This window comes from Eublepharis macularius, chromosome 12 (assembly GCF_028583425.1).
Source record: "Eublepharis macularius isolate TG4126 chromosome 12, MPM_Emac_v1.0, whole genome shotgun sequence".
Taxonomy (NCBI): domain Eukaryota; kingdom Metazoa; phylum Chordata; class Lepidosauria; order Squamata; family Eublepharidae; genus Eublepharis; species Eublepharis macularius.
In genome coordinates this window covers 2,055,849-2,164,368 of record NC_072801.1, presented here as the reverse complement: position 1 = coordinate 2,164,368, position 108,520 = coordinate 2,055,849, and the positions used below count along the sequence as shown (strand labels likewise).

General features: G+C 52.0%; 1 protein-coding gene across 1 annotated transcript; it reads right to left on the bottom strand.

Annotated features, from left to right (window-relative positions):
- Nucleotides 1-22,966: 22,966 nt before the first annotated feature.
- Nucleotides 22,967-106,599, bottom strand: CASKIN1 (CASK interacting protein 1). Its single transcript, XM_054995617.1, has 22 exons — nucleotides 106,478-106,599; nucleotides 51,660-51,711; nucleotides 48,513-48,610; nucleotides 48,234-48,379; nucleotides 47,628-47,723; nucleotides 46,420-46,550; nucleotides 42,067-42,175; nucleotides 40,998-41,106; nucleotides 39,580-39,674; nucleotides 38,538-38,665; nucleotides 38,244-38,258; nucleotides 36,743-36,951; nucleotides 35,043-35,153; nucleotides 34,482-34,600; nucleotides 33,634-33,721; nucleotides 29,430-29,527; nucleotides 28,928-29,038; nucleotides 28,107-28,208; nucleotides 27,759-27,897; nucleotides 25,052-27,184; nucleotides 24,283-24,676; nucleotides 22,967-24,011 (listed from the first exon to the last, which is right to left on the bottom strand). Exons 1-22 carry the CDS (start codon nucleotides 106,569-106,571, stop codon nucleotides 23,915-23,917), a joined length of 4,674 nt encoding a protein of 1,557 aa, XP_054851592.1. The 5' UTR covers nucleotides 106,572-106,599; the 3' UTR covers nucleotides 22,967-23,914.
- Nucleotides 106,600-108,520: the final 1,921 nt, after the last annotated feature.

The following is a 108,520-nucleotide window of genomic DNA, read 5'->3' as shown; positions in this document are numbered from 1 at the left end:
TTGCAATGCCTGCCCCTCGTATTCACCCACATGGGATGTCAGTTCCTGCCAGGTAGATCCCTCAGCCCCTCTCCAGTGAACACACATTGGTTCCAGTAGAAAAGCTTTATTTAGGATTGTACAGTTCAGGTCTGCACTCCATCACAGAGCTTGGTAGACGTGATTAAGGCAAGACAAGCAATCTTATGTTATACTTGATTTTTCCCGTGCTCAAATAACACTTAGGGTTTTGGCGCACAAGTCTACACGGGTCCTGTGAGAACCCTTTTTTAGTTACAGCTAGATATTCAGTGCACAATAATATATTCCCAGCGTCTGGGCAAAGTAGCAAAAGCTGGCATCTGGACGCTCCAAGGTCAGTGCTATCTTAGAGGTGCATATTTCTGTAAGATATCAGGAGAGGCCCAGTCTGGGTCTCAAAAAGTAACACTTTGCAATAAGGAGAGAATACATCAGGTTAGAGTAAAGAGCGTTGTAGTTACAACATACAGACAATCATAGCATGACTGTACATAGACATGACATAGGATTAGGAGCAAGAAAGAGATCAAAGGATCTCCTGTGGCAAAAACTTACAATTCCTGCAAACCATTAAAGTGCACCAATTGAGTATCAAGTCTTCGCATGGTGCACTTTAATGGTTTACACAGGAATTGTAAGTTTTTGCCGCAGGAGATCCTTTGATCTCTCTTCTCTTTAGCGTTTTCCACGGTGTTACCCTCTTTTTCTGTAGGGATTAGGAGCAGAGTAGGTGGCAAGGCCCGCACGCCACCTTCACCTAGCTGGGATCAGGCATGGAGCAGATGGCAAGGCCCGCTCCCCCTTCAACCCGCTGGGATAAGGCACAGAGCAGGCGGTAATGCCCGCCCCTTCACTCTGCTGGGATCAATGCCCGCTTGTAAAAATTATGCCAAGACACATTTCCAAAAATCTCCACAGGATTTGCAATGCTTTATTAAACGAGTCTAGTGTAATAATCTTATGGACATGCTACAATGGTTTTTTCCAGAATAAGACACTACAACCACATAGACACACAAATCCCTCCCAGGCTAGTATTCCTCCCTCCCGCCCTTCTTGCTGGGGACTGTGTGTACAGGGCCTTGAAGCCCCCAAGGCCACAGAGACGCCTTTCCCAGCGCTTGGAACAGTTCAGTGAAAACAGGTCATGAGAATCTCCCATCTCCCCCCTTCCGTCATGGTAACGGCAGATGCTAGCATTCTGACAGCTGCCACCTCCCCACTAGCCAGCGGCGCTGCTCCCCTCCATTTGGGATGGCTCACCTGCTCCTACTCCTGCCCCTAGGCACCAGAGCAGCTTCTCTAGGTGCCTTTCTCCCGCTAGGGCATCCCTCTTCAAAGCGGCCAGATCCACCACATTTTAAACAGCACCCTTGTTCCAGCCTCATCTTCCTCTTGGCTGAACAGAGCAATCCTCTCCCTCTTGGGTTTTAACTCTTTTGGATCTCTGGTGCTCCTTGAGGCGCTGCAGCTTGATGCTGAAGTCAGAGCAGCTTCACCACCTGCTCCTGATTCTAGATCTTGCAAGCCGACTAGATCCACCAAAGCAGGGTTCGTGGATCATCTTGGATCATTGCTTTAGCTACTAAGTCCGAGTTTAGTCCAGTACAAAAGAATTCCACTGTTATGACCTTTACTTTCTTTGAGTAGATATTTCTTTTAATCTTTCCCTTAACACCCTCTGGGTAGTTTGCTGCCACCAGGAATATTATATTCCAATATATTTTATTTAAGTTCTGACCTTTGGTAACGTTCCTAAGCGTCAGGCTCCTTCATGGTTCTATGTGGCCCTGAGGATAGGAATGGGATATAGCAATGACAGCTACTCTGGGATATAGCAAAACAAAATAAACTTTTATTTAGTTAAGAAGCGTATCGGTTACATAAACGTAGTTCTCGGTTCTTAAAGTTACTTCCTATAAACTCATTCATACAGATCTAAGGCTTCACACACAGTTAGCCTCTTTAACTCAGTATTTCACAGAAATGCTTAAACTCAGGCAGCACACAGCTAGCCTCTCTTTCTCTGACTCTCACTCACAGAAATATTAAACCTGCTCAGGCAGCACACAGCTGGCCTCTCTTTCCCTGACTGAGTGCTCAGTTCAGGTTCCACACAGGTTATATTTCTCTCATAAATATTTCAATATACTCAGGCAGCCCACAGCCAGCCTGCTTTCTTCTGACTCAAACTTTGCTCTCTCTGCACAGACAGTCTAAACTGCATTCACTCTGCCCACACACTCTGTCATCAACCAATCACATCACTCACTCTTCCCTCTCTCACGCCCACTCTTCACCTAGTTCAAACCAAGCATTTAAAGACACATGCACCCATTTACTTAAAATCATTACATCCGCTTTCACTGATTCAGACCAATCTGGGACTTTAGCAGCATATGCTCTTAACTCAGCAGCGTACCCGTGCATGGACTGCTTCCCTTGCTGCATGCACTTCAATTTAGTTCTTGCCCTCTCCCCCATAGGGGAGCTTTGTATTGCACTCTCTATGCCCACATAATAGATCTCTCGGGCTTCGGTGGAGTAGAGCATCACATACCACTTTGGAGTAGAGCATCACATACCCCCCCCCAAGCCAGGACCCTGAATAGTTCACCCAGCTTTCTTCATCAGGGAAGGTATCTCCCCACTCTTGTAAGAACTCAGCTGCTTGCACTAAAAAGTATCCTAACTCCTCTGAGTTTCCATCAAAGCGGGCTTCTAACTTCCTCTGGCCCCACCACTGCTGAGGTGGTGGCTGCACTGGTCCCAGGCGAACTGGTTGTGCGGGCAGTCCCACCAGTACTGGCCCTCCTGGCAGCAAAGGGAGTGGTGGCGCCAGGCTGGGAGGAGCAGATTGTGCCAGCAATCCCAACAGCACCTGCCCCCCTTCGCGGCAGTGGTGCTGAGCTGGGAGGAGCAGGTTGTGCAGGCAGTCCCAACGGCCCTGCTGGAGCGGTGGCACTGGACCGGGAGGAGTAGGTTGTGCGGGTAGCCCCACCAGGGCCTGCCCATCTGGCGGTGGCTGTCAATCTGGAAGCATGGGAGCTCCTTGTCATGGGGTGAAGGGAGAAGCAGTAGCTGGTTGGCCAGGTCCCCCAGCTGCCTTGGTGTTACCGCCTCTTGAAGATTCCGTAAAAAGGTGTGCATGTCACAACACATCTCCCCCATCAGGGCCCTGAGCGGCTGCATTTTATCAGTAGCAGTTGCTTTTAATTGGCCCCTCCTCTAGCTCTCCGCCGAGCCCTGAAGGGAACATCTCCCATGGAAGCGAGCTTGGATTATACAGATGACTTCTCCGTACCTCCTGTAGATCCATGTCTGCGGGAGAGTCCCGCAAGTCTGGGATATCGGCTGCTGTTAGCCTTCTTTTAATCACTTCCAGGTCAGCTTACACACACAGTTGGGCTTCCATAATCTGACACACGCCATTCCTTCATATTCCCATTTCAGTCTGAAGCCGTGCTACTCTGTCACTCTCTGGCTCCTCAGCCTCGTTGGAGAACTCCGACGACGCCTCCTCCTCAGAGTCTGTTGGATCAGAACAGCTTTCTCTTGTCAACGAGGTTCCATCCGTCCCTTCCAGTGCATCCACATTGGGCCCATGCTCTTCTGAGGGGTCTTTCACTCCACGCTCGCACTCTGGCAGCCCCCCATTCCTGGTATCCACTCCTCTTCCAGCCATGGCTCAGTAGCAGGATTCAACAGGCACTGGGGTTCAGGTACTACGAGTTTAAGAACATAAACATTTGTGAATCTGGACAAAATGTAAAGTTTATGCCAAGACACGTTTCCAAAAGTCTCCACTTACTGAACGAGCCTAGTATCATAATCTTACGATGGTCATTCTGCAATGGTCTTTGTCCAAAATTAGGCACTACAGCCGCATAGACACACACATCCCTCCCAGGCTAGTATTCCTCCCCCCTTCTTTCTGGGAACTATGTGGCCCCAAGGCCACAGAGACTCCTTTCCCAGCGCTAGGAGCAGTTTAGTGAAAACAGTCAGTTCATGGGAATCTCCATTTCCCCTTCCTTCATGGTTATGGCAGATGCTGGCATTCTGACTCCGCCCGTGCCTTCACCCAGCTGGAATCAGGAATGGAGCACATGGCAATGCCCACCCCCCACCTGGCCAGGATCAGGTGTGGAGCAGGAGGCAATGCCCGCTCCCCCCCTTAACTCAACCAGGATTAGGAGCGGAGCAGCTGGCAATGCCTGCTCCCTTCACCCTGCTGGGATCAGGAGCAGAGCATGTGGCAGTGCCCCCCCCCTGCCAGCACCTGGCCAGAATCAGGCACAGAGGAGGAGGCGTGGTGCAGAGGTAGGCAATGGCAAACCACCTCTGCCAGTCTCTTGCCATGTGGTTAGAAGTGCTGGATGAGCAGCTGGGAGACTCAGGCTTGGAACCCCCTCTGGGGACCAGGGAGGCCTGTCTTACCCTGCAGGGTTGTTTGGAGGTGTGGCGGAACAGGGCCTTTCCTCCCAATGGTAGACCCCGCTCTGCCCACCCCTCCCTTTTCGCCTCTGGCCGGGCACCTGAAGGGGCTGTCTCCCTTCCCTGTCTCTGCTGCCACCACTGTCCCTGTATGGAGTCCTGGTCAGGCGGGACAGCCTCCTAACCCCCCTCCTCTGCTAGTGGGCCCAACTGGTTGGGGGACTATGAGGAACAGAAGAGCTTTCCTCCGTCATCAATTCCAAAACTCATTTATTGAACTGATAACTATACACAGTGAACGGAAGGACTAATAAACCCTAAACAGAAACCCCTACTCTCTCTCCCTCATGCCCTAATTAGATGTTGTGTGGGGCAGGCCGGATCCTTTGATCCCTGGGGTTACACTAGATCTCCCCCTCCCCTCAGAGCCGTCTCTCCCTCCCTCCCCTCTCCAGCCACCAACTGGCCACTTCCGACTCCCCTCCACCAACTGACTCGCTCTCCCTCCAATCACCTTCCACTCCAGAACTGGCCCCTCCCCTCTGCAGCCCATAGAAAGGGAACTCCGCAAACAGAATGACATTTCTCCACAGGCGGATAATATAGCAGAGAGAATGACATGGGGGGGGGGGCAGGCAGCCAATCAGAGAAGACAAATCAATAAAAGATTGCTCAGGGCGGAACCTTTTAGAGCTCCGCCTCCGTTCTCTGTGGGCCTGTGTTGCTTAAAGGAGACAGCCAATCGTTTTCTGTCCTTCGTTCCCTATGCTAGCCAATCATCTCGCACAATCCCTCCCCCCCTCCCCATTTCATTCTCGCCAGTCCCCTTTGATTGGGGGACAGGCGAGGAACGGCTCCCTCTGCATTGGCCAATGCCGACAGGAGAAGCGGGGACTTGAAGCGGGGAAATAGAGGCTGGGGCGGAGGACTACGCTTCCCAGCATTCCCAGTCCCGCGCGGCGCTTCCTAGGCGCGAAGAGGCAGCCTGGCGGCGAGCGGAGCGGGCCTGCGAAGCCGGGGCGGCCGGGCAGAGGCCGCCCGTGTGGCGGAGGCCGCGCAGCTGCGCCGAGGAAGCCTCTCCTGGGCATCGCGTCCCCTCCGCGGCCACGCGGGTTCCCCTGGAGACCGGGCCGGAGAGCCGGCCAAGTAGAGGCGGTCGGGCCCGAGCCCTGCTGGTGGGCGGCGCCTCCCGGCAAGGCCCCTCCGGGCCGCACCACAGGCGGGGACCGGCGGCCTTTCTGCGCCAACAACGCGTGGGGCCGGGGCGGGGCAGGACGGGCCCTTCTGGCGGGTGGCCTTCGAGAAGGGCCGGTTTGGGCCGGGCCTCCCACGGGGAACTCGAGTGGCCCCCGGTGGGTGGGCGAGGCTGCCGGAGCCCCGAGTTGCCGGAACACAGGCGAGCGGAGGAGGGGAGCTCCGGAGGGCGCCTTTGCGGGGCCTCGTTCAGGAACTCCGAGAAGGCCCTCGGCGTAGCGCCGTTGCCCATCTGTGGGGAGGCAAGCCGGCCTCGCCTGCCCCCTCACACGCTAGCAGGCTCGCCTCTCCCCGCCGGGGCCCGGCTTTCCTGTTGCTGCCTGCTTGGGCACTATTGTGTGTTTGAAACACAAGCGGAGAAGGGGCTCTTGGCATCGCCCAATAAACTGAGCAAGACAGTCTGCCATTCTGAATCTCAGCCGCCTCTCAACACTTGAGACGAAAAGCAGATGTAAGGCAAACGCTGCCAGCTGCACCCAAGATGAAAGGAGCCCGCACAGGCTCAACCAACCAACATGGGGCAGTGCTGAATACAGCTCAGCCCTTCCCAACTCTCAATAACCCCGTATGTCACTAACTGGCCAGGAACGATTCCCCAGTATGATCTCACAGGATTGTCTAAAGGATAAAATGGATAAGGGGAGATGGCTGTGAGCCACTGTGGGACCTGCCAGGCTGAAAGGTAGCTATGCAGAACTTAAAACAAGCTCACCTGTACAGGTGCTGCGCTATCACTTTAGCCCTGGCAGACGTGTGCCAGCTGAGCTCCCCCGAACAACGCGAAAGGCAGGGAGAACTGGTGGGCTCCTGCCTAGATTGTGAACAGCCAACAGACGTCAAAGGACCCGTCTGCTTCCATCTTGCACAAAAGGCAGAGCACTCCCAGGCGGAAGCCAGTCCTCTGCAATTTATCCCTCTCTTTTCTCTCAAAGGAGCTGCAGGCAGCAAAGACAGCTCCTCCCTTTCAGTCCCCCCTTTATCCTCCTGACGATGCTGTGAGGCGCATTCAACTGAGAAATGTGACCACCCAAAGGTGTCTGAGGACCTTCACAGATCAGAACCCAGGTCGGGGTCTGGGACTCTGCCCACCCATGCAGGCTCTGGCCAACCACACTCACCTCCTCTAGCGACTGCTGTGTCCAGGGGGAGTTCTCAGACTCCCAGTCCATCTAGTCAGGGTTCAAGGATTCTCCAGGGTTATACTTAAGCTGATCCTGGGACACCAACCGATGAGCATTTTCAAGATTTACAGAGATGCAAAAGAAGCAATGGGTAATAATCACTTTTCTTAGCTCATTTATAATGTCATTTCGTTTGCTGCTAACCAGGCGCACAGCTGTCTCTGATCCCCCTTGGGAAGATTAGCTGGGAGAGAAGAGGCAGCTGCTTTCCCCTTCATTGGAGGACTGGGAGGCAGAAAGAGACCCTTTCCACAGTGCAGAGCTGGGTGCAGTGTGGCTGCTAATGGAGGTCAGCAGGCAAATTGCCCATTCAAACCTGGCCTTTGCCACAGGCTCACTAGGAGCCCCCCCCCCCTGGAATACTAGCTTCCCTTGCAGGGCTGTTGTGTGTGGAATGCTGCCAACACCCAGAGCCCTGGCCACATGGGCCATAATCACCTGCACACCATCACTTTAAAGAGGCAGCCGCCCAAGAGCCAGTTCTGAAGCCACCAAGCCAATCCCGCTGAAGTAAAAACCTGTCCTCATCCTCCACTTGGACAAAATTCCCTTGCTCCTGCAAAAAAAGGCAGGGCAAGAGAACTGGCCCACTTAGGTCAGTCCTGTTCCTGAACAGAAGCTCCATGCAAGCAGAAAAGCAGCAGTGCAGGACAAAGAAACAGACACACAAGACCGCAAGGTTCATCTAGTCCAACCCCCTGCATAGTGCAGGCAATTGCCAGCTCATACACCCCCACTCCCCCAGAGACTGCTGCTCTATACCCAGAGGAAGGCAAAAACCTCCAGGATCCCTGGGCAATCTGGGCTGGAGGAAAATTCCTTCCTGACCCCAGAGTGTCAATCAGCATTACCCTGGGCATGTAAGAAAGTGCCACGAGAACGTAGCACTGGCTCATGCCTTCCGTCTCCTGATTCGTGTGCATTCATATTGAGTCAGAGAATATTCATAGCTGTCAGAAGGCCTTCTAACTGCTTAAATACCTCCAAGAAAGGAGAACAAACCACGTCCTGAGAAAGCCTCTTCCCCTGAGGAACCACTTTGTCTGGGAAGTTCTTCCTTATGTTTAGCCAAAAACTGTCTTGATCTAATTTTAATTTGTTCGTTCTGGTCTGACCCTCTGGGGCAACAGAAAACTATTCTGCTGCATCCTCTATGTGACAGTCCTTCAAAAAGTTGAAGAGGGCTATCATATCACCCCTCACCATCTTCATTGCCCTCCTTTGAACACGTTTCAGCTTGTCAACCTCCTTAAATTGTGGCGCCCCAAACTCCCAACTGATGCAGCCTAAAATCGCACTTGCCTTTTTAGCTACAGCATCACACTGCTGACTCATGTTCAGCGTGTGGTCTACTAAGACCCCTAGATCCTTTTCACATGTACTACTGCCAGACAAGTCTCCCCGATCCTATAAATGTGCCTTTGATGCAGAACTTTATATTTGTTGAATTTCATTATGTTAGTTTTAGTCCAGGTTTCCAGCTTGCCAAGAGCTGGATTATGCCTTGTGCCATGTTTGCTACCCCTCCCAATGTAGTATCACTTTTCAGCCTTTTGGCACTGAGGCTAAACATTCTCTACCAAGTTATCTGTTCTTATCAGTTCAATAGGATGGCATGTCCCCCTTCGGCTGGTGGTCAGGTTGCACATATGATCTTGTTGTATACACTTTCTCACATTTGTGCTGAGAAGAGGCGATGCTAAACATTAGCTACCCAAGTCATCTGCAAATTTAATGAGCATCCCCTGTATTCCTTCAAGTTATTTATAAAGCTGTTGGACAATACAGGACCCAGGACAGATCCTTGAGGCACTCCACTTGTCACTCTTCTCCAAGAGGATGAGGATCCATTAACTAGCACTCTTTGGGTGTGATCTATCAACTAGATACAAATCCACCTGACAATAGTAGGATCCAAACCATTTTTTTACCAGAATGTCATGTGGCACCTTATCAAAAGCTTTACTGAAATCGAGATAAACTACGTCCACAGCATTCCTATGAGCCACCAAAGCAGAAACTCTCAAAAAAAGGAGAGAAGGTTAGTCTGACATGACCTGTTCTTGAGGAACCCACACTGGCTCTTTTCTTAATGCTCAAGGACTGACTGACGGATGATTTGTTCCAAGACCTTTTAAGGTACGGACGTCAAACGGATGGGTCGATAGTTATGTGGCTCCTCCTTTTTTCCCTTCATGAAGATGGGGACAACATTTGCCTGTCTCCGATCATCAGGCACCTCCTCAGCCCTCCAAGAACTCTCCAAGATGATAGAGGCTCTGCAACTCCCTTTAGTACCCCAGGGTGCAATTCATCTGGCCCCGAGGACCGGATTTCATTTAAAGAAGCTAGGTGTTGGCTTACCACCACTTTATCTATCTTAGGCTGCAATTCCCCTCCTCCATCATGCATTCTCTTTGGCAGGTTGAGCACAGTTCCCTTTCTAAGACTGAAGGAAAGTAGGAACTGAGCAGTCCTGCCCTTTCTTAATATCCTGATAAAATCTCACTTCCCTCTCCCCGCAGTGAGCCTACCAGTTGCTTATTCTTTTTCCTGCTCCAGACATAACTGAAGAACCCTTTTTTGCTGTGTTTAGCGTCTCTCGCTAGCCTGGCTCATATTGAGCTTTAGCCTTTCTAACATTCTCTCTGCAAGCGCTGACAATTTGTTTCTATTCATCCTTGGTTATATGGCCCTGCTTCCATTTCTTAAATGTGTATTTTTGAATTTTCAGATCGCTAGAAAACTGTTTACGGAGCCATCTTGGCTTTAGGTTTCTTAGTTTTCCTTCTCATTGGAATCATTTGTAATTGTGCCTTCAATAGCTCGCTTTTAAGGAACTCCCACCCATCTTGAACTCCCTTCTCCTTATTTCTGATCATGCATAACTTTGAGCTTGTTAAAATTAGCTTTTCTAAAATCCAATATATATGTTTGACTATATTCAGCTTTTCCCTTACCTAAAATCGTAAACTCCAAAATCACATGGTCACTACCACCTGCGGTGCCCACTACTTTCACCTCACCAACCAGTTCTTTCCTGTTGGTGAGAATCAAGTCCAAGACAGCAGACCCCCCCCCTTGTTTCCTCCTCCACCTTCTCGAAGACAAAGTTGTCAGCAAGACAAGCCAGGAATTTATTAGACCTTGTGTTTTTGGCAAAATGTTACTTCCAACAGATATTAGGTCAGTTGAAATCTCTCATGACCACTATGCCCTGTATCTTTGAAAGTTTTGTAATCTGGTCTAGCAGTGTATCATCCAAGTTAGGGGTTGGCACTGCACTGAACATTTGTTTCACTTCCAAGGGATTCCAGAATAATTCCATTCCATTACTGTTCTGGCTGGAGAGGTGCTGGCTTGGATCTGATCCATTTGGTTTTTTCTGTTTTCATGAGTTTTGGCCTGTTGTGCGTGCATTTGGCTGCACATGTGCAGACACACACTGTTCTTTTCAGCAGAGTGGGGAAACAAGGCTCTGTTTTTGCATGCATGTGATGTCACCAAGATCACACAGAACACTGTCCTCCCTCTAAACCATCAACCCACTTGAGTTTGAGAGGTTGCAATGGGGACCTTGAGGAATACTTGAGGAAGGCATGTGTCAAGGTGAGTGTTTGGCAGCTGTGCAGTATGCACAGATGCACACATTGTTCTTTTCAGGGGTGGGGTGGGGTAGTTGGGGAAATGAGGTGTTGTTGAAGCTTAACCAAAAACCACATTGTCCAAAAACCCATCAATCCAATGAGTTTCTCCTCAAGCACGTGAAAACTCGCACAATAATGGACTTCAAAGAAGGCGAGTATTGGCGGGCACACAGAATGGCAAAGCCGTGCCAGCACAGCACACCACCACAGTGTGCAAGCAGGAGAGTGCTCCATTGCCAACTGGCACAGCCCAGCAAATTTTTTTTTTAAAAAACCTGCCTTAGTGACAAAGCCAATAAATTATTACTTTTGAATCCTGCCGTTATGCCATGTTTCCCTATGCCTTGTAGTTTCCACAGTGGGGGGGGGGGAATCCAGCTCACCGTAATCTGCCTTTCAACAGCCTGGGACTCCCTGATTAAAGCCATTAACCCAGAGTTGAATTAAAAGGAAGAAGAAACAATGGCAAGAACAGGTCCCTCCCTGTGGGTCAGGGTTTGGGGTCCCTGGTGGACCTAGTTACACATCTTCTGAACTACTCTGACCGTGAAAATGTTTTCCCCAATATCCAGCCGGTACCTTTCTGCATGCAATTTAAGCCCATTGCTTTGAGTCCTGTCCTCTCCTGCCAACTGGAACAGCTCCTTGCGCTCCTCCAAATGAAAGCCTTTCAAATATTTAAAGAGAGCAATCATGTCCCCCCTCAATCTCTGCTTCTCCAAACTAAACATTCCCAAGGCCCTCAGCATTTCGATGCAATGGCCCTTTTGATACAATCCAAGACTGAGTTTGCCTTTTTTGCCACCGCATCACACTGACTGCTCATACTTAGTTTACAGTCCACTCTTACCCCAAGATCTCTCTCGCTTACACTACTACCCAGAAGTGTATCCCCCATCCAGTATTTGTGCTTCACATTTTTGTGGCCCAGATGTAATACTGTGAACTTATATATGTTGAATTGCATCCTGTTCACAACCACCCACTGCAGAACCCCACCATAATATCACTATTATTTTTCTTTTATTTTTACCCAAAGGCTTTCAACTGACCTTTCATTCTCAGATTCATGTATTTCCTCACATCCTTGACATATAATGTTATGCTTCCCCCCTTCCTTACTGGTCTGTTCCTTTTAAACAAGTTGTACCTCTCAATCCTAATATTCTAGTTGTGCATCTCATCCCACCAAGTTTCAGTAATGCCTATTAGGTCATAGTTCCCTTCAGGTTCCTCTCGTTTGTTTCCCATTAAAGATATCAGAATCCGTGGTTTATGTGCTCCGAGTGCTTATTTGTCCTTACCTGAAAATTAATGGGTCCCTGCACATTTGCAGCTCCCTGCTCTACATTAATGCTCTTATCACCACTAGTTTTGCGGGTTTTGTCTTCTTTACTCGCAGGATTTAATTTAAAGCTCTCCTTTATCAGAGTTGCAAGGCTCCTGCCAAACACATTTTCCCTCCCCTCATGAGGTACTAACCATCTCCCAACAGAAGTGCTTCATCCTAAAAGCGTAGTCCATGGGCGAGGGATGGTTTTAGTTGCTCCCTTGGCACAGATGGCTGGCTCTTGAATTGCAAGCAGTCCTTTCCACAGAGGGGAACCAGTCCTCAAGGCCCCTTTTGGCCCCTCCCACAGGGAAAACCCCTCTTCACACGTGGAAGGAGAAGCCCTGGCACCTTTCTGGCCTCCAAACCTCTCCACCTCCCTGAAATCACATCCCACTGCTCCTTCCCCCCACCCCCATCTGCTGTGCCTCCTTGCCCCAAATGCGAAATGAAGGAGGGGAAGCAGATAGACCCTGGGGAGGGGGGAGGAGGAAACCTTGCATCCATTACCCTCCCCCCTTCATGCTGCCAACCACATTTCTTGCTCAGGCAGAAGGAAGGTCATCTGGACACAGCTTGCTTGACCAGGAGTGGCATACCATTCTGCAAAAAAGACCATGTGAAAAATACTGCAAAGCAAATAGAAAAAGTACTGATGTCAGGACCTGGGCAGATAATGCTGGTTTTCTGTTTTGCTCGTTTCATTTTGAAGGAAATAACACTGTGAAAAAAATTCTCTAATGGAAAAGAGTATGATAAATTTCAGTTTGCTAACTTTACTCAGTGTATTGAACACAGTAATAAACCAATTTGACTTTCTTTGGATGGGTCTGTGTAGACCAACTTGATTTAAGAATCCTAAGCATGTTTGCTTTTGAAGCAAGATCTGTGGATTTTAATGATGTGCTCCCTGGCCAAGTATGTTTAAGATCCCATGAACATCCCCTCATCTCCCACAGTCTAGCAATCAGCAGTTTTTACAGTTACTAAGAAATTAAAGATTAATTTTCTGTTTTTAATTAGAGGGGGGCAAGCCTTTTTCTGGAATAAAATTATTACACCTTTAATCACAATTGCTATAATTTGCTTAGAACTTGTTTGATAACATCTATAGAGTGATTACAAACTTAAGGCAATATGCTTTATATGTCTTTTCGCTGAAGTGTTAGCACAAATCTGTCATTTTGCTTAGCCCATAAATCTGTAAAGGGCTAGTTCTCAAAAGGATGGCCATCAGTCTAGCTGAAGAAGGCCAGCAACTTGTCCTGTTCAACATGTCCCACTCTTTTCTTTCCTTCATTCTATGTCACTAGTAAAAAACTACGGCTCACTCACAAATGCAGTGGATACAAAGTGGAGTCTGAAGAAGCTAACGGAGCAAAATCCCTTAATAGTCCCTTGCTAAAGAGCAAGATTTCATCTTAACAGTAATAAGGTGGATACACGTATAGAACGCTGTGTCCGGGGTCAGCAGCCCAGCCCCCGGACTTGCTGACAGGCAGCGGCAGGGGGCAGCCGGGAGACAGCAGTTCAACCGCTCTGTCTGGCAAACAGAGCCAAAACCTGCCTACTCCAGGGGGAAGGGGCGAAAGGCCAAAGCCCCAGAAGGCTGGAGGGAGCAGGGAGAAGCCAGCCAGTCCCACCCCCCAGGGGGAAGAGAGGGGGCTAAGCGGGCTAGAGGAAAAGGGCCAAGGCAGGAGGAATAGGGACACAGCAACAGCCCAAACAGAGCCCTTACCTTCCAATGAGGAGAAGCAGCCACTACAGCCCAGAGCCACACCCTGGCTAGAGGACAGCAGCCTGGCTCAGGAGGTGCTAGGAGCCAAGCCCCTCCAGGTGGAGCTGCCACAGGCATTCTGGGGGAGGAGATGGGTAGCCCCGCCCGGCATCAACGAACAGGCAGCACAGAAGCTGGCCAGGGCAGCTCCTCGTGAGCAAGGCCAGCCAGGCTCAGCAGCACAGAAGCCGGCTGGGGCAGCTCCTCGTGAGCAAGGCCAGGCAGGCTCAGCAGCACAGAAGCTGGCTGGGGCGGCTCCTCGTGAGCAAGGCCAGGCAGGCTCAGCAGCACCAAAGCCGGCTGGGGCAGCTCCTCATGAGCAAGGCCAAGGAGACCTCAGCCGGGGATGGCTCGCATTCAATCCCACCCTGCCAGCAAGGCAAGGAAGCCAAGAAGGGATTAGTGGTAGGAGGGAAACACCTGAGGGAAGGCACAGCTGGGCCAAGTCAGGAGATGGCACAAGCCTAGAAGGAGGGCGGGGCGGGGAAAGGAAGCCCTATATAAGGTGGCTAGGAAGAGCTCTGAGGTGGTGGGTGTGAGTGAGGAGTAATGATGTGGAGTGAGAGCAGTAGGATGCGAGGGTGGAGGCTTGGAGGAGGGTTCTGGGAGGAGGAGATGAAGGAGGATGCAGAGGGTAAGCAGGCCAGGTTGAGCAGGCCAGCGAGTGGACTGAGAGGGAGTCTGGGTGAGGTATACCGCCCCTCCTTCCACAGAGCAGGGTCCTGCAGAATCCCTGGCCCCCCTGTGACGTCAGGAGCAGACCACCCAGTGCCACGCCCAGCGGCAGTCGCGGCAAGCCCTGACAAGTTGGTGGCCCATACGGGGAAGGTCGTTCCAACGCAGGCGCCAGGCGAGGGGATGCACCCCAACGGCACGGCAGAGCTCAGATCATGGCTAGAGGCACACCTGGATGAGATGTGGAGGAAGCTGGAGGCAACCTTCCAAGCAGCTCAGGTGGAGCTAGCGCAGGCAGTGGAGCACCAGATGCAAGCCGGCACCCCCGCAGCTACCCCACCAGTGGTATGCACATTTGCGTGGGAAATTAACCCACCAGCCAGCAAGGCGGTGCAGGGTCTGTGCGCCACCGTGAGAATAGGACGGCAGACCCTACAAGCCCTATTGGACTCAGGGAGCGCAGTATCAGCAATTTGTTCCCAACTCATCCCAGCTGACACCCCAGTGCACCTCTGGGTCCCGGTGACAGACGTGATGGGCCGCACCCAGCCGTACCCTATGGTCTGGATCACAGTGGAATACCTGGGAGCGCTCCGCCGCCTGGAAGTTGCCAAGGTAGCCCACTTACTGCTCCCTATGCTGCTGGGGAGAGATGCCCCGGGGTTCTCCAGGCTACTTAGGGAGGCAGCCGAGGGACTGGCAAACCCACAGGTCGCCCCAGCGCTGCAAGTGGAGGAGGCCCCCGACCCGGACGAGGGTCCCTCTACCAGACCAGGGGCAGGCCCACGGGCCAAGGACCCAGTGGGACCCCCGGCCGACCGTCCCTTCTGCGAGGCCCAAGGGGCAGATGAGTCCTTGCAGCGCGTGCGGGAGACAGCAGCTCGTGAGGAGGACCGAGTGCAGGATGAGCGGAGGTCCCGACGGCTTCCCCGCATTGAGAAGCAAGGAGGGATGTGGGTCCGCCTAGCCCGTGCCCCAAACGGCCAGGGAGAGATCCGCCAGCTACTGGTGCCGGCAGCTTACCGGGCAGAAGTCCTCCGCACGGCCCATGAGCATGCTTGGGCCGGGCATCTGGGGCACCACAAGACCCTGAAGAAGATCCTCGAGTGGTTCTTCTGGCTCTCCGTGAATGCGGACGTGAAGGCCCACTGCCGCTCGTGCCCCACCTGTCAGCGGGTGGCAGCCCGGCGCCCACCAAAGGTCCCCCTCTCCCCACTGCCCGTCATGGAGACGCCCTTCCAACGCATCGCGATGGATTTTATTGGCCCACTGCCACGCACGCCCCGGGGCCACCGCTTTGCCCTGGTGATCGTGGACTATGCTACACGATTCCCTGAGGTCATCCCGCCTAAGACGATGCAGACCCCGGGGATGATACGAGCCCTGTCCAAGCTTTTTGCCATGGTGGGACTGCCTGATGAAATCTTGACAGACCGGGGGGGGGGGCCGTTCCGGGCCAAAGCCATGCGTCAATTCTGCCAGAATTTGGGGATCCGGCAGGTATTCACCTCGGTGTACCACCCTCAGACCGACGGTTTGGCAGAGCGTCTGAACCAGACCGTCAAGGAAGCCTTGAGGAAGATGACGCGGGACAAGCCTCGACAGTGGGACCTATACATCGACCCCCTCATGTTCGCCCTTAGGGAGACCCTGCAGGCGTCCACCGGCTTTAGCCCCTTCGAACTGCTGTACGGGCGCAAGCCGCGGGGGATGCTCTCTCGGCTGGCAGAACGGTGGGGTCCCCGCACCAGCAGCCCTGCTCCCCCCATACCAGAGTACATGAGCCAGCTCCGCGAGCGGGTGCAGCAGTCCCAGGCCGAGGCCAACCGCCAGCTGACCCACGCCCAGACAAAGCAGAAGGCGGCCTACGACCGGGGCGCAAGGATGAGGACCTTCCAAGTCGGAGAGAAGGTCCTGGTTCACCACTCGGTGTTCCCACGGGAGGAGGGGGACCCATGGAGGGGCCCTTACCAAATTCGGAGGGTGCTGGGCCCCACCACCTATGAGCTGCAGTGCGGGCCAGGCCGACGCCGACGCAGAACCCTGCACGTGAACCTGCTCAAGCGGTGGCATGAACGGCCAGAGGACGGGTGCGTCTTGGCTGAAGACCCCTTAGACCTCCCAGACAGCGAGCTGCCATGGACCACTGACGCCCCAGAGTTCGAGGAGCCAAAGGTGCATCCACAGCTCAACCCTGCACAGAAGGCCCAGCTACAGGCCCTGTGGAGGCAAGTGCCCGGGGTCTTTTCAAGGCGCCCTGGGGTCACGAACCTGGTGCACCATGCCATCCCCACCCAGCCGGGGCAATCTGCACGGGCAACCTGGCGACCCATCCCCCGGAAGCAGTGGGAGGCGGTGGATCGGGAGACAGAGGAAATGCTGCGCCTGGGGGTGATTGAACCGTCCCGAAGTGAATGGCGCAGCCCCATTGTGTTGGTGCCAAAGCCAGACGGGTCGACTAGATTCTGGGTCGACTACCGCGAGCTGAACAAGGTGGCCAAGTTCGACGCGTACCCCATGCCCCGGGCGGATGTTCTGGTGGGACAGTTGGGCCCTGCACGGTACCTATCAGCCCTCGACCTAACAAAAGGGTACTGGCAGGTGCCAGTTCGCCCCGAGGACAAGGAAAAGACAGCCTTTGCCACCCCCCGGGGCCTCTTCCAGTTCCGCCGCATGCCCTTTGGCCTCCATGGGGCAGCGGCTACCTTTCAGCGACTGGTGGACCAAGTCCTGGGGGACTGTCGGGACTTCGCAATGGCTTACATTGATGACATTGTCATCTTCAGTCCCGACTGGCCCACCCACCTGCAACATCTGGAGAGAGTCCTCACCGCGCTCCAGAAGGCGGGGCTGAAGGCCAACCCCAAGAAGAGCCACTTGGGGTTCCAAGAACTCAAGTACCTGGGGTTCGTCATAGGGGGTGGGCAGGTCCGCCCTCCCCCTGAGAAGGTGGCCTCCATCGGGGATGTCCCCCAGCCTCAGACCAAGCGTCAGCTCAGGCGGTTCCTGGGGTTCCTCGGCTACTACGGACGCTTCATTCCCCATTTTGCATCCCGCGCAGCCCCCCTGACAGACTGCCTGAGGAAGGGCAGCTCTAGTCGCCTCAGCTGGACACCAGAGCGGACGGCCGCCTTCCAAGACTTACGCACCGCCCTGTCAGACACCACAAAGCTCTGGAGCCCCGACTTTGAGAGGCCCTTCATCCTGGCAACTGACGCGTCGGCCTCGGGCCTCGGGGCGGTCTTGATGCAGGAGCGAGACGGGGAGAGGGTGCTCATCTTGTTCTTAAGCCGCAAGCTCCAGCCAGCGGAGCAGAAGTATGCCACCCTCGAGAGAGAAGCCCTCGCCATCAAGTGGGCCGTGGGGGCTTTGAGATATTATCTGGCCAACAACCCCTTTACGCTGGTGACGGATCATGCACCGCTCCAGTGGATGCACCGCATGAAGGAGCACAACCCCCGCGTCCTGAGGTGGTACCTGTCCCTGCTGCCATACCGATTTGCCATCACCTACCGTCGGGGGGCCAACCACATGGACGCAGACTTCATGTCACGGCTCTTCGAGCCAGACCCCCCCCCCAAGCCGACGTCCAGGCTAAGAGGGGGTGTGTGTCCGGGGTCAGCAGCCCAGCCCCCGGACTTGCTGACAGGCAGCGGCAGGGGGCAGCTGGGAGACAGCAGTTCAACCGCTCTGTCTGGCAAACAGAGCCAAAACCTGCCTACTCCAGGGGGAAGGGGCGAAAGGCCAAAGCCCCAGAAGGCTGGAGGGAGCAGGGAGAAGCCAGCTAGTCCCACCCCCCCAGGGGGAAGAGAGGGGGCTAAGCGTGCTAGAGGAAAAGGGCCAAGGCAGGGGGAATAGGGACACAGCAACAGCCCAAACAGAGCCCTTACCTTCCAATGAGGAGAAGCAGCCACTACAGCCCAGAGCCACACCATGGCTAGAGGACAGCAGCCTGGCTCAGGAGGTGCTAGGAGCCAAGCCCCTCCAGGTGGAGCTGCCACAGGCATTCTGGGGGAGGAGATGGGTAGCCCCGCCCGGCATCAACGAACAGGCAGCACAGAAGCTGGCCAGGGCAGCTCCTCGTGAGCAAGGCCAGCCAGGCTCAGCAGCACAGAAGCCGGCTGGGGCAGCTCCTCGTGAGCAAGGCCAAGGAGACCTCAGCTGGGGATGGCTCGCATTCAATCCCACCCTGCCAGCAAGGCAAGGAAGCCAAGAAGGGATTAGTGGTAGGAGGGAAACACCTGAGGGAAGGCACAGCTGGGCCAAGTCAGGAGATGGCACAAGCCTAGAAGGAGGGTGGGGCGGGGAAAGGAAGCCCTATATAAGGTGGCTAAGAAGAGCTCTGAGGTGGTGGGTGTGAGTGAGGAGTAATGATGTGGAGTGAGAGCAGTAGGATGCGAGGGTGGAGGCTTGGAGGAGGGTTCTGGAAGGAGGAGATGAAGGAGGATGCAGAGGGTAAGCAGGCCAGGTTGAGCAGGCCAGCGAGTGGACTGAGAGGGAGTCTGGGTGAGGTATACCGCCCCTCCTTCCACAGAGCAGGGTCCTGCAGAATCCCTGGCCCCCCTGTGACGTCAGGAGCAGACCGCCCAGTGCCACGCCCAGCGGCAGTCGCGGCAAGCCCTGACACGCTGCACAATAACAACAAGAAAAGACATTCCCTGCCCACAAATTTAGAACTTGAAGTGAAGGAGGCACATTAAGGATGAAAGGGGAGCAAAAGAGAATGCTTGGGAAAAGCTCGGCAAAGGTGAGGAGGTGAGGGAATGTCAAGCAGAAAAAGAGGCAGGGAGCTGCAAGGGGAAGTGACAGGTGCGGGGTGCAGGCGGGGCAAGCTTCAGGTTGATCTGCGTGTGCTTCTCCAGTCCAAGGAGTGGAGGGGGGCTCCAGCTCCAAACCTCCAAGATCCACATGAAGGCAGCCAGTCACAGGCCCTGCCTTCCCAATGGGCCCCCTGCCTTTCCTGAAGGGCATGTCAGGCATCCGAGGAAGGGTCCTGCTGGCCCCCTCCCCAGACATCACATTTCCTTTCAATAATGGAGGCCACACAATGCTCTTCTTTTAAATAGAAGCAAAGTTCTTTACAGCACCACGAAAAGCCATCAAATATCTTTTTCATAACAACAATACAGGTGGGATGTAGAGGCAAGAAAAAGAGGTTGGCATCAAGATGCATAGCTTTGACTGAATGGACATACAATACAGGTTCCATAACTTAATAAAAATATATGTTTCATATATATATTACACATATATATCCAGCATTAGAATCTTGGAATACTTTTAAGATACAGCTTTCTCTCTTTACAACAGATATATTCATGTGGTCATTTCGTTTTGTTCTTTTTAAGTATTTTTAATAAAGACGTTTTTAGTTGTGCCAGACACATTTTGGAGATCAGCAAAGACAGACCTATCTATACTTGGAGAAAAGAGGGGTGAACACAACACACCCTCACCACACCCAGGGCCACCCAGTTCTCACAAAAAAAATCACAGAGCAAAAGAACCAACCAGAATTGCATCCCCAACTTAAACACCATTTGTAGCCCAGACGGATATAGTATATAGTTGCACATGTGTCAAACCACATCCATACACACTCCCAAATATTTTTTAAAAAAGCAAAACACAGGAGATGAGATTGTACCAAATAATTGATAAAAGAAGGCACATCCTTTGCTTTTTGCTAAAATGATGTAAAGAAACAAAGCCCATGTAACAGAAACATATTTTTGCACACCCTGAAAACAAAAGTAATTGTACCTTTGAAATATTGTGCTACTTTTTAAGATGATCTCGCCACAAGTCAGAGTTTAGAACAAGTCTAATGGTCAAGCTACACTTCAGTTCTTTCAATTCATTCTCTTAAAACTGTTTAATATACAATTGATAATATTAACTCTATTTAAATATATATTAAAGTCATTTCCTTTTTTGCTAATTATCTTAGGGGAGGGATCAGTCAGATAATCTTTCTTCTCAAATAATTTAATACTTTATAGCTTATTCATCAACCCTTTATACTTTCCAAATGAAAAACGTGGATTTTGCTTTCCACATTTGCAGGGCTACAGTAAGAGGAGATACCTTTGCCCACTTGGTATGATTAAGAACTGTCACCTGGGTGGGTGTAACTGAGGCCCCCCAGAGCCCAGTGATAGAGGGGAGGGGTCCGGGTGGTCCCAAACTATTGATCTTCAGCTGGTACTTTCAAATACAAACAGGTTGCTTCCCAGACTAAGGCAGGATCTGTGATCTACACCTCTAACTTTCTGCTTCTAGTTTTTTTCTTTCCTTGTAGAAGATGGATTGAAAAAGGAAGATGGGAAAAGACCCCAGAGGTTTAACAAGGCCCCTAGTTGCAGGTGTGTGTGAGTGTGTGTGTCAGTGAGTGAAAGCAGGTCTCACATCTGAAAAGTAAGACGACAAGAGCTCTAAAAGGGAAACATGCTGTTGGAAGCTCAGGATCAAATCAGGTCACTTGGTCTAAAAGCAGCAGTCCGTCCTGGATCATGAAGGCCACCTGTAACCTTTAAGTGTAAAAGATACTCACACAAGTGGAAGTTTGAGGCATATAAGGTCTTAATTCTAGAAGGGAATGAAAGCCATCCCATCCTGGAATCTGGGTCCTTCTCATTCCATTATGTTGTACCATTTGGTCTAGAGGAAGACGGAACAGGAAGGAGAGAACAGAGAATGCTGAGAGACAGCTTCCGTATTACTGAACTCCCTGAAGGGGCAAAGCAGCGAGGGGCCCAAAGCTCAATATAGCCATTGGGAAAGCAATGTTGTGGGGGAAACGCCGCACCAAGGCAGTCTGAATTCCTCTGTTCAGCACTGGAGCTGCCACTCTGGGCTCCACTTGTCCCTTCGCGTGGCAAAGAATTATCAAGAAAACTGGAAGAGGATCCGGAAAACATCTAAGCGATAGCGATGAAGGACCTGTTAGGACACAACTATGTGACATGACCTCTGTGCTCATAGAGGTCGAAAGCCACCATGACAAGGTCTGTCAGAGGAAGGACAACAAGGCCTAAGCTGTCTCAGGAAATGAATCCTAACTGTGAAAATGCTCCTTCTGCAAACCTGTGAAATCTTTGATGAAGGATTTTAAGGGCTGCTGGCCCACAAAATGGACACCTCAAGAGATCGGCCAGAGATCTATTGATTTCCACCACCCAGACAGCTTCAAGGCTGAGGGGGAAGAATAGAAACAATCTCAAAAATTCAGAAGGTACCAGGATGAGATCCTCATTGATTGAGGCATAACAAACCAAGTTCAGTGCTGTGAATGTCACTCTCATCCAAATGGTGCTTCTAGGAAGGTCATCAGCTTTCTTGTGGCAAAAGGATACCATATCTCACCAAGATGGGAGTAATTTTGTTTAATGTTGATATGGAAAAGGAGGGGCCTCTCATTGCCAAGAAATGGCACAAGGAAGACAGTGGCCAATCAGTTCTTTAAGGAGTTGCCATATCGCTGTAGGGATGGTTAACCTGTTATTGGAATTCCCAGCTTGTGCTTGTCTAAGATAGGATGCGTTTATTGAGAAGTGGCCATGGGGCCCTTGCATGTCAGACAGAATTCCTGTGGATCCATCCAGAGTGGCTATGGCTTGCATCACCCTTTGGCCATTCAGATGCTCAGCTGTCTAGATCCCAACTGAAACTGGGAGGCAGGGCGAGAGTTGCTGGGTCCTAGAGCATAACACTGGACCACCACGACGTGGTCAGAACTGCACAGCTGCTGTTTCCTGGAGCAGCTTCCGTGTCCCTGGAGCCCAAAACTTTCCTTAGCAACTCTTCTCCTTCAGCTCCATAGCGAAAGAGAATTTCAACATTACCAGCATCACCTTGCCAAGAATACATCCGGCACTCACCAGCCGGATTTGCCCCACTTCCATTTCCCCTTTCCAGCAGTCGATATTTACTTGAGGATACTGCAGGTAACCTTCAAGATATTGTGCTATACACAATGGCACACATCCAGAAACCATCTTTCCTTGGCCATACACCATGCAGCACTGCAGGTCTTAGCAAGGTTCATCTTCCCACCCTGTGTCTTTCCTACCTCACACCACCCAACATTGATGTAGCAAACCAAGTACCTGCGATCAACATGGGCAAGGATACCAGCCACGGAGTCTGAATTAGCTCACAGCTGAAGATGTTTCAGGGCACTTGTCCTGGCAGAACACTCTTAAGATAGCTGACTGCATTGAAAGTTGAGGGGTGGGGGGAAGAGGCCTCCAGTCACCAGACCCTTAGAGGGAGGGCCTTCGCTGCCAAACACATCTGGCCCCTCCTCAGCAGTGCTGCTCTGCAACCAAATCACGATGGGGAAAATTGTCCACACCTACCCACTGTCTTCTTAGCTCTCCTCCCTGCACAAGGGAGGCTTAATTGTCCAATCAGGTGACAAGCTCTTTGGAAACAAAGAGAAAGTGCAAAGTCCCTCACGCTCAGACCCACAGCTGCTGTTTGCCCAGAGATGCATTTTAAACTCTTACGCCCCCGCCCCCCAAACCCCAGGAATAAATATTATTTTGTGGCAGCTGCGACAACTAACAGGGAGTATTTACAGGGGGATTTCAACCAGTATGTCTCCCCCCCCCCCCGCTTTTTCCTTTTCAAGTTTCAACACTGCATCAATCATGCAAACATACCAAAGCTTTTGCACAGCACCCACCAGGGATGGGGCAAACCAATGAAAAGGGAGCTTCTTTGTGAAATGGGATTCATTAACAGAACAAAACTTCCCACAGTTACAAGCGTCATTGTCACCAGGAGAAGACGAACACCTTCCGGACAAAGAAACGAAGCATGCAGCCCACCGAAAGCCCCACCCCTCGCCCTGGGCTGACGACTTCCCTTGGGCATCTCCCCCCACCTCTTCCAGCACTCCCCCCCCCACTCCAACAATGGCAGACAGGCACAGGAACTGAGGCAGCAGGGGCAGGCGAGAAGGGCAGAGCCCAGTCAAGGGACGATACTGACACAAAAGGCAAGAGGGCCACCAGGAAAAAACACCAACCCAGCACGAAACCAGAAGAGCCAGCAGCAAAGACTGGAGACTCCTTATTTGTGCCACATTCTGGCCACTTGTTGGAACTGTCATGGGGGGGGGGGTCAATTTGGGAGAGAGGAAAACGACGCCTTCCCAATTAAACAAGGAGATGCTCAGCAGGCCAAACGGAGATCACTCAGCTGCAGCCTGGCCTGAAGGAAGTCTTCATGGTGACATTCAGCCCACAGAAAGAGAAGCGCCCGGCCTTCTGCTTCCTTTGGAGGAGAATTCCAGCTGTCCCTTATTCCGCAAGGTCAGTGGGTGGTTAGGTAGAAAAACAAGGACACCGACAGGAGAGATTTCCCTTTTGTTTCTTTTTTTGCTTCGGCAAAACTGGTCCCAAGGAAAGCCTCTCCCAAGCATCTCAGTTAGCTTTAGCACAATTCTGAGGTAATCTTATCTTCTTTGTGCAAACCTCAAAAGACAGCAGGGAGGGGGAAGAGGGAAGGGACAATGCTCAGGGAGAGGATTGTGCCCTTGGTGCCCTCGGCAGATCCTGAGGTCGGCTGGGCTCTTCTCCGGCCCTCACTCCAACATGGCGTCCAGCTGGTCGGCAAGGTCATCAAACATGCTGCCAATGTCGTCCAGAATGCTGACTGTGCTCTTGGATTCTGCGGTGGAACTGAGGGGGACAGAGGCCGAGGGGATTCGTTAGAAGGAGACCAGCTGTGCCCCCACCCCCAGGCAGGTGCTTCCACTGTGATCACTATTCATTTCCCCCCAGGCCTCTGAGATCAAGTTTGCATCCCTACCAACCCTGTCAAGCACGGGAGAATGAAGCTCCCACCCTACAGCCCCCCTCTCCCCTCACACACAGAGCTGGCTCACTGGATCTGAGTTCTGGCCCTCCCCTGCCCACCTCAGCCCCCCTCCCCCCTCCATGGAGTCCTTACTCTGATGCCTGCCCATCCTCTTGCTTGATCTTCTCCTCCACAGCTTGCAGGGCAGCAGCAAGGGAGGCGCTTGTCTCCTCCAGTTTCTGATGCGCACTCTCCATGCCAATGCTCTCTGCTGAGGGCCCCGCAATGGAAGAGCGTGGTGGCTTGACCGGCACCGTTTGAGGGTGAGCCCCGCTGGGTGAGAGGGGCTTAGCTGGGCTCGAGCAGAGTGAGGGGGGTGTGCTTGATGGCTTGATGGCAGGCACCAGCTGCTTGGCAGGGGACGGTGCAGGCGTGGAGCTGGCACTTGCTGACTGGAGGGCAGCATGGACCTTCGGCTTAGGGGCAGTTGGGGGAGGTGTAGGCTTGGGGGAGACTGGAGGTGGGGTGCCATGGACTCGCTTCACTTCTGCAATGGAGAACAGAGCATCACCGCTTGGCCATTTTAGGGGATGCTGCTGGTGTGTAGGCACCCAGTATACACACCAGGCCCTCCCCTCACTCCATGCCCACCCATCACCCCTGATATTCTGGAATGCTCATGGGAGCACCTTGTACGGTTGGAGATGTGGTTACAGTGACAGACCCCATTTAGTATAAAGACCCAGGACAGCTGAGACTGGCTGTGCTCACGGCCACTGCAAGAAGCCAGGAATGCACAGGGGTAACTGGGGTGACAGGAACAAGTGGCCAAGCAAAGGACTGTCCTGGGAGGCTCCGTGGCTTTGGCCTACCCATGGGCCACCTGCCAAGAAGAGAGCTTTCTCCAGAAATGGGCACGTACCTGGACTGCCAGGACCAGGAATTGGGGCCTTTTTAGAGGTGGGTGTGGGAGGCCCAGAGACTTTCTGGGGTAGGACTGGCTTGGGAGATACAGGTGGCTTGACAGTCTTCTTGGGTTCACCTTCCCCAGGGAGCTGAGTTAAAGCACGGTCCGATCTTTCCTGCTGGTCCACAGAGCGTGAGGCATCCGCACTGCTTGTGTCAGAGGCCGGTCGGCGTTTGACAGTGGCGGTGCCATTCTGATACACTGACAACGGTGCTGGTTCCTGCTCCTTGTCCTTTGACTTTGGCCGCCTCTTGACCGTGTCGGACTCTGTGAGAAGGAACTTGATGCCGTCCTGTTGACTTTGCTTTGCCCGAACCCTCCTCTTCAGGGTGGCACTGGCCTCCACCTTGGTAAGGTCACCGTGTCGGTGGGAAAGTGACGAGGCCTCCCCACCGTCGGACTTAGCCACCCCCATCTGCCGAGGGCGCTGCTTGATGGTCAGATTGCCTTCTTCAGCAAAGGGGATGTTCTCATGAGAACTGTTCTCTGGGAAGGCTCCACTGTGCTCCGCCCGCAGCCGCTCCGTCGGGCCACCATCCTTGCCTGTGTCAGACTTGATGCTATCTGAGCGCTCCCGACGGGCAGCCGCAACTAGTCCAGTGACAGGGCCGCTGATGGTGCGTCGACGGTTCACCACTTCCCCATCTAACCCAATGGCATCCTTGTGCTTTACAGTGGCCAGCATGGTAGTGACACGAGAGTGTTCCGGACTAGCTGGGAGCACGGCAACCCCAGGTTGTAAGTAGTACCCATCGGGACTCTTGCCAAGGCCAGGTGGTTTTTGCATGGAGAGTCCTCGGGCCCCACCTCCGATGGAGGACATTTCCAACATTGCAGCAATGCTCTTGACGCTTCCGGCACTGCCCGTATCAACAGTCCCACCAAAATCACTGGCACGTCTCTGCTGCTGTTCTGGGGACAGCTCTGATCCCTCTTCCCCTTCTTTGGTGAAGTCGTCCGTCATGTTGGTGCTGGAGATAGCTGAGCTAGAGCGCTTGGGTGGCGGAGGTGGGGGACCCTTCTTCTTCGGCCGCACAGCAAAGGATTGGCTGCGGTTGACATTCTTGTCATTGCCAGATTGTGACCGTACAGAGTGGCTTCGCCCAACTCGCCTCTGTACTGTGGCGTAGGGACCGACGTCTGGCAGCAGCAACTCGTCTCGCTCCTGCTCGCTATCGGACATGGCGTAACGGTTCAGGCTGTGAGCCCTCTTCTTAGGCCGCCCTCCCTCCTCCTCGCCCTCTCCAGCTTGAGGTGGCAGGCACAGCACAGGGACCGAGACAGGCAACACGGGCACGGCTTGTGCTAAGGGTCCTCCTGAATGAGTGTCGCCCTCCACAGGCTGTGGCAGAACATAGGCAAAGCCTCGGTGCGTAGGAGACTGAGGCAGCGAACGAGGAGACATGGGCCGATCTGACTGTGGCAACAGCTGCGGTGTAGGTTTTACCTTAGCTGTGGTGTGTGACATGCCAAGTGCTTGTGGCGAGGATGGGCGGGGCTTGGTGGGCGTTGGTGGGGGAGTGTAGTGTCCTCCGGCTGGGGGAAAAGACTGCCGTGGCTTGCCAGGCACTGGTGGCACACTCGCTCGCTTGATGCTGTGGCCGTGTCGGAGACTCCGCACTTCCTTGGGGAGCGTGGCTGGTCCCTCTTTCCCGTCCTCCACCAGGTACTCCTGGCTCCTGGACATGGCAGCCCCCGATGCTTTGGGCCCATCCCCCAGCAGCTCTTGTGAGCTGCTCATGTGTTTGGCTCGCCCACTCAGGCTGTTCTCCTGGACCAGACGAGTGGAATGCCGGTAGGCAGCCCCTTCGCGGAACTGCCCCACGTGGTTGTCGTGCTTTTCTGTGCCTTCCTCACTGGTGCCCGTCATGGCCACCTGCAGTTCGTTGCTGAGCTCGCTGTCTTGGAAAGTGGTCATCTTGGGGGACTGGCACTCGGCTGTCTCCTGCTGGGGGGACTCAATGGCCACCATGTCCAGAGACTGCGGTGCCCCCTTCTTCTTCAGAGTCCCAGATTCGTACTTTACGTATTCGGCCTTCTGGAGCTCAGCCAACTTCTTCACTGCTAACATCAGCTTTTTCTGGTGGCCTAAAAGAACCCCGGAAGAGAATGGCTTGAGTCCGTTTGCACAGAAACACAGCGGCTGTTTAAAATCTTGGGTTAAGAAGCACCCACTTTTTTTTACTGGATTATAAACTTTTTCTGATTAAACTGTACAGCTTCCTTGCTAGGATTTGGGGAGCTCTTTGTTCACAGGAACAGACCTGACTGTCCAGCTTAGAACCACCAGCCATCAAGTGGCCCAGACCAGAGTCCCCCTTCAGCCTCTAGGCCCTAGGCTCATCCAGGTAATGAATGGCCAGTTCGTTCATGCCTTCCACTGCAACACCTCTGCAGACCCCCCTCCCTTGGAAGGGCACATTGGGGGTGGGGGGTGGGGGGTGAGCTCCTTTTCCAGTTCCACCCTATCCAGGTCAGGAGGCCCTTTCTCACCATCCCCACCACACACTGACACAACAACCTCAGCCCCATTCATACAGCAAGGGTAGGTGGGAGGAGGGAGTGCTTTGTTAATGCAAGAAGGGCCAAGCCTTTTCAAACTATGCTCCTCCAGACATCTCCACTGGACTCCCCCCCAGGCTGGGCCAGTTTGGTGCCTCACCCAGTTTGGTGATGCCAATTTCTTGCAAGTCTTCCCACGTGATGTCGGTGATGAAGTCGATGTTCTCATAGCCATTCTCCACCAACACCTTGTAGTACTGGGCCAGGCCAATCATGGAGAGCCACAGAGCCAAGTTTGCCTGGGGGGGGGCGGGGTGGAAGGGTCACAATCAGTGTCCCAAAGAGCCACAGCGATCAGAGAGGCCACTGCTGAGAGAGGGTTTTCTTTTCCTCTCTGGACACTCTGGGTGTTTATTTCAATGCAGGCCCAGAGGTTGCCATCTCAGGGTCGAGAGAAGCACCTCTGACCCTCAAAGAGCCCAAAATGGGGGAAGGAGGGAAGTCTTACTGGCTTGTATTCTGGCAACCACTCAGGGATGCTGAGACTGTTGATCTCTGAGGCAATCTTCTTCCTGTGTCCAGGTTTGGTGACCCCAATGGCTGTCAGATCCTATAGCAAACATACAAGCAACTGTATTTCATTTTATTTAAAATATTTGTAAGCCTGCCTTTATCTTAATGACCTGGGATGCAAGGCAGGTCGTCCGCTACAGGCCGCAAGAGCAGCCAGCTAATGTTGAGATGCAAACAGACAATCCTTACCTCACTCTGCCCCTTATGGACAGCCTTGAACATGCCCAGGCTGCCCCTAGCCCAACTTGGGATACTTGACTCACACCAGTCAGACTCGATGAGGGTCTAGATTAATTTGTACAGGGAAATTTCACCACAAGTAAAGAAATCTCCTTAATTCCACTATGGTTAGCTGTTCTTAGAGCGGCATCCCAAGTACTGAAACTGAGGCATTGCCACCAAAAAACAACAGTTTTTCAACACACCACATTTCATTCTTTCGCCACTTGCAGGAGCTTTGAAAAAAAAACAGCAGGAAGAGCCACGGGGTAGTCTCGCCTTCTAGTGTGTGTGTGAAAAGTTGGCATTTAAAATTCATCCTGGAGTGAGAATCAGGGACAAAGGGGTGCACGTGAAGAGAATGAGCAGAAAGAATGCATTGGAAGGGTTTACAGCTGTCAAAAACTAATTTTTTTAAAAATGAGATCTTTGATCCGCTTTCCCCACGCGGATTCAGAAGAAGGGAAGCAATTTCTATATGAAGCAAGCTGTATAGGCGGTTGTGCTCCCCACCCCCATACAATCTATTTTCCTCACCTCTGGTGTCATTCGGCTGATGGTGGGGATGTCATACCCAGCATTGATGAAGTTTGAGGCATACAGCTGCAGTTGGAACTTGCACAGCCACTGGTACACAGCCTCTGAGCTCTGGGAGAAGGAGGAAAGGGGAACCATGCTGTCTTTCTAAAAGAGATCACGACTGGCTTTGAACGCCAGCAATAAGGAGGGCCAAGCGCTGGCAGGAACGGACCCATCACGTGCCACTATCGCTGGACATTATGATGGTGTGGTCTCCCTGCTAACACTGCACAGTGTATGCATTTCTTTGTAATCTCTGTGGTATCAAGTTCCTGACCATGCAAGGACTGCACAGCCTGAAGACCCAGTAAGAGATGGGAGAGGAAGGCGGGGGCTTGGCTACCTTCTTCCCCAGCTTATGCAGAATGGCAGGCTGGCGTCTGCAAAATGCAGAAACAGGAACGGGGCGGGAGCGGCCAATGTATTTTGCACACCCCCGGACAGGGCTGCTTAAACTTACCTTCCCCTCCGACAAAGGCTCCACCCTCTTCACTGGCTGCTCCCCATAGGGCTGGCTGGGGTATGAGGAGCCACTCAGACTTGGCGTCCGAGAAGAACCTAGCAAAGGGAGGAATGAAGATCCATCAGTGCGACAAAAGTCCACCGGGGCTCAGAATTGCTTTAGTTCCCAGCCCTGGGCTGACGGCCAGCTGGTGTCCACCTTCCCCACGCTTGGAAATGTCGTTCCACACGAGATGTCCCCAAGTCTAGGAAGAGAAATCTACCTGCCTCAGGTAGCTTGTTTTTCGCATTGTTTCCTAATCCTCATCCTACTGCATCATTTATTGCAGTCTGCTTGCACAGTTTTTATTCTGTAATTCGCCTGGAGTCTCAGTGAGAAAGGCAGGCCGTAAATAAGATAGTAGACGTGCCCTGACCAGGAGAGCCCAGGGAAGCCCAATCTTGCCAGATCTCGGAAGCTAAGCAGGGTCAGCCTTGGTTAGTAACTGGATGGTGGACTGTTGCGCCAATATAGATAAAAGCACATGACAATAATCAATACTGAGCAATACTAGGCCAAGCTCTTGTATTCTCTAGATGAACTTTCAGACTTTGCATGAACCGTCTGTTTTTTTTTTAATGTGTTAGGTAATTCTAACAGGTGTGCTTTAATCTTTTGACAGTTAATTAAAATAGTGGACTCTATTGAGATTAATGTTCCTCTATCAGAGATTCAACCAATAGTGATCTCTCAACTTAACTTTTTCTGACACTTCTCAGAGATTTATAGTTTTGTTTTGCAAGTTTGAGTATAACGTAATTTTTTTACTAATTGGAAGGTTGTACAATAGAAACTATGAATATTCAATGAAGCATCAGACCAATTATCATTTGTTTGTGCTATCATGTGAATAGACCTTAGATATTTGCATATGATGACTTACAAATTGCAAACCCAGATAGAATGGTAGGGCTCTGATGGAAGAAATCTCTTGAGAGAATTTAGGTGAGAACTTATTTTTACCTATGCATTTCATAGAAACTTTGATTATGTTAAACTTGGAATTTATTAAGAAATGTTAGCAAACTTATTCCTTATTGCCTTTCTGTGTTCTGTTTTTACAGGATTTATATTAATAACCATTTACATTTTGATTACTTGCTTCATTAAAAAACTAGGGTGTATTTTCAATAAAGTGAAATAAACTCCAGACAGGTGTCCGTGTGTTTGATAAGGAGTTGCAAAGCAATATTGAACCCTATATAAATAAATGTACTGATAAACAGGTGGTTCAAAGAACTTATCTGTTTGACAGGTCTGAGATACATCTTTCTTTTGGCTAGTAGAAGCTTAGTTTCAGACACGGGCAAAAGCTCGTTACAGGACCGCCAACAAAGATCAGAGTTGCAGAGGCAGGCAATGGTAAACCACCTCTGTTGAGTCTCTTGCCTTGAAAAACCCAGGAGTCACCATAAGTCAGCTATGATTTGATGGCAATCTCCACCACCACCAACAGTAGTAGTAGTACTAAAAAATTGTAGACTGGACACAAACTGAACTGGATGCACTAGATTGCAAAACAAGGAAAATCACAATAGCCTGCATCCTCAAAGCGACAAAAATTGACTCTATTTGCTATGAAGTAATGATGGCTGAGGATTGTTGCAAGTAGAACAAACAGCAGCAGAAGAAAAAGGGCTGCTGAATGATTACATCAAGAGCAAGAAAGAGAAGACGTCGGCTGATGTCTATAGAGAAGGAATAATGAAAGATACGGGTACAAAAGACGAATATAGAAAAGAAACGTTGAAAAACTGCTTGGGGGTATAGCAAAGTAAACCACTGTATGGCCAATATATGAAGACTACTAAGTGTAAAGTCGACAAGAGTAACAAATGGAAATGGCTAACCCAAGGGATATTGGAAAAAGAGAGAAGGACTTATATTAGCCACAGGCATTAAGAATGAACTGAATGAAAATGAAATTTGAAGGGATCACAAATGTCAGCAAGTGTAGATTATGTAATGAAGCAGATGAAATAGTTGGCTATCTCACCAGTGGGTGCAGTAAGATCACACAAACCAACTATAAAAACCACCATAATAAAATAGCTGCATTGGAATTGATGCAAAAGATACAAGCTACCATCTGCAAAATACGGGTGGGAACATAAGCCCAAGAAAGGTGCTGAAAATGAGGACGTTAAGATCTTGTGGGTTTTCAAAACCCAAACAGATAAGAAGTTAGAATGTAATACACCAGATATTATTGTGATTGAAAGTAAGAAGGTCAAACTGATTGATGTGGCAATCCCAGATGCCAGTCGGATTGAAGGAAAAAGTTTGAAAGGAAAACAAAACATCAGGATCTAAGATTTGAAGTTCAGCGTCTCTAGGAGAAACATAGAATCGTTACTCCAGCGCTAGGAGCAATTCCAAAAGGGCTCACTAAACATCTCGGCGATATTTGGCATAGACAGGATAACAACTGGCCAGTTGCAACTGCCACACTAGTTGGAGCATACCACAGAGTTGGCAAGGTTCCTAGGTCTGGTAAGGGACCAAAAAATTCCTGCCAAAGTATCTGGTGGACCGTAACAACAACAACAACAACAACTGCTGCTGCTGCTGCTATGAGGAGGACTAAGGCTAGGAGGCTTGTCTGCACTCTGAGTGAAGAGTTAAAGGATTCCTGTTCCAAGAGTGGAGCCACCCGGGGGTTGGCTTAGGCAGTTCCCGTTTCTGACAGGGGCACTGTCTGTTCAGGAGAAAATGCAGTTTTCCAGACACACTTGTGAAAATTGGCACTCTTCCAATTGTCACCATTCCTTATGTTTCTGACATAAAACCCCAAACTAATCCAAAATATCAGACACATAATTGGGTAAAACGACTGAAGATGGGAATACAGAAAAGCAAATGGAAACAAAGAAGGGGCCTCTTCATACAGGGTGCGTGTGAGAGACAGTGAGCAAGAGCAATTAGAGCATTGGACTCGCACTGGGGGGAGCTGGGTTCAAGTCCGCACTTAGCCTAACCCACTTTGCAGGATTCTTGTGGGGACAAGACAGAAGGAGATAACTTCAGGAGCTCCTTGGAGGAAGGACAGGATGAAGATCTGATCACAAAATGTGATGACTGGATAGAGACAGGCCCTCTACTCAGAAGCAGAGGCCAGATTTGAACCAGGGGCCCCTGGATGATACGCTCTGACTTGGGGAGGAGATGCCCCTCAGATGCTCAGCCTCCTCAGATGGGGAAGAGGAGGGATAGGCTTGAGGGGACGCTGCAGCTAAGCGGCAGTGCTTGGCCACAGCTGGGCACAGGTGGAACCAGGCCAAAATGGCAGCCAAGGTGACCTTGAAGGCATCCCCCCAACCCCACCCCGCATCCAGCTAGGGACTGTCAGAGCCAGCCAGCCAGTCCACACACGGAGACAGCCATTTCCAAGGGGCGCCCCTCTCTGGAGAACCAGCCGCAGGGAGCAGCGTTCCAGCCATCCTGCTTGGGGAGAAAGGGACGGGCTGTTTTCTGGGGTGAGAGCAGAGAGGAGGCTCCTTCCATTCCAAAAATGCAGTGAGTGATCCTCTCCCCCCCCCCCCCGCCCACAACATGGAGGAAGCCCGAAGACGGCAAAACATACCCGTTGCATACCTTTGTGAAAAGCCTTTTGGATAAACAACACATGCACAGCATTGCCCTTCTGAAGCAGGGCCTGCAAAGATCACCATCTGCCACTATACCCCACCCCAGGGGCATCTCTCAAGGAGAAGGCCCTGCATTTGGCTTGAAAGGCGTCTGCTTGCTCCCTGGGTAACGGGAGGGACAATTCCAGAGCCTGAGGGGGGGGGCTGAAACCTCCAGGCAGCAAACCCCAAACATCGCCTTCCAGAACAGCATGATGCCGATGATGGGGACGGGGGTGGGGGGAGGAAGACCAGCCAAATAAACAGCTCTGTGCCTGCCAGAAGCCAGATTGCTCCCTCGAGAGTATCTGGAGGGCAGCCAGGTAGCCAGATTGGGGGCCCTCTCCCTGGGACACAGGCGCCCTCTCCACCCCAATTCTCCCCACTAACCGAAGCAAGCGAAGGCCTGGCAGCAGCCGAGAGAGAGGCTCATGTCTAGCCTGACGGATTCTTCAAGCAAGAGGAGCAGCTTGTCAGGGCAATAAGGAAAGCTCCGGCGAGTGCAGAGGACCAGCCCCGCCAGAGCATCCACGCACCTGCGGGTGTCTCCAGTGCCTTGGCAGGCCCGTCGCCCACAGCAGATTCTTGCACAGACGCCTTCTGGGAAAGGACGGTTGCCAGCAGCTGAGAAAAAGGAGGGGGAGGGGGAGGGCGAGAGGAAACGGAGCCCGTTTAGAAAAGGGCTGGGATGGGCACAGGGGATGTAACAGGGCAAGAGGGACTGACCAGGAACGGACAGATGTCTGGCACAGCCCTGGATCTTTTGGCAAAGTGGCACACTGTGATACTGGCAGGGTGCCACGACTCACTCTGTTTGGCATCCGTGGCTGCTGCCAAGCCAGCATAAAAAAGTTATGAGGCTGCTGGTACACAAGCCAGCAATCAGCGAGAAAAGGAGAGGGGCCTCTCCCCCCACCTCCTGCCCCACTTTTCCAGGAGCAGAATAAGAGTCTGGTGACTTGCCATTGCCAAATAGCTGGCACAAACAGAGCAAAGCCAGTGCAGACTGCAGGCACAAGGGGGCAGCACAGAAATATCTGTTTTCTGCCAGGATCAATTCCCCCCCCCCCCTCTCTCTCATTCCGCTTATTAGTTTTAAGCAGACTACTAAAATATAAAAAGCTAGGCCACATTTAACTGGCTGAGAAAATCAATCACAAGTGCATAAAATTTTGCAACGGAAAGAGTGACAGGTCTACTATTATCTGCTAGTAAAAGAGGTAATGTCTCCATATGATCTATTCTTTGGAGCAAAGGAAGAATGAAAAGATTCCTGTCTCACAAAAATGACTGCATTCAGCAGCAGGGCTGAGATTCCAGCCTGCCTGGGGATGCCAAAGGGTGCGGGGGGGGGGGGGTCTTGCAGCAGGGAGCTCCTGCTCACCTTGACGCCTTCGGAGCCTGGGTGGAGGGCGTGGCTGCCGCTGCCTGTGCTTTGGCCACTCCCTGAGCTCCGGGCGCTAGCCACGCTCCCCGTGCTTCCGACGCTGCTGCGGTCGCCACCTATTGACAGGGAAGTGAAGGATGAAGTTAGAGGGGAGACAAGGGGGAAGGTCGGCCTGAAGGGTCTCCTGGCATGGGCTCACCACAGACCCCACTGGCAGAAAGCAGAGGATGGAGTTTGTCATCTGGGGAAACTCAAGGCAGAGGCTACGGTGGGCCCCGGGCTGAAGCCCCCAATGGGACCCCCGAGTCCACCTCTTCCCACCTCCTCAGTCCCTCTAATACGGCCTGCCCTGTGAAAAGGCCGCCAGCAGGCAACAAGCTTCTCTGCTCCAACAAGGTGGCAGGAGAGCAGAGGCGCTTACAGCGATGCCCCACAGGGCACAGAGCTGCCCCACAGCTGCCCTTTTGTGGCATGACCAAGCTGGTGCGGGCCAATAGCTTGGGCAGCAGCCCCCCAGGCCCAATCCCAATCTCCTAAGCCTGTGCCTTTGTCCCATACCTGCGTAGGGTTTCCGAAGCACCCAAATCTCTTCCACAGGGGCTGGCGAGGTGGACGTTCCGCCTGGGGAGGAGGACAGGTGGGACGGGCTGCTTTCAGACCCTCTGGAACCTTTGGGGCCAAAGAGAACCATCATTGGCCCAGGAAAGAGAGAGGGTGGGAGGCAAGCCAGCACGAGCCCACAAGTGCCTCGAAGAGACTTGCCTGCTGCAACTGCCGTGCTTTCCTCCCCGTGGCCTGGGGAGGGCAGGCTTGCCAGAGTCTCTTGCAGCAGGGCCCTGGATGCTGGGCTACCAGTGCCGGGACACAGGCTGCCAAGGAGTTACGCCCCAGCGTCCCCTCAGAGACCGCAAGGGTATCAGGGCGTGCACCACTCCCATGGTACCCCGAAGCCACCCCTTGCTGCTGTTTGGCCATTGGGAGCACACCCTCTGTTTGAGCACAGCAGTTCAAGGCCCACCAAGCTGGCCAAGAGAGGACTGCCAGACACCTCCAGATCAGATATGTGGGTGCGACTCTGCCTCTATCGCTGCCTCTGCACTTGAGCACTACGATTTCAAACAGCACTTAAAGCTGTAGAAACAGTGAATTATTTTCCTACACCAACTGCTCCTTGTTGTATGAAGAAGCAACACTGCCTCCTGTCTGTCCCAAATCCACTGCATTGGGCAGCCCACCCCCCCACAGTTTAAGGACCCTCCCTCCCTTGTATCCCGTCCCACAAACTCTCTGCTGGGCCGTTTGCATCAAACACCAGTGAGGCCAAGCCAGGGTGTTGTGCCCTCTTCTGAAAAGTGCACACAAGCATACTTTCACACCAAGCAAGGCTAAACTGTGGGAGGCGAATGCCCTGGTTTTGCACCCTCCTCTGGCCACAGGGACAGCCAGGAGTTCTGCAGAGCGCCTAGGCCCTGAGCCTCCGGCTGGCGGAATTGCTCCCCGCACTGGGCTTCTGAAGGGCTGCAAACGGCAATCCCCACCCTCAGGGCTTCCAGCTTAGCCCACTGCCACACAAGACACCCGCCTGCTTTTCATTCATAAGGAATGCAGTGGTAAGAAGTCACCCCACCCCCCGCCCAGCACATCCTTGGTGAGGTTAGAGGAGCACAGAACAGACACCGCCTGCCTCCGTGGCCTGATGGGAAGGGGCACTCTGGCCCTGAGGGCAGCACTAACACTCGGGGAAGGGGGCTGAAAGGGAAGACTCAGAGGTCAGCGGGGGTGGGGGGGAGATCAGGCAGGGAAGGTGAAATGCAGTTGGTCCAAAATGGACCGAGGATGGATGGGCAGTGGAATGACCCAAATTCACCCGCCCTCACATTCATTCTGCCCCCCTCGCTCTGCTCGCTCTGCAGCCCTCCCCCTCCCTGCAGAAACTCACCTTCAAAGCAATCCATTGACCCTCCCAGGTGTGTGTGTGTGGGGGGGGTCTCCTCTTATTTCCAGTTCCCCTCCCCCATCCCAGCCACCTTGAGCTCTTCTGCGCTCCTTCTGGGTCTGGAGCTGCTTCCTGGGGCATGTGCTAGGAGCCCCACCGACCACTTCTAGCTTAGCCTCCCTCCTGGCCGCCAGAAGGATCCCCATGCCTCCATGTCCCCATCCCAGATGCTCTGGCTCACAGCCCAACACGCACCGAAAGCAAAATGGGGACATACACACACGAGCAAAGTAACCAATGAATGAAGCCATGGATGGACTACCTGGGGTGCTGCCAGGCCCCTCCACAGCACCATGGGGCAACCGGCGGTAGCCAAAGGAACTGAAAAGAGGCTGATGGGGGTGTGGCGGTGATGGAGGCAGGACATGGATCTGATGGGGGGAGGAGGAGGGGGAGGGGGAGGAGGAGGAGCAGGGGAGGCCATTGGGTGGGGAGGACCCACACGCCAGGAGCAGGATGGTCTGGAATTGCCTGAGGCTGGCGTTCCACGGACCTGGGGGAGAAACACAACAACCAAGGTGAAAGGGGCCCCCCAGGCCAGGAAGGGAAGGGCTGCTTCAAACCAGGTGGCAAAGGTGGGACTTCAGTGGAAGGTAGATGGTGGCGGCACAAGGGCTGAGAGACCGAGCCACAACATCTCAACCGCCAGGATCTCCCTGGATGGTCTCCAAGAATGCTCCCCCTCCCTCTCTCTGCCCCCTCCCTCTCCAATAGGGGGCTACAGGTGCAGAAACATTGTCGGGGCTGGAAAGAACCCTCCAAATGCCGAGTGGTTCTGGCTGGGTGCCCTTTCCCCGCAACGAACAGGAGGCTTGACCGACAAATGCAGACACCCTCCCTCCCTCGATGTCCTCCTGAGTAGGAATCAGCAGGTTGGGATGTGTGACCCGAAGCAGGAGAGCCCCACAACCCCTCCCCCTCCCCACACTCCAAGGGGCCGCTGTCTGCCCAGGACACAGTCCACACAATACCTTGATTAGGACTGGCCAAATGACACAAACGCAAAGCAGACCGGGCCTGGCGCTGCAACAATGCCAGTCACAAAGTTCTCAGTACAAGATTTTCTTCTGCCCCTTGAAATGTGATTTGCTATCAAAGCAGATCGAATGTTTCACTATCAGTCTGCTTTTCCAACAATTTAATTGGGCTTTAGGGTAATTCAGAGGGATAAATGATGTGTGCTCCCCTCCAACACGCACCTGAACCAAACAGTCAGGCCGGCCGTAACGCAGGATGTAATTTTAAACTAAATCAATACAAAGGAAGAAAACAGAAATGAGGTAAGAGCCAAAGCTTTTACCAGCAAGAGTCCAGCCTCAAGGGAGGGCCGAGGCTATGAATAGCCATCCATCCCCTTTCCTTGGAAGGTGCGGCTCCTCCGCCTCCTCTAGTGGGCCTAACTCACACAGGTGCTAACCTTGCCAAGACTCACAGAGAGACTAATGAGGCTGGGTTCCCCCCACTTCACTGTCTAAAATAAAAACTTTCACAATTGCCCTGACACTTCAAGGACCTGTTTTGGATAATCTAATAGCTAACCATCCTATGCAGAAACGCTCCCGGCACAAGTGGCAGGTTTGGCCTACAGGGCTGTGAAGGGCCAGCAGGGCTGGGCTCTGGGGGGCGATGCCAGAGCTACCAATAGCCCTACCTGGGGGGAGCGGGGGCGTCCTCCTAAGACCATGAAGGCCGGAGTTGAACACCCTTCAACTTGTGCCTGAAAGGGTGCAAGAATCGGGCAGCAACTGGGAGAGGCTTTGGGCCCTGGCCCTGCACCTCTGGCCCCCCACACCCTGCTAGCCTTTGGGAGAGCCCCAATCAAATGACTGCCCCCCTCCCCCCCCATTACTCTCCTCATGACGCCCCTGGGTGTTGGGAAAGGAACTGGCAAGATTTACACAGGCAGCAGAATCTTTTGAGGAAAGGCTTGGGGCTAGGATGGGGGAGCCGAAGGAGCTGCTCCCCAAAACACCACAGGAGAACGGGTGCCCAGCCCAGGCCTCCAAGGCAGAACGTTACAAGATTCCCAGCTTGTCAAGCAAACCCCCTGGGGAGGCATATATTTGCCTGTGCGCTTGCTGATTGCTTCCACCAGGCTGGATGGGAAGTAGCCCACTCGGTCGTTGCCGGTCCGGTTGTCATGGATACACCCTTTCCACCGGCCATCTGCATGTTGCTCCAGGACCTGGAGGGGGGGGGGGAGGTTGTAGAGAGGACACAGGCCACAGTTCGCTGCAGGAAGAGCCCTCTGGAAGCCCTTGCAGACACCCCACGCAATGGCCGAGGAAGGAAAGGCCCCCTCAGGCCCCACCTCCTGCTCTCCAAAGCCTTCCCCCAGACTCTCAGGGGGGCACGTCTGGATTGGTGTCAGTGTTCTGTGCATGCTCAGGAACCCTCTTATTGTTGAATAAGAGTTTACCCAAACACTCTTTCTGCATGGAAAATACTCCTAAGGGATTGTTCATTTCTTTGTCAAACGTTCAGCCCACTTTTTTGACTGCAGCTGACTAGAGTGGGGGGATCTGGGGAAGGCCGCGTGGCATCATCTTTAGACTAAGATGGGAAAGTCTGGGCTCAAATCTTCTCTATGCCATTAAGCTTGCTGGGCCACACACCCTTTCTCAGCCCAGCCTACCTCACAAGGTCATTGTGAGGACAGAATGGAGAAGAGTTCTCGTTACTTCAACCTTCTTGAAAGAAGGCCAGGGTGGAAATGTGACAGGAATCAGTTCTTTTTAAAAAGATTGAAGTTATGCTTCCCTTGCCAATTCCGGTGGCCATTTGGTGCCCGATGACCACGGTGGCTTCTGTTTTCCACACCGGGGGTGGGTGGGGGGTGGGCACTGCCTTTCTTGATGTGAGGACAACATGGGTGAGTGGCACGGCTCCTAGAAATGGCACAAGATTGAGCGGAAGGCACCGGGGGTCTGAAGACACAGCTCTCCGACCAGGGGAGCCCCCTGCGGGGGGCTCCTTGTGGCCAGGAACTGTCGGGAGCCAGGCTTGCAAGCCCTCTTCAGGCGCAGAAGGGCCAACCCCTCCGGCTGGGCTCCTCTGTCAGGGCCGGCCCTGCACGGACGAGGCGAGAGAGGGGCTCACCGTGATGATGTCTCCGGCTTTGACATTGAGGCTGGTCAGGTCGTAGTTGTTGCAGTAATCTTTCACGGCTCTGACTTGCAGGGCGGCTGAAGCATCTAGGCAGAGAGGGAGGGGGTCACTACAAGCAGCCAAGCCCCAGGTGTTGTGGCTGGGGATGTGGAGATCTGCTTAGCAGCTTCTGAACTAGGATACACTCAACCGCAATGACAGGAGATGCCTGCCCCCCCCCCAAACTTAAGATACAAAGAGAGGGGTTCAAAACTGTTTGGAAAGCACCCTTTGGGGCTTGGGAGCCCCCCCCCAAGGGGGAGGCTGGTTGCCATTGCTCTTTAAAGTCTTTAAAGTCACCTTGCTGTGACTTCATTTGTCACAGAGGCCACAAACATTTTGGTGCCTACAGTGCAAGATGTGCTCAGGAAAGGCATCCCTCCCACAATGCAGACATCCAAGTGTGCCCATTAAGACTGGGCATGATCCTGGAAATCTGTCCTGCACAAGTGTCACCGAAGTGAATGGGAGATGCCGAGTGCCCTTTGGCATGCCTCTAGCCCTCACTGCTGCTCTTGGGAAGACAAGCCCAAACGACGACGAAGCCTCTATGCTTCGAGGGTATTCGACAATTAAAAGCAGGCATGTGCCATGCCAAGAGCTCCCAAAAATGCACCCGGGGAGCCAAAAGTTCCTCCCCACCACAGCGTAAACTCAAACACACAACCCAGCAATGGGAATCCAGTTCAAAAACTAAGCATTCCTTCAGACCAGAATCAGCACCGAACTGCTTCAACTCCAGAACTGAGATGCCCCCAGTGCGAATCTCTGCTGTGCTGCAGGCACACCAGGTGGCCTTGGCCAAGCCGCTCTCGACTGTAACACGGGAAGAAGAACAAAGGGCTCTTTTGCATCAGGGGGACAGAGAGGCGGTCCGAGAAGCACCTTCATTGCCGTCTGCATTGCCGTCTGCTCCAGGCCACGAGAGCTTACTCTGGAGCAAAATTTTGTTGTTCTTTAAGGTGCCACAAGACTCTTATTCGGTGTTATTCTTGAAAAGTTCTCTATTAAAAACTATTTACAACGACAGCACGCTATAGCTAGAAAAGCCACTAGAGGGCAACAGAGCGCTCCACTGGCACCTTTCCTTCTCAGCCGATGCTTCTCGTTTCTCTGCTTCTGATCCTCTCCATCTTCTTTAAAACAGCCCTTCACAGCAGACTGGCAAGCAACGTCATCATACTGTAGGCATAGACCTGAGATCCTTGAATGGGGCAACGGGGGGAGGCACCTCCTCCTCTGTGTGAGACTGACTTTGATGGGTGGTCTCTCTGCCAGGCCCCTTCTCCCTCCCCCACCCGACCCACGCAACATGCTCCTTCTGCCCCCTCCTTCTCCCCCACACTTGCAGCTCCTTCTTCCCCCCTCACCTCTTAGCATCTGCTTGATCTCCTTGCTGGCTTGCGTAGCTGTGAACTGGTTGACAATGTCCAGTGCTGTCTGGCTGTAGGTGTTGCGGATGTGGGCATTGATCCCGCTCTGCAAGACAGGAGGAGGGAGGGGGAGGGACTGTTGGAACCACCCCGGGCAGAAAAGAGCTCGAAGATGCTCCCAGGCAGGGCAAAGGCAGCTGACGCTGAAGGGTTCCCCTTGGATGCTTCCGCCACCTGGTTGGCTAGATGGACTACTTGTCTGACTCAGCGGTTCCCAACCTTCTGGATAGGGTGACTCAACTCCAAATTTATTTGGCACAGTCACCTATCCAGAGTTTGCCCAGAGTTTTCTGGTGCCATAGGAGAAGGTGGACCTTGGCATCCCAGTCCATTTTCTACAGTGGCCGCTCACACGTTTCTGAGAAACCAGCAAACATCACATCCCACTATGAACTCCAGACAAGTGGCATTCGGAAGTACACAGCCCTTGTGTACGAGGACTACACTCCATCCTGCGCCCACCCTCTTCTTCCCCATTACTCCCTGTAATCTCCTTTAAGATTCTGAGTCTAGTAACCATTAGGTTTTTACTTGATCCTGTATCAATCAATATGCATATGCAGTGAAGTAAAAAATACCAACTACTGTGTGACATGGAAGACAGATACTGTTTCCAGGGTCAGATCTTAGTTTCTAAAATACAGGCCAAAGCCTTGCCTCAAATTAAGCACCAATGTTAAGCACTCCACACATGATGATTTTCCTACAGGAATAATACTCTGCACAGGAAAACGTGTGCACCTGTGAAGTTACTTGCCGCCAGAGGGCTCCCCTTCCCCATTATTGTTACAAAGGGAGGGACAGGTGAAAATGTGAAAAGTTTGGCAAGGAGGGTGAGAGAGGCAAAGGGCAGGGGCAACCATCAGGCCTGCAACTCCGTTTCAGATACTTTCTGACCCACTTCTGCATCCTGACCCACAGGTTGGGAAACATGGGTGTAAGCTGTGAGGCCTTCCGCACTTCCTGTACCCACGCAAACAGACGGGAGTGGGGTGGGGGCACTTACGTCTAGGAGGAGACGCACAACATCTGTCTTGCCGCACAAGGCCGCTTCGTGCAGGGCTGTACCTGCCTTGGTTTGCCGGTTAATGTCAATGCCAGACTGCAGCAGAAGCCTGGGAGAAGAGCAAGCGAAAAAGTTAGGGCTGCTCCACTGATGGAGGCGGAGCCTTCAATGGTTGCGCTGGGGGGACAAACACAACAGGGACAAGGAGGAGGGCAATTCCTTCCCCATCCCTGGAACAAGAACTGCAAAAGTCACGGCATCCTCTTTCCCAGAAAAGGAACCCCAGAGGATGTGGCATGGCCAAACAAATGGGACTCGCCCAAGCAGGATGCCGAGAAGGCACATTATGCTGGCAACTTGGAATACATTTTCTGGCAGGGGCTGCTGGACCTTTGGCTCCTGTGCACTAGCCATGCTCTCCCACTCTCCCAGAAGTATGATGGCACCCAGGGCTTTTTTTCTGGGGAAAGAGGTGGTGGAACTCAGTGGGTTGCCCTTGGAGAAAATAGTCACATGGCTGGTGGCCCCGCCCCCTGATCTCCAGACAGAGGGGAGTTGAGATTGCCCTCCGCGCCGCTCAGCGGCACGGAGGGCAATCTCAACTCCCCTCTGTCTGGAGATCAGGGGGCGGGGCCACCAGCCATGTGACCATTTTCAAGAGGTTCCGGAACTCCGTTCCACCGCATTCCAGCTGAAAAAAAGCCCTGATGGCACCATATTTATGGCCCCAAGGCAAAGATCCTCTGTATGTGTATGTGCGTGCGTGTGTTCTAATGCCACTGCTATGCCTTGAGCCAGTCCTGGACATGTAGCACCTTCATGCCCAGTCTCTCCTCTGGCCAGCCAGTTTTCAGAGGCCAACCATGCTAAAAGCTGCAAATAGTTTAGAGTCCCAGCAGCACTGTTTTCACCACAAAGAATCTTTTTTTCTCTATCATGCTAATCGAGATTGTAAATACTGTTGCAAATACATTTAAAAGTTGAGGATATTTTAGCTCATCTTGGCTGAAACAGCAGCCAGAGCAGAGAAGAAATACCCAAATGCTGAGTGCTGGTGTGGGATAGTGGTTAGAGTCTTAGATAGGGATCTGAGATATGCAGGCTCAAGTCCCCCTCTAACAATGAAAAAGAAAAGGGGGGGGGAAGCCCCTGCAGACTCAACCCAAAGAAGGCTGGGGAAATACAGGCTCAAGTTACAAACTAAAATAAAAATATTCCAAATAAGTATTTATTATGAGTGTACCCACGGTTGCAGTTAAAGCACGTTAAAAACACAGGGCCTACATTACAGGCTAAAGCATCTGTTAAAAGCAACTAAAACATCCTCCATAGTGGATGCTATAGTCCAGTGACCAACACAAAGACAGACCGGACGGTTTCGGCCCTGAGGCCTTCCTCAGTGGTCAATTGTACAATATTTATGTTGAACAAACAAGCAGTTATAGTGGAGTGATAACTGCAGACGGATGAAACACACCCAGAGACATTGGAAAGTGAAGATCATTGTGTGAGTGCAGCCTACAGCCTGCTAACCATTTGAATTTATATCACACTATACAAGAGACAAGAGCATCAGGAACATGTTTATATTGGTTTCTAAATGTGTGCGTGTGTTTGTGCAAAATAATATTGTACAATTGACCACTGAGGAAGGCCGAAATGTGTCTGGTCTGTCTTTGTGTCAGCCATTGGACTGTAGCATCGTCTGTAGATGAAGGATGTTTAAGCTACTTTTAACAGATGCATGTAACTTGTGCACTCGATCCTTGCTCTTCTTGGTTGTTAAAATCAGGTAAGGACCACATAAGTGAACCACTGAGATCTATTGTAAATCAATCGCTAACTCAGGGCATCTTCCTCTGGCTGCTCAAACAGGCAGTTATCCGTCCACTACTTAAAAAACCATCCCTAGACAAAACTGAGGTGGCCAATTATCGCCCAGTCTCTAATCTTCCCTTTCTGGGCAAAGAGAGCAGTAGCTGACCAACTCCAGATCTTCTTGGATAGCTCTTGTGCTCTGGACCGTTTCCAGTCAGGATTCAGACCAGGGCATGGGACAGAGACAGCTCTAGTAGCATTAGTGGATGATCTCCGTCTCAATATAGACAAAGGCCACGCCTCCTTATTGCTCCTCCTGGATCTGTCGGCAGCCTTTGACACAGTAGACCAGGCCATCCTGTTGAGGCGTCTAGGAACTGAAGCGGGTATCAAAGGATGTGCCCTTGACTGGTTTAAATCATTTCTTACGGAACGGACTCAAAGGGTTGCTGTCAGAGATCAACTATCTCCAGAATGGGAACTATCTTGCGGGGTTCCATAGGGCGCAATCTTATCTCCCATGTTATTCAAGATGACACCCAACTCTTTATCTCACTATCCAGGTCCCCACAGGATGCAGTAGAAATCTTAGACCACTGCCTGACAGCTGTGCTGAAATGGCTGAAAAACAACAAATTGAAATTGAACCCAGACAAGACTGAAATGATGCTTGTTGGGAAGGCAGAGATCTTGAAGGACGTTGTACTCCCCACTTTCAATGGAGTTTGTCTGACCCTTGCAGACTCAGTTAAGAGCCAAGGGGTTATACTGGATCCAGCACTACTACTAGAAAAACAAGTTAAGGCAGCTGCAAAAAACGCTTACTACAATCTCACTCTAGCCTGGAAGCTGGCTTCTTATCTTGACACAGCTGACCTGGCCGCCTGGATCCATGCTATGTTAACATCAAGGCTTGACTACTGTAATGCTCTATACGTTGGTCTCCCATCTAAGTTAACTAGGAGGCTCCAATTGGTGCAAAATGCTGTGGCTCTATTATCAGGAGTAAGCAGGAGCTTGAACATCACTCCCATCCTGCAGTCACTCCATTGGCAACCCATCAGCTACCATGCTCAGTTCAAGGTAATGGTTATTACATACAAAACCCTTCATGGCCTTGGTCCAGCATACCTATGGGACCACCTCTCTCCTTATGTTATTCCACGGCAGCTTTGCTCATCTGAACAGGGTCTCCTACAGGTGCCAGGCTGCACATGGGTGAAATCAACAGCAGCCTGTACGTGGGCTTTCTCTGTGGTGGCCCCTACTCTGTGGAACGGCCTGCCTGAGGAAGTCAGGAGAGGACCCACTCGCCTGGCTTTCTGCAAATGAGGTAAAGCAGAATTATTCAAAAAGGCTTTTTACTCAGATAGGAGGGCTGTATTGTAGGGATGAAGTCTCAGATGCTTCACTAATGAGTGAGGGACCACAGACTTCACCATGTTGCCTTACATACTATCTGCTGCTTTAAATATGTACACCTATGCACTACCATGCTTCATCTTGTCAAATGTTAGTCCTAGAATTGCTTGAGTTCTGTTTCAGCTTCATGTTGTCTATTATCAGTCCTAGAATTCATTCTGTGCTGTTTCAGTATTTCTTCTAATATGTATTGGATCCAGGATAAGGGTATTTCTTTGTAAACTTGTATCTATTCACCCTATGGCATTGTTTATGGAAATGTCCTTGACACTGTATGGAAATGTATTGATACTGATTGTACTAAGCTCATACTGTCTAATCCGCCTCGAGTCTCAGTGAGAAGGGCGGACTTGCAACTCCACCTCGGATGCACTGGGGTGTGTGTGTGTGAGTGCCAATAATCCTCCCCAGGAAGAGAAAGAGCAGGGTCTCCGGCAAAGCAGTACCACGCAAAGTGTGTTCTGTGACCCTGGACAACAGAGTCCAGCTCTAGGGTCTCCTTCCAGAGGTTCACATGCTCAGGGGCTGCCAGAGAAGCAGCAGGGCTTTTGTGGGCTCAGAGTAGGGGGAGCAGTATGCCTCTGCCAGGCCCCTGCAACAGAGATGCCCCCTCCTCAAATGTGGCAGGAATTTTCCTGCTCCGACACTCAAAGCTCTGTTTCAAGAGCTGCAGGGCAGGGCTAATTCTTGGCCCAAGCTGGCACAACCTCTGGGGCCTGTTAGGGAATGCCAGCAGTATCAGGGGAAATGGGTCACGCAGGACTCCCTAAAGACCTTGAAAGCCGTTCCCCTGGGGTTCTCCTGCCCTCTGAGAACAGCAGCAGGCACTGCCACTGACTGGGGGGCATGCCACCTGCTCGCCCACCCCAGCTCTCCTAGCAAGCCCGCTCCTCCTTCCAGGGCTAAACCAATCCCAGTGGTTCACTGCCTGGCGCCTCAAGCACTTGACGCCCAAGACTCGGATTCTGGAACTCCTTCTGGGCTGGGCGCTGATGAGCTCCTGCCAGTCGGCGTCAGGAACCGGAAGTGGTTTTCTAAACGGATTCTCTGAAAAACATCCCAAAAACATTTCTAGCCCCGCCCCCCACCCCAACATGAGGAAGCAGGACGTGCCTGATGACATCGATGTGCCCGTTCTTGGCGGCCAGGTGCAAGGGGCTGGTCCCATTGGGGTCAGTGATGTCCCCCGGCTTGGGCTCCAGTAAGGCGGCACACATGTTGCTACTCAAGAGCAGCTGCACCACCTGAGGAGCCAAAGAAAAGAGAACCACAGAGATGAGCGGAGGCTGGGCAGAGCTCTCCCAAAACAGGGCTCAAGCAGCCCGTCCCCACCCCCAGGACAGGGCTGTGTCCCTCCCAGTGTGCAGGCTTTAATGACTCCCTGAACCTTTTGTTCGAAGGATCTCCTCCTCTTGCTTCATGGCAGCTCAATGCTGCCAGAGAGGGGATTTATTATTCTCAGGGCACTGAATCCTAAATCAGATGCTAAACTTTGTGCTGGATGCAGCGTACAGCAGAATGAAAGTAGGGTCCTGTGGCACGTGAAGGACTGCGCAAGCTTTGTGAGCCAGACCTCACTTCATCAGATGCACTGAAGTACACATCCATTGGGCTGATTTATACATACAAATTGTTTATATACATAGACGGGAAGTAGGAAAATGCCTTTGGGGTGCCAGACCCATTTCTGTCAATCACGTACCTTTGCTACATGAGCACAGGCCCAGTTTGGATTGATACCACAAAGCAGGGGGAGAATGGGCTTGATTCCCCCCAGTGTTGTTTTCCTAAACTGAAACATCCACAGGGGACCATTATTTGCCCCCTTGGCAAACGCCTGCCACGACAGATGCATACGGCCTCCCATGTGGAATTACTTCCTGTTAATCACTGACTGGAATTTTGGGGCTTGTTAGGGTTCTGCAAAGAAGTTGACCACAGAACTCCATCCATTAGGTGTACTCTGTAGAACTGGGGGGAGGGGGAGGCTGCATGCCCTTCTCACTGCACACCACCATATCTCAATCCGTCCCCCGGGAACTGAATTCCAAGTGCAAACCGGGCAGAAAATCCTGGAGGCAGCCACAAAGACTGCCTAATGTGTGCCTCATTCTGTGGAGGCACAGCAAACTACAAGCCCCCCCTCCGCCCCTCCGTGAGCACCAAAGGTTGAAGTTTGCAAGTAGAAAGTTACCCTTTGCGCAAAATGCACAGGTTTAAGGGGAAGAAAACCCACGTACACATTTTGGCGTCCCTTGTGAAAACTTCACCTTTGTTTCCTGCTTCCCACCCAGGAGACACAGAAAAGGAACTCAACTTACCCCCACACGGCCAAACTCACACGCTAAATCAAGAGGGGTCTTGCCAGAGTTGTCCAGGATGCAGGGATTGGACTGGTGCTGGAGGAGCATCTCCGACTGCAAGGTGGAGAGAGAGACAGAGAAGCGCAAAGCCAAACAGTCTCTTGACAGAATCTCTGCCACAACAGTCGTGCACTAAACTCACTGCGAAGAGGCTCCCAGAAAACCTCTGGCCACACTGAGGGATGTCCCCTCTTGGTTCTGTGTATATTCCAAGCCCAAGGCAAACACTTCCAGAGCTACAGCCCACCGCCAAATTATCAGCTGCTGGCTCCCTTAGCCACAAGGAGGCAGGACTGGGCTTTATTTTATTTTAGCCTCATGCCTGGGTAAAGGGAAAGCAGGGGCTAGTCTGAGTGCAGCTGGTGTCATCGTGAGCAGCCCTGCACCTGCACAGCACTGAAGCGGTGCCCCCCCCTCTTCTGACACTCCCCGGTAAGGGTGCTGCCCCCGCTCCTGTTCTGCACTCTGCCGGCTAAGGACCTGCTGTTCTCCCTGCCCTCCAAGACGGGCGCAAAGCTCCTCTAAAGGCAGACAGCCAGACGCACACACATTCCACCCCCTTACCACGTCATAGTGTCCGTGCTGTGCCGCGAGATGCAAGGGGATCTGCCCCTCCTCGGACTGGATGTTCACCGAGGAGCCTGCTTTCAGGACCAGCTTCATCGGCTCCTTCTTCCCCTGCCAGGCAGCGTAATGCAATGGGCGCATCCCTGCCAGAGGAAGACCATTCTCAGCGCCACCACGGACACCCTTCATGCCTGTGGGCCGGGAAGAGACCCATCGTGGGTCACGGGTGCCCCTGCTTCCCCTCCCCCACCCCCACCCCCACCCCTCCTGGCTTGCCTTTGTTGTCCTTTATGTCCACAGCCGCCTGGGCCTCCAGCAGCAGAGAGATGAGTTCTGTGTTGCCATTGAGGGCTGCATGGTGCAAGGCAGAGAACCTGCCAGGGAGAGAGCGCATAGCTGAGGCATCACCACAGCGAGGTCAGGGGAGGCCTCCCTTCCCCTGAACTGACATTTGGATCAGCACAGCCTGAAGCGCAGCCTGGTGCTCAAGTCTGGCCTCTCCGATGAGCTGGTTTCAGTGCCTGCAAGGGGGTTGTTTTATGGGGACGAAGCACTCAAAACCAGGGTGCCCACAGGCGACCTCCCCCTTCCATGTGTGTGTAGAGCAGCACAAAATACACGTATCTCTTCCCCCCCCCACTCCCTCTTTGCCCACTCTGCAAACATTGCCATAAAAGCCCAGAACGAGGCTCTGGAGCGGCAGGTCAGAGCGCTTCTCACTGCTGAGGAATGCCCCAGTGGAGAGCAGAAGCAAGGCGAGCCACGGGATCTGCTCTGTCGACTTGCAAGAAACGCTGACAGCCCGCCAGGGAAAGCGGCCCAGAAGAACTCTGTTCTTGCACTCTGGGGGATTGCTGGAGGAGGGGGAGAGGGGGGAGCAGCACAGATTAAGTGGGAAAACCACCAGAATTATTTCCATTGCGGAAAAAAAACAGGAGGACTTTTTTTTTTCCAAAAAAAGGAAAATGGAATATTACACCCAGAAAAATAAAGAAAGGACCTAAAGTTGCAGCATCTTTTTTTAAAAAAAAGATAATCTGAAACTTGCACCTCACCTTCACCAAGGAGCCTGGCCAAACACTAGGTTCTGCCTCGGAGGTTCTTTCCATTCCTGATAGGACCACCCAGCCCTGGCTTTCTCCTCTCCCCCCCACCCCCTCCTGCAATACGTAAAGCCTTTTGCCCCAGGCCCCCCCTTCTCTTTAGTCTGCCTTAGCAACACTCCTCTGCTTTCCACCCTCACCCCCACCCCCACCCCAGTCCTGCCTTGGCCCCATGTAAAGGTTTCCCCTCAGAATATTCTGTGACATCACAGCAGGGCTGCCTGCCTCCCCCCACCAGCCCTCTCCTTCCTCAGATGGCAGAGAATGAGATGAGGGGCAACGATTCATTTTCACCCCTGCAGGTGACGTGCCAAGTGGCTTGCCTAGGCTAGCTCAAGAGGGGAGCCAGCACCTGCCCAAAGCAGAACACAGCCCTTGTTAGCGGAGGCAAATGACAGAGAAAGCAGCCACAGGGTGCCGAATCCCTGGAGAGGCTTCCTCGCTGCCACTTTGGTGGCATGAACCCCAATCCAGTACTGGGCACTGTGCGAACCAAACAGGAAGGGAGAGAAAGGCCGGCGGCCGGCCTGCCTGCCTGGGTTTTGCAAAGCTGTTTTCCTGTGTGTGTGTGTGTGTCAAATCATTTAAGGGAGCCCACGTCAGCATGTCCCACGGAAAAGCTCTTGGATGGCTGGAAAGGAAGAGAGGGAGCCTCAAGCTGGTTCACTCTCCCTTTAGAAGCGTCCATACGCAGCTCTCTCAAAAGAATGAGCATTCTGTAATCCAAATTCCGTGTCCAGGAAAGATGAATTCTGCAACCAGCTTTAGACAAGTTTGCATTACTGTTCTTAATTTCCACAATGTATTCAGCAACTGAGCATTTAAAAAAAAACTATTTTGTGTAATTTATTCTTGTTTTGTTCACCATGGTGAGGGGCTAACAAGTAGAAATCTTATTCAGCAATCCCTACCATGGCTAAAATTCTCCTGGGTGCTGCCCACACCTTTTCAGGCTTATCCTCATATCCATAAGGATTAGCAACTTACATTGTTTTGCACAAAATGACATTCACTGGAAGGGTGACATTCATTGGAAACTGCATTTGGTGCCCCAGGCTACAGTGCTTTTGCTGTGCTCCTGGGGAACTGCAAGTTACACAGACCTGCTAGTATGCTTCTGCACACACCCATTCAGTTGTATAGTCTAAAAAAATGTAAAGATGAGTGGAAAACTACTTGGGGGCAAATATGAAGCCAGAGCAGCAATCTGCAATCCACTCCAGCTTCTTGTCCTCTCAAGTGCTAGCCTGGGACTGCAGAGGGATTTCTGGTTTAGCTGCAAAGCTCAGCCGGGGCGTGTGTTTGCGTGTGTGCTGTCCCTGTTGCACAAGGATGTTCTGAGGATGAAGGGGCAAAGGGGACAAGGTCATACCCCCCTCAGCTGCAGAGGGGAAGGCTGGGGGTGAGAAAGGGCTGAATCCAGCCCAGCATGGGTGCAGCACCCCTCCCCCCCCAGGAGCCACACGGGGCACTCCAGCACCTGGTTCACCTGTCACTCAACCAATGCCAGTGCATAGGGGCCATGCAGGGGACTGGATGCCCACACTGCAGCCAGGAGCGCCATGCAGTCTTTGCCTTCACCCCCTGCACAGATTGTGCTGCCTAGCACATCTGCCCAGGTGCTCATACAGGGAGAGAATGAGGAAACCACGTCCCTCCATGCGCAGGCACCGTGGCTGCACTTGGCAGCCCTACACAAATATGAAGCAACACGTGAAAAATCTTTTTCACACGCAACAATTTTCAGATAGGAATTCTGTGCAGGTAACAAAAAGCCCTCAATAAAGGAACGCAAACATGAGGCTGGAGGCTCCTGCGAGAGGAGGTGAGATCAGTCCAGCCACATCTTTTGTGGACTTCGGCAGATGAGTCTGATGACAGAAGCGGTAACTGATGAAAGCTTCGTGCTGGAATCAAATCTTGCTCCTCTCAGAGGTGCCACAAGGCTCCTGTTTATTTCTGCTGCAGTGGAAGAACAGGGCGACTCCTCTGGAATGACAAGCTGGGAAAGAGAATTCTAACAGCAAGGTTCTTGGGAGAGCTGCAAACCCGCGGGAGGAAGCACGGGGTGGGGCTCTTCCTCAGCCAAGAGACCTGCAATGAGAGGAAGGAAGCTGCCTTTGCCAGGAGCCATCAGGGGGCTGTGAAGAGCACTGGCTCTCACGAGGCTGAGAGAGAACTTCAGCGGGCGCACAGGAGAGTGAGGGAGTGTGGGGAGGCCCTCAGGAAGACAGAGTGGTTCCCAGAGCACATGCTCCTTGTGGAGTGCAAACCTGATGACCCCTTCACCACTTCTGAAGCACAAACTTTGCCTACTCACCCATCCGTGTCTTGGAAATTAACGTTCACCCTCTTGGTTGATCCCAGGAGCTCTGGAGGGAGAAAGGAGGGAGGGGGGGTTGTTAGAGGAGCAAGGTCTGAAAACCCCCGGCATCTTTCCCAAGCTTTGGGACTCCTCCACAGTGGAGGACAAGGCTAGGAAGAAGAAACAGTACAAATCTAAGAGACCAGCATCCACTGGGGTATTTGGGTGGGAGGCACTAGGAGAGCACCCTTGACCTCTGGGATGAGACCCATCGCCATGTGCCAGAAGGAATCTGTCGTATGCGACAGCAGTTTCTACAACTCACAGAAGTCCCCATTCCAAGCAACTGTATTAAAATATTTGTGGAAAACTCCAGCAGGTAAAGCATTCTAGTCAATGTCTTGAGAGAGAGGGTTGAATTCCGGATTCTAATCCTCAGAGCTCGGATTTGGGCGCTAAGAAGGAACGGCCACCCATGAGGAGTCCACCAGACCAGGAAGGGAAGAGTCAGGCACCTGCTCTAGCGGGACAGAGTCTGGGCTTCCCTTGGTGGTGAATGAAGCTGCTTTCCAGTGACTCAGACCAGAGTCCATCGAGGTCAGTGGTGCCTACTCAGACTGGCAGCAGCGCTTCAGGGTCACAGGCAGGCAGAGAGGTCTTTCTCTTGCCTGATCCCTCTAACGGGATTGAACCTGGGACCTTCACAGAATCCCAGAAGAGCTGGAAGGGGCCACACAGGCCTCCTAGTCCAACCCCCTGCCCAATGCAGGAGGAGCCTAAAGCATCCCTGGCCAAGATTCATCCAGCCTCCTCTTGAAAACTGCCAGTGAAGGGGGGGGGGGGCTTCTGTGTGCCAATTTGAATTTGGACAGAAGGAGAAGTAGGCAAAACTTTGGCGCCGGGTGGTGAGCAGCGCCCTTGGATGAGGCTGAGGGAGTGCCCTTGCTGGCAATGGTGGGGACGATGCGGCTGCTTTCAGGTTGCCCCCCCCTTGGCATTCCTGCTTGCCTCCTACCAGCAGTAGTAACAACAAAACACCCCCGTGGATGCTGGGCACTTGTGCTCCTCAAGCACACCTCGCCCGGAACGCGACCATTGACTTTACTCATCTCAAATGTTTAGGGGCCGCCTCTCCACAGCACACGTCTGCTCGGACGGGCAGCGACTCTCCAAGGTCTCAGATTCTCTCCCACGAGGCCACACTTGCTCCTCAAGAGCCTGAAGCAGTCCAATGCCAGTCCACTTCAATGCCCACTTCAATGCCAGTCCATTCAAAGCCAGCCCAAGCAACAGCTCAGAAAAAACACCCCCCAAATCAGCCAAAGTACAAAAGGATACGAACCGTATTTTAAAACCTGTCAAAAGCAGCTGCAAATAAACGTCAGGCCAATGAAATGATAAAATGACCCAAAGCATTTAATCAAAAGCAATTTCGTGAGAAGCCTACTGGTTTCTTCCAAAAAGGCTGAGCCTAGCTCCCCAGACAAGTCCAAAGACGGCACCAGGCACTCCACAGCCAACACTGGAGAGTCCTTTGCCCGAGAAGGCAGGGGGGGCATGGAGGAGCGACAGGGATTCACGTCTAGCCGGGACTGTCTGTTTCTATTGCACAGTTCACAGGAGTGCAGGGCACAGTTACTTCTAATAAATGCTGGAAATGTAAGAAGCATGAGGGCTCCCTCTATCATATGTGGTGGTCGTGTGAGGTAGCTAGGCAGTACTGGGGGGAAATAATAAGAGAAATGAGTGAAATTTTACAATTTCAAATTAATAAGAACCCAGAACTCCTGCTACTGAACTTGGGAATGGAGGGAATTCCAGCCCAATACAGGACGTTGATATTTTATATGACAGCAGCAGCTAGACTTTTGTATGCGCAAAAATGGAAAGTACAAGAAGTGCCAACTATTGAAGATTGGATTTACAAATTGCTGTATATGGCTGAAATGGATAAGATGACAAGAAAACTGAGAGATCTGGACTCAGGGCAGTTCAACACAGACTGGGAGAAGCTGAAACAACACCTGGAGAAGAAATGGGAGGTGGGAGGAAAACTGTAGCAGTTTGAGAACTACTGAAGCACTGAAGTAGAGGGGGGAGACTTTACCGGGGGGAGAAGAGATAAATGTGAATTAATAAGCAGTCAGATTAATAGATTGATATATATATAGATATATATAGGTTAACAAACAGAACATAGATAGAAAATAATTAACTATAAGGATTAAATATAAGGATTGATTAACTAACAATATTTTTTTCTTTTTGGTAAGTTTTGTACCAAACTGAATGTCTGAAGATATAGATGAGTCAAATTGATTGACTACGTGATGAGAGATATATAGAATTATTACAAAAAGATAGAATGAGTAATATATAGAGAATAAGTCAAATTGTTTGATATAAATGAATGTATGATCTATATGGTTTATGATATATAGAAATATTTGAAACTGAAAAATGGGATAAATTGTTTATCTAAGATGGAAACAAAGACTTACAGTTTGGGCATACAATGTTAAAAATAGTTAAGGATGTACTGCTTAGAATAATGGAGAATATATATTTGTTTTAGATAGAGGAAGCTAATAAAAGTAAGGGAAAGGGGACAAAGGGTTGGAAAGCTGTTGGAAGTCAACAAAAAGGGGGGGGGGGAAAGGGAGGGGGTTAGAGATGAAAAAATTGGGGAAAATTGAATGTAAATGTAAAAATAATGGATTCTAACCCAATAAAAAAAAGGGCGCAGCCATTTGTTCCACAATGATGGTAGGGCTGACTTTCCCAAGCCACGTTCTTCTCAGCTCACATCTGCCGACCTGAGCTGGTGATGGGGAAGTCTGTGCACTTCAGGTCCTGAAGCAGCCGGATGGCAGCAAGCCAAGCAGCAGCTGCCATCCTTGGCACGGGGGGGGGGGGGGCGGGGCACACATCCACTTGCCATGACGGGGGGGGGGGGATAGATGGAGATGGCAGTTGGAGAAGGGCCCCCAACTAGCACCATTCCAAGCAGTGAGGGAAACACAGCGATGGGGGCGGGGGGGGGATGCTGTTGACAAGAGAGCCAAAAACTCTACTACGCACATCTGGGCAGTCACTATGGCAACCCCAGGTTTGCCTTGCAGGGAAAACAGAGGCGATCAGCTCAGATCTGAAGAACACGTTCCCAGGGAAGAGCTTTCCTTCCCCACAGAAACTCGGAGGACGTGACGGGGCCCAGTCACACCCCCTTTCCCCAGCCCCCCCCACTCAGCACAGACAGGAGGTCTCAAGTTGCCCCTGTGGTGTCCTTAATGCCTCCGGTGGCATTTCAGAAGTGTGATACTACACAAAACATCACTAGCGTCTTCCTGCAACAAAGGCAAAATAGGGATGTTTTTCCAGGGACAAGCAGCAGAAATCAGGACTGTGGATAAAGGAGAGTCCTGGGGCAGGCACCACTGCACACGCCACCCCACGGTTCTCGCCAGGCCCGCAGAAATTGCCCCTGCAATCAAATGGCCCATCTGTGGCTTTGCAAAGGCCAAGCAGAGGAATAAAGCCCCACAACAGGGTCAAAAGCGAGGAACAGCCGTCCATCTTCTGGGCAGAGGGAACCAGGCCAGGGTGGCTGGTGAGGAGCTGCGGCAGAAAAGGTGGGATTGGAGGGACTTTTAGAAGAAATTTTTGCTCCCCTAACCCTAATTGCGGTAGAACTCTGCAAATTGCCAACTGGGAGGTGTGAGAAAGCGTGGCTTTAGGACCAAATAAAAGTTTGCCCATGAAGAAGTGATATTCACGAAACGGGAATTGAAAATTGCAAGCAGAAACCCGTAGGCTGTGCGTAAAATGGACATACCAGCTGTTGTGATTACCTATGATGGTCTCCAATCCGTGGCCTGAAAGTATATGGACCATGGCGTTGACATCGCGCCCTAGCTCCCACAAGTTGGAGTTCTAACCATTTGGACTTGATCCTTCATTACTATTGTGTTTATTGTATTTATGATATTTATAGTATTCATTATACTTGTTTAAGCACTTTGCACTAATATAAATTTTGAAAAAAATTACTTAAACATATTGTTTGATGATTGTTCACTGATCACTTGTCGCCCGGTTGTTAGTACTCATGGTTGTAGCCTTTGAGGCTTGGCAGGCTGCTGCAACAAAGCTGTGGAGTAGAGGGAATCAACTTAAACAGAGGTCCTTTGAAAAGAGAGCACCAGAGAGAGGTGAGAGTACTACTACCACGTGTGGAAGACTTAGAATATGTTCAAAATGGGAAAGTCTTCATCCTTCAGCCAAGCGATGGGGGGGGGCAGCTCTACCTCTCCCGTCTTTCACCCTGGGTGATGAACCAGGCGTGGGAAGAGAAGATGGGCCGTGAGAAATGGCGTGCGTCTGCATGTGGCCAAGGAGATTCACCCAAGGATCAAGGACAGGCTCTTGCCAAGGAGTTTTGGGAGACGGGCAGGGGACTGTGAGCTCAGGAGCCTTGGGGGAGGAGCCAGGGGGGTGAGTTCAAAGGGGTGGAAGAGAAGCAAGGACTAAAAGGTATAGAGAGATCGGTGGTTCCAAATCCGTCACTGCCTTAGCCTCTGGTGCTGAAGGAAGCCAGTGCACGAGGTACCCCTTGAATCTGGAGGAACTGAAGGAAAATGAAAGGAAAACCACGCCTGACAAAGCAGGCTCAACCCCCAAGGACACTTCTGCGGCCAGAACTGTGCTAGTCTTTGCAGTGCCGGAGGAATCTCTTGTTCTCCTGAGAAAGGACTAACACAGCGACAACTCCGGAAAGGGTCCTGCCCAAGACCCTGTCACGCAGGACCCTGCAACCGCGGGCCATTCTGTGCTGGCCGTGCCTGGTGTGAAGCTCACCGCTGAAGAGGGCTGCCAGGCCCCACAGAGCCCCTCGTTCCTCCTTAAGACCAGCAGGACGTATTTGGCACAGGAAAGAACTGGGCACGTTCTGCAAGCTGGCGGCACTTCTACGCCTCTTCTCTCAGAAGCCTGAATTTGGGGTGGGGGCTCCTTGAGCACAGACCACCTTTCCTCCCATCCCCGTGAGCCAGGGTCTGACGGGGGGCCGTTTCGCTATCCAGGGCTCCCACAAACTCACCCATGGGAGAATCTCCAGAGCCCGCTGATATGGTGACACATTCCTGCCTCTGGGGGGGGGGCACCTACGGAGTGGCCTCGCTCTGCTTTTCAGCAGCCCAGAAGCCTCATTTGATCTTATCGCTTCGTTTGCAAATGTGATGACAAGAGCAAAGGGAAGGGAGCGGGAGGGAGAGGGGGCTGGGGGGGGGGCTCAGACCTCCTCCCCAGCATCACACCACAGAACAGAATTCCTGTCTCTGAGCACAGTTGAACTGAAATCAAATACAAAACCCGCAACTCGCTGGGGTCTCAGGCAGAGGTACTTCCCCTCACCTGCCCCCTTGATCCTCATGTCCGGGCGGATGTGGGGACTTCCGCCTGCCAAGCAGATGCTCAGCACTGCGCCACGCTCCTCCCACCCCACTCCCCAAAACGGGAGACTGAGATTGGCCTACATTAATGGCTGGCTCTCAGGATGAACAAGATTAAGAGCCTTTCAAGATGACCAGAAAAGAAAAGGATTTGATTCTGAGCAAGGAAGGACCGTTAGCCCTGAGGCACCATGAAAGAACCAGAGATTATGAAGGGAAACTGCCAGTCCCCCCCCCCCGTGCCACCCACCCCCCGTGCCACCCCCTGCGCCATTAAAGGCACCGTGCAGCCCTGGAGAGAAGCCAGGCTCCCATACTGATGGGAATGGCGGGGGGCCGGGTTGTCCCTGGCTGCTTTCCATCCCACTCCCCCAACATGGCCTTGCCCCCCTTTAACGTTGCCGCAAGAGACCCAAAAGGTCGTTCTAGCCCACCGACACTGAGAAGATGGAAGGATGTGCTCTTCCATCAGCCACCCCCTAAAGGGAAGGGGCTTGCAGAATTAACATGGAGTCTGATTGCATTAATTGCTCTTTGGATTAATTAATCCAAACACCCCGGCCTGCTTTATCAGTGACAAATCCAATTAGCGGCTACATCTATATCACCCCCTTTCCCCCTAGGATGAAGTCCGCATCCCTGTGACAGAGGCTAGGCTAAGAGTGCAACAACGGAGTGTAGTAGTCAGAGGGCTGGACTAGAGTCTGGATTCGAATCCCCCCTTTGCCATGGAGGCTTGCTCCGTGACTTTGGACCAGTCATACACACTCTCAGCCTAACCTACTTCGCAGGGTTGTTGTGAAGTTAAAATGGAGAAGAGATAAATGAGGTAATACGCTTTGGATCCCTGCTGGGGTGAAAAGTAGGGTAGATAAACTGCGAGAGAGAAACCTGACAACGGTTATCCATTCAATCACAGAGCCAAGTAGGAATCTGAACACCGTCCTCCCGCAGTGTGGCTTTTGAAAAGCATCAGATACATTTCATGGAGGAAGAGAGGCCCATCAGCAGCTCCTGGCCAGGAGAGCTGGAAGGCGCTCACAGGTGCTGGGAGGCGCTGGGGCCTGCAGCGCCCACTACAGGGCTTCCCACAGGCCTTTGCCGCCTTACCTTTTGAGCTACAGCATTCTGGACTAGCGGGCTCCTCCAGCGGAAATGGGTTGGGGGAATCCGGCCACTCTGAATATGATTCAGGTGGCAAAGCACACAGCAGGGGACTTCTCCAGACCCCAAATGGCCAAAGACATATTCCTTGCATTGTCAGCCCTGGCACCGGAAGTGCCCATCCACCCCCAGCAGAGCGGGCACCAGACCATTTGCTGCCGACAAAAGCAGCTCGGGCAGCCTCAGGGCACAACACAGTTCCTGCGTCAACACTCCCGCACCCCCCCCCCAAACACACACACACACACATTTCACAGGCTGCGCAAGACACAAGCTATAGCAAGACTCTGTGTTCCGAGCCCTCCCAAGCTAGGATAGTGCTTAATTAGAGATTCAAGGTGCCCATTAAATGCTGATTGAATGTTGGATTCTGAACTGGGGAGGAGCGTGCTGTTGGCAGGCAGACAGATCCATGGTGACCCCACTGCATACCAATGGGGAGAGAAAAACCAAACACCGCTTGTGGAGGAGCAGCCCAAGAAGGGAGTGGAGGAGCAGCCCTTTGCCACACTGACTCCCTCCAGAAAAGGGGTTTGGGAGCGTCACCTGCTCCCCGTTTCTCCATCCAGTGGGAAGAACGGGATGCAGCGGGGCTGACCTGGATCAGTTCCCTTCTGAGGAGAGACAGCACAGGCGGCATTTTTGTGGTATCCATTTTTTCCCTTGTACCTTCTTACCCCAGGGTTTTCCTGGGTTGCTTGTACAGCAATGCTGTAAGGCAGGCGAGGTTGAGCGATCTCCAGACAGGGGGGAGTTTAGAGCGTTGACAGAGTTCCCAAAGCATGAATAACTTCTCTCATCCCACATGGGTACCCAGATACCAGGTCAACGACGCGGTGCCCTTCTTCATTGTGCCACTCACCACATTTACAGCAAAGCTCTTGGGCGCCATCTAAGGCATAAACCTCTAAGGCAGAGGGCATAAACCTCTGACTGGACTGCTGCAGCCTCAGGGTATAAAATCCTCTGTCCTGGAAACCCCTCCCCTTAATCCTAGACATTTCCAGGCTGGCTATGCTCATCCAGTGGGAAGGGATATCATTCTACAAGCTCTCCAGGGTGAGATTGTCTTATCTTCATAGCTCTAGGCAGGGCTTTTTTCCTGGGAAAAGAGGTGGTGGAACTCAGTGGGTTGCCCTCGGAGAACATGGTCACATGGCTGGTGGCCCCGTCCCCTGATCTCCAGACAGGGGGGAGTTGAGATTGCCCTCCACGCCAGGGGAGGGCAATCTAAACACCCCTCTGTCTGGAGATCAGGGGGCGGGGCCACCAGCCATGTGACCATTTTCAAGAGGTTCCGGAACTCCGTTCCACTGCGTTCCTGCTGAAAAAAAGCCCTGGCTCTAGGGCAAAATGGAAGTAGATCCACCAAACTGCCAAAGCTACTTCCAAAAATTAGAGTCCTTAGAGCACGGCGAGAAGCAAAGTCAACATCCTGAATGAGTGCCTGGGATGGCAACCCCCTGGCTGCCTCTCGCAATAAGCATCTTGCATGGTGCCTGACGCGTGGCTGTAGAGGTGGGTCCTGGGTCTCAGGTCCCATTTTGCTTCAGTGCTCCTATGAGTAGTGGAGTAATATGACAACTGGCTTACTTTCCTCTTTCTGGACATTGCATGAAATTCTGCTATTTGCGAGAAAGCATCAGCCGATCTCTAGAGATGGGTCCTCTTTGGGAAGGTCTGTTACCACCGCATCTAATAGTAAGCTGGCTGTCACCTACCCAGATGACAACAGTCGCCCAAACTGGGCCTCCCAGAGACAAGGCTGGGTCTCTGCATGTCTGGGGGATATCCCAGGTGTGCAGAAAGACATGACTCTGTACATCAATAAATAAAAAAGGATATTCTCAAAAGACAGCCGGATGAGAACAGAGCATGCTCAAAGAGGCACAAAATGTGGGCAGCACCAAGAGTCAGTTCAGAGGGGGAGGTCTGCTCCTAAGAGAATTTAGAAGAACTTGGACAGGAAGATTTTCGACAGTGGAGAATTCCAAACTTCCCATCATGTGACAATGTGATTTTTCATATGGAGCTCTAGTGACCCCCAAGCTAGAACCCACAGGGCACTCTGATGCCACATCACGCCAAACCCTGCATAACACCACAGAACACGACAACAGGCAAAGCAGGTCTTACGCAGTTGCGGGGTGGGGGGTGGGGGAGTCTTCTTTCCCTCTCTACCCCCTCAGCACTTCATTCTCTTCACACAGGAGCTTCCAGGCAATTAATGGCCAGAACCACAGATAGGATAACCAATCAGACATTACACAAAAACCACAGCTCGCCTCAGGCATGACCAACAAACTTCCTTCAAATTTTGGTTTGTGATTCCGGCATCCCATCAAATCATAGTTAAGTTTCCTTAACCCTGACTTGGTAGAGTGTATATATGGTAAGGCAAAGAAACCATTCTGAGGGCAGGGTGCAGAGAAGGTCTGCAGCCCCTTCATCTCACATTTCGATCTGCAGAAGAGCGGTCTTCTGTTCTAGCTCTACATGCCAAACACACTAGCTCTTTTAGCTTCAAAACAAAGACTAATCTCTGCTGAGAAATTCTGCCGGTTATTAAGAGGTATAAAAAATTTAAATCATAATGTACAGTTATATTATATTACACAAATAAAGTTAAGGTTCTTATAACAATAATTGCTTTTTGCTACTTAATCCTTTACATATTCAAAAGCCAGCCATTGGGGGCATCCTGAATCTCTTCTCTCCCCAAGCCACTGCAAAACCTAAAATCGTGCCCCCGCCAGAAGGGAGGAGAAAGCAGCAGGGCTTTGCAATAGAGCTCAGACATCTGGACAGACAAATTAAATCAAGATATGGCCTGGCCTCAAGACAGACAAAAGAAATGCTTCTTCAGTCAAAGGAGTAATGAACTTGTGGAACTCACTGCCACAGGATGTAAGTTTAGACCAATTCATGGCGGAGAGATCCCTGGACAGCTCTTCTCAACTGGTGCCCCCAGAAACAGGACGCAGCAGATTTGGGTGGAAAGGCAATTCAAATTCATTTGCTACGTTTCTATCTAGCACTTCCTTGAATCCAAGGGTTTTTAATCTTACAACCACCTTGCAAAGTAGGCCAGGCAAGTGAATGGGGGATTTAAACCTAGTTGCCCCACTTTGAAACCTCTTGTGAGTAACAATCACGCACACCAGAGTCGAACCCTCTGAAACTACATGAGATTATTCTTCTGCAGAACACGGGTTATGACATAATTCTGCCATAAACGCTCTTAAAATGCACTGTTTTCTTTTGTAGTTTTAATTCTGGATATATTTCAGAATAGAGCCTTGCTGTGCAAGCCCCCCACCCCCCAGCGGCATCATCTTTGCACGTCCTTACGGAAACATTAACAGTCAAAGATGCTTTATACCAAGTCAGGCTGTGGGACCTCCGTGGCCTCCTCGAGCTGAGGCAAGTGGCTCTAGTGGGGTGCGTGCCACAGCTGGATCCATCCGGCTCAGACCCAGGCTGCAGCAGCAAGGGGGCTGCCAGGTCCGGGCTGGGAAAGTCCAAGAGATGTGGGATGTGGGAGCCTGGGATGGGCAGGCTTTGGTGGGGGGAGAGACCTCAGCGGGACAGAATGTTGCAAACTGCACCCCTTGTTGACATTTTCTCCTGCAGAACTGATCTCTGTTGTCTATGATAAATAAATCGTTATGTAGGCCCCAGAAACCTAATTAAAGGATTCCACGTTTGAGCCGTTAGCAGAGTCTATCATGTGGCATAGGAAGCGTGATTATAGGTGGTTGTGAGCTGGTTCTGCTGGCTGCTGTGTGTGCAGGAGAGAAAATAATAAAAGCATACACTTGGTTTATATTTAGAAAAGAAACAAGAGTTCTTTATTGCAGGAACTCCATACTCTGATAGGAAAGGAGGAGAGATGGATCCTAACTACCTATCTAGTCTAAGGATGGACATGGATGGCAGGGCAAGGCCTGCATCCCTGCTGCCAAGATGGAGGGAGGAGAAGGAGAGGAGTTGCCTGGAACAATGCCAGGAAGGGAAAGGAGAGAGAGGGAGGAAGTCAGGAGGAGGAAATCCTGAGAATAGCAATCTGCATATTAAAGGACAGTCAGAGCATAGTAAACAGTAAACAGGGTGCCCTGACCTCTCCATCTTTCTAACTCTTTGGTTTCCCTCTCTGAAACCTGAAAAGAGGGACAGCGCTGGATCCTCCTCTTCCAACAGTCTAGAGATCAGTTGTCATTCTGAACGGTCTCTAGCCCGTCCCCCCGCCCCGAGTTTGCCAAGCCTAGGCAGCAGCAGCAGAGGGTGCAGACCCACTCTCCAGGCTTGGAGCCAAGCAGGTCCTGCAGCGCTGCCAGGTACTCAAAGGGCCATTTTGCTCAGTTGCTCCTGGCTGCCTGTGACCCTCCAAGGCAACAGACCTTGGGGAATTTTGCCAGTATGTTGAACGGCCAGCCTGGCACTACTGCCAGTCACCCTTTCAGCTTCTTGGGCCACTCCCCCCCCATCTGGAACAGCACCCCTAACTAAGACAATCCACATGGCCTCTCAGTCATCCTGACGACGACGACGACCCTGCAAGGGAGGCCAGAGTTAACAGAGCCCAAGCAAATGTGAGCACATATGGGCCATTTTCACACTGCTTACCGGCCACAGAACATCGAGCCAAGCTCCCGGAACAACAGCGTCTTTCTGGTGCAATTTCACGTGAGAACATTCTCACGCGAAATTGCGCCAGGAAGCCGCTGTCATTCCAGGAGCGTGGTGTGATGTTCCGTGGCCAGTAAGCAGTGTGAAAACAGTGCTGATGCTGGGGGCACTGGCTCTGGCTGCAGCCCCCTCCACCTGTCCCGTGAGCTTCCAGGCCAACCGCCAAACACCCGGTCCACATGGAGGATGCGACTGGCCCAGTTTTGAAAACTTCGGTCTTAGCACCACATGCATCTTCGCCATACCCAACTGGCACAATTCACCTCTGATTAGGCCTAAAAGGAGACACTCCCCCCACCCCCCAAGCAAGCAGAGACTGCTGGCATTATTCATTCTCAGTTGTGGAGATTTGACAAACAGATCTGTAGCCAAGAGGCTGTTCCAGGAGCATCAAAAACCTCCTAGCACCACATCTGTACAAGCCAACGCATCCCGACTGTACACCTTATCTGTTTATAATCCCACATATGGCGATTAAGCATTAATACTTCTTTAGAAGGGGAAACCCACTAACATGTTGTTTTAAAAACACACACACATGCCCACGCACATGCAAGAAGATGAACAAGCAATAGATTATTATGCAGGAAGGTTTAATTCCCTACCAGCAGCCACTAATTACCGCCATTTAAAACCAAAGTGGCTTTTTAAAAACCAAATCAGGGCTGTCAGCTCCCTGGAGAGAGGTCCCTCCACCTTTGTTTCCAGGGCCTTTATTCCAAGCAACACTGGGAGGTAGTGGGTGCTCCCCCAGAGGTTGCACAGCTGGATCTGCATGGCAGGCTGGGTCAGAAGAGCAATGCTGCATCATGTGCAACAGCAGTCCACGAGGCTGCGCATGGCCGAAGGGAAGCAAGAGGGAGCAGCATATCAGACTCTGACCTAGAAGAAACCATGGCCCATTTGAAGCTGGTAGCCTTTAGAAAGACAGGCACATGTTTCTTTAGTTCCTTACTTAGTAAACATTACCATGTTTTTATACTTTTGCGGCCCTGGCACCAACCTGGTGGAACTCTCTGTCTGTAGAGACTTGGACCCAGCCGGATTCACTGTTTTTTGTTCTGCCAGGCATTCGGTGGTTGAGGCGAATGCCCCCCTTCCCCCAATCGGCCTCTCAGCAGGGGGGGAGAGATTATCCCCCCCCCCCCGTCTGCTGAACATCAAGCAGCTTGCCACTCCCCCCCCCCCATGGGTTCTTGTACATAGAGGGATTATGCAATAAGAACGCTGCGATGTTTTTACTGAAGTGTTTTAATTACTATGCTGCCTGTTTTTATATTTCTACTGTGATCTGCTCTGAGTCTGGTTTTCAGGGAAAAGAGAATACAAATGTAATAAAATAAATAAATACCAGCCTTCCTCCAAGGAAGGTGAACATCATTCTCCTCTCCTGTCCTCTACCCCCACAACAACCATGTCAGTGAGGGAAGTTCGGCTGAAATAAAGTGACAGGACTCAGGTCACCCAGCGACCTTTAGTGGAAACTTGAACTTGGGCCATCCCAGTCTCAGTCCAGGACCCTGACCACAACCTTGGATTAATTAAGGTGTCCTACAGGTGATGCATTCAAACTACTGCAATACAAATGGCAGGCTCATGCAGCCTCAATTTTCCCTAGGGCTGGGCAGAGGAAGGTTAACCCTTCAGCCTCCAATGAGACTTGCTCTTCGAAACCAGGCTGTCTTGCTTTATTAGTAGCGTGAATAAGAAGCTGTGTGAATGCAAAGTCTCACGGGCAAACGCTTTTGGCCCACTGGAACCATGTTTAAATCAAGCCTTTGACAAAACCACCAGACCAGCTTGCGATGGGAAGGACTGGCCCAGGAAATCTACTGGGGTCCAAACTGAACCTGGTTGCGGACTTTATTTTCTGCTGTTCTGTGTCCAAAGGAGGCCCTGGAATCCCACCCACTGACCATTAACCAGAGTCCACTCTCTGGAGTCAGGCAAATCTCGTACTGCAGTTTGTGGCTTCCTCCCTGAAATTAAAACTACCATACAAACGCTTAGAGTGAGCTTTGCACCATCACATTACAAGACCAGATCTTTAACTAGAGATCCTGGGGTGGGGGGAAGGGGCACTTGCCAGAAGCCAAAATATGAGCAACAGCTTCCCCCCCCCCCAACACACAAACAATTGTGCCAATACCACCTGGGGAATGGGACCTGGTTCCTGTGGCATCGGACCCCCCCTCTTCTGCCCTTCCAGTAATACAAGGGCTTATTATTCTGCTAATACCCTGGAATAATTGAGCACAAAGGAGGCGGAGAGGTCTCACTGCCAGTTTCGCACCACTGCCAAAAGCATACTGAGTTTTCAAGTGGTTAACAAAACTGTCTATTAACTGGGCTGGCTGCCTTCTTCAAAGTCTTTGGCACCATTGCGTAAGAGCAGGGAGAGGAAGGGAATGCTTCCGGCACGCACACTGTGCCCCCCCCCCCAGTGTATCCTGGCATTGCCCAAGAGAAGAAAGAGATGTGAGGCCCAGATGAAGAAGAAATGAAGAAGATGGGTGGGTGGGTGGGTGGGTGGGTGGGTGGGTGTGTGTGTGTGTGTGTGTGTGTGTGTGTGTGTGTGTGTGTGTGAGAGAGAGAGAGAGAGAGAGAGAGAGAGAGAGAGAGAGAGAGAGAGAGAGAAGGCCTTAGATGCCTGCCCTGGCTGCTGGAACAAGCTCCTGCAGGCGGCCCTCCAAGTGCTGTTGCCCTGATATAGCAGTTGGAGGTGGAACGCGTGTAGAAAAAAGGTCTCCTAGCTGATCGAAGGATAGTTAGGTGGGTGGCCATGTTGGTCTGGAGTAGAACAGCAGGATTTGAGTCCAGTGGCAGCTCAGAGTGGAGCGGAAAGTGCCCTCAAGTCATAGCTGACTTATGGCAACCCCTGGTGGGGGTTTTCATGGCAAGAGCCTAACAGAGGTGCTTTGCCATTGACTGCCTCTGCAGCCCTGGTCTTCCTTGGAGGCCTCCTATCCAATTACTAACCAAGGCTGACCCTGCTTAGCTTCTGAGATCTGACAAGATCAGGTTCACCTGGGCTATCCAGGTCAGGGCGGCAGGGACCAACAAGATTTTCAGGGTGTACGCTTTTGAGAGCCAGAGCTTACACCTGAAAATCTTGTTGGTCTCTAAGGTACTACTGGACTCCAGTCCCACTGTTCTAGCTGAACTGATAGGCCAGAGGTGCGTGCAGAAGGCTGTGGGCTCAGGCCCTACCGTCCCCACTTCAAGTCTCTCAGGCAGCAGATCTTGGGAAGGAAGGACCTTGCTCTGATGTGGGAAAGCTCTGCCCGAGGCTCCCGGCTGGGCCCTGTTGTACAGCAAAAGCAAAAGGCAGCCCGGTTTGCTCCCCCTCTTTACTCTCCCACTCTGTCCTTGTGCCTGTTTGCAATCAGACTGCCTTGGGTAGAAGCATCTTTCACAGGCCCAGACGAGGGAAGCGCAGGAGAAAAACCGCCACTCTGCGCCCGGGCAGCCTCCCTTCCTGCATGCAAGCGTGGGGAGGGAGGAGACTGGCAGCCATCTGCCACCGACAGAGATGGCAAACAAGCAGCCTGCTGTGAGCAAACATTCGCCAGGATCCAAGCCCATGAGCTGCCACGAAGGGACTTCCCTGCCTCACCCACCACTGGTGTGCGGGGAAGTCAAGTGTGGCCGCAGAGGTGAAAGAGCTCTCCCTGGAAGGCAGTGAACCGAGACTCAGAAAAAGAGGGCGATGGAGGGAGGGCAGGGCACTGTCGATCAGCTCTGCCTTTCCCCCACCCTGCCACTCTCAACGGTGCCAAAAATTGCACCAACCAGCTCTTGCTGTCCCACCAAAAGATGCTTCTCTTTCTGGGAACCACGCGCAGGCCGTGGCCTTCCCTGCCTTTCCTGATCACGCACATGCGGCTTCTCTTCTAGAAATAATCTCTGAACTGGACACAATGCCTCCCCCCTTCGTGCTGCCCTCTTGCTTGATGTGCAACCAAATGGACCCACGTCCATTTATCTTCGCTCTGCTGCAGCAGTGGCTTCAAGGCAGCGGTCAACACTCCTTCCCCAAAGCCCTGCAAAGTGGTGTGTGTGTGTGTGTGTGTGTGTGACCCACTTGGCTGCCTCTTAGGGGCCTGTACCAAGCAGACCTTCTTAAGCTCTTCCCAGAATCCACTCTTCTAGGTCAAGCATGCCAATTCCCACCTGTCTGAAAACATGGAAATGGGGGAGATTTTACTTCTTGCTTTTTTGACATAAAGGCTTAAGTCTTTTTTTTATTACAAAAACAAGTGTGTATACATGCGCCAGGAAAGCTCTATGTACACCCAGATCTTGAAGCCATATGCTAACACTCTCCGGGACTTCTTTTCCACTACGGTGCCTCTGAGCACATGCAGAATGCCTCTCATGATGATGGTAATAACAACAATAACTGTGTGCCCCTCTGGACAGATTAGTGGCCCTCTCAGAGCACTAAACAAAGTCAGTGGCCATCCTGAAAAATCAGCAGTGGCTGAACATAGCCTAACTCAAACAGGACACAGTATCCTATTCCAGGACACTAAAATACTTGACAGCACTTCCAACTACTTTGTCAGACTGCACAGGGAAGCCATTGAAATTCATAAGCATAAGCACAATTTCAACAGGAAAGAAGAGACGTTAAGAATGAATAGAGCATGGTTTCCAGTCCTGAAAAACACCAGGCTAACAAAACACTCTATACCCGACAATAGCCCTGCAGAGAAGATTAGCACATCAAGTACCAATCCATATGCAAAAGAACCTCCTCAGGATACAGTGAAGCCTCCCGCCATTAGCATTCCACACCCTGGGAAACTCTTACAGGATGACTCAGCCCAACCCCACCCCTCCTGAGTAGATATAAATGACCTGCCAACATCTTTTCCACACTGTGACACTGAGAGATCTCTGTCGTTTGGCGCTACACCTCTGAAGATGCCAGCCACAGCTGCTGGCGAAACGTCAGGAACTACAATGCCAAGACCACGGCTATACAGCCCGGAAAATCCACAACAACCAAAGTCAGTGTTATTATTATCCCCACAATACAGCTGGGGAGCTGGGCTGAGAGGTGAGGCTCACCCAAGACCACCTGCTGTGCTCACAGCAGTGGTGGGAGTTGAACTAGCAGAGTGCAGATTTGCAACCCAACCACTAAACCACTGTTGCTTTAGCAGCTCTCACTGTTACCCCTTACATAAGTGGGGACTCCAAGAGCACCAGTTTCTAGGCACACAGGTAACCCTGGTGGCAAGTAACGTGACTGAATTTTCTATCTGGACTGGGTCTGGGTAGTACAGGAGGGGCACAGAGCAGCCTTACATAGGTAGGGGGGAGGAAGTGTGGCCAAGAAATGCAGGTTCCAGGAGCCCTTCTAGTTCGACACCGAGCAAAACAGCCTGTGCCTGCCTGCCATTCAAGGCCTTCCCACAACTTTGGCACCACCCTCCATCAGAAGACTGACCCCTCCCCACACACACAAATCCACCCTCTGGCACAAAAGCAGGGCTCTTCCAGCTGCCAGTCATCCCGGCCCTACTCCAGCAGCAGGAGCCACAAGACCGCCCCCCCCCCAAGTACAAATCTCACCTCTTCCAGGAAGTGCCGAGGTGGCCTTCAGCAGGCCACAGAATGCCCAACGCAGCGCCCAGTATGAGAGTCGGCGCTGGGCACTTCGTTCTGGGAGGTCCACCGGCCCACCTCACAAGGCTGTCCGTAGGCCTACTGAGATCTGTTGCGGGGAGTGCTTTCCAAGGGCCAAGGCTTGTTTGTGTTGCTCCTACACTCACGCTGGTAACCTGCTTCTGTTGTGGTGCCAGAAACTCTCTCCGTGTGTGTGGAGATCTTTTTTTTCTCCGCCTTGTTTTCTTAAAGGAGTATTTTCATGAAGGGAATTCAAGGGAAAGGGAGGAGCGGGTTTGTGAGACAGAAAACACTGTGAATTGGCAGGGAAAGTGAGGCGACAGAAATAGCTGCGCTTCCTTCTGTTCTGGCTGCCATGGAACTGGGCTGGGAGCTGCAGGGGCCGTAGCAGCAGCTGGGGAGCGAACAGTGATCATATTTTCCACCTGCAAGTCCCAAAAGAGGACAAAAGCACAGGAAGGAAGGCAGAAGCACAGCTCCCAGGAGCACCAGAAGCCGGCACAAGGGAAATTCTGGGTCAGCTGCTGGTCTAGCAGCTGGGGGGGGGCAGGCAAGATGGCCCTGACCCTGCTTTTCTCGGGAAAGCACCACATCATGCAGAAGAATGGAGAGGACTGCTACTTTGGGAGACAGCGACTAGGGTGTCCCAAAAGGTCTTGAGATGCAATAGAGCCGCCAGGGTAGGCTTGCGAGACTCACGGCTACTGTGGACTGTAAACACAATCTTCAAAGCAAGATTCATAGGATTCCAGGGACAAAGGAGAAAGCTTTTGGTTAAAGGGTTTTTAAAAAATCCACATAGAAATGTGAAAGGCCAGATCCAAACCCTGCACACCCCAGCCCTGCTTGCAGAAGCCCACACAAGTAAGAGAGATGATGTGGCACAGTCTCTCTGTTCAGGATGTGCATATTTTTCTTTAAAACACAGAAGCACCTTTCCCATAGCAATACCAACTGGGTGGTGAAGAGTTAATGCCCCTCTCCCTTCAGTGCATGGCCCCTAAGGCAAATCAAGGCTGCACCAGCCTGCAGTTTGCATTATATGGACCCAATGAGACAAGGGACTCCTTATGAAAGCTACAAAGACAGACTTTGCCTCAGCACTTGCTGGCCTCAGGCAAGCCATGTCCCACCCCACCCCAGACCCTCCATTATAATAATGATATAATTGGAGAAGCTTCCCTAAACAAAGTATCAGAGGAGAACCGGGCTGGACATCCCTTTAGCACATCTAAAGCCTGGACCTTCTGCGGCCATCAACCTGGGCTAAAATGTGCCCCCCCCAATATCTCCACACCTCAGTGCTCAGTTGTGAGACGTGCCTCACCACAGTCAATCTGCTTGTGTCAGAACAGATTTGATGGAGGAGGAAGCGGAGAAGGGGTTGTTATCTGAGCAGGCAAAAAGTCTTCAATGGGTCTTTAGAAAAGAGGAACCAACTGAGTTTCTCTCTCTTTCTCTCTAAGCCTTCACAGAAAGGAAGGGGGAAGAAAGGAAGGGGGAAGCACTTCCGCCTTCAAGGCTGAAGCAAAGACAGAAGGGGGAAGAGAAAGATGCTGTGCTAAAGAACTGCTGGCAAAACGTCTGGAAGGAGGTGCTGCAACGAGAATGGAGCCCTCCTCTGGGGTAACAGCCTCAGGAAGATGCTGCAACTGCCAATCCATATTGCATCTTGGACTCCATATTGCATCCAGGTTGGACTCAGAAAAGAGTCCCCACCCACTGCCTCTAGGCGATCGCCTCCCTTTTCTATCCATGCACCCAATGCTGCATGCTGGGCAGCAGTCTCCTTCAATGCAAGGCACAGCCCCCTCCATTACCAGCTCGAACAAGGTACAGGAAGACCATTTCCCCCCCCTGGCGGATCGCAGCCAGGGAGAACCGCAGGGCGTGGCTTTGTTTAAAGCTAGACTGTATGCTCTTTGGGGCAGACCACAGCAAGATCTGAGGAGAGGATCTTCCTGGTTGTCTTTGACTCAAACTTCCTCCCTCTCCACAACACCAGCTTTTAAAAGTCCCTTCCAAAGTCACATCGGCAACAGACCTCTTGCAGCTGGGAGGCATGAGCCCGTGCTCGCCCCGCCTCGGGAAATGCACCGATGCTCAGCTGCCGAGATGAGTGGCGGCGCTGTCACAAAAGCCCAGATATCAACTGGTACACGAGAGCTGATGGAATCTGTTGGTCTAAGAGGTGGTCAGAAGAGAATAAACCACATCGAAGGGGTGGAAAGGGAGGAGAGGGAGAGAAGGCCATGTTCTAGAAGGTGAAGTAGTTTCTTGGCAAGAGGGCTCTTCTGTTGCCTCTGGGGAACACATCCTAGGCAGGAGACTGGCTGCAGCTTTTGCGGTTGCATCGAAGGTGGCACAGGGGGATGAACCTGCAGGGCCAGTATCGGGCTCAAGCCAGCACAGCCACCCGAACAAGGCTGGCCCTTTCCCAAAAGTGGAGCAGGCAGCCAAATCTGCTTTGGAATCTGCAGAGCACCCCAAAAAGAGCCACACAGGTGGCTTCTCAAGAGGAAGATGGCAGGCAAAGAGCTCTGGAGCGGACAGTTTGCTCAGCTGCAAGGGTGTGGGGGGGGAGTGACAATCATGGAGGGGAAGGCTGGGCTGCTTCAGCGACCTGAGAAGTTAATCAGGGAGGTTCATAGCTACAGAGCAGAGAGCCAGGCTGTCTGCAGGAGAAAATAAAACGTCCCCAAGATATACGGCTGCAGATGTTGCGACTTGGTGCAGCTCCTGCTAGGGCTGGGCATGAAGCCAACCCAAGGCTGAAGCAGCCAGCATGGAAGCTGGGATGTGGCTCTTCCAGGGACCACGACCCACAGGGTATGCAGCAATGGCCCCCCACTCCCCCTTCATCAGAGAAGGCAGGATTCCAGCAGACCACATCAGTGCAGAGGCCACGAGACAGGACAAGACAAAAACGCAGGCCTCAAAGTTAAGCCCAGTTCTGGAAAGGAGTCAGGCGCAGAGTTCAGCCACCCAATCCATCCAGCTTGAGCGTGTTTGCTCTGCTCTGACTGGCAGCCGCTCTCCAGGACCTCCTTACAGGCCAACTCTTCTCATCTGTTCCCAGAGCCCCTCGAACAGGAGATGCCAAGGATGGAGCTGGAGCCGTCTGTCTGCAAAGCCGATGCTCTGCCCCTGAGCCCAGGAAGCAGCTGCAGGTGAAGGACCAGGGAACCGCTCAGGGGGCCAGGAAGGAAAGAATCTGTGGCCCGGGGGGCGGGGGGGGGCTGTTGCTGCCTACATACAGGGGCCAAGCACCTCTAATATCTTTGGGAAATGTAGACTTTTTAAAGAGAGTTTCAGGTGAGTAGCCATGTTGGTCTGTAGGAGAAGAGCAAGATTCAGGTTGTGGGTCCAGGAACACCTTAAAGACCAACTAGATTTCCAGGGTATGCATTTTCAAGAGTCAGAGCTCCCTTTGTCAGATACAAGGAGTAGGAAAAGGGAGGAGTCTTTATAATCCTGGCAGAGGATGGGAGGGGTATTGTAAATTAGAGTGGATTTTTCTCACACTACAGATGGAAATTTCCTGCACTTTGCACCCATGTGCTGTTCAGCTCATTACAACATATAATACAACTAGCTTTGTTTAAGACAGTTTCAGGTGGGTAGCTGCGCTGGGCCATTTTCACACTGCTTACCTTCCCTCACAACAACCCGGAACATTGTGCAAAAAACGTGGAAGATTGCATTTTCACACGTGAGATTTGTGCAACATTGCACAAATCTCACATGAGAAAACGCGATCTTCCGCGTTTTTTGCACAATGTTCCGGGTCGTTGCGAGGGAAGGTAAGCAGTGTGAAAACGGCCCCGGTCTGTGGTAGAAGAGCAAGCCTCAGACCCAGCAGCCCCTTAAAGACCTCCCTTTGTCAAAAGGGAGCTCTGACTTTAGAAAGCACATCCCATGGAAATCCCCTGGAAATCTAGTTGGTCTTTAAGGTGTTACTGGACCCAAGACTTAAAAAAAAAAATCTTGTGTTATTTATTTTAGATATTATTTTATTGCATTGTTTCTTAGAGCCAAGCTACAAGTGATGAATGACACTTGCCTGGCAAGTGAACAGACTCGCGTGTCTTCCTCCCTGTTCACTTGCCGTTCACTTGCTCTCCACTTGATCAAGTGGACCGCAAGTGAATGGCAAGTGAACAGGGAGGAAGACACGTGAGTCTGTTCACTTGCCAGGCAAGTGTCATTCGCCACTTGTAGCTTGGCTCAGTCTCACGTGTATTCCTCCCTGTTCACTTGCGCTCCACTTGAACATGTGAGTCTGTTTGTTTGCCGTTCAAGTGTCATTCATCACTTGTAGCTTGGCTCATAGAGATCAAGTGGAGCGCAAGTGAACAGGGAGGAATACACGTGAGACTGAGCCAAGCTACAAGTGGCGAATGACACTTGCCTGGCAAGTGAACAGACTCACGTGTATTCCTCCCTGTTCACTTGCCATTCACTTGCGGTCCACTTGATCACGTAAGTGAACAGGGAGGAAGACACGTGAGTCTGTTCACTTGCCAGGCAAGTGTCATTTGCCACTTGTAGCTTAGCTCTTTCTTTGCTAATATAATTTTTTGTTGGCATTGCTTTATTCCATTGTTCGTTGTATACACTATACTGTTTCATTGCACTCTCTTCTAATTTTGAAATCTGCCTTGAAACTCAATGAGAAATGAAACTATAAACTAAGTACGGAAAACATGCCCCTTTCTTTTGAACTGGTGCCTTGCCCAAGTAGAAAGGACGAAAGACTGAAATAAGACTCTGGGACTTGCTTGCTTTCTGCGACTCCAAGTGCCCGTGCTGAGTTCCGGAGGTGCAACAGGGGTCCAAGGCAACTTGGGTCACACGTGCTGAAAAGTTTGTCTTAGTCCACCTACCAGGGAAAAGTGTTCTGCACATGCTCAGAGGCATCGTCCTGTTTACAGAGCCCTAGCATGAATAACAGGTCCCTGTTTGCAGTTGGGCAAGTCCAATTTGTCACACAACAGAAGACCCACGATGAATGAAAGCCAGCTTCGCAGAGGGCTTCCCGGGTTGACCCTGAACAGCCCTCCCCAGCCCCAAAGCAGAGCCTGGGCTACAGCAAGAGGCTCCTTCACGCTGGATTATATGAGCCAAAGGCTTCCCCCCAGGCGCTGCGCTCGCGTCCCTTGCAGTTCCAGTGACCTGTGAACAACGCAGGAGGTCCAGCACTCCTTTTTCAGGATGGACATGGCTCACTTTCTCTTCGGTCAACAACGTCGCTGCTAAGAATAAGATGTTGAGAAAGTGGCTGGGGGGGGGGCAAGGGGCCTTTGCTGTTGTGCAAGCCCAGGTAATGGGGGGGCGGGTCTTAACGAGGAAAGCTCTTCTCCAGGTGGAGCCGTAGGCAAGGCTGCATGGGTTGCTGCAAGTGAGGACACCTTGGACAGGCCACTTCTCCACGGGGCCAGGGCTGTATTCGCATGGAAGAGCAGCGCTCAGCAGCCCCGGCCACACCCTTGCAGTAAAGACCCACCAGCTTTGCCAAGCCCGGGCAAGGAGTCGGGGAGCAGAGCTGTATCGCATCCCTAGGAGCGTCCCGCACATCTCAGGTCTGGCTCAGGTCCAGCAGGAGGAACGGACTGAGGGGGATGACGCTTGCGGAGGGCTCCCCTGTGTGAAGAACTCCTTGCAACTGGAAACCTAGCACAGCTGGGCAAAAGAGTGGGGGAATACCCTCTCCCCTTTGCTGCTTGCTGGGAGTATGGATGTGCATGCCTGCCTGTTTGGCTCTCTCAAACTGCTTTGAACAGGCAGCTGATGACAAGAAACAGGCACTCCCTGGTGCAGAGGTTGGAGACTTTCAGGCATTCCAGGTCTGGCACGGAAAAACCAGTCTCGGGGCAAAGCCTGGGATGATTCATGGCTCAAACTTAGCCTGGCCTACAGGTGCGGAGCCTCGTGCTTCGGGCAAGGGGCGAGGCCCGGAGCACAACTGGGCTGGAAGCTGCCATCCGGAGGACGAGCTTTCCAAAAGCAGAAGACACAAATCTCAGGATGCCTCATAACTGGTGGAGCCTGATTGATACTTCTGGCACATCTGGAGACCTGGCAGTCTTCCCACAGCACTGTTCTGGCAGGAGACAGCTGAGCTAGGAGGGTGTGTGCGTGCGTGTGTGCGTGTGTGTGCGCATGCACACGTTGGGGGCTGGGAGAGAACAGGAGGCCGCCGGGTCTGCCAAGGAAAATTACAGGCTCCGCGGCTGACGAGAGGAGCATTTCCAGAGCGGGCTGGACTGTGAGACCAGAGAGGAAAACAGAGCTCTCCTCCCAACAGACAAGCTCCTCTTCTGGCCCGAGAAGGCCCTGTGGGGCAGCACAAGCCCCACGCTGATGGATGGGGAGGAGGCCAGGGCCAGCACGCTCCTCCGCCAGCCCAGCCTGGCCCCTCCAGCAAAAGCCGTTATATAATCCCCCGCAGTTTAGCCCCTTTCCTTGCTGGACTGAGGTGCCCTTTGTTCTGGGACCCTCTAACGTGCCGCCCTCTTGCCTCAGGGAAAGAGGCAGCTTCCCAGAGAGGAATGCATGAGCCAGGGCTGGCCAGAGACACTTTGGTACTGGAGGAGGAAAAAAATGCATCCACAAAGCACCTTTCCCAATCAAGGTCTCTTGCACAAAGGCAGAGAGGCCTTCTTGCCTGCCCAGCCCCTCTGCTCTGCCCCCTTCCCAAGAACGAACCAGGAAAGCACTGCACACACACACCCGTCTCTACAAATCGCACCACAATTCTGTGCCATCCAAGAAGAAACCCCAGCAGACTCACTACTCTTCCTGTTACGCACAAGGAGATTAGAGGAAACCTTCCATGAGGACTAGAAGCTTTAGCTTCTAATGCCACACAAACACCGCAGTGCCATCTTACAAACTATGTAATCCACACTCAGGTATAAATGAAAATTTACCAACTCCGCTTTATCTAATATATAAATTTATCTCTATACATGCAAAGTGCTAAGTACAATAAATATAAATATAATTATTAAATCACAAAAAAATACATTTCTCATAACAATTCAATAATCCATTCTTCCATTTCGAAAAGGAAATGATTATAAGGATCATAAATTTTCAACATTCAAAGTAGACCGTTCCCTGCGAAAAAATCCTTCAATGCCGGAACAGAAGTCTTTTAAATAAATGGTCGTTAATTCATCAATTTCTGAATGGCTGTCCCGGCACGAACTACTCCCACGTAGCTGCAAATTCAATAGGTACCGGGGCCCTAATCATGTAGTTTGAATCCACAATAACCACTTCTTGCTCTGTTTATTCTTTAATAGGTGAAGCCAGACGAGAGCCAGAGGACCTTGGAAAGCAGAGGGCTGAGGAATGGAAAGGGCCCCCTAAGGACCCCCAGCCCAACGAGCAGCCAGCTATGATATCAAGCTTGTTTCATCCAACAGCAACTTCCTCAGGGGCTAATAAATCAACCTGAAATTATGCACGTGAAGATTTAATTGTGAATGCTTTGAAAGTCGATTTTTGTGATTCATTAATTATATTTATATTTATTGCACTTAGCACTTTGCACAAATAGAGATAAATTTACATATCAGATAAAGTAGAGTTGGTACATTTTCATTTATCCCTGAGTGTGGGTTCCATCTAGGATTACATAGTTCTCTTGGGGACGCCTCTTTTTGGTTTGCGCTCCATCTTACAAGCTGTAGCATCGTAGCTACAAATGCTTATGGCCAGAAAAATGTGATGTCGCTACAGTCAGATCAGTTTTAAGACCATTTAAAAATATATATATATGAAAAGCATCAGAGAAAAGAAAAATATGTGCTCAGCAGGGCCACCTGAACTTCCTCTACCTGCCCCTGAAGGAAAGGAAGGTCACAGGGGCTCTTGGAGAGATGGTCCGGGACAGCCGCGGTCCAGGCTCACCGCTTCAAGCTGCAGACTTGCCACTCCCCCAAAGCACAACAGTCTGGACCAAACCACACGCGAGGCTGTGGGTTGGGATCCTGAGAAGGTGCACTCAGCTGCAGGAAGACAGGGATGCTTTTAAAAATAAAAAAAGACTGCTGAACGGAGATGTAGAAGAAGGGCTGAGGAGTGGAGCAGGACTGCTCACCCATGGGTTTGAAGCCTGTCTCTACATCTGCCTTCTGCAGACACGCTGGGCACAGGGGCATCCGGAGAGAAAAGCCGCCTCTCTCTGGAGACACGAGGGTTATTCCTTCCGCAAGCAGCTCAAGAGGGACCCTTCAGCAAGGCAGTCCTGGAACTGGAGGGGGTGGGGGATTGCTCACGGAGGCCTCCTCATTCATCGGGCTACATCCTGCCTGGCAGCAGGGGTGCCCTCAGGACAAGCAATCCAGGGGGGGTGGGAGGGTGGGCTGCAGCTTCGAAGGCTCAATCGATGCCTCCCAGACAGGGCCGCCTGCCCAGGGTGGTGCCTCATCACAGGCCAGGAGAAGTGCCAGGAAGGGGAAAGTGGGAAGAAAACTCAGCTGAGGAAAAGCACCCAGGCACCCAGGCACCTGGCCGGACCCGCAAAGGTGTCTTGCTACTCACCCACCCCCACCAAAAGAGCCACTTTGTGATCAAGGAAAAGGGTAACCCACTGGCTAGCACAGCAGCCTTCTAAGCCAACAAAGGATTGAGGATCCTAAGAAGATTCCCAGGCAGTTGAGAGGATGAAACAGGCCACTCCAAACTGAAGGGAAACAGCCACGCTGTGACAATACGACCCCTCCACTATGGAGAGCTCTTGAGCCTAGGAAAAAACTCCCTTCAGGAGACCCCCCCAGCTCACCTGCAAGAAGCTGTGTGTGTGTGGGGGGGGGGAGATAAACTGTCGTGGTGCGAAGCGCACAAAGTGGATCGCGGGCAAGCAGTGATTTTGAGACACGTTGTTAAAAGCCTCTCCCAAGCCAACGTGGGACCTCCATGGACGCTTCAGGGCACCACAGCCACCGTAGCAGGACTCACTGGTGGCAGGTCAGGAAGAGCTTGCTTTTCATTCCAGGTTTTTAAAGTCAGATGCCTAACAAGAGAGTAACAGCACGGGCGGGCGTCAGGAAGTAAGAAGGAAGCACTCGCCTGCCGTGGAAGAAATTAGGCAAAGGGACAAACAGGAGAGGGGAACGGGTAGGGGCCAGATCCAGCCGGAACACGGCCAGTGCTTAAGGTACCAAACACTGGAGGAGAGAGCTCACACAGAGCCGAATTTCCAGTGTACTCTGGTGATTTTGCCTTCCTTGAAGGCTACGTATTTCTACAAAGGTCGTGCAGAGGAAACCTGGAGATCTGTGGAAGGCGGTCCTGGCTTCTTTGGCCCTCCACTACCAAGACCGAGAGTCCTTGCCCACCGCCACCCTCAGCCTCAGTGCAAGAAAGAAAGATGCCCGATGGGTCAGGGATCGAAATGTCTGGAGGGCCCAGGAGCAAGCACCGCAGAAGCCCCCCGAGTGGAGGCTGGAGGCCTTCTTCCATCCTGAGGGCGGTGAGGAAGGGCGCAAGAGGTTCAAACCTTGTTACTCCCTTCACAGAACTGCAGAGGGGTTTTCAAAGCTTTTGTCTGCAGAGCAGGGGGAGCGAGATCCAGGAGCAACCTGAGCCACAAGACTTTCCCAGCGGATCATCTTAAGAGGTGATCCCAGGAAACCTGGCCTCCCAGATCCACTGGGCAAAGCAGGGGATGCAGGCATTTACAGAACACGCACCGGGGGAGAGAGCGAGAGCGAGAAGCTCTCAAACCACGACCTGTGCGTTTTTCTATGCAAATACTTTTGCACCTGCCCTACCTGCACTGTTTCCTGGGTATAAAGTGTAGATGACTGGGGAAGGCAATGGCAAACCACCCTGTAAAAAGTCTGCCACGAAAACATCTGATGTGACGTCCCCCCATGGATCAGTAATGACTTGGTGCTTGCACTGGGGACTACCTTTACCTTTACCTTTATATACATGTGAATTCCCAAAGATTTTAAAAAACTATAGAAAACCAACACAGAGCTGAAGAAATGCTGAAACAGAGCATAGCCATTCTGACATTAAACAACATAGGAACTATCCTGTAGAATCATACGTATAGCAATAGAAGTGGAGTCTACGGTACATCATTATTTACAGCAACAGCAGTGAAGTTTGTAGTCCCTCCCTATTCCTTGACTGACACATCTCTTTGAGAGCACTTCCTTACCATACGGCCCTCATACCTGAGTAAAATGCCGTCTTTTGCATCATTTAGGAAAGCCAGGAGAGCGGGCGCTTTCCTAACCTCCTCAGGCAGGCCATTCCATATAGTGGGGGCCACCAGTCCCCCAGTGGAGGAGGGGGATCCCCTGCCTCCAGCCTCCACCTCCCACCATCTCTCACCTGGCTGGCAGGGGGGAAAGAGGCGAGGGAACGAGGTGCGGAGGGCAAAGAGCGCTCCTACGTGCTCCAGGGTGCCTCTGCATTGCACCAGGAATGGTGTCTTCCCTGGCGTGACATGGAAGTAATAAGTCGCACCAGGGGCCGACTGAGTAAAAACCAGCCCCCAATTTAGTGTCTGGAGCTGATTTTTACTCCATCGGCCCTTGCGCGACCCATTACTTCTGCATCGTGCCAGGAATGACATCATTGCTGGTGCAACACGGGGTGCTCTTGAGCGCATGTGTACAAAGCACACACACAAGCTAAGTCCCCCCCACATGACTCCTCCCATGCGCCCCCCCCCAGGTTTGGCACCTGGCATCCCTAGGGTCACCAAAGAAAACGTGCATGCACATGTGTTCGGACTCCTAAGGTCCCCCAGGGCGTTGCAGAATCGAGAAGGGTCCCTGAGCCTTAGCGGGCGAACCATGGGGAACACAGGCTGAGGGCCCTTGTCCTGTGGCTGGGGAAGCTCCCGGCCCCAAGCCCAAGGCCTCCCTCAGCAGACAGCGCTGGCTCTACGGAACGTTTTCACACTGAGAACGGAGCACCATCACTTGCCAGCGGGGTCTGCGGAAGAGCGAAGCGACCTCAGGACAGACCCCCAAGGAAGAACCTTCCAAAGAACAGAAAGGTTTACCAACAGGCAAAAAGCTGGGAGGGGCAGCTACCGAATGGTGTCAAACGTTAACTGGGCCCAAATCTGTCTGGGATCCGTCTGAAAGGGGAGGGCGGGAGCCCTTTGCCAGCCGCTCACATCCTCACCTGGAACCCCTCAGGGGCCTCCAGAGCCTACAGGGTGCTGCTCGGTCCAGCGTCTGCCTCCACTCCGCCCCCTTTCGGAGAGCGAGGCAACCGAGCTGCTCTCAAGACCCCCACTTCATGAGGCGTTCAGAATCAGCGCTACTATTATTAGGAGAGGTACACATGAACAAAGGACAGGCAGAGTTTCTGCGGGGGATGGAAGCCTTCATAGAAAGGCGGGCTTTGAGGGGGGGGGCGAAGAGGGGGGACACCATACCGAACACTCACCTGGAGAGACTGGGCAGGGGGGAGACTGTGAATTCAGAGGGTCTTGAGGACAACCCCTCTCTGTGGGGCTAACATGGTGACATATGGGGGGGGGCATGCTGCCTCAGACCAACCTCACAGAGTTGCCGCAAGCAGGGAAGACTGCCAAGCTCTCTGCCGACGGAAGAATTATGACTTGTGGGGAGCCCAGAGGCCCTGCCGAAGCTTTCCACAGGCAGACAAATGACAAAGCCCAGAGAGAGAAGCTGCAAAACGGCATCCAATATTAATGGGGAGGGTTTTTTCATAACGATTGGAAACAGAGGCAGCAGAAGGTGAGGCAGCCATGTGAGAGGCCCCTGATTCAAATCCCATTTCTGATTGCCGCAAACTCACTAGTGGCCTAAGGCAGCCACACACCCCACCCCACCCCTTCTGCAAGACACATGTTTCTGCCTCAAGTTTCAGCCAATGTTTAGCGACCCTGTAGGGTTTTCAAGGCCAGAGACGAACAGAGAAGAGGAGCTGGTTTTATACCCTGCCTTCTCTACCAGGAGGAGTGTTGGAGCAGCTTACAATCACCTTCCCTTCCACTGCCCACAACAAACACCCTGTGAGGTGGGTGGGGCTGAGAGCGCTCTGGAAGAGCTGTGACAGACCCAAGGTCACCCAGCTGGCTTCCAGCGAAGGAGTGGGGAATCAAGCCCAGTTCTCCAGATTAGAGTCCTGCCACACTTGACCACGACACCAAACTGGCTGCAGAAGTGGTCTGCCATTGGCTGTCTCTGTGTAGTGAGCCTGGATTTCCTTGGTGACCTCCCATCCTAGTACTAACTAGAGCCAGCTCTGCTTAGATTCCCAGATCTGATGAGATCGAGTCAGCCTGTGCCATCCCAATCAGAGCAACCACCGTAATACTAGTCTATTTTACAGGGATGCTGTGGAATTGTATGCTGAAAGATAAAGCACTTTGAACACGGGTAGTACTCTATAAAAAGCTATCATCAGCAAATAAGATTACTTCTTGGCAGGCAGCTCGAGCCTAGCAGCAGCAAAGGCTTGCCCCTATCAGTGGGTCATTCATTGCAGACTTTCTGTGCTCCTGGTTAACAATCCCAAGAAAAGAGCATCAAACTCGGCCAAGCTGCAAACCTTTACGTTTCCTGGATCGGAAGCAGGAACAGAAATCTACTTGACCAGCTTACAGCTGCCTCAGTGGCCCTGATTGGGCAGAAAGATGGGATATAAATGTTTTGAATAAATAAATAAAATTAAGGTGCAGGGTGAAGGGCGTTCACGATTTTGAATTAAGTGTGGCATTTAAACAGGGGCGGCAGTTCCTCCATCCGTTCTAGCACTTCCTGTACTAGGAGTATAGGTGCCTCAAGGCTTTCCTAATTATCTCCCCAAGATGTATTTTATAAACACACCAGGAAAGAGAGGCGTTATTTAAAAATTAAACAGAGAGGCCCTGAAGCCCCTGTCTGGGCCACTCACACCACCCTTCCTCCACAACTCCTGAGAGTTCAAAAACAGCCACACATTTCAAGCCAATCTCTGTAGCTGTAAGAATTAGAAATTTACTTCTTAAAAACAAAAAAAAATGACCTTAGTGATTTCACAGGGTGCCAGTCTCTCCACCTTCGTGCTACATGGCATAAGGAGCTGTCCTCCCCCCTTGAGCTCCTCTGCTAAAGCTCCCCTCCCCGTCCCTCTCTGTCATATTTAGAAGTCAATCCCCCTCTTCCCTGAACTGCATAAGCCCCCCCCACACACACACACACACCTCTGAGGATCTTTGACCTGCCGCCTTTTCTCTGTTGCAAATGGGATCCTGTTCTGGCTGCAATATAGATCGGGCCGTTCAGTATCAGCCAATTATCTCCTTAATGCTTTCCAGTGGCTTTTAGGGATGCTCTCACAAAAGGCACCTTCAAAGAATTCCTGGCACAGGAAACCGATTGGGGCTTAACAAGACATCTGCAAATTGGCCGATCATTCAGAGCTTGGACGGCAAAGCGAGGGACAAAAGGAAGAACCCGCAGAGAGCCTGCGAGGCGATCAGATTAGAACACCGACATTCCAGTCCCAGGATACATGCATGTGTGAATGTAGATGGACACACACACACACACACACACACACACACACACACACGTATCAGTTTACCCAAATGCAGATTCTCCACATCCTGGGGCAGAAACCACACCTGCATGAAACCCAGGTCTTGAACCGCTTAGATTTTAACGTTAAGAACCAGCACTTTGGTTCACAAATAAACGGTGAGCCAGTGACGTATTTCCCATACTAGTGAGGGAGGCTCCCAGTAATCTCCACTAGCCAGCAGTCTTGTGGCTGCCTCCTTAGCTGACAATCTCCCAGGGCAGAACCACGTAAAGCACATTGCACGGGATGACAGAATGAATAACCCACCACCAGATGCCTCTTTTCAGGAAAGGCTGCAGCTGGTGCCACTACGGATGATGGGCAAAGGCCACACAAGAGACCTGAGCATCCAGCTGGGGGCATGGAGCTCATAGCCCCTCCCAAACTGTAAACGTTAAGGGAAATGCAATCCTATCTAGAACAAGGTCTTGCACAGAATGGCACTCAGGGAGCAGGACCGGACCTAAAGCTCCATCCACAAAGCCTTGAACATTCAAGCTTGTTCTCTGTCCGGCTTTCAAGTTTTCAGATAAGAAATAAAAACATACTTTTTGGTGGGGGGGAGGAAGCTGGGATTCTTTAGCCCCCACTGAGCCCCCAGCGTTTGTGTGGCACTTTCCCCAGGGACAGAAGTAGCTGAGGCTGTCAGAACAGTTGGCACCGGAGAGGTCTAGTAGGGATGTTCAAGTACCACCTTCTTCATTCCTTTTTAGTTTTGTGCGCTATTATAGTAGCCATTTTTGTTGTGAGTGTCCTCAGTTTGTTTGCTTTACACCATTTATGTGCCACATTTAAAATTGCATGGATATAACAGGAAGAATAATTCAGCGTGAAAAAACAGAAAAACATCTGACAATAAAGGCTGCTGGCTTCGATCCACACCAGGGACGAGCAGAAGCAAAAGAGGGAATTTCGAGGCCAAATGCTGGGGCTGTGAAATGCGGCGGCAACCCTAAAACACACCTAGGCATTGATTGCAATGTTGCCCAGTTACTGCAGGCACCCCCCCCCCTTGGGGGGCCATCCCCTGACGTGTTGCTGTGCCCAAGAAAGGCACTCCTGCCTTGCTCCCCCAACAGTTTTCTCCCGGCTGGCTGCTGCTTTCCAGGATGGAGCTATCAGCTCCACTTGACCTACATTCCTTGTTCCTCGATGGACAGGCTCCTATCTGGCAGCATTCAAACAATGGCTGCTCGCACAAAAGAGGCCCTGTGTTTGGGACCTGGCCTATTATCTGCCTCTCTCCTGGGTGGAGAAGAAAAAGGAGACAACACACACACACACACACACCCAAGGGCCTTGCAGGAATCCACAAACCTGTTCAATGTACTTTTCATTCTGAAAGGGGCAAATGTCTGCTGCACATCCACCATTCTGAACAAGCACAACATCTGGGATCTGGTGCAGACCTCAGGACCCCACGAGTCTCCTTCTCTGTTTCCAGCCCTCATCTTGGTTGCAGAGATGTCTGGAAAGGGAAGTAGGGAACGACCGGCTCGGCAGATCTCCCACTGAGACCGGCGCTCAGCACCTCCTGCTCCACAGGCGCTCGGCCGAGTCCCGCTCTTGCTTCTGAAGGGTCTGCCAGACTTTCCCCCAGAGGCAGCAGAAGGAAATAAGCAAGGCAAGCAGATCCTCAGACTTATTCCGCTTTCGCAGAGCGGGATTTGAATCACAGTTCGGGGCTTGTCCTCAGACCAAGCAACTGCTCCAGGAGGCACAGTGAGGAGGGTGCCATTTTCCACAGGGCCCCCGTTTGCGCCCCCCTCCCCACTAGTAGCACCAGGGGCCGCCTGCGTGTCTCCTGGATACACACTGCTGCCACCAGCCAGGGCCAAGCCAAGGCCCTGCAGGGTTTACCTCATTTATTCTTGACTTCATTTATATACTGCCATTCTCTCCAGTGGGGACCCAAAGCACTGCACCATCAGTCTCTTCTCCATTTTATCCTCAAAACAACCCTGTGAGGTGAGTTAGGCTGAGAGTTGACAACTGGTGCCAGATCACCCAGCCAGCTTTTACGGCGGGGGGCGGGATACGAGCCAGCCTCTCCCAGATCCTAGTCCCGACACTCTTACCACTACACCCTGCTACCCCTGGGGCTGGCAGCGGCATGGGAGAAGGCCACGGGAAGAGTTGGCGTGGGACAACAAAATAGCATGAGCACAGGCTCTGGGCAGCTCCTGCCGTGCTTGTGGAGGATCCAGCATCTTCTTCTGTGCCAGCTCTTCGTTCCTATGGCTCCTCACCCCATCCCTGAACCAAAGCAGAGGCAGAGAAGCCCCATGACAAGCACAGCCATGTAAGGGTGAAACACCTTTAAGGATCTTCTCTGACTTTTTGCACCTTTTAAAACAGTGTCTAGCCCTTTCACTCATGGACTTAAAAAGCTTGGAAGGGACAGGGATTATATGCTACTCTGCTGGGTACTGTCTGCTGATGCAGACATGCACCAACTAGGGAGTTTCCATGATGCTGAATATGTCTTGTTAATTATAGTTACATTTTGTTTCAGAAAGATTTCATCTCTGTGCTTGGCTTTATGCTTGTTTTAAAATTTTCTGCTCCCAGACCCTACTGTAGCTCTTTCACGGAATGTCCTAACTGCTGTTCATTATTGTCCTTTGCTCAGTGAAGTCCTAGCTGTTGATTATACTGTATTCTCTTGCACTGTGTAATCAGCCTTGGATCTCAGTGAGAAACATGGACAGTAAGTAAGTTTCTCTTTCCACAACATACCAGCATGATTGACCAGTACTAGGCACTTAGACCTTTAACTCTGATTTTCTTTGCTGTTTAAAAAAATTAACTCTATTTGGCAACCCATGTCTCTAGTCTTGTGGCTTTCTACTGGGGTCCTGCCTGAGACAATTTGCTATCCAAAATGGAACCACCACAATGTTCCCCGTCCCCAAATACAGAACTGCAATAATCAAAGAGCGGATAGTTTGTTGCGAATGGTGGCCCCCAAGCGCAGCCTGACTTGGTCCACCTCGCTCTGCCGGACTGCACATGGAAACACTGCGCTGGTGAAGCAGAGGAGGCACATGGTGGTGAAAGGCGAGTGACAGAGGGGGCTTGCTCTGGAGACGCACAGCCCAGAAGAGTCCTCCCACTTCCAGCCAGGCTCCAGCTTCTCAGCCACCTAGCTACGCTGTTGACAAGTTTTGCTCACCCAACCCATCCCAGAGTCTCCTTAGAAACAGAAGCTCAAAGGCCTCCTCTGTTGCCTGAGTGGGACGAAGTTGGCAGCATCCTTTTTCAAAACACTGGATCTGACAGATGCCCCAGGTTTGGCGAGCTCCTCATGGCAACAGCGAAGAACTGAGTCACAGCAATGTGCCCTGCTTTTCTAGATGCTGTCCAGTACGGATCCTGCAAGATGGCTGGGATGGAAGCTGACGCACATCCAGCGGACAGAGCCTCAAAAAGCCCAGCCCTCTTTTCGTGATCTTCCGTACAGCCCTTACTTCCTGTACCTTTGTTGTGTTTCTTTCTGCACAAGCTCACGCCAAGCTCTCCGCATTCTCTGCACCACAAAGGCCCCAACTAGAACACAGAGGGGCAGCCTCGGAAATGGGTCTCATGCCAGCCGTTGCAGAGGAGAACTCTACAGCCCCCCTGATGAAAAGTGCCAGGCAAACACATGAAGCTCCTCCTGTCTTTAAAGTCCCTTATCTGTGATATTTTTGGAGACTGACTCACAATTTTCCAAGCAGACAGGGCTAGCAGAAAACTGTGGGAGAGGGAGGGGGCTGCAGGGCAGATCTTTTCACTTCGGACGGCACTCCAGGGAGGGCAGCTATAAGACTGGGGGGGGAGGAACCCACCTTTGCCTCCCTGCTCAGCTGGGCCCCCCTCAGACACAGCAGGGCCTGGCTTCCCTGGGGCTTCTCACAGAACAGCATCCTCAAGGACCACAAAGCCCTGGGCACTGCAGGGGGCCAGCTGGGGCAAAAGCTCAGGAGAGGGGGAAAGAGGCTGCTCACAGCTCAAAGGCAACCTACAGAGCGGAAACTGAAAATCTGGCAGGCCAATTGCAACCATTGCACAAAATTCAACATACAAACACACACATGCACGCACAGCAGTCCTGACTGTCTAGCCCTGAAAACCCAAGCAAGCCACTTCCCACTCAAAGCTTCCTCTCTGCTGATGTACACCAGCTAGAGCTTCCCAACTGCAAGGAAGCAACACCCCCACCCCCCCTTCCGTTGAACTTTCTTCCAAAGTCTGCTCTCTTGGTCTCCAGGAATTAAAAAAAAAAATCTTCTCACAAGCGAACTCACAAGGTGGGCAGCCCATCTGCTCCCAATCCACCCTTCGGGAAGTTGCCCGCTCTTCCACGTGCCCACTTCTGGTAGTGCTGAGGCCCTGGCTGCCACGCCTCCACCTGCACATGACATACCCAGACAGGAAGCAAACATGGCAGCCAGGTCTCAGATGGCACGGCCACTGCGAGCAGGAGCAGCACTCAGGGAAGAACAGAGCGGGGCAGAGAGACCACAGGGCGGAGGCAGCCCCCAGGCTCCAGGCCTCGCCTTACAGCCAGGAACAGACTGGGACATTTCTCAGGCTCCCGTCCTTCCCAGGGATTCCAGGTCCTTCACCACTGACTACCAACATTTGCCCCCAGAGGAGAAACATCAGATGAGAAGAAACCTAACGTCTCCATCCTTGGCAGGACAGCCAGACGCAAGGGGCAGCGGGGCAGCTGTATTTTCACCCACCACACTGGATAAAATGTAGACTGGTACAACTTGTCCAGTAGGGGCAAGGAGTAGGCCAAAATTCCTTCTCCAAATCTGTCAAAAAACAAAGGAGTCCTGCAGTCCCCCATTTCTTTGGATCACCCTTGGAGACCATAAAAGGGCCTTTTGACCACCAGTCAAGAGCCACAAAAATGGCGGAAAGCTCAACTGAATCCAAGCACAACTACCAAACTGCCAGCACTTAAGTCTCTAACAGGTTGCAGAGCAGCTTTAAAACTAACGGGGTGTGTGTGTGTGTGTGTGACAGGATCAGAGGAGCATCTGGCTCAGAAGGACTCGTGTCCCTCAGAGATGATGAAGTAAACGTTCCAGGACACCTGCACCAGAACTGCACAGCAAGCAAAGAAACGCCGATCCTTTTCAGGGACCAAAGCAACGAAGGAGGAAATAGGCAAGCCGAGGAGGACAGCTGGGGAGGAAAAGAAGGTGCAGGTGTTTATATGCAAGTGAGGGCCAGTCTGGAGTAGTGTTTAAGAGCAGTGGGACTCTAACCTGGAGAGCCGGGCTTGTTTCCCCACTCCTCTGCTGGAAACTAGCAGGGTGACTTTGGGTCAGTCACAGCTTCTTGGAGCTCTCTCAGCCCCACCCACCTGACAGGGTGATTGTCGTTAGGGTAATAATAACTCATTTTGTAAACAGCTCTGAGTGGGTGTTAAGTTGTCCTGAAGGGTGGTATGTAAATTGAATGTTGTTGTTGTTACGTGCTAGAAAGCCTCCTGGCCATGATGCAGGCCCTAGGCTAAAACTGAACCAGTGTGGGCATTTCCAAATCCTGGTGGGGCAAAGAAGAGGCTGTGGGGTGTTTATCCCTAGATACAAACACTAGAGAAGGAACACAGAAAGATGTACAGGCGCTTGTGAGTGTGTGCTGTTGTTTTGTATGTCAGCGAGTCAAAGCAGCCGGCAGACTAAGAGGATTAAACTCCCCCTCGGAACTGCTGGGGGAGGAAAGACCAGAGCGAAACCGGACCATGCGATTGTCCACCTGACCCAGATGCTGAAGGTGATCTTGAGACAGAGAAAGATCCAGGAAACAGCTGGAGCAGAAAGGGCTGCAAGCTGAGAAAGGTGGAGAAAAGGGAAAGCAAGCGGATCAGGGCGCTGGAGTTCCTTCCCTGCCCAGAAAGCCCGTGGAGTCTGGGGCTCTTTAGCTGAAAGAAAAGGCAACTGAGGGGGGCAGGGCTGAGGTTTACAAAATTATGCAGGTCACAGAGAAAGCGACAGAATTGTCTCCCCACCCCCACCTTTCCCTTGAAAAGGGGGTCAACCCAAGGGAACGGACGGGCCACAAATTCACAGCAGACACCAGAAAGGCTTCCTTCGCATCACAGGATTAAGTAACATTCCGGCCTTTGCTGATGCCACGAGCCGTGACCGTGGCTAGCTTACAAAGAAGTTCCACAAATGCCCGAAGTCCGCCAGTGGCCCCTGAAAGCTTCCATGTTCAGAGGTAGGACCAGTTGCTGCAGGGAAACCGGGAGGGGGGGACTTTGGCTCCTAGGCCCTCTGAAGGTGTCTGACTGGCCGTTGTGGAGGTGGGATGGGTGAAGTGGCCTCCAGACTGACCCACTTCAGCGCTTATCTTATGTCCTCACAAGCCTCTGCTCAGTTTTTGCCTAGAGGCAGGGGCATCTTTCCTAGGGGGCAGTCCCTGCCGGAAGCCCAAGAGGAGCTTTACTGTCTTGTTCTGCTAAATGCACCAACCAACCCTCAAAGTCCAGGGCCATCCACCTCCACTGCTGCATCCCAGCCCAGCCCTTTTTGCTCCACCCAAGTAAGCAGCGCCCAGACGATCAACGGAGTCACAAGAGACCAGTCAGCCAACCCTCTTTCCTAGCCCACAAGGAGCTTGAACGGCGGCAGGGGGCTCCTGGTTGTCCTGTTTGGAAAGTGACGCCACAGGCAAGCTGAAGTCCCCCAGATGGTATCTGAGGGGGGAGGAGGCAGGAGACCTGGGAGGCTGGCCAGCCTGCAAGACACAACAGGCTCCGGGTTTGCAAGAAGCACCCCGCAGGCCCGTGTGGAGTTGCTGGCTCCTCCCCCAGCTGTGCTTTCATGGGGATAAAGTTCTGAGAGGGGTGAGCAGGGCCAAGCCTTCCGGGCAGTGAACCTCCAAAACCCAAATGGGGAGAGGGAAGATCCATTCTGCGCCCGGCCACGTTCTGTTCAGTATTACTACTTCGTGTTAATCTGGCCACTGCCTTCATAGACCAGTCGGGTGAAAGAAAAGAATGGGCCTGTAGACTGCCAGTTTGCTACCACAGGGCAGAAAGGGGGGGGGGGGGCTTTTCCAGGCTTGTACCAGATTGACCAGTGAAGGCAGCCATATGCCCCTCCCTGCCCCCTGCGGACATGGGCCTGGGCCTCCCTCCAAAGAAGAGACAACAAGCCCCCCCTTCCTCTCTGTGACCAGCCACGTGAAGACACGTCCAGAGCAAGGACAACGGGACCTTCTCCTGAGTTCCATCTGAAATGAAGCCCCCTGCCAGAAGCGGGGCAGGGGAGGTGGCTCACAACTGCAGGCTGCCTTCACTGGCCAACCTGGGAACAGCCAGGCAGCTGGAAAAATGGGGTGGTTGACACAGCACCCGAGGGGGGGGGGGGGGCTCAGGATTCAGCCTCTCCCCAGAATGCCCCAAACTCAAGGGCAGCACCAGCACGAGGCTTGAATCTGCGCCCAGGTTCAGAAGGCAATGGGCTCCTCTGCCTCTGGATCAGCTACAGCTCAGGGCCAGCACAGACCCGCAGCACATGTGGCCAAGCTCCCCAGCAACACAGAATCCCAGAGTCGGAAGGGGCCATACGGACCTTCTAGTCCAACCCCCTGCCCAGTGCAGGAGGAGCCTAAAGCATCCCTGACAAAGATTCCTCCAGCCTCTTCTTGAAAACTGCCAGTGAGGGGGAGCTCACCACCACCTCCCTAGGCAGCTGGTTCCACCTTTGAACTACTCTGACCGTGGAAAAGTTTTTCCTAATATCCAGCCGGTACCTTTCTGCATGTCACTGAAGCCCGTTGCTTCGGGTCCTACCCTCTGCTGCCAACGGGAACAGCTCCCTGCCCTCCTCCAAATGACAGCCTTTCAAATATTTAAAGAGAGCAATCATGTCCCTCCCCTCAATCTCCTCTTCTCCAAACTAAACATTCCCAAGGCCCTCAGCCTTTCCTCATAGGGCTCATTCTCCAGACCTCTGATCATTCTCGTCGCTCTCCTCTGCACCCTCTTGATTTTGTCCACATCCTTTTTGAAGTGAGGCCTCCAGAACTGCACTTGGTCAGGTGTGGCCTGACCAAGGCAGTATAGAGAGGGACTATGACCTCCTGCGATTTCGATGCAATGGCCCTTTTGATACAACCCAAGACTGAGTTTGCCTTTTCTGCCACCGCATCACACTGACTGCTCATATTTAGTTTACAGTCCACTCTTACCCCAAGATCTCTTTTGCATACACTACTATCCGGAAGTGTATCCCCCATCCTGTATTTGTGCTTCACATTTTTGTGGCCCAGATGTAATACTGTGCACTTATCTGTGTTGAATTGCATCCTGTTCACAACCGCCCACTTCTCCAGAGTATTCAGGTCTTGTTGAATTTGAACTCTATCTTCTTGGGTGTTTGCCACTCCTCCCATGGAGCTGCCATCATCACCCCATGAAAGCCATGTCGGGGCTGTTCCTTCAGACTGTAACAGTGTGAGAAACCGGCTGTCGCAGCCGTTCTCCCTCATCTGCTCCCCATCCATTTCTATGGAGGCACCATTGAGATTACTGTTCTGGAAAGGCCCTCAAAGGGAACATTCACAAGTAACGCCACAAACATCTTTTGGCCCTGCATGACTCCCTTGTGAACATATGAACAGAAGAAGCATATTTTAACCTCAGAAAGTTTTACAGATGCAGAAAACACACGCACACCAATTTCCCCCCAGCCCCAACGCAGCAGCCCAAAAGCCCAGCCCAGTGAAAGGCAGGGGAAATGGGTGACTGAGGGTGTGGGCTGGCCAGTAGCCAAATCTTGTCTCAGCCACAAACCACCAGGCACTTCAGGCTAGTCTGCTGTTCTTTCTGGCCAGTTCACAAACCAAGAACCTACTAACCATGTAGACACCCAGCAACAGACCCAGTTGGAGCTACTGCCTCACACTAGGGCATGGCCACAGGAGAGAGATGCCAGACTGGATGTGGCCCACGCTTGCCAAACCCTTGGTGGCTGCTTTCCCGCATGCATCTTTTCACCCATGTCTGCGGGGCTTGTTCAGGCCCATTACAAACCCCCCAATAGCCCCTCCTCCACGCCACTAATTAATGTAGGGCACAATCCACCACGAAGTTAGTTCTCTGTGCCAAACTGAAGGGGAGTGGTGTGGTTCAGTGACACTTCCACTAGAAAGTTTTAGGTGGGTAACCATGTTGGTCTGCAGTAGGAGAGCAAGATTTCCAGGGAGTGACTCTCAAAAGCTCACTCCCTGGAAATCTAGTTGGTCTCTAAAGTGCCACTGGACCCTAATCCTGCTCTTCCGCTAGAAAAAATACGGCCAGTTATCAGGGAACAGGTCTGCCGATTGCTACATGCTGTGACAGCCAAACAGAACCTCCATGTGCAGAGATAGCATCTCTCTAGAGATTATTTGGCAGGAGACGGGCAACTGGCATCCCTTCCATGCTCTGCCTATGCACTTCTGGCTGAAAACAGACCTAGGAGTGCAACATTGATGCCCTCCATTCCCTCAGCCCTCCACCGCAGAAGGAAGCCCCTCTCCAGAGAGCTGGCAAGAAACGCCAGGGAAGCTGCTCCCTTTCTTCTAACTAGGTGAGCCACTCACAGCCCTTTCCAATTACGCCAGTACTCCAGACCCTTGCAAAGCACCCTCATTTTTAAAGGGCAGAGGATAAACAGCCAACAGTTTACGGGGCAACTGCAGAACACAACCAGAAACTTGGTTCCCCATTCCTCGAAGGGGTGCGCCCAGCTAACCTGTGCTGATTAAAAACATTGGCCACATTGGCCTGGTGGCATAAGGCAGCTCACGCGAAGCCCCCCCCTCTACACACACAAGCAGCCCCATTTCCCCATTTTCCTCTTGCCAAAGGAGGCCACCTCTTTCTCCCCCAGGCCATGCTCTCATTCAGTGGAACTCTGGAGAAGATCAAGGAAGCAAATGTCTCCGTTCTCGCCTTCAAGAGGCTGCAGCTTCTGGCCTCTAGCTCGGATGTGAACATTCACAACCACCAAACATTATTTCGAGAGCGCCCTTCCGGCACTGCAACCAGGGCCACCCAGTCCCCTGCCCTGCAGAAGGGGGGCTGCTTCAGGATCGCCACCAGCGCCCCTCTGCCCCCCCCCCTTGCAAGGTGAGCTTCGGCAGAACCATGCCGAAGCTGAGGCTCTTTCCGACTCCGCAGCCTTTTCTGGGTTTCATTAAAAACACCTGCTGGAGGAGGAAATGATTAAAGCCATCAAGTAGAAGCCTGGAGCCTGGAACTGACTGATCGGCAGCTACAAAAGAGGGGGGCACAGAAAGGAACCCGTCAGGACTGGAAAGAGAGGCTCCCCAAGAAGAAAGGCAGGCCTAGATCCACCTTCCTCTGAAGCTGCTCTGCATGTGTCAGACCCCTGCTCCATCTACCTCCCATGGGCAGCAGTTCTCCCCGGTCTTGGACACAGCAAAGCCTTTCCATTCCCTGGAGGCGCCAGGGGCTGCGCCTGGGACCACCTGCCCCAAAACAGGTGCTTTGCCACCAGAGGGCGCCTTCTCCCGGGCCAGACCCTCCTCCAGTCTATCCCGGCATCCTCTCTTCCGACTGGTGGCAGGCAGCACTCCAGGCTGTCCTGGGCCTTGGTAACACAATTGTCAAGCAGCTACCCGCTCTCCAAGGAATTCCTCACAGCTTAAGGGCTGCTTCACATACTCCTGATTTCTCTGCAGGGTGGATAAAAATCAATGATTTAAAAAAAAAATTAAAAAATCAGATTTTTTTTATTTAAATCGGATTTTTTTTATTTAAATCAGATTTTTTTAAATAAAATGCTTTTTGAGGAAAATATATTACCATCCAAAGGTTATTCCATCATGAAATAAAGATTAGTTTTTAATTATGTAGAATAAGGCTGTATATGTTTAATTTTTTTGGTAAATAAATTCCATTAATCCATTCACAATGTCATGCTCTTCCAGAGGTTTTTGTAAGATTATTGGGCAGTTTCTCTGCCTACAAGATATTATCACAGATGCTTGGTTTTGCAGTTCTCAAAACTGAATTTGTGTCAGCTCAGCAGAGATCACATGCCTCTTCTTCACAGCAAAAATGTTATAAACATGAACAGAGTTGAGAAAAAGACCTTAATCCTATTGTTCTACAAACCTATGAAGACAGAATCAACCCCTCCAGTGCTAAGTTTCAAGAAGTTCAGTGAACAGAAACACTATTTTTCTGATTGTTTGGAGTGGAATAGATCTGCACAAGAAGAAACTAAGCGTGAGGAGGGAGGGGCAAGCAGTACAAAATGAAAGTGAAACTTTTTGAGCACAATACTGCACAAGTCTTTGGATCTTTTGCGTGTATGACCCGAGGTTTATCACATTCTTTCCTTGGAGGAAAAAACCTATAATGGCAGCAGGCCGTAAAAGAGACCCAGTTTGGGAATACTTTAATGAAGTTCCTTTACCTATCGGTAAGGCAGGCATCTACTTGCATATTAAAGTTATACCAGCAAGAATTAGTCTTTATGTAGAAAACTATTATTTAAATCAAGCCTTAATGACTAGTGATTTAAATCGTGATTTAAATCAGTTTGATTTAAATCAAATCCACCCTGTTTCCCTGCACCGAACATGGCCCACCTGCGGAACCCACCAACAGACCCCATTAGAAAGCCCTGGGCTTGAGGAGCGCTGCAGGGATCGGCAAGGCCCATTCACACACGCGAGTCAGCACTCGGGGAACAACACGCCCCTGCGAGCCACCCCTCAGCTGCTCTGCCAATAAGAGCGTGAGAAGGGGGGCCAAGGCAGCTCCCAGGAAAAGGGACAGTCAAACGGCTGGTTGTGTGGTCTCTGTGCACCGATGTCACAGGCACAGAACAAGACATATTTAATGCATTTTTTTTCCGTTTTTCCATAGAAGCAAAAGGAATTAAACTTGCACAAACCCTGCAACAAGATAAGCTGGATTCTGTAACCTGCATAAATAATGCTCATTAAGGAGACGGACACAACTCTCTCACTGTGAATAACCTGGACCGAGCCGCCCCGGTACGCCCAGCACCAAGACTGATGCTATGTTAATCCTCCAGTGCCTGTCTGTCAACACTTGGGAGTGGCCCGCTCCCACTCTGAGTGACTGACGGCTTCCTGGATGGGATCTTGCGTGACAAGCACGTCCTCTCCTCCACCCTCCTGCTCTCTGCAGCTTTACCGGATATTTCTAATACACTCATGCTTAATAGATGTTCACACCGTGCACCTGACGAAGTGAGCTTTGACTTGCAAAACCTCAGAAGGGAATACATTTTTCTAATCTTTAAGGCATCACTGAACTTCTGTTTTATTCTCTCTAGTGAGAGCTACTATATTACAGCGGTGAGTGTCAGCCTAGCATCTGGGAGATCCACGTTCAAATCCCCACTCTGTCATGGAAGCTTGCTGGGTGACCCTAGGGCAACTGTACACTCAGCCCAACCTACACCACAGGGTGGTTGTTGTGATGCTCAAATAAAGGAGGGGAGAATGATGTTGTAAGCCACTTTGGGTATCTATGGTGAAAAAAGTGGGATATAAATAATCTAAATAAACAACTACTTTTCCCCTCAAAGGAGGAGCTCTGAACCCAACAAGGAATTGTGTGTGCACTCATTGCCAAGCGGGGGGAATCCCCTGAACTTGGTCAAGGAGGAGCCCAGGGCCTAATCTAAAATGAGCCCCGTGGCACCCCAAACCCCCAGCACTTTACGGTGGTGAAAAGCACTTTGCTTTGATGAACCAAGAGACCTGCTGGTCTCTGCCCTGCCAGGACCCTCCACAGCCTTTGGTGTGCCCACTGCCCGGAAAGGGGCATGGGATTTATAGGGGGGGGGAACCTGTTCCAGCATCCAGCTGGTGTCCTGGTGTCACCACGTGCACTAAAAGCTCTGCACTAGACAGGAACATGCGCCAAGACTGAAGAGGGCAAGAAAACGCAGAGACTGGCCACACGAGGAAGCCTCTCGGTCACATCAACAACTTGAGGATTTTACCGCCACAGGATGCGAAGGCCGTTGCCTCCTCAGAACAGGGCCCTGTTATTCATAAGGCCGACCAGGCTGAAGCCCTGGGGCCCTGCAGGGACTAGGAGCCCATCAATTTGGGGGCGGGGGGGCTGAGGCACTGTTACCTGCGCCTTAGGGCTCCCGTGGTTAAAGGCACTTTACACTCTGTGCCGTAGCAATACGTGTACATATATATTTACCCATAGATATACTCTCATAAGCAGGGCTTTTTTTCTGGGAAAAGAGGTGGTGGAACTCAGTGGGTTGCCCTCAGAGAAAACGGTCACCTGGCTGGTGGCCCCGCCCCCTGATCTCCAGACAGAGGGGAGTTGAGATGGCCCTCGGCGCCACTCAGCACAATCTGAACTCCCCTCTGTCTGGAGATCAGGGGGCGGGGCCACCAGCCAGGTGACCATTTTCAAGAGGTGCCGGAACTCCGTTCCCCTGCGTTCCCCCTGAAAAAAAGCCCTGCTCATAAGTATATATGAATAGGATTCTTCAGGAGAAGACTGGATATAGGGCTATGTACTGCAGTCTAGTACCCGCCGTACCAGGGTCAGGCTGTCAGCTGCAGTGGAGTGAAAGACTGAAGTGCCAGAGGGGGCCTGAAATAGGGGCCTGCCTAGCCATGGGTTAATATGGCCCTGCCTTAGAGGGCACTATAAAAGGGGAAGGGGAAATGGACAAGGCCATTTAGAATAACTCCATTCTCTAGGACAGCCAAGCAGAGCCTCCATATTCAGAGGCAGTATGCTCACAAACCCCAAGTGCTGGGGACCAATAGCAGGGGAACGCCCTCGCTTTCATGCCATCCTGGGAAGCTTGCCAGAAGCCATCTGCCTGGCCTCTGCTGGAAACAGCTGGTGACTAGCTGGTCTGATCCGGTAAGGCTCTTAATCCCGGCCCCGTGAAGGCAGCCCAAGCAGAGGGCAGCCCACAAACTCACGGGGCAGCTTCTTCCTGCTGTGCCACTTGTTTCCTGCCCTCTCTCTGCTCCCCCCTGCAGAAGGGCTATGGCATCAGGGCATCTTTTGAACAGCATTTACGAAGTGCCAGGTCCCAAAGGGTGAGGGAATTGCATGCTTACATTTTTATAAGCGTCTGCATTATTCAGCTTGGCAGATGAGATGCCTTTGAACAGGGAAACACCTGTTCCCATTGAACAGGGAGGGCAGGAATCAAACCAGTAGCTAGATACTCCACGCAACTAAGGCTGATTTGAGTAGCCCAGGAAACCAAGGGATTATGAAGCAGACTGTGCAATGTTCTCAAGCAACACTAGGTAACAGAGGTTGCCCAAGACCTCCAGTCTACGAGAGAAGAGACTTCACAACCTGTGAAACAGCACTCTGACTGGAGAACGGCAGCAAGCCATTCCCACCTTTACTGCAGCGGTAAAGCATTCTGGCCTCACGTCTTACGACCCGTTTCTCTTTGCCTTTTCATCCATGCCGAGAAGCAGCGATCATGTTCCCTTCTATCGAAAAAGGCGTCAAGTTTGAAAAGAACTCTGGACTCAACTACTTCTGTCCAGGTAATTGTCAGACGCAAGCAGTACAACTAGCCTGACAACAGCAATAAAACGGGACTCCGATGGCACCTTACAGGCTGACAACATGTACTCCAGCACAGTCCTAAAGGAGCTCCGGCTCACTTCATCAGATGCATCGTGAACCCACCAGGCTGATGTCTATGCGCAACAGAAGGGGAGGGTGCATTACCAAGAGGCTCGGTGTGAGGCAGTGGTTAAATGGCAGGCTGGGATCTGGGAGCCCCAGGTTTGAATCCCCACTCTGCCACGGAAGCTGGCTGGGCAACCTTGGGCAAGTGACCCTCTGTCTCAGCCTATCATACCTCACAGGGTTGTTGTAAGAATAAAACAAAGAAGAAGATAATGATGTAAGCCGCTTTGGGTCCCCATCTGGGAGAAAGGTGAGGCATAAATAAAGTAAATAAAACAAAGAGAGGTGTGGTTCAAAACAAGATCCATTCCAAAGAGTAATAATCAGTTCACTCAGAATGGACGAGAGAGACACTCAAGTCCTGAATAAACCTGGAGCCCCTTAAAAACTAACAAAATTTCTTCCACCTTAAGCCTTCCTAAGTCAGAGCCCACCTCATCAGATGCACAACACGCCCTTGTTGCGAGGTAGACAGAATGCCAAAACCACTGCAGGATGAAACGTGATCATCAGAGACAACGGGGAAGTACACCTGCTTAGCTGAAGTATTCAGCATCTGACAGGGATGGGGGACGCATGAGATTAGCACCTCCAGTGCGGTAGGAATCACAGGTTCCACTTAAGCCCTTGAAGAAGACGCTTCAAATTTGTCAATGAATTGTAATTCATCAATTTCACATTGGATTCTCCCATTTAAAGCTTCTTTGTAAGAGAACTATAGCTTTTACATCAGCAACAAAATGCCCTGGAAAACTGAAACGTTCTTCCAGTGGATTAACATTACTGTGATTTTTAATGTCTATGTCCACAACTAGATTTCTAAGCAGGATGTTTCCAGAGAATCATAGGATTGGAAGGGACCTCTGGTGTCATCTAGTCCAACCCCTGCACAATGCAGGGAATTCACAAATACCTCCCCCCACACACACACAGTGACCCTTACTGCATGCCCAGAAGAAGGCAAAACACCATCAGGACCCCTACCCAAACTGGCCTGGGGGAAATTGCTACCTGATCCCAATTGGTCTTACCCTGGGCGTGTAAGAAGGGGCCTTGATAAGTAAGCACTGGTGTAACCCCTTCCTGCCCTCCCTTTTCATTGCTGGCCCCAACCTGAAACAACCAAGGAGTTTCCTTCCAAGCTCAGAGTGAAGACTGGCTGCCCAGGATCATGTGACATTTATGCTTCTGGAGTCCTGGGGCCTGGACCAGTTTTGCCTTCTCCCAAACACTTGCTGCCCGTTTCATAGCACACACACACACCCAGATACATATGCAAAAGCATCTCTCTTTCTCGCTTTAAAAAAATGTTTAAGAGCTTTACATCCCAGCAAATATAAAATAATTACTTAGTCAAGGACAACTCCTGTGACAGCTATCATAGCTAAGCCACTTTGAAAAGCTTTAAAGAGATTCTTGAGAGCTTTAAGACAATTAAAAGGTGAAGAATTAAACTGCCTGCCCATCTGCAGCTGGGCTTTCCCAGACAAGCAGTAGCAGAGGGCTTGGCACCCTCTCCTTCTTCCCTCTTCCAGGGTCTCCATGGCCAGAGGCACCTGGCAGGGGAACAGAACTTTCCCCGGGAATGTCTTTAAACCACACGGAGAACGTCCAAGTCCTGGAGCAGTTGGTGTCCGGGGTTTCCAAGGACAGCAAAAGCCGTCATACAAGGACACCATCTGAGCAACCCAGAAACTTCTGACTGGAGCACAGTGCTGGGGCATGCTTGCTAACTCAGACCTCACATTTTTGGTCCAGGAAAGTTATAATGGTTGCCAATTTCTTTCCAAATTCCATTTAAGATTCGGCCTTTCAGGCTATACAGCTCGAGGCTTATATATCTGAAGCACCGCCTCTCTGTACAAACCGGGCCATGTTGAACTACTAGCACCTATTACTAAGAGAGCAAAAAAACCCAGGAGTCTAGGAGCAACCTTAAAAACGAATAAAATTTATTCAGCATAAGCTTATGTGACTCAGAGCTCCCTTTTATCAGATGTATAACAACAGTTAATTATTGTTAAGGAGGCAAAATGTAATACCTGCTGCAGGATGAAGAGAGATAAGCAGATACAAAGGGCAGTTACAGAGGTGCGACTGAAGTTAATTAGCATCTGGACAGGGTGAAGCACGGAAGATATTAGCACCTATATTGAGTTAGGAATCCCAGATCCCTATTAAGCCCTGGAAGGCACACAGTCGGGAATCTGTTAACAAATTCCAATTCAACAATTTTGTGTTAGACTCATTTCTTCAATGTCAAATTGCTGAATTAGGATTTATTAATAAATTCAAGACAATGTACCTCCCCACCCAGGGTTTAATAGGATTCCTGAATCACTACAGATACTCGTATCTTGCATTTGCCATCCCTTACAGATGTTAATTACTTCAGCTACACCTCTGTCATTTCCTGTTGTATCTGATTATCTCATTTAATCCTACAGTAAAATCAAAAAGAGTCCAGTAGCACCTTTAAGACTAACCAACTTTATTGTAGCATAAGCTTTCGAGAATCACAGTTCTCTTCGTCAGATGCATCTGACGAAGAGAACTGTGATTCTCGAAAGCTTATGCTACAATAAAGTTGGTTAGTCTTAAAGGTGCTACTGGACTCTTTTTGATTTTGCTACTACAGACTAACACGGCTAACTCCTCTGCATCTAATCCTATAGTAAGTTTTGTACTTTGCCTAACAGCAGCTGTGAGTGTCTCTGACCCATTCCAAGTGAAGCAATTGCTCTTTGGATTGACCCTTTCCTTAGAGTGGCCTGTCTTTGCAGCTCCCACCACCCTCAGCCTTCCTGGCCTGTCTTTGTAGCAAGCAACCCGTGTCTTTTGTTGCACACACGCACATCTCTCTCTCTCTCTCTCTCTCTCTCTCTCTCTGACTGCCTGTTTTACACTCCAGTGCATCAGATGAAGTGAATGCAGCTCAAGAGAGTTTGTGCCAGAAGAAATATTGACAGTCTTTAAGGTGCTACCAGACCCTGCTTTATTCTACCGCTACAGACTGCAGAACTAAGCATTACAGCAAGCGAAGAGACGCAAGTTGCTCTTCACTCTGCAGGGAGAGGGAGATAGTGTTAAATCTCACGATGAATCCCAAATTCAGCACTTTTGCATTGGATTCTCCCTTTGAAGCCCTTTTGTAGGAGAACCTGAACCTTCAGACCAGAAACAGAATGCATTAGATGATTCAAATGTTCCCCCATGTGTTGCTAGTTTTTTAATGTCAGATTTGGGTCCATTTATTCTTGTGCAATTTATTGGTTGTGGTGGCTGGTTTGGCTAGAGACATGGGTGTGTGTTTTAAACCAGGATTGCACTGGATCGAGTCTGTATTTGCCGCACAGAATGGCAGGGTAGAAGTCTTAAAATAAATTAAACAAACTGTTGTATTTTGTGCATGCGTCATCAGCAGACCTTTCTTACCGAGAACCGCACACTCAGAAAACAACGTGGAAACAGCTCACACGCTCCCAGCTGTTGAGAAAGCACAAGGGAGGGAGCCTGTGTGAGTTGCAAACCCCACCCTTCAGAAGCCACGGAAAAGCTGACCGAGGCCCAGTTCACACCCCACTCGTGGATCAGACTGCTGAGCGGGCACAAGCAGACCGTTCACGTCCACCAGAGCAGCTTCAAACCCTGCCCCTTTTCCACAGAGATTGCTCACGTGTGGGGCCGAGAGACAAGTAACTGTACAACAGGGGACAGCAAACCCTTCCTCTCGCACCAGCTCCTGCTTGCGATAGGGGCCCAGACAAAAAAGGACCCCAGACCCAGCCCAGCATCTTCCCCCCCCTCCTTCCTGTCCCCACAAAGACTCCGCTCCAGCTTTGATGCTTTCCCTTTTCACCTCTGCCCTCTCCCGCCTTTGTTCAGACACTCCTCCAGGAGTAGGGCTGCAAGTGGGTTAAGCAAACTGGGCCTCTCCCCTCGCAGCCGACTGCGAATGCAGAGGCTATGGGCATGCTGGAAAGGGAGGTCTCAAGCCGCCCCTCCGCTGCTTCCAGAGGAACATGCGCAGGAGCAAATGACTGGGAGCTCCAGGGCAGACCCAGCTCTGTGTCTGGAAGGTCAGCTCCAGTGCTATGAAAGAGCAAGGAAACTGGCTCGCTCCCCAATCCCCCAGTATCACCCATAACTTCATAAGCATCGTATCAGGTCCACCTTTGGCTTTGGCTTTGTTAAACTAAACAGCTCTGTGAATGGAAAAGCAGAGCACTGTTGCTTCAAAAAGGTCGTTTCCCCATTTGCACCTAGCAGGTAAATTATCCCTCTAATCTGGACTCAGCTCATCAGGCCACACTGATCCAACAACAACAACATTCGATTTATATACCGCCCTTGAGGACAACGTAATGCCCACTCAGAGCGGTTTACAAAGTATGTCATTATCATCCCCACAACAAAACACCCTGTGATGTGGGTGGGGCTGAGAGAGCTCTGAGAGAGCTGTGACTAGCCCAAGGTCACCCAGCTGGCTTCAAGCAGAGGAGTGGGGAATCAAACCCGGTTCTCCAGATTAGATGAGTCCTGCCACTCTTAACCACTACACGAAACAAAGCCACTGTAACCTCAAGACTTGATTACTGCAATTACCTCTACATGGGGCTGCCCTTAAACACAACCACCTGTCCTTTGGCGAGCATATGGCACTGGCAGCACATCACACCAGCCTTAAAACACTGACATTGGCTGCCTATTCACTTCCAAGCTCAATTTAAGGTTTTCCATTCACATTCAGCCCAGTAGGGCCAGGTGCCCACATACCTGTAGGACTAAGGCTTCCTACTTGAATCCGTGCGCCAAGTACGATCTTTGGCACCATTCCTACTTCCAAGGGCTTCCCACAGAAAGGGGCAGCCTGTGGCAGCCGGTTCCAGGATGGTTTTGGCACTCAGTCCTGAACTGTGGAAAGGGCTCCCGAAAGATCCACGTGCTGCAGCCTCAATTCCCATTTCTCATAACCTTCATCTGATTTCAAAGAGCTTTGAATGGGGCTGAAGTCTGATGGGTGCCCATCAAGGGTTTTCTTGCTGGTTTTTCACTTTCAGCTTTTCTATTAGGGAAATCTATATTAGATAACTATGTATGGGAATAGAGGTAGTCTGTCGTAGAAGAGCAAGATTTGGGTCCAGTAGCACCTTAAAGACCACACAGATTTCCAGGGTGTGAGCTCTCAAGAGTCAAAGCTCCTTTCGTCAGACAGATGGAATGGGAAAAGGTAGAAGTCTTCTTATGTGCGGCAACACATAATGATTTGGGGCTTATAAAAAATTATTAACAAATACATTCACAGGCAACACTGACAAACAAAAACAAAATGAACCAAATTATATTAATTTGTAGAAGGCAAATGGAAAGGCTCCATTTTGCACCTTGTTATTCTAAAAAGTAATAACTAATATCCAATGATCATGAAAACCACAGGAACGGTTGCTTTGAAATCTCACAGTCAGTCATTTTGTCAGCAGCCCAAGGTACCAAATGGGAGGCAGCCAGCAGCCTGCAGAGGGGGGTTCCAGTACTGCCATGTCCCCAGACCAAATAAACTCAGAACCTGCGTCATATCTGGGTAGCGTTACACACACTTTGAAATAACCCAATAAACTAAACTTGGGTTCCAAATGAGTATTAATCCCCAACATCTTGCTAAGAAGCTGAACTACCTCTTGCCAAAAAGCCTGAATTTGGGAATATGTTCCAAAAGTATGCAGCAAATCAGCTTTTAATCCACAATATCTCCATCAATTATATTGATTATTCCCGTATATAATAGCGAATCTATGGGGAGTTAAATACCACGTTTGGATTGCTGTTCGTAAGAATATGATGAATGGTTTAGTTTTGATCTTACTTGCAAACGGCCTCACTGTACTGAGTCAAAAGGTGGTCTAGAAATATTTTAGTCAACAAATTAATCACTTGAAATGCCTCAGGCTTTCCTCAAAGGAAATATGTTCCATACCCTTCCCTAATCATTTTGTTTTATTTATTTAAAACATTTGTATCCTGCCTTTCTGCTCAGTTTAATGTTAAAAAATGTTCTTTGATATATTTATGCTGCTTAAATTTACTGATACTAATACATGTAATAATAATAATAAAACATTAAAATCAACTAAGAACAATACATATAGGTCAAACAGCCATTAAAACGAAACAGGAAAGAGGGTCAATACGTGAACCTAAAATGTAAAAAGTCTTCATCTGCATGATATAAAAAATGTAAATGTAAAAAAGTCTTCATCTGCTAGCGGAAGATAATGATGGAAGGACAGCCGGATCCTCCCTGGGGAGAAAATTCCACAGTTTTGGTGCCACAGTGGAGAAGGCCACGGTCCAGCACTGTAATATCCTTTTTGAGATGGGGAAATCAGAATGGTACGCAGCTTTCCGAAAGGAGCGTGGGAAGAGCCCTGACACATGTGCAGAGTGCTTTCTCAGAACACAAGCAGCCTCCCAACCTGAGGGTCGGGCAGGGGGGGGGCTCCCAAGGAGACGGGCAGAACCATCTGCAGGCTGGTCTAAGCCCTAGCCACAGCAGCTCTGGGACATAAGCTATGCTCTAGTTGAGTGGTTCCCAGCTTTTTTGGTATACGAATTTACTTGGTATGGTGACCTATTTCCAAAACAACACCCCCACAACAGCCTACTTTCATAGGCTTCATTTTGGGGTCAGGACCCTCAGGATGGGAAATGCTGCTCAAGCGCAATTCATTTCTGAGTTCTTCCTAATGGGCTTAATGACGAGACCTTCCAGAAGCAGCACCCCAGTGGATCTGTGGCAGCCCAGCCATAACCATTAGCCAAATAACAACCTTATTAAGTGGGCTGCTGACAAGTTTCTGGCACATGGAGTTTCTAAAAAGAGATGTCAGCTGCAGGCTGCACCTAAACCGACCATCGCATTGAGCAGATGCAGCAAGGCGGCTGCCATTCGCTCGGATATAACTGGATCTTACGGTGACTGCACTAAGGATGAATCACGGCAGGATCTGCAAACTGAAAAGGACGGTGTGAACACTCTTACTACAACAACTTTCCCCCACGCTTTTGTGTAGGGAGGCATACCACCACTACCACCCCATTAAAACTGGAAGCACGCTTTTCTCTAACGCTTCCTCCAGAATGGGAAAAAGAAACAAGCGCCCAGTTGCTGTGCTTCCAAGCCAAATGCTGTTCTGGGGCCACCTCCTGATTGGGTGACCCGCCTAAAGCAGCGACTGGTTCCGCGGCTTCACAAACAGCCTCCACTGAAGGAAAGGTTATTCTCTCAGGTGTCTGCAACAAGACCAAGGGAAGAAAGCTACAGGTGTTTGGGCTGCCAGGCAGAGCTCTCCTTAAATGCCCGAGAAACCGTTTCCTGCTTTGGGCGGATTATCACCTACCTGGCAGGCTAGGGGCAGGAATTCAATATCGATGAATATGATTTTGCAAGATTTACAATTTTCAAAAAAAAGTTAGTGAAAGTGCTATATCCTCAGCAAAAATGTTATGAAAATGTCTCTTCGAAAGAGAGAAGAGCACCCTGATAGCAAAGCATTAATAATATAAATGCTTTGCATTATACGAATCTCATTTCTGCTACATCGCCAGTCTCTTCAAACAAATCATGACTTTTGAGCTAGATGGAATTAATAAAATCCTGAAACAAACAACTGTGTAACCAGGCCAGAGGCAGCAAGAAAAAGCTCACCAACCCGTCTCCCTTTTGCAGGTGAGTTTCCCACGTGTGTGTAAACAGCCACTTGCCTGGTGTGACTGAGAACGGGCGGGCACAGGCGAGGGAGCCTCACAGAGCTCCGCTCTCATTTCTTTGAAGGCTACAAGTGGACCAGGAGCAGGTGAGCCCATTCCAGGACTCCGGAAAGAACAGCGAGGCGCAAGCGCTCCTGAGCAGCTCCTCGCCAGCAAGGCACTCATCCCCAGCCATCCAGCGTGGTACCGAGACCAGGCTAACAGTACAACCCTAAAAACACTTTCCTGGATGTAAACCCCACTGCGTAGACCGGGGCAGGATTCTGAGTAGGCCTGCTTAGGATTGGTCTGCATGACTGGAGGGAGCCACTTTCAAATCCCACTCTTACACCAAGAGAGCTTGGTAACCTGGGCCCTTCTCTCAACCTAACCTACCTCACAGGGTAAGAGGAGGGTGGGAGACAACCAGAGCTCTTCCTAAGAAGGACGGGGGTAGAAGTAACATACCTAAACCAGGAGACAGGCAGAAAGAGGCTCCGGAGCAGAGGACGGGTCCTGAGGGCCGATTTTAGCTCCGGTACAGACCCGGCCTTCTTGCTGAGCAGTGACCACCCACTCTGAGCCAGGCACGGTTTTGCTTAAAGCCCAGGGGTGTAAGTCTGCCTCCAAACGACAAACTAAGGTATTGATAAGCTGCTACAACACACACCATTCGGTGGGGCTTTGGGGCCCTGAAGACTTCCCCCCTTCGGTCCCAAAGGATCAGCTTTCGAACCAGTCAGCACTCAGAAAGCGCCTCCCCCTCAGGGTGGCCCTTTCCCGCAGGCCTGCAAGGGGCCAAAGGAAGCCCCGACTTGGGGGGGGGGGGAGACCCCCGTGCGTCCCCAAGGGAGCTTCACACACACGGAATCTGCCCCACTTCGTCACACGACCAAGACAAAATCTGTCCAGTTCCCCTTCTCTGATGTCCAGTACAAACACGGCAAGAGCCATTTCGTGCACTCCTGGCAGCAAATCCTGACTGGCCACCGGGCAGGTACTCAGCCTGGAGCTTCAGGCAACCTCCGCTCTCCGACAAACCCACGGGGGGGGGCTCCTCCTGTGTGCACCTGAACACCTCTTAGGCGCCCCGAGGCCCCCCCAGCCCCCCCGAGAGCCTCGGCCAATCCCTCCCCCCACGTCAACGCCGGCCCCGGAGGCAAAGACGGAGGGGCAGCCGCAGCCGGGCTCCTTCGGGCGCCCCAAGCGAGAGGAGCCCGCGAGGCACCCGCGCCGCTTCGGGGGCGCCGCTGCTCGGGCTCGGGGCTGCGCTCGCCCGCGGGGCGGGGAGGCCGGCAGGGCAGCGCGCCGCGCTCCTCAGCGCTCCCGGCCAGCCCCGAAGCCCAGCAGCGGCGCCCCCGCGGGCCCCGCGAGCTCCGAGTCGGCACGCCCCTGCAGGCAGCGCCCGCTCCCGAGAGGCGCTCGAAGGACGGCGGCGCAACGCCGCAGCTCCCCGCAAAGGTCCCGCCCGGCCAGCGGCTCGCAGGGGCCAGAAGGCGCCCCCGGAGGCCGGGCCCTGCCTGGGGCGAGGGGCCAGGCGGGCCATGCCGCGGCTCAGCTGCCCGCAAGGGCCGGGGGTCGCCCGTGGGCAGGGCAGGGCAGGGCAGGGCGGGAGGCAGGCGGCGGAGGGGCGGCAGCGCCTGCCAGAGACGCAGCGCGGAGCCCGCCGACAGGCACCCCGCCGCTGCCTGCCAAAGGCTCCCGCCGCAGGGGCGAGGCCGGCCCGGGCCCTGCCCCCGACAGGCAGCCAGCAGAGCGCCGAGCCCCCCGGATGCCGGCCCGGCCCGGCGCGCGGGGTGTGTGTGTGTGTGGAGGGGGGGAGCCGAGCGCGCCGCGTCGCCGCCCGCCCGCCCGCCTTCCCGGCCGGCACTCACTGGCTTTGCCCGGCTTGGGCCTCTGCAACAGCTTCTGGACGGCGCCCACGTCCTCCGCCTTCACCGCCTGCATCAGCTCCTGGTCCTTGCCCATGGCGAGCTCGGGCGAGGGCGGCCCTCAGCGCCGGCGCATCCTCCGGCCGCCCAGCGGCGCCGGCCGGGCTCGCCTGCCTGCCTGCCTGCCCGCTCCGCTCGCTCGCTCGCCCGCCTCTGCAGCGGCGCGCGACGGAGACGCGCGCCGGCCGGCCAGCCGGTCACCCGAGGAGGGCTCGGCTCCGCGCAGGCCCCCGCCGCAGCGCCGCCGCCGCCGGCTCCCCCATGGCCGGGCGCGCTGAAGCTGCAAGCGCCGCGCCGGGCTGGGGCTGGTGCAGCCGCCGCCGCTCCGGAAGGCAGGCGGGCAGGAAGGCGGGTCTCGCCGCAGCCCTGCCGGGGAGGGGCGCGCGCTGCAGCCAGGGCGTCCCTGAGCGCGTGCAGAGCGCTCCCTCCCTCGCCCAGGTAGCCTCGCCCGCACGGGCTCGGGGGACTCCTGGAGGGCGGAGCCTGCGGAGGGAGGGAGGACGCCATGTTCTCCAGGGGGGCTGCTCGGGGTCATTCCGGGGGTCTCCAGACCGCCCCGGGAGGTTGGCAAGCCTCCCGGGGCCTCTCAAGGCGGGGCTCAGGGCCGGCGCGGGAGAGGCCGGCGGGGGTCTGGCTCGGCCCCGGGGCCTGCGTTCCGGGCGGCGGCGCGCGGGGGGAGCGCCCGGTGCCTCGCGGCTCCTGCAAGCAAACGACGGCGCGGGTTACTCCGCCTGCGACAGGCTCCGAGACGCGGCCTGGTGGCTTTGCCTGGCTTGTGGTTACTAATCTTTCGATATTGCACTGCGTAAGAATTCGGCTGCAGGCAGAGGAGACGCGACCGAGCGTGGACGCAATAGAGGACCCCCCCCCGCCCCCCTTGCTAGTTTATCGCCCGGGGGGGATGGGCCGCCCTTGCGCCACTGGCCAGAGCTGCTGGCCTCGTGGTGGGAAAACTGCCCCCCTCCCCGCAGCTTCGGTGCCTTTGGACATCCCCTTCTGGCACTCCCAGGCATCCTGAGCCTTGAGCTTGAGATGGGTGCTGGTCTTTAAAAATGCCAGGAGATGATCCACCACTGGCTGCCTGGAACAGGTCCTGGGGCGCAGCTCTGAGGTTTGTAGACACCCCCGGCTGGTGCCCTTTCTCTCCCTTATGACCTATTCTCCCCCGTTTCCAGATGGGAAAGACGCAGTCAGGGCCTCTTCGCCAACTCTTCTGGGCAGAGAAGCGGTCCAAAGTTTAGAGCCTCAAGTGTGACCTGCAGCAGGCAGCATGATACCCAACCACAACCTTAAGGGGAGGGGGATCCTGCCTCTCCCCCGCCTCTTTTAAATCCAGGTAGGATAACTGCTTTGGCCTGGGATCACCTGTGGTGCTTCGGACCAGCTAAGCTAGAGTGGGAAGCGCTTTTAGAGGAAGGAGGAAGGCTCCAATGATTGCCTCAGAATTACCTGCCTGAGTGTAGGATTACAGCCTGGTGATATCTATTGAGAAATGAGTCCCAGAACGCAACCTGGTCCCCTTCATCGGCAGCCAGATCTACCCTAGACAGAGTTTTCCTTCCCCAGCAGGAACATGGCTGCTCACTCAGGCACCCCATTCTGATTTATTTCTACTCGGGAATCTCGCAGAGCTCAGGGGGCTTTGCTTCTAAGTACTTCTAAGCACATGTGCAGAGTCTCATTGAATCACCACAAGGTTGCCTCCCAGAGCGTGCTCATTTAGGAGTAAGCTCCATTAAACACTGTGGAGAGGCTTAGGGTGTTTTTATGCATTTTCACTGAGATGCAGTCCTAACAAATCTGCACCCACTCCTAAATCAGGTGCCACGTTCTAGTTTGGTTGGACCTTGCCAGCAATTCTCTGCCAGTTACCTTTAAAATGAGTTAGATTGGGATTGCCAGCTTTTCAGCCCGTCACTGCCCCCGTGCTTTGATCTGCAGGACATGAGAATCTTCTTCTCCAAGCCAAGGAAAGCGCCACTGGCT

Bases quoted from the DNA above. Each gene is read 5' to 3' on its own strand.
- CASKIN1 (XM_054995617.1), bottom strand. From the start codon at position 106,571: ATGGGCAAGGACCAGGAGCTGATGCAGGCGGTGAAGGCGGAGGACGTG. The intron at 46,551-47,627 runs GTAAGTTGAGTT...TTGGCTCCTCAG, and splicing joins GTGAGTTTGGCCGTGTGGGG to GTGGTGCAGCTGCTCTTGAG. The intron at 38,666-39,579 runs GTGAGCCCCTCT...CCCCCCCTCCAG, and splicing joins AAGCCGGAGACATCATCACG to GTCCTGGAGCAACATGCAGA.